At 51.7% G+C, this 117,372-nt stretch overlaps 2 protein-coding genes across 3 annotated transcripts; both read right to left on the bottom strand.

The window, feature by feature from the left end:
• Positions 1-622: 622 nt before the first annotated feature.
• Positions 623-34,828, bottom strand: STAT1 (signal transducer and activator of transcription 1). 2 transcript variants are annotated; one of them, XM_008146505.3, is made up of 24 exons: positions 34,699-34,828; positions 31,070-31,198; positions 30,077-30,221; positions 28,459-28,557; positions 25,220-25,309; positions 24,042-24,120; positions 22,636-22,727; positions 22,295-22,446; positions 21,474-21,632; positions 20,528-20,620; positions 18,582-18,641; positions 17,895-17,924; positions 17,712-17,805; positions 16,598-16,639; positions 15,052-15,135; positions 14,349-14,447; positions 13,181-13,316; positions 11,244-11,293; positions 10,241-10,335; positions 9,407-9,552; positions 8,245-8,430; positions 6,980-7,055; positions 6,163-6,265; positions 623-1,647 (listed from the first exon to the last, which is right to left on the bottom strand). In XM_008146505.3, exons 2-24 carry the CDS (start codon positions 31,195-31,197, stop codon positions 1,633-1,635), a joined length of 2,253 nt encoding a protein of 750 aa, XP_008144727.2. In that variant the 5' UTR covers position 31,198; positions 34,699-34,828; the 3' UTR covers positions 623-1,632. The 2 variants fall into 2 exon arrangements, with proteins under 2 accessions (XP_008144727.2, XP_028009006.1); XM_028153205.2 differs by having other exon boundaries at positions 6,980-7,052.
• A 7,394-nt stretch (positions 34,829-42,222) lies between these two features.
• STAT4 (signal transducer and activator of transcription 4) lies at positions 42,223-117,165 on the bottom strand. The gene is made up of 24 exons (XM_054722965.1): positions 117,076-117,165; positions 114,410-114,538; positions 112,753-112,897; positions 76,702-76,800; positions 75,528-75,620; positions 74,366-74,444; positions 71,148-71,233; positions 70,496-70,647; positions 67,438-67,596; positions 66,626-66,718; positions 62,965-63,024; positions 62,648-62,665; positions 62,468-62,561; positions 60,445-60,489; positions 54,849-54,932; positions 53,252-53,350; positions 51,540-51,675; positions 49,400-49,449; positions 48,643-48,737; positions 48,205-48,341; positions 47,130-47,321; positions 44,090-44,156; positions 43,594-43,702; positions 42,223-42,397 (listed from the first exon to the last, which is right to left on the bottom strand). The coding sequence occupies exons 2-24, from the start codon at positions 114,535-114,537 to the stop codon at positions 42,371-42,373; spliced, it is 2,247 nt and encodes a 748-aa protein (XP_054578940.1). The 5' UTR covers position 114,538; positions 117,076-117,165; the 3' UTR covers positions 42,223-42,370.
• Positions 117,166-117,372: the final 207 nt, after the last annotated feature.

Raw genomic sequence — 117,372 nt, 5'->3', positions numbered from 1 at the left:
GATCTCTGACCCCACCCCCCAAAAAAGGAAATATATTTTTAAGTTTAATCATGTTAAAAAAAAAAAAACACACCCAATCTACACGTAATGCCAGTAACCGTTACAATCTTCACCCGAATGCTGTCAATGGGACCCGCACTAGCGTTTAATGCTCCCTGAGAAGCGGGCAGTCTCTAGGCGAGGGCCGTGCGGTGAGCCGCCCCCAGAGAACACACGCCAGAGGGAGGGGAACCCCAGCAGCGAGGAACACGGGTTTGTTCACGTCTCTGTTCCTTTACACTTCCATTTGCAAAGTCCACGCACACCCGGCCGGCCGCCGCCTCAGGTGTGAAGGGGAGGAGGCCTGGCTGCTGCTCGGCACAAAGGACCAGGCGCAGCGGCACTTGGTGCGGCAGGGAGGCGTCGGCTTAATGGTACGGTGACGCGGCGACGGCGGGAGCAGACGCAGCTGCAAGGACAGCAGGCTGTGACGCATCTGAAGAACCGTGTCAAACCCAACCCCAAACATGACTTGTGTCAGAACTAAGGCAGGCAGGCGGCACGTAACAACACACGTCACAGACCACCACCAGTCAAAACGGCCCGGGGAAGCATGACAGACGACGGGACCACTGGCAAAGGCCTTTGTCAGAGAAACACTTTATCAGCGGAAAGAAGCCATTCTCAATCGGTTACACAGGACGAGCTTTCACAGGATTGGATTCTCCGAGTATCTCTGGCTAATGGTTGGCCAGCTATTCTTTGTCAACTTGAAAAGGTTATGACTAGGAGACTAAATACCAGGAGTAACAATAAAGACAAGCTAACCCACTGAAGAAACATGAACTGAGTTTCTGAGTTTGTCTACACCTAAGTTACACTCAACCTTGGAAAGAGTATCAGTTCTGGCTTGAGCGCTGCTGGGAGCAGCTGTTCCCGGACAGAGCGTGAAGGCGCTCGAACTAACGGCCATGGTGATGGAGGCAGCGTCTTCAGCTGTGCACACTCACGTTGAAACAGAAAGCACAGCTCCCGGATGCGGAAATGTGCTCCCTCGACTGGTCTCAGCCAGAATCGTAACCGTGACAGAAGAGCGAATCCCCGAGAGAGAGCATTTGTCTTTCGCTGCAAGTGGCTGGTGTGGGCGTTACAGCAAAAGGCAGAACACAGCTGCTCTCCCTGCCCAGGGTCAGGATGGCCCCGCGGCCAGGAGGGCGTGTGATTCTAGAGAAACGTAGCTTTGAACCGCTTCACAGGGAGCCGGGGAAACTTCCAGCCCGTTTAAGGCAGAGAAACCTGCCCGAGTCCCCAAGTGAGCGGGTCTGTCCCGACCCTGCGGGCTGGCCCTGCTTGGCGAGTAGTTGCTGGGTGCTGCTGGCGTCTCCGCTTCCCACTCTCACCCCGGGAGTCCTGCCTGCCTTCCCCGGAGGCCCGCTCGCTCCGTGGAGAGGGCCTCTCCCTTTACCTTTAACTGGATGCACGCAGCCCTGCGGGGAACAGGGGTTCTGAATTGGGGGACTCCGCTTGCTATCAGCAGGCTGCGGACACCGGGCCTTTCTTCCCTTTCCCGAGAAGCAGGACGCCGAGGACAGAGAGCAGGAGGGAGCGGCAGGGGCGAAGGCAGGTGGCGGCGGAGACGAGCAGGCGCGGGCTCTACACGGCGTTCATCTGCGGAGAGAGGACACGTCGGCGGTTAGTGAGGGCTCTGCCAGGGCAGGCTCAGGGCTCTCACACGGCCCGTCTGTTACCAAAGCAGCAGGAAGACGACTCCAACAGCACGTACCGGGGAACAGCCTGTCAGCACGGCCCCCTCCCCGGGACTCATGGAGGCCTTCCCATCCCCTAAGCCCGTGGCCGGCAAACCACGGCTCTCGAGCCACATGCGGCTCTTTGGCCCCTTGAGTGTGGCTCTTCCACAAAACACCACGTGCGGGCGCGCACGTCCAGTGCGACTGAAACTTCGTGGCCCATGCGCAGAAGTCGGTTTCGGCCTGGGCGAGTCTATTTTGAAGAAGTGGCGTTAGAACACTCAAGGGGCCAAAGAGCCGCATGTGGCTCGTGAGCCGAGGTTTGCGGACCACTGTCCTAAGCTGATGGATTAGTGCTCTGCGGCCTGCTGGCTTAGTCCTGGCCACCCCTCCGGGCTGTTATGCAACCAGCAAATCTGCTCCTGCAGAACCAGGGAGGGACGTGCCTCCAGGCCGCTCGGCAGGAATGAGACGGACTGTCTCTCAGGTGGAGGAGAGCCGCGGACGGTAGGACCCCCTCGCCTCCAGCAGTGCCTCCTGCTCAGCTGCCTGGAGAGGGCACCTGGCAGGCGGGCGTGCTCACCCAGAGGGCACCTGCCCACTGCCGGCCTGGGCTCTCCTGCTGGCACCTAGTGAGCGGAGCCAGGGATGCTGCTGAGCATCCTACACACTGACCGGCCTGCACGAGGGGTGCGCAGCCCGAAATGCCCATTCTCTTCAGTCCCAGTGCTCACTGGGGGGGCACCTGGTGACGCTCAGAGAAGTGGTTTTGTAAGAGCACACGATGGGCAAACCACGGAGGTGGGAGCAGATTCCTAGGAGGAAGGGGCTCGGGACACAAGTCGCGGAGGTGAAGGGCCCTCGGAGCTTGGGAGTGAGGAGCTAAGGGTAACGGGCGGGTGCCTGGGGGGGGGGGGGGGGGAGGCAGGGCGTGCTCCCCGAGGGAGCGCCAGGCCAGTGGTTTTGGATGAAAAGCACCATGTTCCAGGGCGGCTGATGCCACAGTGCAGCTGGGGGTAGACTCCGGAGGAGGAGAGGGCGGAGAGGAAGCCCGGGCAGTTGTCCGTCCCTCAGCAGCTGTGACGGGCGTGTTCGTAGGCCCTGCCTCTCAGTCCCCCACCCAAGGAGCTAAGGCAGACGGGTGCTCAAGGGCTAAACTGGACACGGACCGCCGCGTGGCAGACGGACAGCAACCACGACTAAAGGTCCCTCTTATCGTCACATCAGCTCGGACCAAAGGCCTGGGAGAGCGGTGAGGTTTCCTGGCGAAGGCGTTTATTGGACAGGAAATCCAGGCGAACGTGCACGTGGTCCTGCGTGCCGTCCCCGGACAACCTCCCGGGGCCTCGGGCTCCTGCTCCCGAGGGGCACAGGCATCGCCCGGGGCACCCACCCACCCGCGCCCAGAGCTGCTGCCCCCAGCCCTGGGACTAGCTCTGCGAGGTCACTCCGTGTCAGGGCAGGTGCCTAATCCCAGGAGAGGAGGCTGTGGGAACCGCGGCCCATGAGGACAGGCCATCGGACAGACAAGGCCGTCTCCTCAGTCCGGACGAGCCCAGCGTGTCTAGGCAGTGCGCCCGCACGCGGGCCTCTCAGCTCCTTAAGCCCTCTCCACCTGTAACGGGGGTGTGCGTGTGCGTGTGTGACAGGGTTATTTATTCTACATGGACTGTGACCCTGAAATGAAGGAAATCATCTGGAATGGGATGGGCTGGCTACAGGGGACAGCTGGAGACCCCGAGCCCTTTCGGCGTTTATTTGAGGGTTTCCATTCTCTCCCAGGATCGCTCAGAGCACGGAGAATGCACTCGGACTGCGCACAGATGGAGGGAACTCATCCATCTTATTTCCCCGGGGCCAAGGGAGATAACGGAGAAGACAGAACTCAATGTCCAGCCCCAGCACAGGCCTCTCACCCCAGGCCCACGGCCCGTCCCACACGGCGCCTCCCACTGGGCCCGTCCACAGCAGACCAGACGCCCCACCCCGCCCCGCCAGCTTCTCCAGGCGCCGCTTTGAGTGGAGCAGAGGCCGCTGTCCGTGGGAGGCGTCGGGGACGGTGAACAAGGGCAGGCTCTCCACACCCCTGGATTCACACACCCGCCCTCACTCACTGTTCCTTCTCATCAAGTCATTTCCACTCCCGCAGAAATGGGAGTAACAGTAGTGCCAGCTGGGAGGCGGTGTGAGGACCGAGTGACTACCTGTGGGTGCTGGCACACAGCCAGGGCCCGAGGCGTGTCGCCTGTGGTGTGTGAGGCCCAGGAGGCCCAGGCCACGTGCTCAGGGACAGCAGAGGGGAGAATGGCAGCTGTGTGGTCCCACTGGCCTATCTCACGTGCTCTCTTTCCCCCTAAATATACGTCTATTGATGTCAGAGAGGAAGGGAGAGGAGAGGGAAACATCAATGTGAGAAAGAGTCATGGATCGGTTGCCTCCTGCACGCCGCACACTGGGGATCGAGCCCGAAACCCGGGCCTGTGCCCTGACCAGGAATCGAACTGTGACCTCCTGGTTCATAGGTCGATGCTAGGCCATGGGGCCGGCTCACGTGTTTGGAATAGGCTTTCTATTTACGCCTCCTTCGTGTCGGCTCTCAAAGCACTTTCCCCAGGGCCGGGGGGACACTACAGAGGACGTGACCTTAGCAGAGAGGTGCCTGTCCACCTGTCCACAGGAAAGGCTGCTGGCTCTTTCACTGCCCGGGCATTTTTCTCAGTGACTGTCAGACATTTTGTCAGCAATCAGGCAGCGTAAGCAAGGCCGGTCCGAGGGTTTTAGCCTGTGCTGCCTCAGGTGAGGACGTGACATACCGGAAACTTACCTGGAAGCAGGTATTACTGATGTTTTATAAATGCATTCCCTGCCCGCATGGACCTGGGCCCTGAGGGTGTGACTGGGGCCCTGAGGGTGTGACCTGAGGCCCTGAGGGTGTGACTGGGGCCCTGAGGGTGTGACTGGGGCCCTGAGGGTGTGACTGGGACCCTGAGGGTGTGACTGGGACCCTGGGGGTGTGACTGGGACCCTGAGGGTGTGACTGGGACCCTGAGGGTGTGACCTGGGGCCCTGGGGGTGTGACTGGGGCCCTGAGGGTGTGACTGGGGCCCTGGGGGTGTGACTGGGGCCCTGGGGGTGTGACTGGGGCCCTGGGGGTGTGACTGGGACCCTGGGGGTGTGACTGGGGCCCTGGGGGTGTGACTGGGGCCCTGGGGGTGTGACTGGGACCCTGAGGGTGTGACTGGGACCCTGAGGGTGTGACCTGGGGCCCTGAGGGTGTGACTGGGACCCTGAGGGTGTGACTGGGGCCCTGGGGGTGTGACTGGGACCCTGAGGGTGTGACCTGGGGCCCTGGGGTGTGACTGGGGCCCTGGGGGTGTGACTGGGACCCTGAGGGTGTGACTGGGGCCCTGGGGGTGTGACTGGGACCCTGGGGGTGTGACTGGGGCCCTGGGGGTGTGACTGGGGCCCTGGGGGTGTGACTGGGGCCCTGGGGGTGTGACTGGGACCCTGGGGGTGTGACTGGGGCCCTGGGGGTGTGACTGGGGCCCTGGGGGTGTGACTGGGGCCCTGGGGGTGTGACTGGGGCCCTGGGGGTGTGACTGGGACCCTGGGGGTGTGACTGGGGCCCTGGGGGTGTGACTGGGACCCTGCCCGCATGGACCTGGGCCCGGAAGGTGTGCAGAGCAGAGCCCATGCAGTCTCCCCGCTCTCTGCCTCCCCACGACTGCCCGCCGGTCCGCAGGTCCCGGAGAAGCAGAAAGGCCGGCAAGGACACGGGATGTTTGGAAGGATGTGAAACACTTCTTTCACAATGAGCTGGAATGGCTTCGTGTGGAAAAGCTTAAAATGAAACAGTGTCAGCAAAAACCCAGCCAACCAAAAACATGGGGAGGATTTCAGGCTGATGAGCAGACAGCACGTCTGACAGACGAAAGCCCTCCTCCCACGGGAAGAGGCCTCGGACCCGACCCTCATGAACTGCCTCCCTCCGGGCCCAGGTGCCAGCAGCTCGCACCTGTCCCAGCCGGGAGCCGGGAGCCGGGAGCCGGTGGCAGGGCTCCCTGCTGCCGCCACGTCTCCCATCAGCGCTGTCGTTTCCACGCACTAGCGCCCCTGAGAGTAACAGCTCCCACCCCGAAGCAGCAGGCCCCAGGCAAACCGGGCCAGGGGTCCTAGTCCCTGGATGCTGGGACATCGCCAGGGGACAGCCCCCAAGGGTGAGGGCTCTTGAGTCTGAGATGCCTCTAGTTTGGGAGGTGCTGCCGCCAGGGGTAGAAGTCCTGGGGATGACGTGGTTGTTTAGGCACCGCCGACGGGAAGCCGCCTGTCCCCGCTCTGCCAGGCTCCGTCTGACGCCCTGCAGCTGGCCCAGGTCTGCGGGGGCGAGGGGCCCTCCCTGCCCAGGAAGCCCCCAGCCCTCGGGGCGGGCACTCACCATGCTGTCGAATTCCACGGGGCCCACGATCCGAGACACCTCGTCAAACTCCTCGGGAGACATGGGGAGCAGGTTGTCTGTGGTCTGCAGTCGGGAAGGGTGCCTGGAACGGGAGAGGGAGGGTTAGCTCTGGGCGAGGAAGGCAGGGCTCTGCCCGCACACGGCGGCGGCGGCCTGTGACTGCACCGTCCTGTTGTTGTTATGGCAGGAAGTGGGCACAATGCAAAATGCATTTTAAAAAGTGCAGACCCCGGGAGGCTGCTGTCCCCGCGCGGCCCCTGCGATGTTGCCTGGGGCGTGGGCGCGGCCCGGCTCGGTGCGAGTCCCTCTTCCCTACCTTGCGGTGTGAGTGCAGAGGAGGCTGATCCCGAGATTTTACATGAAGGCTACTCCATGCGCCCCACAGCGCTCAGGCCAAACTACTGACCGTGACTTTTCCAATTTTTTTGTCTACCTTTTATGAAACGAAACGACAAAATAAAAGCTGGTGGAAGAAACGTATCTCAACCATCACGGTGGCCTTTTCCAGATCGAAAAGAACTCCTCTCCCACTCTGATCGGTTTTCGTTCATTTTATTCACACTTTTTCAAAGTCTCCGTTTGGGGAGGATTTATATCCCTTAAATACAACTTGGGGTGTTTTTTGTTTTGCTTTTTGTTTTTTATATTAAGGCGGTAAAATGCGGGGGCGGGGACACCGGCCGCTAACTGGGGTCTTCCCATCGGGTTGAGTGCGGCGGCGGCGACAAGGACAAGGAAAGCAAAGTGCAAGCGTCTTCCGCGGCCCCCGGGGCGGCCACGCTCTCCTGCCACTTACACTTCAGACACGGAAATCAGCTCCGTCTTGATGTATCCCGTCCCTTTGGGGCCGTCGACTTCCATGGGCTCTGCTGCTGGAAGGAGCACGGGGACACGCCATTAGCGGGGCCACACGCACAGGCACGCCTCTTTCACCAAGTGTTACTTTGGGCCCTGGCCGGTTGCTCAATGGTTAGAGCATTGACCCAAGGACTGAAGGGTTCCAGGTTCGACTCCGGCCAAGGGCACGTACCTCGGTTGCAGGCTCGATCCCCGGACCCGGTTGGGGCCTGTGCAGGAGGCAACCAATCGATGTGTCTCTCTCACATCAATGTTTCTCGCTCTGTCTCCTCCTTCCCTTCCATTCTCTTTAAAAAACTGAAGGGAAAAGATATCGCCCGGTGAGGATGAACAACAACAAAAAGTGACTATTTTTCCTCGACAGTCAGATACTGGAGTCCTGTCACTTTAAGGGGTCCGAGCTCCCTAGCTGAGTCACCTGAAGTTCTGGTGGGAATGTGAACAAGGAAGGCGAGGGGAGGGTTCGGTACCGGGCTCAGGCCAAGCGGTTCCTCTTTCCGAGGCTCGGAACCCTGCAGGAGCTGTGCCTGGCTCTGCGGCCCGGCCCGGCTGCCGTAACCACACAGCTGGCCGGGCGAGGGAGGGCAACTCCCCCGAGTAACTGCGGACACTGAGGCTTCAGGTTCTGAAAAGCACGCAGCTTTGCTGGCATGTTCCCAGCCAGGTGAGCCTGACCGGGCGTCCTCAGTGCCACGCAGGGAGGACAGGGGAGCAGGAGGCCATGCTCAACGCCAGGTCTGCTCTTCACAAGAGGCACTGTTCACAACACGCCCCCTACTGGCTGGGTCACCCCCTGAACGCCGGCACTTCTCCTGGGCCTCAGTTTACCCGATTTTAACAGGAGCAGGCTGGCATAAATCAGCTGGCCAGAGCGGTCCCACCTTTTACCCTTTCCACGTGGAAAAGTGATAACGTGACAGATATACAAGACGAGAAATGACCGTTCCCACCCTCTAGAACAAGAAGGCGTTGACTCGTTTCTTAGCAGCTATTTTCAGGCTGATTAATGCACAGGGTCAGCTGCGCTGTGTGGGTGCCGTGTTTTCAAAGCCGCTCTGAGCAATCTGAAAGGCAGTGGCCGTCCGATGGCTCAGCATGGGGGTGGGGGTCGGGGTCGTGCCGGCTCCTCGCACGCGCGGGAGGCCAGGGCCCCGGGGGCGCCTGAGCCTGAGGAGGCGACGAGGTGAGAACTCGGGCACGCACCTTCCTTGGGCCTGGAGTAATACTTCCCAAAGGCGTGGTCTTTGTCGATGTTGGGGTACAGGTACTTGAGGGGGTTCTCTGGAATATTTTCAGCAGCCATGACCTTGTAGTTGCGAATGATATCCGGGAACGTCACCGCAGAGAGCTCTTTCTTCGTGTAGGGCTCCACCGCGTGGAAGTAAGGCTCTAAAGGGAAGAAAACCGCGGTGAGTCCGTGGAACATCCCAGCACAACAGAGGAAAGACGCAGAGCACAGCCGAGCCGAGGGGTCGGAGACTGAGAACCAATCACAGCCTCAGGTTGCCACGCAGGCGGTGCACTAAGTCGATTACAATCTATAATAATCAAAGTGTAATATGCTAATTAGACTGGACAACCTTCCGGACAAAGCAGAGGCTGCGAGGGAAGCCCGGGTCCCGGGTGCCTGCCGGTGGCTGGAGGGAACCTCGGGTCCCGGGTGCCAGAGGGAAGCCAGTGCCGGCAGCCGGGGGAAGGCAGGCCTACTCTTGCACAAATTTCGTGCATCGGGCCTCTAGTCCTTTCACAAACAGGGGAAAGCGGGCAGTCATTACTACCGACAGCACTGTGTCTGTCATCACACGCCGACACCTACAGCACCGGCCCCCACAGCAATCTGCGGCTCCCCTATCCTGCCCTTCTCTGTGGTTCAGCCTTTCCCCCCAAAACGGGCATTTTTCAGTCATGGATTCATTCGTTAAACAGAAATCCAATGTAACGAATGTCAACTTACATCTGCCCCGTCTGACGGCAGGTGGAGGGCTGCACCCAGGCCCGGACCCATCTTAGAAAGGCTGCCTGCACCTGTGCCCGCCCCCCCACGCACCTTGCCTGCCCCTATGCTCGCCCTCCTGCACGCACCTGTGCCTGCCCCCGCCCCCGCGGCCTTCCCCTGCCAAGACCTGGCTGCCACTCATACTGACTCCCCTTCCGTCTACAGATGAGAACAAGAAAAAAGAACGTGCCGTGTATTTAAAAACCATGCCTGCACACCAGGTTCCGGGCAATGAGGGAACCACAGACACTCATGCAACGGACTGAATCCTGCCTGGGGTGGCTGGGAGAGGAGAGCTTCCGGTTTTATGTCGGAAGCTGGTTCTTTGCAGGAGCTGCCTGGCGGGGAGGGAAGGGCCATGGGCCTTACCGCCTCCGTTCTGCGGCCGCTCCACCCACGTGAAGGTGATGGCGCCCTCGCGGCAGCTCTCACTGAAGCGCAGCAGGAAGGTGCCGGGCTGCTGGTCCTTGAGCAGCGCCCGCTCGCGCTCCTTGCTGATGAAGCCCACGATGCACCTGGCGGGAGGGCGAGGCATTCGGGTCAGTGGTGACTTTAACCTTCATGTTCACTTCCTATCGAGGTCGCTGGGCCCTGACAGAACAGCTAACGGGCAGGCTACTCAGAGGCTTTAACGTCGATTTAACCCACACTCAGGAAGGACTTCTCTCCGGTATGCCGAAGTCCAGAAAGGATCGCCAACACGGGCCCAGCAGGTGGTCTAGGTGAGCAGTTAATACTTGCTGGCCCGCCCGCGTGGCTCAGTGGTTGATGGTTGACCTATGAACCTGGAGGTCACGGTTCGATTCCTAGTCGGGGCACATGCCCGGGTTGCAGGCTAGATCCCCAGTGTGGGGTGTGCAGGGGGCAGCCGATCCATGATTCTCTCTCATCATTGATGTTTCTATCTCTCTCTCCCTTCCTCTCTGACATCAATAAAACGTATTTAAAAAATATATAATAAAGTGTTTTCTTCCTTCCCTGGGGCAATTCAGTGGGTGCTCAATAACTGTATGAATGGCACTCAGTGCAGTGTCATCTCGGAGGCTACCCCCCCCCCCCCCCGGCCAAGCCCTGAGGGGCGCTGGAAGCCCCGTTTCTGTGAGACACACACAGGTCTCAGCACCGGGCCAGGCCTGGGCCAAACGCACGGCCCGGGAGTGTGCTGAACGCAGGTTTCAACACTGCATCTGCCAAGGCCCTTACCCATCGTTCCAGAGAGAGAGCAGGTGCTTTTTGATGAGTTCAAGGATGCTTTCAATCCAAAGCCAGAAAGGAAAGTTTTTGTCATTTATATTTTCCTGCAAGTAAACAGGACACACATTAGGAACACGGAACCCAAGTCCTGGTGACTTCCCATGCCCCTCGCCTCCCACCACCAGGCTGGACTCTGCAAAGGCGGCCCCGTACACGGCAGCCCCCACTCCTGGTGCCCAGACACCCAGCTCTGCCTTTCCTGGGCCGCCTCCCCCTCCCTCCCAAACAGGAGCAGCCGGCCAGGGAATGACCTCCCGGGGAATCACAACAAAAGCTGCCCTCCACCGGACAGACCAGCAGCAAGTAGCAAGCTCGCGGCGGCAGTGAGCAGGCGGCAGCCTGGTGACTTCAGGGGCCTAATCACTCCCTCCGGCTGGTGGCTGGTCCCTCGGCTTGAGCTGGCTGGGGGTTGAGGTGGCTGGGGGTTGAGCTGGCTGGGGGTTGAGCTGGCTGGGGGTTGAGGTGGCTGGGGGTTGAGCTGGCTGGGGGTTGAGGTGGCTGGGGGTTGAGCTGGCTGGGGGTTGAGCTGGCTGGGGGTTGAGCTGGCTGGGGGTTGAGGTGGCTGGGGGTTGAGCTGGCTGGGGGTTGAGGTGGCTGGGGGTTGAGGTGGCTGGGGGTTGAGCTGGCTGGGGGTTGAGGTGGCTGGGGGAGCTCATCTGGCGCCAAGCCACCCACCCGGCACGGAGCACAGTTCTCACGGATGGCTAACACGCTGCCAAAGGGGCCGTGTGAGCACACCAGACCCGCCCGGGATGTGAGAGAATGTTATCACCCGGCGGCACTTCCTGTCTGACTCGCTGCGAGGCCAACCTCGGTGCCAAGGAAAGCAAACGCTCTGCCCGGGGCGACGGGGAGAGGGACGAGCCAAAGTAAACTCCGGGCGCGGACTGCCACCGGGAGAGCGCGGACCTCGCAGAGAGCCAAGGACAGACGGAAAGCGGGGCGGGCCCACCTTGCAGAACCTCGTCCACGGGATGAGGCCGTCGGGGCCGGCGCCAGGACCTAACGGATAAAAAAGCGTTGTCAGCAAACAGGTCAGTGCCGGAGGTGGGCGGGCTGGCCCGGCTCGGGTTTGCTCTCAGAGGAGCCAGCCCCCGGCAGAGGAAGGCTGTGTGCTCATGGCTGCTCTCCGTACCGCGCTCTCTGCAGAAGCCGCCGCGTGTCCCTCCCTGGGCCAAGTCCCCCCACGGCCTCCCTCTCCAGTGACCTACAGAGTTGGTTTAAAAATGCAGCTAAGGCCAAGATCACCCTAGGCCACCTGCTGCATAAACACTTGACTTTATAAGCTTATTTTAGGTATTAAATTAGGCATTTCCCTCACCCCTCCTCCAAACAGGACATGGGCTAGGGCAGTGGTCGGCAAACTGCGGCTCTCGAGCCACATGCGGCTCTTTGGCCCCTTGAGTGTGGCTCTTCCACAAAACACCCCAGCCTGGGCGAGTCTATTTTGAAGAAGTGGCGTTAGAAGAAGTTTAAGTTTAAAAAATGTGGCTCTCAAAAGAAATTCCAATCGTTGTCCTGTTGATATTTGGCTCTGTTGACGAATGAGTTTGCCAACCACTGGGCTAGGGAGTTCGATGCAAATCATGAGTCTCATATTTTTGTTGATTTCAGAGAGGAAGGGAGAGGGAGAGAGATAGAAACATCAATGACGAGAGAGAATCACTGATCGGCTGCCTCCTGCATACTGCCTAATGGGGATCGAGCCCACAACCCAGGCATGTGCCCTTGACTGGAATCGAGCCCAGGACCCTTCAGTCCGAAGGCCGATGCTCTATCGACTGAGCCAAACCAGCCAGGGCAGATGTTGAGGGAGAGAAAAGGGAGGGGAAGGCGGCCTCGGGGTTACTAGTTAACACAAATGAGGGCAGCCCAGGCCATCAGAGGTGGGAGCTCACCTCTCCTCAAAGAGAACCACAAATGGCCCGGCCGGTGTGGCTCGGAGGTTAAGCATACACCCATGAACCAGGAGGTCATGGCTCGATGCCTGGTCAGGGCACATGCCCAGTATGACGTGTGCAAGAGGCAGCCGATGGATGCTTCTCTCCCTTCCTCTCTGAAGTCAATGAAAACACACAAGTATTTTAAAAGAGAGAATCACAAATAAGCCATTACAGAGAGAAATATATCTTTCTTAAGTCTCATCAACTAAGGAGAAGAAATACGGCGACTTTCTACTTTTGCTTCAGTGGCACAAGCAGCTACGTGGCCAAGAGGGGGCGCTGCAGTGAGCCTTGTGGTCGGGGGAGCCCTGGGCGTCTGCAGTGCGCGCAGCGCTGCTGGGCAAGGAGCGCGTCCGCAGCGACGCTGCCCGTGAACTCGTGTGGACACTCTCGCCCACTGAAGGCCTGAGACGAGCGGTCTTTGATTGCCGAGGGTGGGAGACTCGTCCACCATGGCACTGGCCACCGGAAGGGGACCATCTGCCTGGGGGGACCTGCCCAGGCAGGCGAAGCTCTTCGTCAGGGGGTCCCGATGTGGGCAGTGGGCAGGGCCTCCTATGGCCGCTGAGGCCGGCGCCCAGGGTGTGCCGTGCACGGGCCCCAGCCGTATTCGCACGTGGTGGAGACTTCGTTTTCGCTCCAAGGTTAAAAAGACTTGACCTTTCTCTTCGGAACTTATTTTAGCCACAAGGAATACACTTTTCATGATGCTAAAGCGTCTTTCTCTTAGGACCGCTGCTCAGAAGTGCCACCGAGATCGTGGGAACCTGGCCACCTGGACCTCTGGCCGGCCTGGCTCTCGAGGTGCGGGTCCCGCCCGCTCAGCTCTGAGCTGCACTGGGAAGCCCCAGTTTCCCCTCCCCCCCCTTGACCAGGAGAGCAGGAGGGGGAGGAGCGCGTGGACACCCGCGAGTTCCGGGCTCACGGACGGAGCGGACGTGCGTACCCAGCAGCTTCTCCCCCAGCATGGCGAGCTGGTCCCCGTTGAGGCCTCTCTTGGTGACGGAAGAGAACTGCCAGCTCAGCACCTCCGAGAGCTGCGCCCAGCGCGCGCAGGGCGGGTTCAGGAAGAAGGACAGGTTCTGGGGAGAAGACACCCACGTGAGCGGCTCCCCGAGAGCCACGGCCACAGGCCAGGCACCCAGCACAGCGGTGCTGGCTTCCGTGACTCCCACGGCTGACGGAGAACCAGGGCCGATGCGCGTGGCTTGCAGCTTCCCACCTGTGAACTCAGTGCGCCCTGAACGGACGTCGCTCGGAAACAGACCCACGTGCTCCTGCGCTCACTCGCGGCCGTGCGTGCACCACGGTGAGAAATGCGTCACCCACAGCATGCTTCCCGTTGAGGTAGACGACCCCCCCTCCCCCCCCCCCAGTTCTCCTCTCAGAGGATCGGTCCTTCCGAGGCCGGCACAGCCAGCGTCGGCCTGTGCCGTCTGGGGCCTCGCTGCCTGAATGGGAAGTGCTGCCTGACCTGCCTCAGCCAGGACCTGCCTCGGGAGCCGGTGCTGCCAGGTGGGCGGTGCTCAGGCCGAGGCTGTGCTGTGGGCAGGAGCCTGACGCTAATGCACCAGCAAACTCGGCGGGAAGGTGTCTTTCAAGGGACACCAGACAGGTCACCTACGAACTGGTGACGAGAGCTTATAACCGAGGCTTGAGGAGCCTGACCCCCTTCTTTGGGCTCAGGATTTGCTAAACCAGTTTTCACGGTGACTAGGTGACTGAGGGCTGGAGGTGGTCACGGTGACTGAGGGGCTGGAGTACAGTGAACAATGAGAATCGACTAGAATCAGTCAGCGAGGAGTGTGCACACTCTAACAATGAGGTTACTTAGTAGATGCACCCATTTTAAAGAAGTAACAATAAAGGCCTCATCCACAGTAAGTTGTAATAGACCACTGACTGCCCGGTTTAGTCAAACCCGAGGGAAATCACAGTTCTCACTCAAAACACATCCACAAGCTTCCGCTTCCCCAGAATCCCTCCAGACCCCTGGCCGTGCCCCTTGCGCTATGTCCCTCAGCACCCGGCCCTGGCGGCTCTTTTGGAGCCGCGGCAGCTAGAGCAGGGGGCGTGGGTGCCCGGGGTGAAAGCAGACGTGAGTGTGTACGTACCCTGGGCTCCGTCACCAGCATGTTGTACCACAGGATGGAGGCCCAGCCGCTGGGGAGCTGGCTGACGTTGGAGATCACCACGACAGGCAGGGAGGTCGTCTGCAAGAGGACAGAGATCAGGAAGCCGCCTGAGTGACAGCAATATCGCCTTGGACCTCTGCGCGGCCTCAGGCCCGAGCCAGGGATCACTGGTAAATTTACACAGATGTTACACTTCAAAATTAAAATGTCAAGTTATGTTCTTTCGCTCATAGTTTAATTTGTTTTTTTCTCTTAAGGTTGCCATTTTTTAAAAGTTGACTTGAGACGGGGGGAGAGAAAGAGAGAGAGGGAAAGAACATTGATTGGTCGCCTCTCACACACCCCGCAACTGGGACTCGAATCCAGGACCCTTCAGTACATGGGGACGATACTCCAACCAACTGCCCAGGGCTTAATTTGTTTTTGATTTATCTTTCAGTTAGGAAATATGTCTCAATGCTTCACATAAAAACTAACATAGAAGAGCTCAACTGAAACAATCTGCTTACAGAATTTGAAGGGCAGTTCAATTACCGAGCTTCATGAATCATTAAGACAGTATTGGCTGGAAAAGATCGCCTTTTTTAAGCAAGTAGGCAAATTCCTCTAAAAAAACTGAGGAATAAACACACAAGCAAGCAGTTGGAAATAGTCTCCCACGGCTGGACCGCGTAACCCTCACCTCCAGGTCAATCACCAAACCCGGCTGGCACAGCTGGGTCTCGAAGCTGAGGGAGTGCAGCTCCTCCGTCACGATGAGCGGGCCCTGGAAGAGAGGGGGCGCGGTCATCCGGGTCCTGCAGCTCCCGAGACCCCCCGGCGCCCAGGCCAAGAGCTGCGCCCAGCCAGGCCACGCAGAGGCTCGTGCCCCTCCCGCCCCAGGCCGGTCACGGCAGCCGTCCCGTGTTCTCTCCAACATGGAGCGCGGGAACCGTGGCCAGGACCACTGACTCAGGGGAAGAACTGTCTCGACTAAGGCTCCTTGACCCCCCGACTCCCCTCCCCGCGCCCCTTCCCCCACGGGCTGCACACTCCGGCAGGTGGGGTGGGCGGTGCCGGGCCAGGTGTGATCCCCGACTGGAGGGCGATGTGCACAAGCCTGGGGGTGGGTAGAAATGTGGTTCTCAAAGCGCCTAGCTACCTGTTATCTCACGTGAGCATCTGTATCGGAAATGGGAACACGGCCCTCCCAGGCCCCCCCCCCCCCCCAGCCCCGAGGGAACACAGTGCCACATCGGGGAGCGGCTGGGAGGCCCCGGGAGCCTGGCCAGCCCCTCAGCAGGACAGCCGCGTTCTGGTCTCACACGGCTTCCGCACGTCCCTGCCCGCTCGCCCTGGTTCTGTGCTCTGAGCAGGTAAGACCTCGCACTGAGAGAGCGTGGGTCCCGGGCGGCCCGTCCACAGGCTGGATCGGATCGGACTTAGAGGTTCAACTTCGGGGTGGCAGCCGGTGGGCAGTGTCACAGCCGGCGCCACCGGGACATGCAGGTCCGCATACACCCACGTTTCACGGCCAGTCCTCCGGCCCTCTCTCGTGAGGCTTCTGGGACCTCAGCACTTGGCATAGCAAATACCAGATCACATCTCAGACCAGAGGTGCGGCCGCTCCCCCGCGAGGACAGGAGACCAGAGGCCACGGAGACTACAGGTCAGGGCCGGCCCCGGGCTCCCCACTGTGCTGGTGGCGACGAGGAAGGACGCACGCTGTGCGGGCACCAGGGACGACACATTCCACACCAAACCCCTGTGCTGCCGTCCCGTGCACAGCTCACTGCTGAATGCAGCACGGACACGATCCTCCAGGATGTGGCTCTGAAAAGGCCACGGCAGAAGGTCGCTGCCCTGAGGGAGTGGGGGCAGGGGCACCTCGGTTTCCGCAGGGCAGACACAGAAACCGGCCTCCAGTTCGTCCTGACAGCGACCCCTCTGCACCCGGAGCTACTCCTGCAGACCTGTGGGGCCAGGTCTCCCCTGCTCAACGTGAGGAGCTCGGGCGCCTGCAGACCCGCCATCCCCCACCCGGGCAGGCTGGGAGGGTCCGGCCCACTTGTGAGCAGAACCGTTTGAAAGCCATAAGCCACGAATGCAGTGTCTGCTGTTACTACAGATGCACCAAGTCCCCACACACCCACCGCTCTGCCCTGCTGGGCCTGAGCGCCGTGCGAGGCGTCCCGGCCATGGGGGTGCTGGGCCAGCCCCGGACAGGCCTGCGGATGAGACAGACTCACCTCGTTGGTTCTGTTGCCGGCGTTCTTCTGCTCCTTCAGTTGCTGTAAAACAAGGAGACACCTTAGTACACGGCCCGATCTTCGAAGGTGCTATTTTCATTTACAATCACCCCAGAGTCGGCCTCGGGAAGAAGGCGGCCGGGAAGCTGTGCTCAGAACCAGAGCACACGGCACGGGGCCTCGTGCGGGGTCCCAGGCAGGAGCCTGCCCGCCGCCGGGCATCGGCCAGCACCCACGCACAGGAGGAGCCAGGACACTGCTGCCCTCCCTCCCCTCCGCGACCCATCTCCCTCCCCAGCTGCTCCAGGCTCCGGGCTCGGCCTCTCCTGCCCCCACCTGCCCCCGCAGTCCCCCGGGCAGGCCCAGCAGTCCAGGCCCAGCTAAGACTGTCCTCACAAGGAGCCGATCCTTGTTGTCAAGGGAACAGCTTAGGGTCCGAGAGCAGTTCTGGACGCCCTGGGGCTCCTGAGTTTGGACCGAGGCGCTCACACCAGGTCTAGCTTCCTGGCTGGGTCGCTGTTCACGGGAGGCCAGGAGGCCACCAGGTGAAGGCTGCCTTGAGCCTCCCTGCAGGCTCCAGAGCACTGAGGGCTCAGCACCAGCCCGTCCTCAGCATGCACCCTGGGTTTGCAGGGGGGAAGCCGAGGCACCGCCCACCTCCACCCCTGATTAGTGCCTGCTGCCGGGTGGCAGTGGTGCAGGGCCCCCAGGAGGCGAACGTGAGGAGGGGGCCGAGGGGACCCTGGGGTCGGCCACACCTGGGCGGGGAGAAGGCACAGCCGGGACGTGGGGGCGACAAGAACCTCTGGGGAAACGGCAGTGCCAGAGCGCGTGCCCTTGCAGGCGAGGTCCCAGGCGCCACGTGCAGGTCACTTATGTGCGCACTGTTGTGTGGGAGACGCTGAGTCCCTGCGCCCCAAATACAGTGTCTCTGGGAGAGAAACGCAGCAAACAGAGTGCACAGTCCTGGGCTGGGGAGGGACTGAGGTTCCCCGAGCGCTGGGGGGAGGGGTGGTCGCCAGCCACAGAGGGGCATCTCCTCCCAGGGGGCCCCCCACATCCCACGAAGTCCTAGGAAAGCAGACGCGATGTCAAGGGGACCTGGCCGCCCTACCAGGTGCCGGAACTCGGCCGCCAGGCTCCCGTTGGTGGACTCCTCCATGTTCATCACCTTCGTGTGTGTGCCCAAGATGTTGAACTTCCTGAACCTGGACAGCAGAGGGAGAGATGCGTCAACGGCTTGGAACCAGGACACAAAGAAAGAAGGTGGTAGAATAAGTGCAAAGTACTTACGTACCCTTTCACCGTGTTTCTCTCGTTCACATCTCTGCAAAAAAAAAAAAAGGATCTATGTAAAATGTTATCTACGCATTTAAGCTTTGAAATGAGCTTTATCAAAAATGTAAAATTACACGTACAAATAAAAGGTCACCAAAAAGGTATATCTGTACCCGTGGGCTTTCTGCCCTTCCTTTCACTCACTCGCTCCCACACCAGCCTGCCCAGTTCCCCTGGGTAATAAATTACGGGGCAGAAACTTTTCATTTGTGCAACATGCGAACAGCACCAAGCAGCAGTGAGGCGTGAACTAGCTAATGGGCGCTAGCACGCCCTCACGCAAGGCAAGCCTCAGTCGTCACCGTTTATGGAGCAACTACTTACTCCACGCACAGCACTGGGCCAAGCCCCGAGGACTCCCCTCAGCAGAGCCCTGCTCGAAACCGAGAGGGACCTTCGGAAGTGACAGCTTAGTCCTCGGCTGCAGAGTCACGGCAGCCTGGGCACCTGCAGCCTCCCCCGGGCGGGGCGGCCCAGGAGGCTCGCTCAGTACCAGCTCACACTTGTACACTTGCTCCTGTGCCGTCTAAACAGGCCAGGCGTGAGGGATAGGAGTGGGAGCTACAATTAAAACCTGCTGGGATCCCCGTACAACGGCCACATTTCAATAGGTCATGCATCTTAGATAGTATTCAAGATATCTTACTTATCAAACAGAACTTTGACTTTCAAGTTATAATTCAGCTCTTGCAATTTCACCAACAATCTAGAAAGAAAAATGAAAGTCATTATTACTTAAAAAAAACTATCGATTACAATTTATTTTGCCAACTCCCTATCAATAAACATTTAGATAACCCCACCTTCTCCAGCTTTGGGTTACACAAACAATGAAACTGACATCTTTATCTGCGCGCCTGGGCGTCGGAAGTGTGTTTGAGGGACACGCCCAGCTGTGACTGCGGGCGGAGCGGCGACGGCAGACTCTTGAGAGTGAGCGCGCACCTGCTCCCTACACGGCCTAGCACACACGGGGTTTTCACAAAATTTCTACTTTTGGTCAATTGTGTGGGTAAGATATAGTAAATACTTTTACTAAAGCTTGTTCCCTTGGGGGAAGATAAAAACTATCGCCCCTCATCAGGAGAATGAGGGTCCCCTCTCTAATCACCCGGGCGGGGTAGAGCAATGGAGACTCAGGCCTGCTGTGCTCTGCTGAGCTGGAGGCCCCGGGCAGGAGCCCTTACATCTCGCTCTACTCCGTGTGGAGCAGGTGACGGGATAAGACTTCCGGTGCCCTCCCGGCTGTGGGTGCCAGGACCCAAGGGTGCTGAGTGTAGCGCCAGGAAGTAGCACCTACAACCTCACTAACAGCCCAGCACATGGGACCAGGGCCGACTCGAGGCAAGTGCTGCTCCCCTGGCCGGTGCTGCTCCCCGGAGCCCCGCTGCTCCCCTGGCCGGTGCTGCTCCCCGGAGCCCCGCTGCTCCCCTGGCCGGTGCTGCTCCCCGGAGCCCCGCTGCTCCCCTGGCCGGTGCTGCTCCCCGGAGCCCCGCTGCTCCCCTGGCCGGTGCTGCTCCCTGGAGCCCACTGCTGCTCCCTTGGCCAGTGCTGCTCCCCTGGACTGTGCTACTCCCCAGAGCCCTGCTGCTCCCCTGGCCGGTGCTGCTCCCCGGAGCCCCGCTGCTCCCCTGGCCGGTGCTGCTCCCCTGGCCGGTGCTGCTCCCTGGAGCCCACTGCTGCTCCCTTGGCCAGTGCTGCTCCCCTGGACTGTGCTACTCCCCAGAGCCCTGCTGCTCCCCTGGCCGGTGCTGCTCCCCGGAGCCCCGCTGCTCCCCTGGCCGGTGCTGCTCCCCGGAGCCTCGCTGCTCCCCTGGCCAGTGCTGCTCCCCGGAGCCCCGCTGCTCCCCTGGCCGGTGCTGCTCCCCTGGCCGGTGCTGCTCCCCTGGCCGGTGCTGCTCCCCTGGCCAGTGCTGCGCCCCAGAGCCCCGCTGCGCCCCTGGAGGTGCAGGTGAGCGGGGGCAGCTGCTCCACAGGAGGGAAAGCATGTGTCCTCACATGGAAACGTCTCCGCAGTTTATCATCAGGAGAAAAACAGGCCGCAAAACAACTAACTAGCAGAATCCCGGTTCTTAGAAATAAAACGCTGCACGTCATATGTATTTGTGTGTGCAAGTATGTCTATGTACACACACACATAACTCATGTGCTATGTAGACGTGGACAAACCCTGTGAGGACTGGCACAGGCTGTTCCCACAGTCGTCTGCAGGTACTCAGGTAACTGCACATCTGATGAGAGAGCCATGAACCCACTTGATAGAAAAATGTGTCCCAGGCCCCACACACAAGGTGCAAGGGTTCTGGGGGCGAATGCAGCTCTTCCCCACACGGACGCTCGAGAGGGAAGGGGCTGCTGTGACTCAGGGAATGCACATGCATCTACCCTGGAAAAAATCGGGGTGTGCACGTGTATGCACACACACCTGTTACAGCTCTAGTGGGCAAGACCAGACTCTCAGCCTGAAGAAGGGTTCGGAATGAAGTGCCCGCTGCGAACTCCTCCCCAGATGCGCCCCCGGGCAGTGCTGTGGGAGGAGGCGGGGAGCAGGCTCGGCACAGGAGGCAGCGGGCTGCAGCCCGGGGTTCTCACCTCAGCTTCACGGTGAACTGCACGCCCGTCTTCAGGACCAGCGGCCTTTGCGGGTGCGTGGGCATGCAGGGCTGCCGCTCCACCACGAAGGAGCTGTGGGTCCCAGCAAAGCACAGGTTAGCATTTCCAGGAAGGCCGAGCAGTAAAAACTGATCTCCCACAGAGGAAGGGGGTACAGGGCACAAGCTAAGAAGCAGCCTGGAGGGCTCTGATGGTGGGTAAAATGAGGGTTCCTAGTCAGTAAAGCGACGATCGGGTCTCATTTGCTCTCGACAGAACCAGAGGAATTGTCCTGAGGTGTGATCCTCTTCGCCAGCGAGACCCTCAGCTGGGCTGTGTGCACTGCAGTCTGCGCTGAGAAGCCAACCTGCTAACGACTTATTACAATGATCCTTCCGCAGCGTGCACAGCATCGGATCTAAGCGTTCAGGAGGGGGGATGTGAGAGCCTGGGAGGAGAGGAGGCCAGAGGGAGCGGACACGGCTGATGAGGGGAGACCCACCGACTCTGCACAGCCTGGCTGTGGAGGGACAGAGAAGGGGTGACATTCACTAGTTCCCACTCTAGGCGGCCACAGAAGGACGGACTCGGGGAAGAACTGACTGGCAATGAAAAGTTTATGTAACCCATTAAACCCTCCTTTGTAAAATATAAATATATTTGTGTTGATTTCAGAGAGGACTGGAGAGGGAGAGAGGGACAGAAACATCAATGATGAGAATCACTGTTCAGCTGCCTCCTGCACGCCCCCTACTGGGGATCAGGCCCGCAACCTGGGCATGTGCCCTTGACCGGAACCAAACCCTGGACCCTTCAGTCCGCAGGCCGATGCTCTATCCACTGAGCCACACCGGCCAGGGCCCATCAGACCCTCCTTACTGATCTGGATGAGCACACAGATTCCCTCGGGGGAACAGGACTGCGGAGGTGCGACAGCCCCCCTCACCTCTGGATGAGCTGCTGGAAGAGGCTGAAGGTGCGGTCGGACAGGGCCTGCTTGTTCTTCGTGATGGGGTCGTGGTCGTAGGTGTACTTCTGCTCCAGCTCCTCGAGCTTTTTCAGCTGCTGGCGGACCTGCTGCAGGCTCTCAGCGATGACGGTGAACCTGGGAGGCACGGGGCAGGGCTCGGTCAGAAACAGCCCACAGCGGCCGGGACCGAGGGCCCGCGGACACCAGCCAGGGGTCCTCACAGGTAGCACACGCACTACCACACGGGTGCACTCGCACCGCAGGGGCCGATGGGGGACGAGACTCCTCTCGGTGGTGTTTGGGGAGAAAACACTAACATGTGCTGCTCTCTCTGGTCACCACGAAGCCCTCCTATTGATTCTCAAGTGCACATCCAACTTCTGGAAACCTCTGAGGCGACCCCTCCCCTCGCCCCCCATGGAACTGGTTAGCGCTGGCAGCATGCGCTGCTGGAATCACCCACGGCCGGCCACCTCCTGCCTGCACGCCCAGAGCTCCTTCCCGGCCAGGACCAGCCGCCCTCCCCCTGCGTCCCAGGCCTGGCCAGGGCTGCACGCAGCTTCAGGACGTACTCATGGGGTGGATGACTGGACGAACGGCCACACAAACTGTCACCTCATGTCATCCTGGAAAATGCCTCAAGTGTTTTGTTTTAATGAATCGTCAGGACCCACGTTGTTCAACATGTTATGTGACAACCATGTCCCTGGTGTTCCGGCACAAATGACGCGTGCCGTGGCCCAGGGGCAGCAGGGAGGGGGCACCCCGGCCGGTGGAGCGTGCGAGGCCAGGCTCACCAGCTCTGCAGCTGGTCGAGGCAGGCGTTGGGGGGCCCCCCGATGCAGGCGCTCTGCTGCCGGCGCTTCCACTCCACCAGCTCGTCGCCGATCAGGGCCTTCTGGGTCAGCTCGGTGGCGTTCAGCACCTCGATGATCTTGTGAACGACTTCCTGCAGGAGAGGGCGAGACAAAGCACAATAAATTTACCTTTAATCGCTGAGCTTTAAACGATCTTTTACAAAGCAAAGCCACTAGCCTCTCATCTCAGCGGGGCGCTATGTCAGTGGTTATAAAAACCGCCTCTCCTCCACCCTGAGCTTCAGTCTGCCCCTCAGTCTTCCCGGAAGGCGAGTCCCTACCTTTCTCTTGTTGTCCAGCATCAAGTACATCTTCTGCAGCAACATCTGCTCTTGTTTCTGATCGCTCTTGGCCACGCCGTTGGCTTCGTGCTCTGTGAGTGGCAGAGACAACAGGCAGATGTAAAAGTGAAGGCGACAGGATGAGCGAAGGCCACGCCTCACAGGCCCGCAGCAGAGCGGGGCCCACGCTGCGTGGCGAGAGGTCCCAGTCGGGTCTGCTCCGATCTCGCTTGAACAGGAGGAGGAAAACGTCCACGTGTAAGAACTGGACGCACGAAAAAGCCCTGGTCTCCGATGCCCCTGCCGGGTGGCAGCAGCACTGCCTGGCTCTGCAGTCACGGTCACAGTGACCTCAAGGAATCTGCGGGGCCAACTCCAAAACCGCAGTGGCTCTGAGAGAAGTAGATGATTAGGAAGTAAGAGTAGTTGAGGTTCCTTCTCTGAGTTTTTACCCAAATCATACGCATGATCTCTCCACTATTTTTTATTGAATTTATTGGAGTGACCCTGGTTAATAACATTACACAGGTGTACAATTCTATAACACATGCTCTGTATACTGTGTGTTCACCCCCTCAAGTCAGGACTCCTTCCGTCACCATTCATCCCCCTCTGCTCTAATGTTAACCACGCTGTCCTCCAAATGACTGCTGGGGTCACAGCAGTACCCCACATGTTCTACACAGCGCATGGGTTTTTTCAGTTGCTGTCATCATCAAAAACAACAAGAAGCCCGGCCAGCATGGCTCAGTGGTTGAGTGTTGACCTATGAACCAGGAGGTCATGGTTCAATTCCTGGTCAGGGCACATGCCCGGGTTGTGGGCTCGATCCTCAGTGGGGAGCATGCAGGAGGCAGCCGATACATGATTCTCTCTCATCATTGATGCTTCTATCTCTTCCTCCCTCTTCCTCTCTGAGATCAGTAATAAAAATTAATTTATTAATTAATTAAATAAAAATTAAAACAAAAACACAACAAAACAGAGCTACTGCTTGAAGACACGAGAAGAATGCTGACCGTGATCCGCAGAGCACACACGCGGAGCTGGAACGTGTGGGGGAGCTTTAGGCGCTGGGCTGGGAACTCACCCCACATTCCTAACCGTCTCTGTCAGCCATGGGCTAGACACAACAAGTAACAGGTTCCCTGCCACCAAGGACAACGCTGGGGCCTGGGGATAGCGCTGCTGCCCCCTAGGGGTACAAGCCAGACATGCACAGGACACCTGCACAACACATTATCTGACCCCCAACAGCCACAGCACTGAGGGCCGGGAACCCTGGCTCAGCCACACGAGCGATTCCGCGTGGAAATATCTGCACATGGGAAGGAGGACTGCTCTCTGTGGCTCACGCAGGCGGAAAAACTCACGGCCAAGGAGCACCGCTCTGCATGCGAGCTTACCTCTGTTCTGCGAGGTTTTGCATTTAAAGTCATATTCATCTTGTAAGTCTTCCAGCGTCTTGATTTCATGCTCTATGCACTATAAACAAAGACAGAAACAGGGATGCTACTGATCAGCTTCCAAAACTGTAGAAGACCCAGAAAACCATGGCAATAATCCTGCTCCCTCGGACGGACGAGACTTGCAAAATCTGAGTCATAGACATGAAATAATGACCGTTTCATTAATAAATATATAGTAACTTTATTTAGAAAAGAAATTATACAACCAGCCAGTGTGGCTCAGTAGCTGAGCATCGACCCACGAACCAGGAGGTCACGGTTCGATTCCCGGTCAGGGCACATGCCTGGGTTGGGGGCTGGATCCCCAGTGTGGGGCGTGCAGGAGGCAGCCGATCCATGATTCTCTCTCATCATGGATGTTTCTATTTTTCTCTCCCTCTCCTTTCCTCTCTGAAATCAATAAAGGTATATTTTTTTAAAAAAGGAAAGAAACTACGTCAGGACGGGGCCCTGATCCTTACTGCAGTGACGGGGTCCCCAGGAGGCTGCGGGAGAGCTGCTCCAAAGAACCCGGAGTCTGGGCGGACGCCGTCTGACGCACCCCATGCCCGGGTGACCCAGAGACCCACGGGAGGCCCGGCCCTCCTCAGCTGGCCTTTTCCACCGACACAGCCTGGTGGAGAGCAGGCTTCCTCTCTGCCCCCCAAACAGCCCCCAGAGTGCAGGGCGTGAGCGGACCCCCACCCCCACCCCAGGCCCCGAGCACCCCCATTGCCACACGCTGCCACCTCGCAGGCTTGTCTTAAAAGGACGGGGCGTTCTGCTCTAATCGGAAACGCTTTTCTCCCATCCACGTCTGAGAGGAAACAGGTGCCTGATGACGGCCACGTGGACCCGTGGACCCGGGACCTCAGGCTAGAGCAGGGCGATTAGAGCAGCAGCGCCTCGTTTCCTGGGTGACGGGCAAAGGCAGCGGTACAAGCGAGCTCGGCGTCTGTCAGTCACACGGGAAGGCCCGAGAGTCTGTCTACTCACTGGGGTCTCCGACTCGTTTACTGGAGGTGTGGGGCCTCGGCTGAACGTTTCTCCTCCACTGTTGAAAGGGCTGAGATGCGTGGCTATGGTGACACTGAAACCTTTCCCTCCCCAGAGAGCCGCGGGCACTCGGTACTCACCATCACCTTGTCCTTCACGGTCCTGACGCGGGCGTCCAGCTCCTTCTGCTTGTCGAGCATCACCGTGCCCTGAACGCTCCCCGACTGAGCCTGTAACGGGGCGCATGACCGACAGTCACCCTTTCCTCTGGGACTTACCTGCCGGTCACACTCCAAAGCCAAGTCCATACCCTGCGCCCCGCGCCCTCCGACACCTCCCCGAGCTCCTCCCTAGGCTTCCCCAGGAGTGCCTCAGGGAACAGGTCCGCTCCCAGGGCCCTGGAGGAGATGCCGGCGAACTGCGAATGCTGTGGAAGGACCAGGCTCAGTTCGTGCTGAGACAAACACACGGCACTTCAGACATGTTCCACTGACCCACACAGCTGCGGGCGCCACACAGCAATTTGTTTCGGGGTTTCTCAGATTCTGCAGACAAGTTTCTTCTTAAGAACCCTGGACTCCTATGATTTCACTCATACGGGTGAACACAAACAGCGGGGTGGTGGGTGCCAGAGGGAAGGGGGTGGGGGAAGAAGGGCGCCCCAATATAAGGTGATAGGACACTGGACTCGGTGGTGGGCACACGGTGCAATATACAGGTCTCGTCACATAGAAACCCCCACCTGAAACCCGTATGTTCACGTGGACCAATGTCACCCCAATCAATTTAATAAAAAAAAGAACCCATGCCAAAACCGGTTTGGCTCAGTGGATATAGCGTCGGCCTGCGGACTCAAGGGTCCCAGGTTCGATTCCGGTCAAGGGCATGTGCCTTGGTTGCGGGCACATCCCCAGTAGGGGGTGTGCAGGAGGCAGCTGGTCGATGTTTCTCTCTCATTGATGTTTCTAACTCTCTGTCCCTCTCTCTTCCTCTCTGTAAAAAATCAATAAAATATATTATAAAAAAAAAAAGATGATGTCATGGGCAGCCAGCTTAATTTACAGGCTGAGAAATGGTTTACCAGAGTTGAGCCTGGTAGTGAAGTATGGTTTACACACACACACACACACACACACACACACCATGCATGTCACAGACACATTCTCACACTCACACATACTCTCTCTCAAAAAAAAAAAAAAAAAAAAAAAGAACCCTGTCCTTGTCGGTCTTAAAGCCTCGGAGTCCCCGTGTGGTCCCAGGCTGGCCGCCTCTTGCACCTCAGCTTGCTGGGAGGCAGGGCGGCTGGTCCTTGTCTGATTCTAACTCAGACACCCCCTGGTGACCTCACCCAGGTGACGAAGAGGCATGACGGCGCTGTTGCTAAGGCCTTCGGGGAACACACCTCTCGTTCACAGGTCAGACTAGTCAGCTTGAATTTAAAACAAGTAATATGTAGCTTTAAATGCTTGCCCTAGCCGGTTTGGCTCAGTGGACAGAGCGTCGGCCTGCAAAAGGAAGGCTCCTGGGTTTGATTCTGGTCAAAGGCACATGCCCGGGTTGCGGGCTTGATCCCCAGTAGGGGGTGTGCAGGAGGCCGCCGATCCATGGTTCTCTCTCATCATGGATGTTTCTATCTCTCCCTCTCCCTTCCTCTCTGAAATCAATAAATAATAAAAATTTTTTAAAAATATATTTTATTGATTTTTTACAGAGAGGGAGAGGGAGAGAGAGTTAGAAACATCGATGAGAGAGAAACATCGATCAGCTGCCTCCTGCACATCCCCTACTGGGGATGTGCCCGCAACCAAGGTACATGCCCTTGACCGGAATCGAACCTGGGACCCTTGAGTCCTCAGGCCGACGCTATATCCACTGAGCCAAACCGGTTAGGGCTAAAAAAATTTTAAAATAAAAATAAATGCTTAGAGCAGTAAGGTGCATTCAGAGTGACAGGGAGACGGGGACACAGAGCCTGGGGAGGAGGCAGGGGACTGGCCGGATGCCCAGGACGTGCGTGGGCAAGGGCAGTCTCTCACTCTGCTCCCGCCACCTCACAGTGCCCCGTGAGTCTGGGCCGTCTGTTAGAGAGATGCCCACGGGCACACTCCCGTGCACTCGGGCGTTCCCCCTCACATGGGAATCGTCACAGCCAGAACCACCCACACCACTGCGGTGTCACCACTGCCTGCCCGCTGGGCTGTGCCCAACACTCAAGGAAGGAATGGACAAATGCCACAGCTACTTTAAAGCTGCTGGGCCTGGTCACAGGACGGTCTGCAGTAGATTTAACAAAACCGTGCTCAAAGGTCTTGTCCTAGCACAGCCTTGTCCATGCAGCGTTTGGCTGCCTTGGAAATGTAACAGGTATCACCGTCCTACGTAAAACACAGCTCCTGGCCTGGCCAGGTGGCTCAGTGGTTGATCGCGACCTGTGAACCAGGAGGTCACTGTGTGATTCCCGGTCAGCGCACAAGCCAGGGTTGCAGGCTCGACCCCAGTAGGAGGCGTGCAGGAGGCAGCTGACGGATGATTCTCTCCCATCACTGATGTTTCTCTCTCTCTCTCCCTCTCCCTTCCTCTCTGAAATCAATACAAATATATTAAAAAACAAAAACAAAGCTCTTCCTGGCGTGTAGCTCAGTTGGTTAGAGCACCGTCCTGATACTCCAAGGTTTGGGTTTGATTCTGGTCAAGGCACATATAAGAATCAACCAATGAATGTATAAACAAGTGAAACAACATATCGGTGTTTTTTCTCTCCCCTCTCCCTTCCTCTCTCTCAGATCAGTAAATTAAAAACAAACAAAACAAAACCCAAAGCTCTTGCTTGTCCCATCAACCAGTTCTCCTCCCCGAACCTCCCTCCCCGCCTCAGCACACAGGCTCTCCCAGTGATTACAGGCCAGTCACCCTGACCTTTCACTGTCTCACTCCCACGTCTGAGCCCTCACCACAAGCCCTTCGGTACCAGGCCCAACACTGAACCCGTCTGCCCACTTGCCCTCCCCTCCCCACCCTGGGCTGCGGCAAGAACACGCTCAGGGCCTGCCTGCCTCCTTACTGCCCCACACCCCAGAACAGTGTCCGGACCCGGATCCACACAGCCAGTCCCCAGCCACCCATCACTGTCTACAGCACCCTGCCCCGTTATCTCCATGGCGATCCTTCCTATCTGGAAGAACTGTGTCTATTCGTTGTCTCTTCCATTAGATCAGGTGCTTTCACAAGCCTGGTCCGTAACACCCCTACTTCTGATTTCCCCACTTCCTGGGGCTACGTCAGAGGCCTGCTCACCACCACCTCAGTAATACTTGCTGGAAAAATAAATGCGTTTCTTTTATTATTATCATCAGTGTTCAATTAGAAGAAAAAGTACCTGATTGAATCTCTGGGCATTTTCCAGAATTTTTCTTTCCTCCTTCAGACAGTTATAGATGATCATTGACATCAGTATTGGGTCTTCCTGAAAATTATCCTGTATACGGGTGGTCAGGACAAAAGTAAATTAAGTATCAGAATGTTTAAGCCATTGTGCATTATAAATTGAGATGAACTTGTTCATATTCACTGAGAAACCTCATCTCGCATTTATTAAATTCTACAGAAGTTAATATGTGGTAAAATCAAAATATTCTTTTCACAAATTCTGACAAAAACTGCTCTAACTTTCCAATTAAGTGCAGGTACCTCAATTACTTCTTGATTTAAAAAAAACAAGTATTTTTATACATGGTTCCTACCATATTTTTTCTTAAATTACTATTTTTCTTTTATATAATGATCCTTAGTTAGGGTCCTGAGACAATGCAAGTGATGCAGAAATGACCCCTGACGTCCCGCTGGTCTCTGCTTCGATTAGACCAGAGACGTCCTCCTCAATTTTTCTGCTTCCTTGCCTAAAGTAGTTTGCAAAATACTGGCAATCATGGCTTTCTATTTTTTATTTTTTTAAACAGCCACCATGGCTTTTTATAAGAGGTGTATGCAAGCCAAGTCGACAGGAGAACGAATGTTTATGCAGTTCATCGGATTCCTCATCCCCTGGTGTTAGAAAACCCTAGACCAGCCTCAGAGGAACACAAGGTGCTCACGGCCTATGTCAGTGATGGCGAACCTACGACACGCGTGTCAGCACTGACACGCGTAGCCATTTCTGATGACACGCGGCCGCATGCCGAGGATGAAACACTTGCTGCTCCTGAGGATGAAACATTTGCGACTAGAGTCCTGGAGTTAGTTTTTTCCTCCAAGTGACACACTACCCAAGTTATGCTCAGTTTTTTGGCGAAGTCTGACACACCAAGCTCAGAAGGCTGCCATCACTGGCCTAGGGGAACAGTTGCTGTTTTATGAAACAGGAAAACAACAGTGCTGGCCTCCACGAGAACAGGAGCGCCCACCGACACAGAGGAGCCGTGGGAGCCAGACTGAAGGACAAGGGAGCGCTCTGCGGTAACCCCAAACCTCCGCAGCACGCTCTCCGGCCCGGAGCCCCTGACCTCTCCTCGCAGGGCAGCCCCGCGAGAAGCAAGGCCAGGAGGGCCCGGCCCCAGCGCCCCGCCGCCCCGGGGGCTCCGGAGGCCACACTGAGCCGGGCTTCCTCTCCATCGCAGAGCGAGGCCTCGGGCCGGGCTCGGCATGGACGCGCCTGTGGGCTTTGCCGTGGCCCTCTAGCTCACTGCTCTAAAACGGAATCTTTTCCTCTGGTTAAATAGCAGCAACCTTTACCAAACAAGTTTCCGGCTTCACATTTTCTCAGGGTTACAGATGCCTAACGAGGGACCCGCTGACACCTCGGCATTCCGTACGTGTTCACAGAACGAACTGGCATTTTCTCTTACGTGCGCTCTCGAGTCTTCGCCACAGGAGGGACTGGATTTAGTCTTAACGTTTCTAAACGCCAACGCGTGTGCTCAGTGTGTGCGAATGGAAAACACTCATGTGGACACGGGCCGTTCCCACTAGCAAACCCCCCCCCCCCCCCCCCCGCGTACCTGCAGGTTGCGCTTGCTCTTCCTGATGTTGTGCTGCAGCAGGAAGTTGTTCTCCAGGGAGAAGCGGCTGTACTGGTCGTCCAGCTGCGACAGGAGGTCGTGAAAACGGATGGTGGCGAACGAAACGTCATTGGCGGCGTGCTCCCTAGACGGAACATCCACACTTTACCAGGGGCTGTCTCAAACAGACACGGTCATCGCTGCCTCCATGCGAAGCTGCTAACAGCGGTGAGTGCTGCCTTCGTGTTTATCGCTTTCCTGTGACAGGGACGCTGCTTCAGCGGCAGTCGGCACAATATTTCTGCTATTCACAGCCAGCCTGAGAAAGTCTACACTCCAAGACTGTGCACAGCACCGCTCATGGCGACCAACTCCGGAGGGGAGGTCAGCAGGGGACTGTTTTCTATGTCGAATACTCTCGGAACATCGAAAGCATCCGCAGTCAGCAAAAAGAAATTTTAAAACAGAACATGGATCCCTTTGAGCGATATGGCCTGAATGCTATCACCTCTTCATCTCTCTAATCAATACTGTACCATAACTCAGCTTTAATGGTTTCTTTTAACTTCTTTCCATGGCCTGTATCCTAACTTGGGCAGTAACTGGTGTCGCATTACCTAACGTATCCAAAGCATTTAGGAGGTCTCTAATAACAAAAGCGTAATATGCTAATTAGACCAGAGGACGTCCTTCCTTCTGGACAAAGCCGCAGCGGGCGGGCGGGGGCCAGGGCCAAGGCCCTTGCACGCATTTTGTGCATCGGGCCTCTAGCGTGTCATCATTAAACTGACAAGACTGCGTGAAAGTGCTTAATGACTCGTGTGTAGCTGTGTAGAGACACGTGCCACCTTTCAAATCAACACTCTTCTGGAACAGGCAACCCCAGTGGCTCCGATGAGGCTCATCTTCTAGTCAGCGTGGCTCCACGTCACTGAGTCAGCAAGCTCCTTGAACAGCACGGAGCAACATCCCCCTCTCCAGCGCCCTCCTTACCAGTCCTGCTTTTCCAGCCACTGGGCCAGGTACTGGCGGATCTCCATGGGGAAGCTGTCATCGTAGAGCTGGTGCACCTGCTCCAGGAACTTGGCGTCCAGCTGCTGGAGCTCGTACCACTGGGACATCCTAGGGAGAGCAGACGGTCACGAGTGGAAGCCAGGCTCCGGGGACGCGTGCTTAGCGTGGCGCTTCCTGCAGATGCCTTGCTTGATCCAAAACATAATTTGCCTCTGAGCTATATACACACACACTACTGCGTCATAGTGTCTGTATTCGGAAGCCTGTCTGTTTTGTTGCTGTTACTTTTTAACCGTTATTGTTGAAAGTATTACATGTGTCCCGCTTTACCCTCCTCTGCCCGCCTCCCCCCACCCCCCGCCCCCAAGGTCTTTGGTTGATTACCTCACACCCCCCCCCTCCGCCTTCCCTCCCAGATTCCACACTGGTTGGTTTTTTTTAAAGCAACTTCTTTCTTTAAAAAAAAGTACATTTTTTATTGATTTCAGAGAGGAAGGGAGAGGAAGAGAGAGAGAGATAGAAACATGAGTGATGAGAGAGAATCATGGATTTGCTGCCTCCTGCACGCCCCACACTGGGGATGGAGCCCGCAACCCAGGCCTGTGCCCTGACCGGGAATCGAACCTGGGCCCCTTCAGTCCGCAGGCCAACGCTCCATCCACCGAGCCACACCAGCTAGGGCCGCACTCTGTGTTTTAAATTGACTTTTGGAGTCAATATTTTTTTTCTTGTCCAGGAAACACATCGTAAGGTCTTTGCTTAAACTTCTCGGGAAGCCCTTTCTGGCTGCCTTATTTAAAGGGACACCACCTCTCACCCTGGAAGATGCTATGCCACTTCCTGATGCATTTTTCTCCATAGCACTTACCACCATCTAACCTACCACGTATTTTCTTATCCTTTTTTTTTTATTTAAGGTTTTTAAAATTGATTTTAGAGAGAGAGGAAGGGAGAGGAAGAGAGAGAGAGAAACATCAGTGATGAGAGAGAATCATGGATCAGCTGCCTCTTGCACACCCCCTACTGGGGATCGAGCCGAAATCCGGGCATGTGCCCTTGCCCGGAATCCAACCTGAGTCACACCGGCTGGGCCACATATTTTCTTACATATTTTGATTACTTTTGTTTTCCTCACAAGAAGAAAAGGATTTTCGGAAGGTTTTGTTCACTGCTTCCAGGGCAGTGCTGGACACACGGTAGGTGTTCAATAAATATGCCCTTTAAATAAATCTGTACTTTGATCAAACAAATAAATGCAAAACACCTACATTTACTTAAGGACAAATCCTAAGAACTCTCCCAAAATCGCTCTCTTAAAAATTACAGCCCATTTGTAATTTAACTCAAAGAACTTTAAACTGGTATTTCACATTTTATGATTCATAGGTTAAAATGGATTATTTTTGTTAAAAAAGAGACATGTTTTCTTCTTTGCCAACTGCAAACAATAAGTCTGGCACAAAATGTCTTAAGTCTCAGTAATAACTTAAAGATCAAAACAACATCATTAAATATATGATCATTGGGAAGGATAAAGTAAGTCAATTTCTGCACAGCAATCCTGAAGATGAATAATTAAGACAAAACCTAACTGAAGGGAGCCCTGACGTCCGGCAGGAGGTGGGGAGCCCCCCATCGCCATGCAGTTCAGGGTTTGCACCAGGCTCGGCCACGCCGTTCGGAGTGGGTGGAAGGGAGTGCTGCCCGCCGGCCTCGGAGGGGCCTGGCTTTGCAAGCAGGGACGGGCTTGCCGGCGAGCACACGTGTGCAGCACAAAGTCTTATCGACCCCACAGACGTCCTCCCAAAGGAAGAGGAGGACACGGTGGGCAGGCAGAGCCATCACCGTCACGGGTGCCCGTAGGGACGGACCCGGCCCACGCTTCTGGCGCTCTTTCTCTGGCCGCCCGGTACTCACTTCTCCTGTCCTGGGCCGGGGCGGAAGGCTCCGGATCTGTGGACCCTCCTCCCGTGCTGCGTCTCAGAAGGACGTGCAGAGGCTGGGACAGCTCTGGCCAGGCAAGCGACCCCAGGCCACCCACTGGCTGTCCACAGGCTGGTGGTTAGGACCCGGTGAACTCGGTCAGAGGCACTGCCTGGCCCCGAGCAGGCAATCAATCCATTCACACCAACAAAACCAGAACCCATCTTACCTTCTTACCAAGCGTGTTACCAACACAGGGATCGGCACGATCGTCCCCTCCAAGTCCCTGGCTCCAGTCCCAAGCGCTCCTATGTCCCGGCCTCCGACACGACTTCCCAACCCGGCCTCTGCCCCCCTCGGGCCGGACCCCATCCCTCGGTGGTTCACAACTGCCAGCCTGCCCACGCGTAGGCTGACATCCTGCCAGGCCTTCCCTTCCTCGATGAGCAAAGCAGCCCAGGCCCCCGCTCTCCCTGGGCGTCTGGCTCTGCCCACGTCTCTGCTGTGCTCCAGCTGCTGCCCTGGACCACCGTCCCCCCACAGACGTCGGCCTCTCTCCACCCTGCCAGCGTGCCAAGGAGGTGCGGACGCCCCTTCTCCGCAGAGCTGCCTGGGCCTGACTCAGAGACAGCGGTGCTTTCTCCGACGTGAAGCCCGGGGCATCCCGGACCTCTGCTGGAGCGCCGGCCCCTGCCTTCCGTACAGAGCTCTGTGACGGGCCCCCTGCATGACGTCAGCTCCACGTTGCAGGGACCATGCCTCAAAAAATATTTTTTAAAAAGTCCTCTGCTCCTTGGACAGTGTCCTGCACATGTAACGGACTCAGTAACCGTCTGGGAGTTGGAACTCTAGCGAATGTCAGAGAGCAATGGGAAGTGAAGGGCGAACCATATCACCGCCCAACCGGTCCGGGTCCCGCACCCTCACGAAGCAGGGGTTGCATCCTGGCTTATGGGGGAGGCTCAAGTCTGGTTTCCATCCCACAAAAGCAAACACCTCTCCAGCCCACACACACAACACGCAAAGCACAGTCAGCCACACACCAATGCCTCTTCCCCCGGCTCTTCGGTACTGGCCAGGGAAGTTCAGGGAGGATGGGCTGTCTGCCTGGGGGGCGTGCAGGAAGGAAACCATCCCTTTCATGTTCTAGGAGGACAGTAAGCTCCTTCGGCCTTGAACACAGAGACCCAATTAGGTTCCACGGTCAGGCCACCGCCCCTTGGTTGCCACGGACAGTTACGGACCCATCACCGAGGGGCTGGGCGTTCGGTCTGAGCAGCCGCCGCACACAGCACCTCGGGGGCAGACTATGGGGTTTGCGGGCGCGGGACCGAGCTCCCAACGCAGAGAGCCCTCCGGGGGTGGCGCACGCCCATCCCAGCCTCCCGCCGACCCCGGAGCCCGTGGGTGCGGTGGGAAGGGGCGGAAGGGCGGCATCGAGGGGGTGATGGCATTTCACATGCCATCTCTACTGCCAGGGCAAGGCTGGCAGGGCAACCGTGCCAGCACCGAGAACCGAACTTGGGACGCTCTGGACACGGGCCCTGGGGCGAGGGGGGCCGGTACACCTGTCAGCGCGGCCAGCCCGTCCGGCCCGGCGCCCCGCTGCCCCGCCCCGCCCCGCCCCGCCGCCGACCCGGACGCTCCCCAGCCTGGCGCCCGGAGCCCCACGCTCGCTCACTCACTCTGCGCGCCGGGTGGGCAGGGACGGACGAAGGCGCCCCGGGCCGCCTCTGCTGGGCCTGAGGTCCGACGGGCGTCGCTGAGGGGAGGCGGGACCTCCCTGCGGGCTCAGCGCAGGAAACCGAAAGTGCCGGCGAGGGGAAAAGGCAGCGCCGAGCGCCCCGCCCCCTCCGCCTCCACCAATCAGGGCCCCGCGCTCAGCCAATCGGACGCGGCTGTTCCGCGAGCGCGCCGCCTCCCCCCCGGGGCCGCTGATCGGCCAATGGGCTGGGTCCTTCTGTAGCCTTTGGGCGGGGACCCCGCGTGAGTGACACCGCGCTGTCTGGCCACGGGGCGGCGGGACCCTTGCGTTTTCACCTTCTGGGGAGAAACTGAACAGGAAGCTGCTTGCAGAGGCCCAGACCTGGCGATGTCTGCGGGACAACCCCGCGCCCGAGCGCCTGCAGCGAAGGGCTGCCGTTCAGAAGCTCGGCTTGGCAGCTAAAGCCAGTGGGGGCGTGCGGGGGCGGCCCATCAGTGATTCTCATCATGGATGTTCCTCTCTCCCTCTCCCTTCCTCTCTGAAATCAATAAAAACGTATTTTTAAAAACGCAGCAGAGAGAGCACAGGACCATTCCAGCGCTGCAGGAATACGGAGCAATGTAAACACAGGACAGAGGAGGGCGCCGGGGGAGGGGGGGTGCTGGTGGCTCCGGGCGGCGGGTTCCTTTATCTTTCTTCATCACTTTCCCCGATTGCACCCGCAGCCCAACCCCCCGGGGACGCCTGTGAAGTCCGTGCTTCCGGGAGCGCCGCCGGGAGGGAGGTGCCCCGGGCCGGGAGGCCGGGCTGGGGGCGGAGAGGGGGGGGGATCCCATGGCCACGGGCCTGCGCGGCGGGAGGGGCGCGCCGCGGGGGAAGAGCCGCCCCACGTGCTTTCGGGGAAACGCTCGGCGGCCGAGAAGGCACGGACTTGAGGGGAAACGAAAAGCGAAAGCGGGCCGGGCGCAGTGCGCAGGCGCGGGCGCGGGCCCGGGGCTTTCCCGCGGAGCCCGCCGCATCCCCGCACCCCCCGGCGGACACGCGCGCGCACCCCGCGCTCCCTGCCGGGGCCGCACTCGAGAGGCGTGGTCCTTGCACAGCGCGAGGGGGTGGAGGCGGGAGTGGGGGCGCCCCGAACCCCAGAGGGAGGGGGACATGGTCCAGTCGCTTCAGGTGCTGGGAAGCTCACCCGTCTGTCCCACTTCCACGTCTGTTCTTCCTGTGGACCCCCCGCCCCGTCCTAACCTCGCTTCTCCCTCTGCACCCTCTAGCTCAGGTCCTCCCGCGCCTGCGAGCTCTGCCCCCTGACTTTTATTTATATTTATTTATTTATTTTTTGCCCCTAACTTAAAATATATATATATATAATTGATTTTTTTACAGGGAGGAAGGGAGAGGGATAGAGAGTTAGAAACATCGACCAGCTGCCTCCTGCACACCCCCCACCGGGGATGTGCCCGCAACCAAGGTACATGTCCTTGACCGGAATCGAACCTGGAACCTTTCAGTCCACAGGCCGACGCTCTATCCACTGAGCCACACCGGTTTCGGCATGGGGCCCCTGACCTTGAACCAGAGTTGAAGGGGGCTGGGCTGGCTGTCTCAGGCTGTCCTTTCGAGGGACCCACAGAGGGCTTCCCTCTCTCCTGGGTCGCATGTCTACGGGGATTGGGCCGAGGGGGTGGGAGAGGCGGGTGGAGGGGGATGACGGTCACTGGGCCGACTGGGAGAGGGGCAGTCTGGCTCTGCCTGCAGCCTGCGTGGCTCCTCGCGTGGTTCCAGGAGACACGGACCTCATGTCTTGGGGCGCTGCTCACCCACTCGTAAAGGGCTCTGCCTCCTTAGGGTGGCCTCGGGGCCAACTGAGGGCCTCCAGGGTGAGGGGACCCACCGCACTGGACCCAGCCTCCAGCCTGGAGGGAGAGCCGGGCCCCACTTCCTCGGACCCCCGTAGTGCAGAGGGGTGTGCGTCTTCTCCAGCTACAAGGAGAGGGCACAGAGAAGTTCCAGTGCAAATGAAAATGGGGGCCCCTTTTCCAAACTGTATGAAGAATTTCAGCCGAGACCGGTGTGGCTCAGTGGATAGAGCGTCAGCCTGCGGACTGAAAGGTCCCGGGTTCGATTCTAGTCAAGGGCATGTACCTTGGTTGTGGGCACATCTCCGGTGGGGAGTGTGCAGGAGGCAGCTGACCAATGTTTCCCTCTCATCGATGTTTCTAGCTCTCTGTCCCTCTCCCTTCCTCTCTGTAAAAAATCAATAAAATATATTTTAAAAAAAAAAGAAAAGAAAAAATTTCAAGAAGGCAACCGCAGAGCCTTAAACCAAGCCGGCCCTCTGCCCGGGGGGAACTGCACGGGGAAGGGAGCCGGGAGGGCTTGTGCAGAAGGCTTGCTGCCTGTTTACGTAAAGCAGATGGAGACCTCCACCTAACGGAGAAACAGGCCGGGACACCACTCCGCCCCGTGGCACTTGTGTAACGTCAGGCCTCCAGCGTTCCCGGGAGAGCCCTGCGTGGTCTGCTCTGCCTCCCTCCTGCTTTTTAATTGAGTTTAGAGAGAGGAAGATGAAAGATGAAACAGAGGAGGGCCGGAGACTGTGGGACACCAGACACAGGCTTTATTGGAGATCACCCTGCCGGCCGCCTTCCAGAGGGGGAAAAGGGAAGAGAGAGAGAGAGAGAGAGAGAGAGAGAGAGAGAGAGAGAGAGAGAGAGAGCCGGGGTGAGAGTGCCTTTTAAGGGAAGGAAAAGAGGGGACGGGGCTTAGGGCACTCAGCCCACTCTGATTGGTGGTTTCATGTAAGGTACATGGTTAGGGGCCTAGGGATTTAGGAATTGGGGGCTTAGGGTATATGGCTGATTGGTGGTTCAATGTACAGTCCATATAAAGTGTTCAGGAATGATCGGCTGCAGGTGGAGTTTACGTTATACTCCGTCCATCAGTTGGGGGAAGGGAGGATCTATCATTCCAGGCTTTTGCTAATATTAAAAAAATTGAGAGTCCGGGCCCTCTGTTTCATCTTTCAGAAGATGAGAGAGAGTGTGTGTGAGACAGACGGATGGGTCTCACATGGGTTGGTGGCCTCCCACACATGCCCCCAGCAGGGGCTGGGGATCAAAGCTGCCACCCAAGTGCATGCCCTTGACTGAGTACTGATCTCTAGACCCGTGGGTGTGCGGCCCACGCTCTAACCACGGAGCAATGCCAGCCAGGGCTCCCCTAAAGGGGTGTCATGAGAGCGCCATTCTCCCACACCCTTTCACCTCTCCCCACCCCCACCCTGTCTAGGCGTCCTCTGAGATTCTTCCCTCAGAGGCAGCTGGTGAGACATCTAAGGTGAGACTGAAATATTACGGAAGACAGTGTGGGGGAGCATGTTACCGGGCAGGAGGAGAAAACCCTGAGTTTGATGAGAGGGGTTAGGGGGGCAGTTTCCGGAACTCTGGCGTGGGCAGATGTCTGGGATGCCTGGCACACATGAGCTACCTCAATGGAAGGAACGTTAGGGTAAGATCATCAAACAGTGTCATTCCAGAGCATTGCCACAGAGTTTGGAGGTGAAGAGTGGGGTGACAGAGAAGGGAATCCCTATGTTGGTTGAGCAATACCAAGCGTGTTTTGGTTATTCAGTTTGAAGTCTAATATTGGGGACTGTCCCATGATTTTAGAGTTTGGAGGCATTATGAACGGAATTCTAGTGTAGTCTTGCAGGCAGACCAAGAAGTAAAGGAAAGGAAGGAATTCATTACCATCCTCTAGGTGTTCAGACACCAAATCATTAACATATTTATTAGAGAGCTGAGTACTAGAGTCTAGGGCAAACTACAGCCCGCGGGCCACATGCGGGTGTTTTTGCCGTTTTGTTTTTTTACTTCAAAATAAGATATGTGCAGTGTGCATAGGAATTTGTTCATAGTGTGTGTTTTTTTAACTATAGTCCGGCCCTCCAATGGTCTGAGGGACAGTGAACTGGCCCCCTGTTTAAAAAGTTTGAGGACCCCTGGTCTAGGGGAATACCTATGAACAAAGCCTTCTCGGTTCATGGACATACAGAGCTTGCAGAGAGTCTAATGAAGAAGGCAGATGGTATATATTTACAACAAAGGTGATAGAAACCGTGCTGGGAGCTGGAGGATGTGAAGCAGGCGTGACGTGACCTGAGCCATGTGTGTGCATGCATGTGTGTGTGTGTGCGTGTGCGTGTGTGTGTGTTTGCAAGGAAGGCCTTTTGGAGCCTAAAGGATGGATGAACCTAATCCAGTACATGAGATGGGGCTGGAGACTTGAGAGGATAGAGCAGAGAGAGGTGAGAGTGAGCATGACCATCAAATAAACTGAAAGTAGTTCACTCAGTCTCCTGTGTATGATTTGGAGGCTGAGAAGCCATTGTTGGGGAGAAGTCATGAGAGATGAGATGAGAGATGAGTTGAAGCATAAAAAGAGACTAAAAAATGACTTTGGAAAGATCTGTTAAGAATTATGGTCCAGAACTGGAACCTTAATTGTTTTTTGTGCCAGGAACCCCTCTGGCAGTCTAATGAAACGTATGAATTCCTTCAAGGAATAATGTTTTTAGTCGAATAAAATACATAAGATTCAAAAGGAAACCAAAACACTGATATAAAGATATCAAAATAGTGACACCAACCATGTAATATAGTAAGTAATACTAGAGGCCCGGTGCACGAAATTAGTGCATGGATAGGACCCCTGGGCCTGGCCAGCGATCAGGGCTGATTGGGACCTTCTGGCTGCAGTCTGGGGCCTTCCTTGGGGCTGCCAGCTGAGGCCTTCCTTCGTTCCGCACCGCCCCCTGGTGGTCAGTGCACATCATAGTGAACAATCAAACTCCCAGTCTCACGGTCAAACTCCCAAGGGGACACTTTGCGTATTAGCCTTTTATATATAGGTAAGTGCTTCTGTATTAATGGTACTATGTAAGATCTAGCAACGGGTCTGATGAATGCAATTTCAAAACTGTGCTTGGCATAAGCGATATTTTGAGATAAATGTAACAACTGTGACGAACACATGGTGTAGGGTATGGTTTGTTGGCTTTGTATCTACCTAAAAGAAATTCCGTTTCAGCAAAAAGTTGGTAGAAATAAACTCCTAACGATTGCCATCCAAATTCACGACCCTGCGGAATTCTGCTCATACTCTCTAGGCAAGCACTGCCAAGCCAGAGCATCGCGAGCCATGTGAAGATTTTAAGCAGCGACTGAAACGATCCAGTTCACTTGCAATGGAGCGCCCTGCCTACGCCGGAAGCCACGCGGAGTTGTTTGTTGTGCTTACGGGAAGGTGCTGCAGAGCGCGTCCTTCTCACCCTGTCCTCACGGTGTCCTCTTTGGGAGGACTCGGGTGGAAATGCTCTATGTCGAACAGGGTGGTTCCACACCCGTACGGGTCTGCCAGGAAAGGGTGCATTTTACTGTCTAAATGATACTTCCGTGAGCCAGACTTCTAAAGGTGCACTCACCCGTCAGTCAGTGCTCATGGCCAGTAGATAGAAGACTGGAGTCTGTGTCAGAAATCGGAGTGTGCGCACCCAGAGGCCAGTTGGCGAAGTCTAGGCCACAGTCACCTGCGGCGAGCACCGTACGGCGTGCCCCCTCCTTCTGCTCCTTCCACCGGGGGGCGTGCACGGGCGTCCTGAGCCACGTGAGGCGAAGAAAACCCCCTTGGGTTTGCAGACTCGCAGTCGTACTTTAGGGTTCCTTGGGGACTTTCCTCGCTCCCTCAAGACTTTGAGGAAGTCCACTGGGAGCGGTCTTTCTTCAGGCACAGGCACCTACACTCAGCACAATTGTGGGGGATAAGAAGCCATTGTTGGGGAAAAGTGATGAGATGAGAGATGAGCTGAGGCATAAAAAGAGATTTAAAAATGACTTTGGAAAGGTCTGTTAAGAATTATGGCCCAGCACTGGGGCCATAATGTGAAGAAGAACATTCTTCACCTGACAAAGCATTTGAAAAGGGGTTAGCAGAGTGGACACCGGTGATCGGTGTGGGATGGGTGAGGGGGAATGTGAAAACAGGACTAATATTTTGAACATCTGCCTTGTGTTTCATTAGATGCTGCTTGTTTGCTCTGAGCTGGCAGAAAAAAATATTCCGGGGCCTGGAGGGGACTGATAAGATGGAATCTCCTGTTAGGAAGGTAGGTTATGTTAAATCCTTTTTTTTTTTTTTCAAATTATTTTTTCATCCGACATCGGCCTCTCCCTGTTTGCTTGCCTGGGGGCCAGGAAATGGGTGGAAGCTAGAGAGGAGCCTCAGAGAGACTGACATTTCCGACTGCGGTCAGGGCTCCCCGTGGACACCAGTCGGCCGCAGGAAGTCATGCAGATGCCCTGGCATAGAGACCTGCCCAGGTCCGGGCACTCAGAGCAAGAGCTGGGCACTGGCATCGCTAAGCATCCAGTCTGGTCCAGAACCTCAGGGCCCATATGCCACCAGCAGTGACTCTGGGCCCCACCCCTAGCGGTTTACAGGAAGTCACTGCGATGCAGTATGGCCCCAAGCGGCAAAGGCGTCTGGGAAATGTTGGATTCTTACCTCTCTGTGACCTCAGGCTTGGCTGACCGACTACCCAGAAAGCCGGAATGCCACCCAGAGATGAACGCCATGCTCCCAGGAAGGCTAGCGAATGTCTAGCGTGTGATCACTGCGTGATGTTATCCGTTAACGTAGGAGGGCACTGTTCTTTCTGTGGTCTAAGTGACTACCCACCCTGTGGTGTTACTACAAACCTCCTATGAAGAGACCCTGTCCTGGGAGGGGAGGGATTCTTCCCGCCCGGCCAGCAGCTGCCCTGCCCGAGTGTGTAAGCTCTCCTAATAGAGCTCTTATGGATCTGAAGAAGGCTACGTGTCAGTTCTTCGGAATCACCCTGAATTTAGACTTTTGGGGCTTCCCCCAACAGAGGAATCCCTGGCAGTGGTCCCAGCAGCTGTGAACCCCGAAGTTGGGACCCTGTGGACACCACAGTCATGGGGCTTCATAGTTCACCCCTGGGAACCCAGCTGTTGCTGCCCCATTATTCCCGCCAGGCGGGGTCCAGTGTACGACTCTTCCCTGCGGGCACTCGGGACACTGGCTTAGGTGGCTGTTCCCTCAGGCGCTCCTGCTGGCTTTTGCGTAATGCAGTGAGGCCTTGCTATTCTTGACCTGTTCTGAAATCTTTTTTAAAAATCATTTTTAAAATTACATTGGTTGGGGTGACATTGGTCCACATGATCATATAGGTTCCAGGTGTGGGTTTGTATGTTACAAGGTCTGTATGTTGTGCCATGTGCCCACCACCCAAAGTCCCATCTTCTCCTGTCACCCTGTATCAGGACCGCTATTCTGAAATCTTAACCTGGAGCCTTCTAGAGCCCAAATCATAAGTAACACAGGAGAAACCAAGTCAGAGATGAAACAAAGGCGAACCCAGGAGTCTTTGGTTAATATCATATTAACACTTGGCTTTTAAAAGTCTCTTATCTGGCACGTTTATCTGAAGCTTTGGTGTCGGGTGCCAGCGAGAGCATATACAAAGCCACTGGGCATATACAAAGCTGAAGGAAGAAGGTGTGATTGCGGGCAAAGACCAGTCTTTCAGGTTTCCTTTGCTTCTTTCCTTTGAGTGTCAGGGGTTGATCCTGTCATTCAGCAGAATAGGGCGACTTCATCTACAATTGAAAAATGAAAAGGACCTTTGAGGAAAGGACTGCTTGGCAAAGAAATCACTATTTCTTATGTAAACACCCACGGCTACTAACTGCTCCATAATCATTGTACCAGTTAACTACTAAGCATTCAGAAGATACCTTTAAGGAGAAGAAAACTGTTTTAAGAAGGCCTATTCATCCCACGAATAGTAAGAAGAAATGGGTGCAAAGTGTAGCAAAAGTTCTCTCGTAACGAAATGATTTAAGGACAACTAACCACGGAATGGCCGTCCAAGGAGAGTATGGATTTTCCCTCCCTAGAAGTTTTCAGGAGAAGGACTAAAACCCACTAGATTTATAGTCAGATAGAAATTTCTTGGGCCTCAGAGTCCCTCCAAGAGTCTATTATTCTGACGTTTGTTCGTCGCTGTGCAAGGTTGGGGGTTGGAACTGCTTGACAGCGTTGGGGCCTAAGAACAGATAGAATGCACCCTAACTCTCATTACTGCATTTCCAATTATGACGCAGCTCTTGATTGTTCTTCATGTACCTCTGGCAGAGGCTCCCGGACGAACAATGCAAGCAACAGTTCATCAAGAAAAGTGGAAACGGCCCTAACCGGTTTGGCTCAGTGGATGGAGCCTCGGCCTGCGGACTGAAAGGTCCCAGGTTGGATTCCGGTCAAGGGCATGTGCTTGGTTGCACGCACACCCCCAGTAGGGGGTGTGCAGGAGGCAGCTGGTCGATGTTTCTCTCTCATCGGTGTTTCTAGCTCTCTATCCCTCTCTCTTCCTCTGTAAAAAATCAATAAAATATATTAAAAAAAAGAAAGAAAAGTGGAAACGGGTGATGCTTGAACTGCTAAAGTAAATATTAAAGTAAGCTTATAGATAATGACTAATACATGTGGTCTGCTCAAGTGGGGAGAGAGGTGGGGATGGGCATGGCCAACAGTGGACTTAGGGACGAAGTGTGTTTGAGGGGTTCAGGCATATGCTGCCCTGTGGTGGCTTGAGATGGGGAGAATTGAACAAGCTAGTCAAGATGCCTGCTTTCCACACGGGTGAGATCAGCAGCACACAGGCCCACACAGACAGCCTTGTGTTATGCTGATGAACCCTTTTTCTCACGGCCCTGGCTTCGCACACCCCCTTTGCCCGCGTGGGAACGAATGCCCTGGACCACAGAGAAGGGCCCGGAGAAGAGAGGGAACCTACTGCGGTTTCGATCGTCGTGGGACTCAGGTTTTCTCTCAGCACCGCGTACACGCTGGGAGACATCGGAAGAAGGTCTGACGGGGACTGTGGCTCGGTGGAGTCGCTTCGGCTTAAAGAAATAACAAGGAAAACAGAGAAGAGGATGAAACAGTCACAGCCCGTGTGGCTTACTGTGTCAGGAACTCATTTCTAGGGCTTGATCTGGTTGTGACACTGAGCTGCCTCATGCATCACCTGACATCACAGCATTCAGCCGGCTGTGGACGGCATGGCATATCCCAGGGCAGCTTAGGAGCTGCAGTCAGGGCAGACGTGGTGTGCCTTGAAGACTAGCTCTATGTATTCAGGAAAAGGGAGCGTGAGTACTAAAACGCTTTATTCTCGGGTATATGTATTCTCTCCACCCTTAAGTTTCCTATAGAAAGGCTGCTTTTTTTTTTTTTTTTTTTTGGTGAGTCCAATAATAAACATTTTACATGTGACTAAGACTACTTACATTGTCGAGATGGGGATAAAAACAGAAGGAACATAACCTTTGTCCCCCTTTTCTGTTGGTCGTGAAACTGGAAAAGAAAGTGTTGGAAAACACGTTACTAATATTATTATTATTTTATTTTATTTTTTAAAAATATATTTTATTGATTTTTTACAGAGAGGAAGGGAGAGAGATAGAGAGCCAGAAACATCGATCAGCTGCCTCCTGCATACCCCCTTCTGGGGATGTGCCTGCAACCAAGGTACATGCCCTTGACCGGAACCGAACCCGGGACCTTTCAGTCCGCAGGCTGATGCTCTATCCACTGAGCCAAACCAGTTTCGGCACCAATATTATTGATGAAATTAGAAAAAAGCCTAGAAAGATATGAATAATGCTGAAAATAGAGAGAGGATACAAAAGCTTATTGATCCCCGAAACTTTTTAGTTGAGTATTTTAGATGCGCAGAAAACGTGCAAGAAGAGAAAAACACACCTTTTGGCAGGTCCAATCTAACTTTACATATTAATGTTTCTAACGTGCATGAGAAAAATTGGGAATCAGCCTGGCCGGTGAGGCTCAGGGGTTGAGCATCAACCTATGAACCAGGAGGTCACAGTGCGATTCCCTGTCAGGTCACATGCCTGGGTTGTGGGCTCGATCCCCAGTAGGGGGCATGCAGGAAGCAGCCAATCAATGATTCTCTCTCATCATTGATGTTTCTCTCCCTTCCTCTCTGAAATCAATAAAAATATCCTATATAATAAAAGGGTAATATGCAAATTGACCCTAACAGCAGAACGACCAGAACAACCGCTCGACCAGTCACTGTGAGACGCACTGACCACCTCTCAGTCCCTTTCCCCGCTGGCAGGCTCTGATCGCCCAATGGCGAACAGAGAACTTGGGGTGGGTGGCAGGGGACACAGGTGGTGCCAGGCCCAGACCCCCACCCACCAGCCACCCCACACACAGAGGGCAACCCATGGTGGGGGCAGAGCCGGCAAGTGGGCGGAACAGCTAGCCTCTTGGTTCCTCCTCCCCCCTGCCCCCGGGGCAGGCTCCGATCACCCAATGACAAACGGGGAACTGGGGGTGGGACAAACGGGGAACTGGGGGTGGATGGTGGTGGGGTTCGGGGCTGGTTGCGGGCAGCTGGGGAAGGTGGCCCTAATCCCAGGCCACACCTAGGGACTGTACCCACGCACGAATTTCGTGTGCCGGGCCTCTAGTATATAGACAGTATAAAAAAGAAAAATTGGGAATCAACTATATTACTCGCTTCTCTGTTACATTTAAGTTTGATTATAAAGACTCATTTATTTGTGTTTTAGGGGATTTAAAGTGATTCCACTCTTCATTAAAACTGACACCAATCATAATCTTACAATTTCACCACTTTCTCCAGCACAGACACCAGAGCTACTAACAGTACTCCTGAGCTGCGGTCACAGGTGTGCAGACGTCAGCCTTGGAACAGCCCACATTCCTCCGCTACCCGATGCTGGGCTTGTGCTTGCTCCAGCTGTTCTTTGGACCAATTGCCATTTTTCAACCGTGACTTGTTTCATCGACATTTGTTGCTTCATGTGATCAGAGGCAAAGACGCTTAGGGTCTGTGGTTGTTTTATTTTGTTGTTTGTTTGTTTCAGAAGGGGATGCAGTAGGGTGGCAACCGTCACCCGCTGCGAGTGGCAACTGTAGGACCGTCCACAGATGGTGCTCATGGATTTAGTTGCTATAGGTGCACATTTTAATGGATGGTTTATAATTTCATTAAAGAGCCAAAACGGTGAACTTACACTACAGCTATGTAGCTAATTTCATAAATGTGCTTGCATAGACTCAGCCAGTGTTTAACCAAATGCCTTCTGTGGCCAGGATTCTTTCAGGCCGGTAGCATACACCCCAGGAGGCAGGCATGTGGGGACTTGTTACTGGCAGGCCCGGAGGTGGGGGTTGGTACGCAGACTCCCTGGTCCCCTTCTGGGCACATGAGTAACACTGAGTTGTGAGATTTAATTTCGATGATAATGACTGGCTCATTTGTGTATTTATAGTAATTGAGTTCTTTTCATTAAAACTGACACCATTCAAGCCCTAGCTGGTTTGGCTCAGTGTATAGAGCGTTGGCCTGTGGACTGAAGGGTCCTGGGTTCGATTCTGGCCAAGGGCACATGCCAGGGTTGTGGGCTCATTCCCCAGTGTGAAGCGTGCAGGAGGCAGCCGATCAATGATTCTCTCTCATCATTGATGTATCCATCTCTCCCTTTCCCTTCCTCTGTGAAATCAATAAAAATATATTTAAAAATGAATAAACTGACACCAATCAAAATTATAAGTAAAAAGTATATCCTATATAATAAACCCTAATAGGCAAATCGACTGAACAGCAGAACAACCGGTCACTATGACGCGCACTGACCGTCAGGGGGCAGACGCTCAACGAAGGAGCTGCTCCCTGGTGGTCAGTGTGCTCCCACAGGGGAGGCGCCACTCAGCCAGAAGCTGGGCTCACGGCAGGCAAGTGCAGCGGTGGTGGTGGGAGCCTCTCCTGCCTCTGTTGCAGGCGGGGATTGGGCCTAAGCCAGCAGGTGGACATCCCCTGAGGGGTCCTGGCCTGCGAGAGGGTGCAGGCCGGGCTGAGAGACCCCCTCCCCGCAGTGCACGAATGTCATGCACTGGGCCTCTAGTATATATAGTATATAAAGCTTATAAGCCCTGGGCTTTTTTTTTTTTTCCAAAAAACAGACTTGCTGGACTTGTAATGGCTTTCTAATCACCTCCTCTTTGTTTGCCTCGCCCCCAGTCACAGAAGTGAAGGCTGTGGGTCCGGAGAAGGAAGGAGAAACCCAAACTCTGCAAGTGGCTGGAGAGGTCCCCATGGCCACAGCCACGGATCGGCCAGCGGGAACCGCTGACACGCCACTTCCTCGCTACGGTTTTGACCTCCACGTGTTCCTCGGATCTTATAACCAAAGAGGAACTTCGTTTCCTTCAACCCAGTGCGAGGCTATTTCCCAAAACATGAAGAGAAGAAAGCAAACCGAGGAGCCTGACCTTCGCAGGGCTGGGAGCTGTAGTGTTTCCCGAAGGCTTTGTCCTTGGGGATGTCGGGATAGAGGTACTTCAGGGGGTTTTCAGGGACGTTCTCGGCCATGATAACCTTGTAGTCTCGGAGGATGTCGGCGAAGGGCAGCGCCGACAGCCGGCCCTTATTGTAGGGCTCCACAGAGTGGAACCTCACTTCTCCTGGGGAGACAGAGAGCCGACGGTCAGGTTCCCGCGGGCGTCCTCTGTGGCCGTGCCTCCTGCCCACGGTGTCTTCCCACCGCGGGTCATAACCCAGTGCCAGCCCCCTCTGCGGTCCGACAGGACAGATCGCCCCATGAGCGAGGAGCGAGGACGCCGCCCGGGCTGGGAGGAAGTCACGGTCCCTGTGATCTGGGACGACTGTACCACGGATGTTCAAACCCCCTGACAAGCAGAGTGGTTAGGGCAGACACAGAACACGGAAAACGAATCAGAATGGTAAGGAATGTTAATCGCGCTCTGTGGACCATGACGGCTCTGTTCCGAGTAGAGAAGGCACATCCTAACCCGGCTGGGAGTTGTGCACCCTGGGCCATGGGAGCTGACATCAGGATGCCGGCCCTCCTCCTCCTGAGGACTGCCTGTCCTTGTGGAAAGACTGACAACCTCGTGGCCGAAACAGTCTAGTCGGGAGGCACCTGCTCTTTACAAACCCCCCGCCCCTACTGCCTGTAATCTGGCCCCGGGGTGCCTGGAGGCACCCGCCCGCTGTGACTGCCCCCACACCCGCATGACTTGTAACCTGTGACGATTATCCCGTGCCCACTTTCCCCTGCCTGTGCTGCCTGCTTCCCCACATGATCCGTGTCCTTCTCCCCAGTACAAGCAGCTGGCTGATGGAGGGGCAGAGCGGACTGTGGTGGCTGACCGGCAGGGTTGGAATAAACGTGCATAGGATTCAACCCCGTCCGAAGTGGCTCAAGTAGCCACAGGCAGCCAGGACCCCTTGGTTGCCCGGTTACAGAGCTACACCCCAGGCGCTTGTGCAAACGGGAACACCCAAAGCCCACAGTCCCTGCGCGGGACGCCCGCGAGCACGCACCGCTCTCGGCGTGGCCCACCCAGGTGAAGGTGATCGCGCCCAGGTGGCTCTCGCTGAACCGCAGCAGGAAGGTCCCGGGCATCTTGTCCTTGAGCAGGAGGCGCTCCTTCTCTTTGCTCACAAAGCCCATGACGCACCTGGAGAGGGAGCAACGGGTCGCAGTGCCCGGTCAGGGGCAGGCACCGTCGCATTTGCGCCCTCCGTGCATGGAGTCACGAGGAGCAGACCTAGATTCGCTGTGGGCGTGACTCAGAGGTGTCTGAAGAGTCCCACACAGAGTACAGTGAACCTCAGTGCTCTGGGAGGAATGGAAGACACAGCGATTTCCCCGCCACAACGTTCAACACGTTTACAAAGAAAAGAAAAAAAAAAAACAACCAACAGCATAAAAAATAAACACCTAGTGAACTCGTATGCAAAACATCACCTGTAACTCACCCATCGATCCAAAGGGGGAGGATGTGTTTCTTAATGAGATCTAATATTGCTTCAAGCCACGTCCAAAAGGTGAACGATTTACCGGGTAAGTGTTCCTGTTGGCATAGACAAGCACAGCACAGTAATTATCCCCGAAGTGAGGCTGATGTAATCATCCGAGGCCCTTTTTTCCAGTGGAAGAATTTCTGGAAGTGAGACAACACTTTATAGAGTTTCTTTTTAAAACAACCTTATCCAGAAACCCCCCATAATCCAGATTCCGATATAGAGTCTCACAGAGGAGTGCTGTTACATCTCACCCATCAGATCTACACTATAGAAACGGTTAAACCAGTGCTGGCGAGGACACAGGGAAACAGGAGGTCTCATTTCTGGCCAGGACTGTAGTTCAGACACGTTTCCCATGAGGCTCTTTGGCAATGCGCATTGAAAGACTGAAGTATTCCTTTAACTCTATGCTTAACAGTCTTTTAGGGTTTTTATCCGAAGGAAATATTTAGACGAGTATATAAAAAGGTATAGACAAGATCCCAATGGCAAGATTAAAAAAAAGAAAAAGCCCAAATGGCAAACATCAACATCCAACTGGTTGTTTACAATGTATTTCCTCAATCTTAAAACGTTCTTATCTTTCCAAATTAAGTGCGAGCGCAGGTGAGATTAAAGGACTACCTACAGCTGGCAGCTAGAGAAGAAGGAGCCCTGTTAAAGAAGACTGTAAAGCCGCCCCCGCCCCCTCCCCTTCCCCGGCGGGTACCTTGCAGAACTTGGACCAGGTGAGGTGACCATCACTGTAGTTGGACTGGACTAAAATGAAAGAAAAGAATGACATTTTATTAAACAACTAGACTCTTCAATTTGGTGCTCCATTTAGATTTCCCTCCTTCTGTCAAACCTTCCTCAAGCACCTGCTATGTGTTTACAGCGTACTTAGTGCTAGAAACTGTAAACATATATCATGTAATTTATTACAAAGGGGCGAATTCTTTTCCCTGGAGGAGCTAAAGATAGCTTTAGGAAGGGGGTAGGTGTCCAGGACCGAGCCTCCGTGAATGGACAGGAAATACATCGTCCGAGGAGAAGGAGGGGCCCCTCCAGTAGCAAGAATAATGGAGGATGAAGCACACTGGACATGATTATGGTTTATATAAAGGACAGTCAGCCCTGGCCGGTTTGGCTCAGTGGATAGAGTGTTGGCCTGTGGACTGAAAGGTCCCGGGTTCGATTCCAGTCAAGGGCACATGCCCGGGTTTTGGGCTCCATCTCCAGTGTGGGGCGTGAAGGGGGCAGCCGATCAATGATTCTCTCTCATCATTGATGTTTCTATCTCCCTCCCCGTTCCTCTCTGAAATCAATAAAAACATATATAAAAAAGAAGACAGTCAGAACAGCCTAGTGTTGGTGAATAAACAGAAAACCAATCTGCATAAGTAGACGAAGACAGAGTGCCAGGAGTGCTGACTCTTCCCGGGAAAAGGATGCAGGAGCGATCTATTAGGCAATAAGGAGCCACTGACTGTTTTGATCCAGGGCAGTGAAAGGATACGGAGTTTCTATCTCAATTTCCTTCCTTCCTTCTTTCTTTTCTTTCTTTCTTTCTTTCTTTCTTTCTTTCTTTCTTTCTTTCTTTCTTTCTTTCTTTCTTTCTTTCCTTCTCTCTCTCTCTCTCTCTCTCTCTCTCCCGAATGGTGTTTTTGTTTTGTTTTTAAATATATTTTTATTGATTTCAGAGAGGAAGGGAGAGGGAGAGATAGAAACATCATGATGAGAATCACTGATTGCTGCCTCCTGCACGCCCCCTACTGGGGATCAAGCTCACAATGTGGGCATGTGCCCTGACCTGGAGTCCAATCGTGACTTCCTGGTTCATAGGTTGATGCTAAAACTACTGAACCACACCAGCCGGGCTCTATCTAAATTTCTAAGAAAATTAGACTCATAAGAATACTTTGATGAAGATCTGAAGGTATATGGTGGCTATCTATGCTACATATTTAAAAGGTTTATTCACTCACTGACAAATATATGTTGTATTCCTACTACTGTGGTTTATGAATTAAATAAGGATCCAAAAGGATATTTACCTTAGTAAATGTTCTGACATTCTTAAAGTCCTGATCTATTTAAATGCCCATTGATCACATATAGTTACCGCGCCAGTGGCAGCCCAGCATCACCTGTAAGTCCAATGTAACCCAGTCACACAGGTCTTCAGTGCTGTGCAGACGCATCCTTGCCCTACTTTAACCACAAATCTATGCAAACCCAACTTTAACTATTTTTTGGTGCTAAATGTGTTCACCCTACACTTGTCAAAATATAGACATCTTGTAAAATTCTTGTAGAAAAAGCGTAACACTAAAGTCACCACACTGAGTACCAGTGTCTCTATTTTGCAAACGTTAGAAATGTCAGAACTGAAAAGTTCTTGCTAGGAAGAATGGAGTGTTACCTGGTGGGTTTTAATTTCTATTAGATCTTGTGGCCCTGGCATCAGCTCTTTTCTAGTTGGCTACGGGTCACTGTGACATGAACGAGAGACCCAGGCGCCATCAGGACCGCCCATCCTATTCGGCGGAAATGGCATGAGAACACCCTGGAGACTGGAGTGTGGGGTGGGAAGGAAGGGGCTTTAGACCCAGATGGGCCTCGCCCGTGTCTGCCCTCTACTACGAAGCGGCCATGCAGCGGTGGCCAGTTACTCACTATCCTCATCGCTAAGACGCGTTACTCTGCCGTCAAGAACTCTTGGAAGATCATATAGCGTTCAGCCCTGTGCCTGGCGCTCAAGAAATCGTGGTGACCGCTGTTCTGATTAACAGAAGCAATGTCACCCTGGCGCTTTACAGCACGTGAGTGCCACCCACAGGGCTCAGGCCTCGGCCCCGGGCACGCACCTGTGAGCTTCTCGGCCAGCATGCTGAGCTGATCGGCGTTCAGGCCACGCCCCACGTACGAGGAGAACTGCCAGCTCATCACTTCCAGGAGCTGGCTCAGCGTGGCCGGCGGGGGGTTGTTAAAGAAGACCAGGTTCTGAAATAGAGTTGGAACGGGGGTTATATGCCACATCGAGCACCCTGTGATCCAGTAGACTCCTGGTTTCAACTCTCAGGCCCACCGAAAGGAGCAGGAGGGAATACAGAAGGGACACCCGGGTCAGTGTGCAGGCGAGAATCGAAGTCGGCTGTGCAGCTGTTTCAGGAGCTCTGTGTGACCTGCATCTCCAGCCCTCCTCCAGGAGCAGAGGGGACCTGGGCTGGCTGGTGCTGAGAGGGAGGGTGGCTTTCTTAAAGAAGAAGGATGGTGTGTGTGTGTGTGTGTGTGTGTGTGTGTGTGTGTGTGCAGCCCAGGGCACTCGTAGGCTGGAGAACAGAGAAGGGTCCCACATCCTGGAGGTGGGTGAAGGGCTCTGAACACCGGTAGTTCCTAGGCAATGACGTTTCCTTCCAGGGGTGCTGGCTGTTCTTGGCTTTAAGGACGGGGTGACTTCTCTCGTGAGTTCTGGCTCCTCACTGCAGGCAGAGAGGGCGCCAGCACAGGCGCTTCAGCGCAGCCTTCCTGGGCAGCGGGTCTGTCTCAGATGCCAGGGCCGGGAAGTTGGGAAGGAACCGCATAGCGCTGAGTCATTTCCCATGCTGTTTCCTCATCTTTCTAAAGACCATGTGAGTGTTTATACTCTCTTACATCAGGCACTGCCTAAAATGCAACATCAGGAGTCAGAGAGAGAGAGAGAGACACCGGGAGCTGACTCAGCGGGCCTGTTCTCAGGGCTGGGCCAGGTAAGAGAATTCTTCCCTTTGGAAGGAACACTGGCTTAGAGTTAAGAAGAAGCAGTGTTGTTATTTGCATCTGACCTATTTTCTCTAGACCCCGGTGGTTTCCAGGACGACGCACTGGGGTTTTGTAAGAGGGGTCGGGGGAAGTGCTTACTCATCTCTCTTGCCACGCCCTCCCCTGCCTGTTGGTTAAGAAAAGCATCTGTTGTCTGCGGGCTTTGTTAACTTGAGGCCAAGTTCTGATCAATGTCTCAAGTAGCCACAAGATGGCATTGAAACCCACGTGGAGCCTAGAGTGGATCAAATCTGTAACGAACGTCGATGGATTAAATAAACACACAACCAACTCGAAAACCTGCGCCGTCGAGTGCCGTTAGGCAACACCGACGTCCATTCCAGTTACTTGTTTGGAAAGCAGCTCCCTGCCTCCGCAGAAGCGTCCGTGGGAGGTGTGGCCAGAGTAGAGAGGAGACAAGCACAGCCGCCATCAGTTCTGGAGCGCGGCGTCCCCCGTGGCCCAGTCCGCAGTCGGCGGGGTGACCCCAGAGCTCCCTCTGACGCACCTACTGGGAGCTGACCAGACCCTCCGTCTGTCACCTTTGCCAGCCTGAACTCGCTCGGGGCCCGTGAACATTTGAACATAATACTTTGACTGTGACATGAGAGAGGAATCATACAACTGGGGAGACTGGAGTTCTGAAATGAAGCAGCCCACAGGACATGCTGAAAGTTTACGCACACACCTATTTTTTTTTTTTTTTATGCAGATGGGTTTGGTTGACAAAGCAAATCCAGTGGAATTAAAGGAGGAGAAATAGGAAAAGAGACTCTACCTGGGGATCGTTGGCTGACACATTGTACCAGATGATGGAGGCCCAGGCATTAGGTAGCTGACTGACGTTGGAAATCATCACCACGGGTAATGAGCTGGTCTGGTTTAAAAAGAAAAGCATAGTTAGTGCAGGTAGGTGCGCCTTTACGTGATTTTAGACTTGACCCTGTCCCCTCGAGGGCCTCCTCCAGCCAACCCCACTGCTCCCATCCTGGTCCCTGCGCTGCCCCGGTCACCACGGTGACTGTGAAGGCCCGTAGATGCTTGCCGAGCACAGATGAGTCGAGGTTCAGGGAGGAAAGAAGCTGTAGACACAGGAATCCTTTCTAAAGTGCTCCGCCAGTCAGCCTCTTGACTATCTCCCCTGAGACCAGGTGAGTGTTTATACTCTCTTACATCAGGCACTGCCCAAAATGCAACGAATTCGAGCTTGTAACGATCTAGCCACTGTTCTCTCCGTAAGTTACATGAAAGAATCGAATTTTAAGTTTATCTCTGAGACGGGTCAATATGTTCGAACTATGATCTGACATCTAATGTCAGCACTAGACGTGGGAGTTTTATCTGTAGAAGATGGTGAAGTAAGCTATCCTGGAACGCGAAGCATTATGGGAGATGGAGCTGCCTGGCCTGTTGGTGCAGAACTGAACTCAGTACTTTTGGAGCTGCAGCTCTGCACCCCATGCAATAAAGAGACTTTCACAGACTAGCCTGGGAGACCGAGAAACTTCCATCAGTCCCTCCCCGTAACAGAGGTTAGAAGGCCGTGGACAGTGGAATAACCAGTTGAGGAACTTCACAGCTCATGGGAACAAGTTTTGGGAAAAGAGATGAGTGAGGAATCCGTGACCAGTGCTATAAACATGTTTCCACTCAGTAAGACAAAAAAGCAAAGGCAGGGCTCTAAAACAGTACATCCCACACACAGGATCACATTCCGGGCGTGTGACACTGCGCTTAGTCATTCATTTACTCAACACACGTTGAGCAGCTGCTGCGTGCCAGGCACTGTGCTGGGCACCGGGCACGGAGGACCAACGAGGCATGGTGCCCTGCCTGCGGGGTGCTCACAGGTGATCATGTTCACTGCCCCCAGAGTTCCTTTATTCCTTCTTTGAGTTCAATGGTGAATGTTAAAAGAGGATCAGAACACCAAAAGGTACTCTTGGTGTCCCTATTATTTATCTTTACATTAGAAAAGTCTTTCTGAGGGATTTGTATGTAGGAGTTAAATTTTTGAAAATATATCACGACGTGACATAGCTCAAGGACACTGGTTTCTCTTCAGGCGTCCCCCTGAGTACCCCCGACTCAGGAAATCCCAGGAAACAAAACAAACACACAATCTTCCCAACAAATTATTCACTAGACACGGGTATGGCATCCCCAATGCCCGTGAGATTTTCATCGCTCAGACTCAACCAGAAGAGTCTACGTTGACTAATTCGTAAGTATCTGAGGTACTGGTTTTCTAAGTTAAAACAAACATAAGGAACAGGGAGGTCCTGAGGCCTAGAAAAGACAGGTCTTACTCCACAGATGCTGACCGGCGCGGAAGACGTTAGTAGGACAGAGTGGATGTTTCTGGAAACCCCTACCTCCAGGTCTATCGTCAGGCCGTAGAGGCAGATCTGTGCTTCAAAGGTGATGGAGTGAAGCTCCTCCGTCACCATGTGGCAGCCCTGGGGAGAGAGACACGCCTTCACTCTTACAGACAAGCGCAGACGGCTGTCCTTCCAGGCCTGCGTCTAAGGACCAGCACGTGCTCAGAGCGTGAGCCCCCAGACCTTCCCCAGGATGCAAACGCTCCTCCTGTTCTTTTACAAGTTATTTAGAGTACAGAGTCTGAGTGACCTCCATTTCCACAAACAGAATCATTTTAAGCCTCCAAAGCAATATAATTTCCAGCTTTTACAATTCTAGCCTAGTCTCGTCAGCTGAAATTCAGATCAATAGCTCTCTATCTTTTAACTTTCGGAGATTAGTCTTTTGACTTACCAACTAAGAATAAAAGCAAGCCGTGCATGTGTAGCTACAACAGAAACAGCTCGGTGTCATAATACATTTGTTTAAAAAGGAAAGCAACATTTCCTCTGGTGACTGTTCCAGCTAGAAATGTCAACAGCATAACAGCTGGGGTTTTGTTTACTTTCCAATAGAGTAAACCTCTAATCCAGATCTCCCAGGGAGAGGTGTGTGTGTGTGTGTGTGGGGGGGGGAGGGTGGCAATGGGCGCCCCGTGCCCCTGAACTGGGGGTGGGCAGCACTGGGCCCCTGAGGCTTGAGGGTGAAGAGGGCCGACCAGGAGGGGCAGTTAGGAGCCCCAGTCCATGAGTGAGGTCCCATGACCCCCAGCCCCAGGGAGGGCAGGGGTGGACTCTCTGGAGCCCATGAACCACAGAAACGGAAAGGCTCTCTGCATTTTGGATACAAGGTCAAGCTGAAGGCAGAGGTGAGGTGCTGAAGAGAGGAAGACGCGGTAAACGGGTGCAGGAAAGCCTGGTGGGCGTGGCTCAGGGGTTGAGCATCCACCTATGAACCAGGAGGTCACAGTTTGATTCCCGGTCAGGGCACACGCCCGGGTTGTGGGCTCCATCCCCAGTGTGGGGTGTGCAGGAGGCAGCTGATTAATGATTCTCTCTCATCATTGATGTTCCTATCTCTCTCTCCCTTCCTCTCTGAAATCAGTAAAAAGATATATTAAAAAGAACAATTTTATTGTTGAAAGTATTCCAGATATCCTCCTTTGCCCCCTTCTACCCGTCCCCCCGCCCCCAGGCCCTCGCCCCACTCTTGTCCGGGTCCATGGGTTATACATCGGTGCGTACAAGTTCTCTGGTTGGTCTTTTGCACCCGCCCTCCCTGGTCCCTGGCGAAACTTGGCAGCGCTTTGCCCTGTGCCAGGACCTGCAGCTATGTCACCATCGAGAGCGGGCCGGCCTGACCCCGGCCTCTGAGCCAGAACCTCAGCCAGAGCCCCGGGTGGAGTTTGTGAGAAAACCATTCTCGGTGTGGTGTATCCACGTTAGCCTCAAAAGGGATGTGAGACATTTGGAGATGGTGTAGGAAGCTTAACCAATGTTAAAAAATCATCCCTGTGGGAAAATGAAAACGGAAGTGGAGTTACTTGACTAGAAGAGTCTGCAGGGGGGGGCGGGCGTTGTGGGTGCAGAGCCAGCTCTGGGAGAACGGGGGTCTAATACTGAATGTGCGTTAATAACAAGGCAGAATCAATCTGATTACATTTCAAATATTAAAAATGGTTCTCATATGATGACATGGCTAACAATTACATGAGCAAGACTTTCCTGACAAGTGTTAAACTCACGGTTTGTTACCGAGCAGGAAGTACAGAATTAAAAACCAATGGTTAGATCATTGATACCTTACGTTGCCTGCAGGTAGTTCGATTCACTAGAGTGGGTCAGTGGAAAGTTATGTTAATGAAAATTCTGCTTAAAAACCCCTTAGGCCTCCTAAAAATCACTCCCAGCACAGTCAGCACACCAGACAGGCCCACCCCCGTGTTAAAAACAAACAAACAAACAAACAAACAAACAAACAAACAGCTGCTGCTTTGGTTGAGCACGAGGTCAAGAAGTTGGCTTGTGTTTAGGCACAAAATTGAGCCAAAAACCCACATATTTTAAACCATAGAAAATCTCACTGCCCTATGCGATCCACAACCTCCTGGCCATGACCAGGCGCCTCTCCCACTCTCACCGAGGTCAATGGCAGCATGACGCAAGCCAGTGCAGAGCGGGCAAGAGGCCCAGGAGACCCACATACCGTCTGTCTAAATACGGAACCATTCTAACTCGGTAACAAACTGTGGGAGTACGGCCACCCTCCGGCTTTGACATCTAAGCTGCCACGTGACCTCAATGGCCAGTTTTAACTTCTCCACGTTTCCCGGGACCATGTGGCCTGGGGAGAGAAAGGTCACCCTAGCCTATCGCCCACCCCACTCTCCTCCACCTCTGTGAGGGCCTCGCAGGCCACTGTGGCCTCCAGGCCCCGTGCTTGTGCCTAGAGATGCTGGCGTTGCTGGTGACACCCATGCTTCGCAGAATAAGTCAGAAGAGGCCCTCGCAGGCCCTGGAAGCAGGCTGAGGTCTTCCGGGCGGAAATTCTGGTCCTGGGCTCTGGGGGAGCAGGTTGCCTTGAACCCAAAGACCATTCCCTGTAGAGAGGCGTGGCTGGAAGACAGCCAGAGGGAGCCTTTTTGAGTCTGAGGGCTCGTCCCTACCAGATTCTAGCCTCTAGTTTAAATTATATGACTAAACGTAAGTATGACATGGTCATTCATCACGGGTAATTTCCTCAGATCTCTGAGTTACGGCAGCCATCCGGGGTGTGAGAGCCCGGGCCTCCACAGACACTCAGGCTGTCCATTCACTTCGGAAAACAATGTCATGCTTTAGGGTTACATCACTGGACTGGGATGTGGGTGGAGAGAGGTTTCCTCGGTGATTCAAAGTAGTATCTGCTATTTCTTTAACATCCCTAATGCAACTGTGAGGCACATTTGGAACAAACCCCATCAAGGCAGCTGACTTACAATGCACGTGACTAGGGAAAAGTGGCTCTGGACAAAGGAAGCAACATCAATTCTCAAAGCTCGCATGGCCCTCGCTCACAGTCTCTCTTACTCTACCCGTGTGGTCCAAGCCAGGACCCTATTCCGCGTCAGCTCCCAGGAGTCATTCCTTACAGACTAGGCAACTGTCACAGGTGAGATGTACCATTCATGTCTGTATTGAAGGCCATTCTAGCCATCTGAGGTGATTATGGGCTTAAAAGAGCCACCTTCATGCTACTTCTATGACATTGAACATGATAAAGGGCTCCACCTGGGAAAAAGCACAAGCGAATGAAAGGCAGGTCCAGATGCCGCCGTATTCTTCTTTGTTCCCGCTGCTCAGGGCCTCCCAGCACGCCCTGAGCTCCTGGGAGAGGCTAACAAATGGTGATGGCTCTTGGCGTGAAAGGAACCCTCTGCTAAGTAAATAGGACTGGGGTAAGGGTGATTTTCATCTAAATTTCTGGCCGTAATCTATGATATTGTTGCACATGGAAAACGATACGGAATAGGCCGCAATCACAATGCCTCCGCTGCCTTTTGGAGCTTACTCTTATATATTTTGTGACTCTTCACTTGTTCCCACAGCACAGAAAGCAATGTTCAAGGCTATGGCTTCTCTTCAATGCACACAGGAGTCATATCAAAATTCTGTCAACAGGGGGAGCTCAAAGAATAGCGTAAAATAGAATTATTCTGATCTGATGAACTTGAAAAAACAGGGAAGAAATGAAAGGATTCTGATGTGTACTGTACAATTTTGTTATTATTTGTAAAGTAAGAGGAAATACATTCAAATTAATATAAGTAGATAGTGTTAATAAGACTGGTTGATTTTTCTATAGTTTTCCGTCTCTAGGGAAATCCAAGGTTTTGTTTTTGCATCCATAAGGATGACAATGTATTGGTTGTTGAGCTGTTTACATTATTCCCATTTGACTTAGTTGACCTACTAAGAGTTCAGAAGCATTGTGCTTCATCTATTCAGACTTAGTCAATATTACTCAGGGATGTCAGGCAGCATGGAATGTCAATCACAACTCCCACCCCAATTCCAGGGAGATGGGCTTTCATTTATCATGTGCTAATGTTTCCATCAGGAAATGTGGAAAACCTTTATGGGTTTCTAGAAGGTAGGAAGAATAACTCCCACTTTTTTGGTTTACTGGAATAGTCTTAAACTCAAAAGCTCTGTTCACGTGACATCTGGGTGTTCGAAGCTCTGCCCTAAGCCAAGGGTCTACCCTGGGAGAAGGCTTAGCTCCTCTTTGGTGGGGCTGCGAGATTTGCCAAATGATCTTTCCGACAAGATTAAGAGACTGGAGCATTCTGGGAAGAAAAAATGTGGAGCATGAAATCTGACGTGATGGATCTGTGTGGTTTTGTGGGTGGGTTAGATGGGTTGTAGTGGAATGCAGGATTTATAAAGTGCTTTTTTCTTCCAAATAATTCAAAGAGATGTTGCATAGGAGCTGTGAGGTAGAAAGCCAGGAGACAGGAGCCACACACCGGTCACGCCAGAAGCCAGCCCCATCGCTGTATAGCTGCCCTGTGTGGATGGCCTTACACCTGCAGCCTCTCTGAGCAGAGAGCATTGGGCAGTACTACCCTGATCTCTGAGAGGGAAAATGTGCAGCATTTCTCCAACAGACCATTTGTCAAGGATCGCATGTGCGGTCACTGCCAGAATGGACTCAGACCCAGGTTCTCCAATCCTAAATCGGTAGGGCACAGGCATAGGCCAACGGCACCGACGGTCTCCAAGACCACTGACAGCCCAGGGTCCGGCCACGCTAGCATTGACTGACCCACATGTGAGTACTTGGACTGCGTACATGTGTCCTTTTAGTCACCTCATTCCGTGGAATGCAGACCTTAAATGGAAGAGCAAGGTCATTGGTCCCATGAAATAACAGAACTGTTTTTCACCTGTGGTTTTCACATCATCTGTCATGATGTTTGAGACTTAACTCCTATTTGTAGAAAATGAGCAATTTTAAGATACTTTATCACGAAGGAGGAGTGACTAAAGAAAGTATGGCACACCTGTAAAATGAAATACAATACAGTCACGTTAAACCATGGTCTTCAAGAGTGTGTAAGGTTATGGGAAGCTGTTCACCACATGTGGCTAGGTGGGAAAAAAGCAGGTTATGAAGCAATGTATCTATATGAAATGCATACAAAAAGTCTAGAATGATGTGAACCAAAATGTTAATAGTCATTTCCTTAGGAGGGTATTATTATATGTAATTTCCTCTTCATTAAAATAAAATTTCTTATGTTGTCTGCAATGATCAAGCTTTACATTTGTAATCAGAGAAACATGAATTTGACTTTATATCTATAATAATAAAAGCATAATATGCTAATTAGACCAGACGACCTTCTGGACAAAGCTAGGGCTGTGAGGGAGAAGCCCAGGTCCCGGGTGCCTGCTGGCGGCTGGAGAGAAGCCGGTGCCAGCAGCCAGGGGAAGGAAGACCTACTCTTGCACAAATTTCGTGCATTGGGCCTCTAGTAAAAATATAAAAGGCAGTTTAAGGGCTTTATAAAAATAAGATGTTATAGAATTATTTCCTAGAAAAACTCTAGAAGAAAACATATCCTACCTCATTTCCTTTGCTTCCGGCAGTGGACTTCATTTCCTTTGGTTGCTTTGAGAGAGAAAACAGTGTTTACATAGAGACACGTTATCAGCTACATATCAAGTTGGTTGTACCTACTTTAGTGATTTTCTTGGTCACAATTCTGACAGTAACCCAGATGTCTTCCCACTCATGGAACCCGACAGCTGCCCACATCACAGGAAGCAGCTTCCTGCTCGGATGCCAGCTCAGAAACTTCCATCGAGCTCAGGGAGGAGGTTGGCATACCACGGAGACTGTGTTTCTCAGCCAATGTTTTTGGAAAGAGGAAATCATGCTGGATGTGCTCGAATTTATTCAGCACGCCTTTGTACCTGGGAGGGGTCATCTGAGCTAAGGCGCGAGGGTTCCCAGGCCCTGTGCAGCCCAGTCCAGCCCAGCACAGAGGACTGGGAAATGAGTGACGGGTCTCCTGCACAGGAAGTTCCAGGTCACGTTAGAGGACAAGGAGACTTCCCGACACAGAAATGTTCATGATATGGATCACTTACTAAAATAGACAGCAAACAAATGACATAGTGTGTACAATCGCATCTGGCTTTAAAAAGAATGAAAACAAAAATAAGGGTGCAAATCGTGTCACCTCAAGGTGGCGGGATTACAGGTGATTTTTTCATGTAAAATTTTTGCTTCTCTGATATTCTAAATCGACTTTTATATTAAAAGTGATTAAAGTTATTATGCAAAAATACATAAATGCTTTGCAACTAGAAGAGCAGTATAAAAACTAAGGTTTGGGCCTTTACTGCTTTACTAATTTATTAGCAAACATTGTCCATTATTAAAAATTCCTTGAGGACCGAAATTAATCCTAAGCGAAAAAGTAAGTGCTAGCTATCAGGATGTGTAACATGTGACTCCTCATTACATTTTATTTAACAGTCTCACGTGGTAGGAACTCAGTTAAAAGGAAATGCCCCCTTCAGTCCTGAAGACCGAACAAAAACAAAACTAAACACAAAAGCCAGCATAAACTTGTTAGGCAGGTACCGTTCTGCTAACGTGAATTTTGTATCTTTTAGCAACTAGGCCTTTTGAGGCCGACTCGGTGGCGTCCCAACATTCAGGGACGATACTTCCTAAACGTTAACCAACCAGATGAGTGACAAGTTTCTGGTGAGACCAGCTATAGGGTCCTTGGGAATCTAAAAACGATGCAAAGTACGAGAACGAAAAACACGAAGAGAACTCGAGGTGGAGAGGAAGTGGTGAGCACCAGAAGCAACAGGATGCGGCTGGCCAGGGCTTTCTAGACATGCCAAGGCGAACCCCGCAGCTGTCATGCCAGGAGCACCCTGCCCCCCAGCTCATCGGCCTCAAGTGAATGTGCCTGCAGCCCGACTTGCTGTTCCTGGATGTCATTTCTTGGGGGCATTTAAAAAATGAACCCAGGAATGGCTGCCCATTACAAGATGGATTACTTTTGTGATTATTACCAAAATCTAGGGACCAATTACTATATACACTGAGTGGCCAGATTATTATGATCTCTGAACGCATAATAATCTGGCCACTCAGTATATATATATATAGAGAGAGAGAGTAGAGGCCCGGTGCATGAATTCGTGCATGGGTGGGATCCGGCCAGCCTGGCCAGGGAGAGGGGACATGGGCGGTTGGCCAGGCTGCCTGCTGGTCGAACTCCTGGTCGAGGGGACAATTTGCATATTAGCCTTTTATTCTATAGGATATACACTGAGTGGCCAGATTATTATGCATTCAGAGATCATCATCATCTGGCCACTCGGTGTATATTTAGACACTACTTCACTGGTAAGAACTCGGACCTGAGTCTAGCTTCAGTGTTCCTTCTACCATTTTAAATTCTTTACTGATGGCATGTTGTTATAGCTGAACACATCCTTTCATCTCACATAAGAAACACGAAGAAACAACATGCACGGGGTTCCAAGGCCTATGAGTAAAGAGTATTTGATTTGAGAAAGAAAAAGAAGCTTGTATAAGGTTCCTGGGTACAGGTGCTCACCAAATGTCGGAACTCCACCGAGAGGTTCCCGTTGGAAGATTCTTCGATGGACATGGCTTTGACGTGCGTTCCACAGAGCACAAACCTGCGATTACTGGGGAGGAAATCTCAGCCGTTGACATGGTCTCAGGGAAAACAGACTTACGAGAACAACAAAAAGTTCCAAAGTAAAGGGCTTACCTTAGAGTTGAAACATTCCTGTAAACACAAGAAGATTTTTAAAAATAAGGGATGTAATAGACCTACTACAACCTTTTATAATACTTGAGAGGATAGTATGCAAATGGTCATTTCCAGTGTTGAGAGCAAAATTTTAAAAATAAGCCTTCATTGGAGTTCGGTTAAATAGTTGCACTTCAAAGTCCAATATTTGAAGTGCATTGAGATGTAATGTTAGGGAAATAAATGTAAATGTTTGAAATTATTCTATAAAATAAGAACAGTTCTTTTTAAAGAGTCTTACATTTTCATGTTTCAAAATGAAATTAGATACTTACTTGTCAATTGATGCTTTCACCTTTACTTGATAATTTAGTTCTGGCAATTTTATTAGTAGCCTGGAAAGACACATAGATAAAGAATCAAAGGTAAAAAATCACAAGTTCTAAAAGCCTTTTTTATATTTAGAGATGTCAATATATTTATAGCATATATATATATATAAATCAAATTACACCATCTCCCGTTACGTTAGTGTGTTTTAAACATGTCCAAATCCTCTTCAGTTCTCCATGTTACTAACACTGACATCAGCCACTTCATATATATTGACAAACACTTGGGAAGTGTTTCCATATTGCTGTAGTTGATGTGTGTTGGATAATACCTTGGCTAGGTCAGAAAAATAGCTATATATTTTGGTTCAAGACAAAATTTGGGTTAAATGTATAAATATAAAAAAAATCAAAGTCTATTGATATGGCTTCATTTTATTCTTGTACTAGAGGTCCAGTGCACGACATTTGTGCACTGGGGGAGGGGGGTTCCTCAGCCCAGCCTGTGCCCTCTCGCAGTTCGGGACCCCTCAGGGGATGTCCACCTGCTGGCTTAGGCCTGCTCCCCATGTGAGTCCAGCTTCTGGCTGAGTGGCACTCCCCCTGTGGGAGTGCACTGACCACCAGGGGGCAGCTCCTGCATTGAGTGTCTGCTCCCTGGTGGTCAGTGCGCATCATAGCAACTGGTTGTTCCACCATCCGGTCAATTTGCATATTAGCCTTTTATTATATAGAATTTTAAGAACACATTTTGTAAGCTCACTAAAACTAAATGTTTTGGTGATAACTGTATTATGGTAAAAATATCAAGAAAGACCAGGCCTCTGGTAGAATATGGAAAATTCACACTTCAATGCATTTGCAATCTTTAAACATACTCTATTTAAGTAACAGCAAAAATGTTCATAATTTAAAAAGACATCATTTCAAATAAAGTGATTATAGGTCAGAATAACTTTCTTTAGTCCCTTAATCTGGTGAGGGCCCGTTTTTTCTTTCGTTTTCCCCAACTCTTCCGAACTGTATCCTCTCTCTGTAGGTTCAACTCAGTTTCTGAGATAATCACTCACTTACTCATTCATTTACTTTTGCCCTCATCCCAAACTTCATCCATTCACTCAATTGAGCTCCTCATACATATTCATTATATGCTCTAGGCACTGGGGTATTGGGGTAGTGAAGACTGGGAAAGGAAGAGGTGTGGACACGGCTATACATAAAAGGAAGAAGTCCAGTCACATCTATGGAACATAGAGAATGGTGGAGCAACTGATTGGCATTAGAGACATATAATCATAGATACTAAACAGCCCGAACAAAAGGTGGGTAGAATGTCGTGAAGGTCCCTTCAATGTCCTGCAGCAGGCACAGGATTGGGTTCAGGGTTTGGACTAGGATAAGTGTGTAGTGCTGGTAGCAAGGGTTGGTAGGCAATAAGGCCAGATGGTTTCCCTCTCTGCCTTCCTCTCTACCCCTCTTCAGGAAGGGATCGGATTCACGTGATGACTTGAAGGGAGTCCCCTGGTACCTCTCCCTTTGGAATAGAAGAATGCAGTGCTGTGGTAGAGGAGGGTTTAAGGGGAAAACCTGAATACTAAGTAAAGGTTCATCTGTTCAGACAGTGGGGAACAGGGTACAGAGAAGGCAAGTGGGGGACTCAGCAGTCAGGTAGAAGAGAAGAACAGAACACTCACCCCAGGGACTACAGGTCTTTGTCTCATGCAACCAGTTCAGACAACGTGCCAGGGGGTGCCATTCAGGGACCTCTTCCACTCAGAACTCTGTGTCAGCAGTCCCTACTCACCTCCCTTTTTGTTCCAAAGGGTCTCTTAGACTTAACATATCATCTATGGGGGTGTCTCAAGGAAAAGTAGGATGGGGGTGTCTCAAGGAAAAGTAGGATGTTCACTATCCCTCGAATTTTACTTCCCTTTAGTGTTATTGTCTTCTGGGTTACATACAGATGAGAGGATGAAGAATAAACAATTTTTGAAAATTATAAAGTTTTTAAAAGGAACTTGGCCTTGGCTTTAGTTCTTAAGTCTTTGCTGGGAACCAATTCCAGCATGTCATAATTACAAGAGTTGCATCAAAAGGTTGATGAAACTTAGACTCAACAAGGGCTGAGTCACATAATGTGATCACCTGTTGGAACGGCTAAACGGCACTTCCCCCAAACCTGATTGCTTGCTGCCAGACAGCTCAGGGCATTTTAATCTACATGGTATTGCCTCCTATTGGCCAAACACCTGAACAGCTGTAGGCTAGTCCCCAATCTGACAATGCTTCTGTAAACCCTACCCTCTAAAACCCTACCCTTTTGAAGTGTATTATCTCCACCTTGCCTTAGGACAAATTGTGTTAATAAAAAGCACTGGGTCCTGAGTCAAGGGGTAGTCTTTAGCTCCTTTCGCTGAAGCTCCTCTGACTCCCCAATGCCTTTCAAAACTATCTTTTGTCCTTGGAGTCCTTCTTAATCATCTACGCATCAGCTCCTTTCTCCAGATTGCTGAACCCTTCTTAATGCTGGGATAAGAACCCCGGCAAGTCTTGGTGCAAAATTCACACAAGGAAATGATCAAGAATCGTGTGCAAAATTCACACAAGGAGGGCTTTTGAAATGCAAATTGAAGACAAATGCCTTCCCTGAAAAAATTCAGAGGTGATGAATGTTAGCTGAACTTACTATGATGATCATTTTGCAATTTCTGAATGTCAAGTCATTATGCCGCACACCTTAAACTTATACAGCACTGTACGTTAATTATATCTCAGTAGAATGGAAAAGAATAAAATAAAAATGGAGTTCCAACAGTGATATGCGATCAGGGACCCTATTATGGCATCCTATTTCACCTTGGCAGCATTGCCTCTTGTAGTAGTCTAGAATTTCAGCTTTCTGGAGGTGAATGGTGACTAGTGATTTAAAACTGTGGGGCCCTGGAGATTGAAGCATGATGCAAAACCTTTGAATGTTGAAAGACAAACTCATGATTTTAAGTGCCACGAGGGACAACGCTACCTTTTGGTTGCTCCTGCTAATGGAAAGGATCAAATGCATCGATAAAGCATCTATAACACACAAGTCATATCCATCGGTAAGTATACACCGGAAAATGTGGTGTTGAGTGTTTTCTCAGAAAATCCAGTAGGCTGGTTACTGGTAACCCAGCGGGAGACCGTGCCATGCATTTCCTGAATAGGACATTCGAAGCTCTCCCTAATCTGCCCCCAGTCTGTCCTCTCCACCCTCTCTTCTTGCTCACAGGCTTAGGAAACAGACCTCGGAACCCATACTTCCTCAGGTGTCCTCCCTGCAAGCCTGCCCACATCATTCCTGCAACGCCTTCTCCGGGCTCTGCGGTCTTCTCTCACGGCAAGCTCTCCAGCCGCTCATTCCCTGTGCTCGATGTTGTGGTTTCAGGCTGCCGTGCGAATACCCCCTCATCGTCACACTTTCTACAAGAGGGCCCTCACCGTCACATTCCCGTGGGTGCTGACCACAGCTCAGCGCTGGGCGAGCAGGAGGCGCTCCGTGAAGAACAGGTGGAGGAAGGCACAGGGGTGGCGGGGGGGCGGGGGGAGGGGGGGTAGACATTGGCCTTAATCACACGGTGACTGTGGCTCCATGAATGTAGGAGCTGATAGAACGCACTCTGCCTACCTTAGCTTGACCGTGAACTGAATGAGCGTTTTGAGCACCATCGGCCTCTGGGGGTGGGTTGGCATGCATGGCTGCCGTTCAACCACAAAGGAGCTAGAGTCAAAGGAAATGAAGAGTGTCACCCGAAAACACTGAGCATATCGACAGGCTGCAAACCACAGAGGAACAGGATGCTGTCCTCCTCTGAGGTCCACGCTTCCCACGCTGAGAAGACATTCAAACCCCCAGCAAAGCTCAGCTCTCCCAAGACGCCTCACAAATAATTACCAGGAGAGGGAACTGGCCTGAAGACCCTCCCTACGTAACAACAGCAATTCGTTCCTAATCGTTAGAACGGAGTCAAGAATAAAAGCCCTGTCTATTTTTATCCTACTAAACGTAACCTAGAAAGCTAATTTCATGCCATTTTTGAAGTAGATAGTAGGATTTCTGGTACATACTAGTATTTTTTTCCCCCCCCGATGAGCTTATAAACAAAAACATGTTCTCCAGCCTTCATTTCTTAGGTAGGCACTTAAGAAATCCTCGAAATCCTCTTTTTCTAAATGTTGACAAATGAACTTCAGGTGGCTGATGTGCTTGGTTCATGCAAAATGGACTCAGTTGTGGGGGGTGGCGGGGGGGGGGGAGAGGACTGATGAGTAGTGAAGACCAGAAATGTTTCCGGAACTCTCTGGAGCTTTATTCAGCTCAGCCCAAGGCTCACTGTCTAGCTCCCTACCACCCCTTCCCCTTCACGCCCAAACCCCAGAGGGCGTCCCCGCCACTGCACAGGACGGAAGCCGCCGGAGGCATCGGACCATCACGCTTACCTCTTAAACAGGCTGTAGATCAGGAAGGTGACTCTTTCGAGCAGGTGGGGCCTCTGCACGGGGATGGGGTCCCCTTCGTAAGTCACCTTGGAGGACTGCTCCTCCAGCTTCTCCAGCTGCCGTTTGAGCTGGAACAGACTTTCCGCCAACAGTGTGAAGCTGTGGACGCAAAGGACAGTCACAGGGAGTTCCCCACGCCACCTGCCGTTGTTTTCTATCTCCTGTTTTAACTACTAACTACACTTAGCAAATAGTCAAATACTGAACTACATCAACCACAGCATTCCCCGGAAGGTTAGTGACAGCTGCTTACATTCTTTTTTGTCTTAATCCGTGTTTCCCTCTAAGATGCATGAGGCAGTGTTACATATTTGCAACGTTTTCTAATGTAGACCTTCAGTGACGGACAAGAAATGCCTGGCAATGACCCTCTGCCCAACACAGATGGGTCTGTGGAACATGTATGTTAAGAATCTGACACTCACTAAGCAGCAGAGAAAGGCATCCTGAGAGCGTTAAAAATACACGATGTGAAGCATGTTACGTGTAAGAGTCCCGAAGAAGAAACAATATAAAAGGAGCATGTATGTTGGTTGTAAGACCTAGGATTAGCCTGGGACTGATCGATGGAGACCCCGGAGAAAGGTGTCTGCATTCTCCAGCTCCGACGTGCAGCGGGGAGCGTGGGTCGGACCCTAAGGAGGGAGACTGGGGTGATGGAACGGGAAGGGGCCTCCCACTGCCTACCCAGGAGGCTGCCTTCGACAGACTGGGCACGTCTGCCCCTTAGCCCTGACCCGTCCCTTAGCCCTGACCCGTCCCTTAGCCCTGACCTGTCCCTTAGCCCTGACCCGTCCCTTAGCCCTGACCCGTCCCTTAGCCCTGACCCGTCCCTTAGCCCTGACCCGTCCCTTAGTCCTGACCCGTCCCTTAGCCCTGACCCGTCCCTTAGCCCCGACCCGTCCCTTAGCCCCGACCCGTCCCTTAGCCCTGACCTGTCCCTTAGCCCTGACCCGTCCCTTAGCCCTGACCCGTCCCTTAGCCCTGACCTGTCCCTTAGCCCTGACCCGTCCCTTAGCCCTGACCTGTCCCTTAGCCCTGACCCGTCCCTTAGCCCTGACCCGTCCCTTAGCCCTGACCTGTCCCTTAGTCCTGACCTGTCCCTTAGCCCTGACCTGTCCCTTAGTCCTGACCCGTCCCTTAGCCCTGACCCGTCCCTTAGCCCTGACCCGTCCCTTAGCCCTGACCCGTCCCTTAGCCCTGACCCGTCCCTTAGCCCTGACCTGTCCCTTAGCCCTGACCTGTCCCTTAGCCCTGACCTGTCCCTTAGCTCTGACCCGTCCCTTAGCCCTGACCTGTCCCTTAGCCCTGACCTGTCCCTTAGCCCTGACCCGTCCCTTAGCCCTGACCCGTCCCTTAGCTCTGACCCGTCCCTTAGCCCTGACCGCAGCTCTTCCCACATAACGTCCACTCCCCACGCGGTGCGGGAAGAACAGCCCCCCCCCCCCCATGTGGAAGGAGCGCCGTTTCCTTGCTGCCTTTGCTGTTCACCCTGTTTTCCTAACAGCCCAGCACAGGGAGGCGAGAGAAGCGAAGTCTCCGCCCAGGGCAGCCAGGGCGGGTCTGAAAGAGCCAGTTCCTGGCTTTTCCCGGGAAACGGGCCGCAGGGCAGCGCCTCTGGTGCACGTGTCCCGCGGCCTCCGGCTCTCACTGTCCTGAGCCGTGTCCCCCGAAACAGTGCTAGGTCCTGGCGAACACCTTCCTTCCTTCTAGGGCATCGCCTAAGAGTTCCTGCAGCTGCTGCTTTACTGCTGCAGGGGAAGGGGGAGCCGCTTTCTCTCCCAGCACAGAGCTCGGCCTCTGACTTTCTCTCCCAGAACAGAGCGCGGCCTCTGACTTTCTCTCCCAGCACAGAGCGCGGCCTCTGAGGCCGAGCGCGGCCGCTGGCCTAGTGCTGGGAGACTTCTCGTGGGAACACAGAAGGAAACTGTTCTGGAAAACAGACCGACACTGAGCTCTGACACCTTTAAAACGAGATCCCTTTTCAAGTGCTGAGGGCAGTGCTTCTGATGCCCTTAGACCAGGGGTCCTCAAACTGTTTAAACAGGGGGCCAGTTCACTGTCCCTCAGACCGCTGGAGGGCCGGGCTATAGTTTAAAAAACACTATGAACAAATTCCTAAGCACACTGCACATATCTTATTTTGAAGTAAAAAAACAAAATGGCAAAAACACCCGCATGTGGCCCGCGGGCCGCAGTTGGAGGACGCCTGCCTTAAAGAAAGCACATTGATTGCTGGTTTCAAAAATTCATGAGTCTTTTTTGTTTGTTTGTTTGTTTATCCTCATCCAAGGATATTTTTCTTTTTTAAAAATGTATTTTTATTGATTTCAGAGAGGAAGGGAGAGGGAGAGGGACAGAAAATCAGTGATGAGAGAGAATCATGGATTGACTCCCTCCTGCACACCCCACACTAGGGATGGAGCCTGCAACCTGGGCATGAGCCCTGATGGGGAATCGAACTGTGACCTCCTGGCTCATAGGTCAGCACTCAACCACCGAGCCACGTGGGCCGGGTCCGAGGATATTTTTCTATTGAATTTTAGAGAGAGGGGAAAAGATAGAAATATTGATGTGAGAGAAACATCGATTTGGTTGCCTCCTGCATGTGCCTCAATCAGGGCCCGGCCGGGGAGGAGACTGCGCCTCAGGTACATGCCCTTGACGGGAATTGAACCCGGGACCCTTTGTCCGCAGGCGGATGCGCTATCCACTGAACCAATCTGGCTAGGGCTTTTCAGCTTGGTATATAAGAAAGTTAAGCAATTCTTAAGCATTTTATAACTTTCTATGATGCTTTCTTTTCCTCCACAGAGAAACAAAGTGAAGAACATGCGTATAATGACGTCTGCTGGTTTTCAACTGTAGAGCAGCCCCTGCCAGTCCGCCTCCCCCCGGGGGAGCTGGCACTCTGGCCTGCGCGGCGTTCTCCGGCTGAGCGACGCCGAGCATGGGTACACCCTGTGGTTTTTTCTAGAAACGGAAGCCACTGTCTCACCAGTTCTGAAGCTGGTCCAGCCCGCCGTGGAGGGGCCCCCCGATGCAGGCGACCTGCTGCCGCCGCTTCCAGGCCTGCAGCTCCTCCGCCAGCAGGCTGCTCGCCAGCAGGTCCGTCTCGCTGACTATCTGGGTCAGTTTGCTGAGCGCGTCCTAGCAACAGAGAAGCCTGCTGAGGAGATGCTCATGAGACACAACCGAATGCACTCGTAACTCAGCCCAGAGAACACGGCGCCTGACCTCTCCCGCCTTCTGTTGGCCATCACCCCGCCTTTGCCAACCATGAAGGTATTACCGCCAAACAAAGTCACGAGAGCAGAGCCCAGCCCAGGGAACATGCCCTTAACGCCCCAGGATACACAGAGACTGTCAGAGAATGTGTGAGTCCTGCGACAATCCTATGTAATAAAAGCCTAATGTGCAAATTGTCCCCTCGACCGGGAGTTTGACCGCTCGCTATGACGTGCGCTGACCGCCAGGGGGTGGCGCGGTGGCCGTGGGCGGCAGTGGAGGTGCTGCCGGCCCCGATGGGCCCCGATGGGCCCCGATGAGAGCAGGACTGCAGCGGGATGGTGGGGCGGGTGAGCGGGCAGCGCCAGGCCAAGGAAAAGGAGAGGAATAGCCCACAGGCCACGCTCCAGCTCGTCACTGACCTTCCTCTTGAAGTCGAGGCTGTTGAGCATTTCTTGCAGAGTCAACACCTCCTGACCCACCAGGGCACTGTTCTTGTCACCCTGATCTGCGAAGGAAAAGAGAGCGACTTAGCGTCTCTCCGAGACCGAGGTCTCGGCCCTGAAAGCCAAATCGGCGGCCATCTGCCCTCCTCAGAGGCAGGAGCCCAAGGGGGCCCCTGGGGAGATGAGCGTGGAGGTAAGTCTGTTCCCTTTGCCAGGAAGGGTCCCATCCCGGCACGGAGAGAGGGGCTCTATGTCGCAGACCTTGAGAGAAGGCCATGCTCCTTTTGGGGATGGGCCGAGAGAAGATACAAAAGTCTGTATCGTGGGTTCCTTATCCGATCCCGCCACGTCGATGGTAACCCCGGTTGGCTGGCATCAGCAGGAAGGAAGGGGGCCTCCCCTGTGCTCACGGTTAAGTCGTATTCGACTCCTCCTGGTGCCCTACCTTGTACCCAGGAGTGAGGAGAAACTGCCTGGTGGAGTTGGTGTTCTGTCTCCTTGGTCTCATGAACTAATAACAAAGACTAAGTCCTTAACTCCCCTCTCCCCCTTTTATTTTTACAAAATAGGCTAGCCTCACAGTAACACTAGAAGCGGGAAAGAGTTGCAGATTTTCAAAGCATCACTAACTGAAGAAAACCTGAAAGGATGTGTCCTCCTAAATGGAAGACGTGCGAGGAGAGTTGTATTATTTAACGTAAACACCATATTGTATTGGTATAGAGCAAGCGATGGCTTCTACCAGCCGCTCACATCGATGGAGAGTGAACGCCGGGAGCGCTGATCTGACTCACGTATTTGAAAAAGAGGCACCAGGACAGCAGTGTGCCAATTCCCTATAAAACAGCACTGATATCCCAAAAGGCATCCCTGGTTGCTTTATTTATTTTAAAATGTATTTTTATTTATTTCAGAGAGAAGGGGAGAGGGGGAGAGAGAGATAGAAACATCAATGATGAGAGAATCATTGATCGGCTGCCTCGTGCACGCCCCACACTGGGGATTGAGGCTGCAACCCGGGCATGTGCCCTGACCGGGAATTGAACCGTGACCTCCTGGTTCATGGGTTGACACTCAACCACTGAGCCACTCCGGCCTGGCCCTGGTTGCTATAATTCACAAATTCACTAACTCTTAAACCCCATGGGTAGCAAAATCTTGGTTATATAGCATTTTATCAACACAAAACTTCATTAGCTAACATTTTCCCATCTTCACAACCAAGGATAGAACTTATTTTCCATGTAGCTTTCATTTCATTGCATTTAGAGCCAACAAAACAAATACTTGATTTAAATGATAAGATGATTGTTTGTATTCTTCATAATTCTCATGGAGCACTGAAAGATATTAAATTAACTCTAATTGCAATATATTAAGTTCAAAGTAATTTTATCATTTAATGTATTCTGTTATATTCTAACTAGAGGACTAGTGCATGAAATTCATGCACGGGTAGGGTCCCTAGGCCTGGCCGGCGATCAGGGACGATTGGGGCCTTCCTTCATTCCACACCGCGCACGTCATAGCGAGCGATCAAACTCCCCGTCTCCCACTTGAACTCCTGAGGGGACACTTTGCATATTAGCCTCATATATATACATACACACACACACACACACACACACACATTCTCAGAATTGATAGTTCACATATAAAATTTAGGATGAGGCTGCTTTCATTTAACTGTAAGGCTTGATGAAGTTTTCAGCCCTTAAATTGCTTTAGGATTGCGTACCCCTTTGATAATCTGATAAAACCCATGTTTGTGTCATTTCTTCTGAAGGAAAACATTGACATACAAACAATTATAAACATTTTAAATAGCACTTCATGGGAGTCAAGACATCCTGAAGATGCCAGAAGAACATATCACTCCTTACCTATGCCAGGAAAAACTAGTTTCCTAATATCCTCTCTTTTAATGTTTATAACATATATTTTTATTGATTTCAAGGAGGAAGGGAGAGCCGGATAGAAACCTCGATGAGAGAGAGACTGATCAGCTGCCTCCTGCACACCCCCTACTGGGGATTGGGCCGGCAACCCGGGCATATGCCCTGATTGGGTATCAAACCATGACCTCCTGGTTCATAGGTCGATTCTCAATCACTGAGCAGCACCAGCTGGGCCAACAATGATTCTTTAAAGGAGAGATTTAGATCCAATTTGCTTTTAAATTATTTTAAAATAATTTTAGAATTTAAAAGATAATAGAGTTCCCATATATCCTTCATCCAGCTTCCTCTAATGTCTTACAATGACCAAAGTCAATAAATTAACACTGATACAATCTCATGGACTAATCTAGACCTAATTTGAATTTCTCTAACTGTCCCACTAAATACAACACACTTTAACGATCCATTATTAAATGGATCTGAAACCTAGCAAATAGTAAATCTGAAACCTAGCAAATAGTAAATCTGAAACCTAGCAAATAGTCTCATTCTTTCCTTCCATTTCTTAAAAAAACATCTAACTTCAATGTTTAACAACAAAGCGATAGTCAAATAAATATCAGTATCCTTACCGTTTGATATTTATATAACTATTAAAATTATGTTGTGAAGATTTTTTATAATATGGGGAAAATACTTCAAACTTCAAACTGAAACATACAAAACTATGTACAAGATTACCTCAGTATTTTGCAAATAAATAGATATGTGTGTATTTGAACATACAGTACAATGGCTTGAAGGAAGTATACTACCATTTTGACTGTTTATCTGTAGACAGTGGGAATGTGTGTGATTTTTATATTTTTATTGTTTTTGCCTATTTTCCAAATTTCCTACAGTGAGTCACATTTCTACTTTATAACTTTAAAAATTTATATTTAAAAAAACTCACCTAGGATGACATGACTAATTTTCTAATCATATCAGGCAACTATTATTACTCTTTTTAATTGTGATAATGATGTTTTGCTTCTATAGGAGAAGGTACTTAGTTTTTGGAGCTGCATGCCAGCGTAGAAGAGCCTTCTCACCAGCTTTATCATTGACTTAGAATTGGTTAGTAGGAAAAAGGACGAAACGAAAGAAACACTCCACTGCCGAACCCTCCCTTTAAAAAAACACCGTTCACCTAGGGAAGGAGACCTGTTTATCAATTCTGTGAGGAAAGGGAAGCCCCGGTCATGTGACTTTTACATTCCTGTGTACAATTACAGATGAAACAAAACTCACCCATCATCTGAATCGTTTTATACCTGTAGTCAAATTCATCTTGCAGGTCTTCTAAATATTTGGTGTCTTGTTCTGTTATCTTTTTACAAAAAGAAAACAACAAACACATACCCGCTCAGTTGTTATAATTAAGCATGTCAATGAAACATCACCGGACTTGTATGCATGCATATGACTTGTATGCATGCATATGACTTGTATGCATGCATATGAGCCTAACCAGTGGTCACGGACAACAGGGGGGTAGGGGCATGTGTGGGGAGGGGTTTGGGATGGGAATGGGGGGATGAGGACAAATATGTGATACTTTAATCAATAAAGAAATTAAAATGGTAAAAAAAAAAAAAGAAACATCGCCAGTATTTCAAAATATACCGTTTTGTTCTTCCGGTTTCTGGTAATATCGTAGACAACCGTATAGAACCTACCTCTACAAAGAGCCCATTCCCAGGAAAGCTGAGTAACGCTGGGAGAACCAGGCTGAATTTGCCCATCCATGGTCTCTACCCAATGGAAACTGCCCTCCTGTGTCTCAATGAGTGACAAATGGTGCCACCAATCTCCTTTTCCACCCGAGAACGGGCACACTTCCCCGTTAGTTCCACACAATCCTGTTCTGTGCACCAATGGTCATTTTGCTGGAAGTCTCCTTCCTGACCCGCTGCAGTTCATGACAGTTCAGTTTACATTTCCCCCTCTCTACGTCTTAGAAAAAAACACCTTTGCTTCCTCCCTGTCTCCTGTTTCTCTCTCTGAGATTTTTACTTTTCTCTTCTCTAAACCTGCTGCTTTTCTGCTCAGACACCGCAGGTTTCAGTGTCAAGACCTGGGCCCTTCAGGTGCCAGCTCCTGCAGCCACGGCGACCCGCTGAGGGTGGCGATCCTGCCCCCGGGGAGGAGGCAGCCGTCTGAGAGGTGAGCTGGCCTACGTGCCCGAGGCCACAGGGCTCCGGGGATGGAGGTGGCGGGCAGACACAGACGCCAGTGACTGAAGTGAAAAAGCTTTCCCCAGAGAAATCTTCTCTAACGTGAACACAGCGTGTGAGAGGCTCTGACCTCCCTGGCGCCCGCCTGGCTCCCGCCTGCACGCACCTGGACGGCAGGAGCCCAGAGCGGCCCGGTGGGGGCCCCGGCCAGCCGTGCTGGCGGCCCCCTCACTCACCTGCACGCTGTTCTTAATGGCGGCCACTTTGTGCTCCAAGCTCCTCTGTCTTTCCGACACGGAAGAGCTTTGTAAGGCTTTCTCCAGCGGTCCCTGGAAAAGGAATGTCTGACATGTCAATGGTGTTGACAAAACAAGGTTTATGATGAATGTGGTATGTGTAGTACACTTTGAGCTGAGGTTTGGATCAATATGGTATGAAATACTCTGTAACCGTTAAAAATCATGCTGTAGAAAAATGTTTAATGACATATAAGTAGTGTCACATTGGTAAAAATACAGAAGATTATGAAACACCATATATTTATGATCTCTATTGCTTATATATGTATGTATATTTAGAAATATATGGATATGTGTACAGACATGTATACTCAAGTACCTGTGATTGGAAGAACACCTAATGTTATATATGTTATTCATGAATAGTAAAGTTATAGGTTATTTTATAGTTAACATTTTTTCTTAATTTGCTATAATAGACCTATGTTACTTGTGAAATTCTCTAAAATGAATACATGTAATTTAAAAAGTAGTATAGTGAAACTACATTAAGTTAGACTTAAATTTAGAATTAGACTTAAATTCAGATGAATCTGACAGCATGAGAATTATTTTTATACTGGAACAAAGGGAGTTTACTAAAGAATATGTCAAAATGTTAGCTTTGTTAAACAGAAAGGCTGACCAACTTCTCCAAGTGCTGGCCACTCTAATAATCTGATATTAAATGTGTTTGCCTCCTGCACATGCCCAACCAGGGCCAGAGATTGAGTCTGCAACCGAGGTACATGCCTTTGACCAGAATCTAACCCGGGACCCTTCAGTCCGAGGGCCGACGCTCTATCCACGGAGCCAAACCAGCTAGGGCTGTAGTTAACTAGATTCTTGAACCAATGTTGTAACACCATGGGCCAGAGCGTGACCAGTAGAGAAAGAAAATGATGTATAGATAAGATTCTACAAACAACTGCTGGAGAAACTTGGTGGTCATCTCAATCAGAAGCAGAGAAAAGGATCTCACGCGAAGAGGACCCTGGGTCTTGATGACAAGCGACCCGAAGGATGGTGGCATCACGAACACAGAGAAGAAGCTCGTTCGCAAGAAAAGATCGTCGGTTCAGGAAAAGGGAGCCCCAGGAGATAACGAGATCACGGGTTCTGAAAATCTTACCTGAACAGGCATGTTGGCTGCAGCCAATATTCTCCTCTCTTCCCTTAAACAATTTGAAATAACCACGGCTACATGCATGGGGTTTCCATGAAATTTTCCCTGGAAAAAAGGGAGCAGAAGCAACAGAAAAGCTTAAACATGTGCATCATAAAGAAACATTGCTGTTTGCAAATTAAAAAAAAAAAGATATCCTAATAAATATGGGAATCACTTGGGATTTGTTCCAACTGTTACAAACCACAGAAACTTACGTTGTGAACGTGGACTTCTTTGAGGCATATTGTTCTGTCTTCAAAACTCATGTTACTTTAGGGTTAGGGCAGGTTGTAGGCGGAAGAGTTAGTCATCAGGAACCACAGCTACTCACTAGTTAACTATGTGCTTCATGGTCTGCTTAACGCCTGTCTTCTGGTCGCTGTTTGTGCCGTTCGCGTTGGCCAGCTGGGTGTGTTGTGTACGTTAAAACGCTCTAACCCTCCAGGGGAGCATGTATTTCCACGGGTGCCCTGGCGTCCACCACTCGCCTTACCTGCCAGGCCCCTGCGGTGCCTTTGTTTTCTTGGTTTACAAGTCTAATTTGATCAACACCATCATTTCGGCCACAGAATTAAACTTCGTTATCATTAGACTCTTTCCAAGGTAGGATGAACGCAAGGCCCAATAAATGTAGGCAAAATGCATTTACTCTGCCCCCCTCTCTGAAGGAGGTGCCAATTACCCGTGAAATGGCCAAAAGATCAAGAACAGAAAAAATAAAATAACAATCTATAAAGTGGGAAATTAGCAATTAATCAAAAGTAGGTTATACAGATGAGTAGACTAAGGGTCTTTCTAAGAAAGAAAGGAGGTTATTGGCTGTGAACATTTTTATGGCCATGATTGTGTTAGATGATGAATGTCAATTAGCACTTCTATTTGTAAAACTATCCTATACATAAAACCCTCGCCCTGACCGGTGTGGCTCAGTGGATAGAGCGTCGGCCTGCAGACGGAAGGGTCCCGGGTTCGATTCCGGTCAAGGGCATGTACCTTGGTTGTGGGCACATCCCCAGTAGGAGGTGTGCAGGAGGCAGCTGATCGATGTTTCTCTCCCATCAATGTTTCTCTCTATCTCTCTCCCTTCCTCTCTGTAAAAAATCAATTAAAAAAAAAAACCCTAAAAAAAAACAAAACCCTAATATGCAAATTGACCAAACGGCAGAACGACCGGTTGCTATACACACACTGACCACCAGGGGGCAGATGCTCAACGCAGGAGCTTCCCCCTGGTGGTCAGTGCACTCCCACCGGGGGAGCACGGCTCAGCCAGAAGCCGGGCTCATGGCTGGCGAGCAGCGGTTGTGGCGGGAGCCTCTCCCACCTCCGAGGCAGCGCTAAGGAGCAGCGAGCCCGGCTTCTGGCTGGCGAGCGCAGCAGCTAAGGACCCCTCGGGGATGCCCGAATGCCAGGTTAGGCCTGCTCCCCGCAAAAGGAAGGAAATGAGTTGACAGAAACTCATAAGGTAAATAAATGAAAACAATTCTACTTATACACAGGGTACCACCTTTCTGATTTCTGCACGCTGACCCTTCAGATTCCTTCCAGTGAGAATGTTGTTAGAGTTCCTGTTGTTCATTTTCACACTTACTGTTTCCATCTACCTTCCAAGAATCACCGTTTCGTCCTTGTTTTTCTCACTGCTACAGGAGTTCTTTCTTGTTGATACTCTTTCAACATTTCTCAGCTCCACGGGGCACACTTTTTCATTTTTCTTTCCTGCTTACACTTCTGTTACCTTCCCTTTCAGAATCAGTTTCTCCCCAGGTCTTGTAAGGTTAAATTACTCATTTGCCTCCTTTTCTAAGAGCAAAGAATCACAGGCTATTTTTTTCACTTCCCTTTGCACTTCTCCTTAATCCCTCACTTAATATATAAGACAAAAACATCTTATGGAAAATCACTACAGAGTCAAAACCAAATTAACACTTTTTATTTTTGTAAGTTTCAAAGATGTCACCTTTCAGTAGTTACCATGTGTATGCATCTCAAAAAAAGAGCAACAACACAACTGAAATAAGAAACAGAAAGCCTGCACGTGTGGCTGGTAGGAGGAGGGAGGGAGAGACCTGCCTGTGTGTGTCCGTGGTTCTGTGTCCACACCTCTGCCCTGTGGCTTGTCTGGTCCCTGTCTCACAGTGCCAAGAAACAGAAGTTTTAAATTTGAATGAAGTCAAATTCTTCCCTTTATGGCTAGTGCTTTATACGATTGAAGATATATTTCCCTAACTTGTAGTCATGGAGGATTTTCCCCCCATTTTATCTTTTTAAGTCTTTATATACTATTTTTTAAAATATTTTTTATTTATTTGAGAGAGAGAAAGAGAGAGAGAGAGTGAGAGAGAGAGAGAGAGAGAGAGAGAGGGAGAGAGGAAGGGAGAGGAAGATAGGGAGAGAAACATTGATGTGAAAGAGAAACATCAATCAGTTGCCTCCCGCATGCACCCCGACCAGGGATCCCGAACCTGGTTATGTGCTCTGACCAGGAATCGAACGGGTGACCCTTCAGTGGGTGGGTGGGACGACATTCAACCAGCTGAGCAACACCGGCCAGGGCTAAGGCTTCATACTTTTGCCCTTGACTTTAGTTCCCATGGAGCTGGCTAATGATGAGAGGTCTCTTTCCTTTTTTCTGTATGGATCCTCAGTGCCAGTGATGTCTATTGACCATTCTGTGCTTTCGCCCCTGCTCTGCTGGGACAACTCTGTCACTTCGCAATGTCTGTATACGGCGGGGTTTGCTGCTCACACCCGTTCCACCTTATGGTGCTGTCCACCAGCAAACTGTCCTAATTACTGGAGCTGCGGAGTGGGTTTGATGGCAGGTAGAATAGGTTTTGTTTGCGTTCCCACACAGATTTTAGCATCAGCTTGTCAAGCTACCCAAACACACAACCACACTGAGAATTCGGACGACAGTAAATCTTCAGATGCGTTTGGGAGACTTGGCATCCGTATGATTGTGTTCTAGTTCATTTATTCGGGTTTTCTTTCATGTCTCTCTATGAAGCACTAGAATTTTCCACCGCGATCTTACACATTTTTGACAGGCTTCTTTCTATGTAGTTGGTAGTTTTGATAACGAAGTAAATGGTATCTTTCTTTCCTAATTGTTTTTTAAAAATGTATCTTTATTGTTGAAAGTATTACAGATCTCCCCTTTTCTTACCCACTGACCCCCTCCACCCCATCCCCTGCCCCCACCCCACCCCCAGGCCTTCACCATACTGTTGTTTGTGTCCATGGGTTATGCATATATGCATGCAAGTTCTTTGATTTTGAATTTGGCAACTTTGCTAAACTCTTATTGATTCTAATAATGGGTCTGTAATATCTCTTATCCTAGACATTTATCTGTAGATTCCTTTGGATAGGATTTGCATATACAAATCATAAGAAGTATAAGATTGAATAAATACTGATACAGTTTTTCTTCCTTTTTAATAATCTAGTTTCCATCAGGATTTCACCTTCATCCTAAGGTGACAACATGAACAACTTATTTAGAAATATGTTGGTTAATTTCCAAACATAGGGATTTTCTATTTATCCCTTTTCTGAAACTGATTTTTCTATAGATTTAAAAATTCTGATCAGAATTGATGTTCTGGATTACTTTAGTTATCTTTGTGGCCCAGCGTATGGCCCTGTTGTGAACAGATGCCCCTGTGAGCTTGGGGAGAATGAGAATTCTGCAGGTGTTGGGTCGAAGGTCTTACGCAGGGTCATTAACCCAAGTTTGTTAATTCTGTTGTTCAAATTTCTACATCTTTGCTGATTTTTTTTTGCTTGATTCGTTGAGTCAGTTATTGAAAGAGGCATGCTAAAATGTATTTTGTGAATTTTCTGTTTGTGGTTCTGTCAAAAACATTCAGACATGTTATATATTATTAATGAGTCAAACCTTTCACTGCTGTAAACTGACCTGTATCTCTTACAATGCCTTTTGCCTGAAGCAAAAAGATCAACTACGACATTATTCTTTGTATCACTTAGACTTTTATTTGAAATAATACTTTTATTTCAACATATATTTAAAATCACATATCAGTATTGTGCATATAAAAGGGTAAATATACATGTAACTTCACATATTTAGAATTAAACTTTTCTTTTTTAAAAAATATATATTTTTATTGATTTCAGAGAGGAAGGGAGAGGGAGAGAGAGAGAGAGAGAAGCATCAATGAGGAGAGAGAATCATTGATCAGATGCCTCCTGCTCGCCCCCCACTGGGGGATTGAACCATGACCTCAACCACTGAGCCACCCAGGCTGGGCAATGTTCTATTTTTTTAATGGCATCAGGCTGCAAATCAGCAGGGAGTTTCTGATAAGTGGATATTGTACCGCTTAGTGATAATCCTGTACAAGACAGGAGTTGTTCCTTCCAGCCTTCTATTGTTTTGAGATTTCATTAATCTATTGTGAGCAATTTGGTAGTTTCTCTTGCCACTGTTGCTCTGTGTACGATGGGCAATCCTTTCGCATGAGCCTCAGTAATGAAAGATAACATCACTTCCTCTATTGGTGGGCCTCTTTCTTGCTTCTTACATCCTATCAAGCACTTTATTGTTGCCTTCCAAGAAAATATGGCACTTAGGGTTACCCATCTGGTGACAAATAATTTGCCGAATGTCACCTTTATACCCCGCTGGTTTGTTTCCATTCCATTCTGCACAGGTGATAACTATTTGCTTCCGCCCTGAATCACAGTGTTCTACTGACGACACTTTAAACAGCAATTAAACCCCACATGTGCTGCAGCAACAGTGCACATAATTCAACCGAGGTGACGACAGGAACAGCTATGACTCAGTTTCACGTCACAGGCAATGACAACGGCATTGTGACTGCCCCCGGATAACAGCAGCTCAGAGATGCTGTTTGTTATAAGATGTAGTTTGATTTCAGAGGGTTAAAATGTGTGTGGGGGGGAGGTACTTGGGTCAATGAACACGCTGTTTTAATCTTCCCGCTGCTTTCTGCTAAATTCCTTGGCTTTCCCCCGAGTTCTTCTTGTAATTTAAATTCCCCTTTCATCCGACTCCTAAATTTGACTTGTCACTAAAGAGCGACTAGCTCATTAGCTTCCCCTCTGCCCCCAAACGACCCTAGGATCCCAGTCAGAGGTCAAGGACGGGAGAAGACTTGCTTAAAGTAACCTCCTCTGCTCAGGGGCACAGACTCCGAGTTTTCACAACTAGACAGCCACTCCTTTGCGTTCTTTCCCCTTTAAAATGCAAACACATGCCTGGCTGGTGTGGCTCAGGGGATAGAGCGTCGGCCTGCAGACTGAAGGGTCCCGGGTTTGATTCCAGTCAAGGGCACATGCCGGGTTGTGGACTCGATCCCCAGTAGGGGGCGTGCAGGAGGCAGCCGATCCATGATTCTCTCTCACCATGGATGTTTCTCTCTCTCTCTCCCTCTCCCTTCCTCTCTGAAGTCAATAAAAATATATTTTTTAAAAATGCAAACACACGAGGGAGACTTGACACCACATTTAATTAGCCTCCTGGGCGCTGGGAAGGGGTTGCCACAGGCTGTGCTCTGGCTGCAGTGGCCGAGCACCTGCCAGAGGAGAGCGATGGGCCAGGACAGGGGAGTGGGGACGTTTCAGGAGAGCCTTGAAAGACAGCAACCAAGGCAGGGAGGGGGGTGAGGGGGGATGGATTCTGAAGAAACGTGTACCCCACAGCTGAGCTTGGGCTAACCCTGGGACAAGGACTCCAGTGCGAGAAGTAACTAGTGTCCCACCTGAAGCAAGATAGTAACCGCAGGGAAACTCGCGGGCAGGGGCGGGAGAGGCCAGGGAGGCCCTGGGAACTCTGTCCTTTCCAGTCGGTTCTTCTGTAAGCCTAAGGCTGCTCTGAAAATGCAGCCTGTTTCTGAAGGTGTCTTAGGAAAGTCACAATTCTGACTGAGAAAGAGCTTCGGAACTTGTAAAGCCTTTACATAAGTATAAGCTGCAAGCATGTCAAACTCACAGCCTGTGGGCCGCATGCCTCATCTAGTTGGCCCATGTTAGCCTCTGAGTTTGACATGCTTGGATAAGGAGTTTTCTATGTTGCCTGATGGGGGCGTTAGGAGAACGTAAAGCTCATAGATGGTAAATCAATAAAAACAGAAGATAAAAATCTTCCTCTTCCTGCAGGTTGCCCAGGACCAAACCAGAGAGAGTCGGACCTGCATTACCACCATTTGTCCACCATCCAGAACTGAAATGTCATTGCTGACATGTGCACATAAGGAACTGTTTGACATTGAAATTGGGTCTCAAAAGAACTGTTGGCCCAGAAAGAAACTCACTACAGACTGATTCATTTGCCTGTCAGCATAACCATTATTGCTTGTCTCATTTTCGGTTCTTATAAGTGTATTTCTAATAGCACATGATCTCTCACTCATCTAGGGGAAATGATGAACAACATGGACTGATGAACAAGAACAGACCCAGAAACAAGGAGGCATGGATCAGACTGTCGGGCCTCAGAGGGAGGGTAGGGGAGGGTGGGGATATAGGGGAGAGATCAACCAAAGGACTTGTGTGCATGCATATGAGCCTAACCAATGGTTAAGGACAACAGGGGGGTGGGGGCATGCGTGGGGAGGGGTGTGGGATGGGATCGGGGGGATGAGGACAAATATGTGATACCTTAATCAATAAAGAAATTAATTTTAAAAAAAAGAGAGAAAAAAAATCTTCCTCTTTATTTCACAGAAGTGACCAAAACGAATTATAAAGCCAATGAAGGCTGAGTTGTGTTCCAGGAAACATATTCACACGAATATAAAAGAAACTCCAGGAAAAACAACAAGACGATGTCTTTGGGGTTTTCAAAGCATTAATCAATGGGGACTTTCCTGGCATTTCTTTAGGACTCACTCTCACAGGCACACACATACATTAAAAGCTGCTTTGAATAAAAAATTAACCTATACAAGCTAGCAATTAGAAATAATAATACAGTGCGCTCACCCACCAGAGCATAATTCCTATAGTCTCTGGGAAAAAATAATCAATACCATACTTTGGATGCATAGAAAGAGGCCTGGGAGGGGATATGTCAAAATATCATGACTGATCACCCTTGGGGAAAAGGGATGGGTGGGATGGATATTTACACTTTCACCTCAATTCTTTGGTATTGTTAGACTTTTAAAAACAATTAAGCATGTGTTACTTTTATGATTAAAACTAAACAAGACGAGAAATTACACGTATATCAGATCTTTCTCTGATTCACACAGAGTTGTCTTAAAAGATGTTGGCGTTGAAAGATTGTCTTCCAGAGAGAAAAAAAGAGTTGGAGCCTCGTGAAGTCACATGATAACTACATGATAACTACAGTGAAGTCACATGATAGCGAAGTCACATGATAAGTACAATGCAATGCTCAGGGGGCAGTCACGGCCTTGGCATGAAGAGAGAAATGAACTGCTTAATTAACCATGACAGGAAGGGAACAAAGTAGATGCTTGCCAATTCCACTTTTCCTTATATGCTGGGACATAACCTGCATTGACTGAACTCCTCTGGTGTGCAGGGTGCGTCATGAGCTTTGTGTTAAAACTGGCAACAGCCTGCAAGGTCCACATGAGGAAGCCCAGGGGCGGTGTCATTGGTGAAAGGTCACAGGACTCGGAAGCTAAGGAGGAACTCTTCAAGCCCAGGGGGCTCTCACTCCACACACTAGGACTTTTCCAAATCACAACTGTCTTTGAAGAAATGCCTTCTTTCTCTGTTTCAGCAGATCCCTTGAGCCGCAGCTGCGTTTCGTTTTATTTCCCCTGGAAATGGTAAACCTGCTCATGGACTAACCGTTCTCTGTGGAACCTCAAGAAAGCTGCAGCAGTTAACCCAACAAAAACATTACATGTGTAATGACAAAACTATTAAATCACTTTCTCTGAGACGACTTAGGCTGTTGTTGTTGTTGCTTTTTAATCCTCACTTGAGGATATTTTCCCATTGATTTTTAGAGAGAGTGGAAGAGAAAGGAAAAGACGGAGAAAAATATTAATGTGAGAGAAACACATCGGTTGGTTGCCTCCTGCACGTGCCCTGACCAGGGCCCAGGCCGGGGAGGAGCCTGCAACCGAAGTACCTGTTCTTGACTAGAATCCAACCTGGGACCCTTCAGTCTGCAGGCCGACGCTCTGTGAGCCCAACTGGCCAGGGCAAGAGACTACTGAGGCTCTAATACCCTGGCAGGTATATCTGCTGTTGGTAGAGGCCCCCTGCCAGGGACCCTGGGTATCCCCACGTGACCTTGATGGGCCTGCCAAGAGTGCAAGGCCTGACCGTTCTTCAGGGCTGCGTTTGCAGAAAGCAACCGTAATTGATGAGGCCATGCCTCCCCCCAGCTGAAGAGCAGGCTTGCTTCGCCCAGCTCTAAAAGCAGTGAGTCCCTCAAGTTCAGTCTCCTGGCACACAACCCACTGAGTGTGCATGCGACCGTGAGAGACCCCTGTGTCACCGTTAGGACGTGGGAGAAGTGGGGAACCCATGCGAATGAGCCTGAAGCTCTGAGCCCCGCCTTCGCTGTGGATAGTCAAGTCCTTGCCTCCGATCAGGAAGCCTCACGTCTTTTCTGGCACCCATCACACAACACCAAGGTCACGTGGTCGCTGGAAAGGAGAGTCAAATCCCCGGCCCTGCATACTTCTTGACACCTGCTTCCGTGTAAAACGTCTCACACGGCGCTTCCATGATTTCTTTCTATGTCTCATTCCCTGTCTAGACTGTATCTTTCCTAAGCAGAGATCGGTCACCTGATGGGAACCTCACTAATGCTTGCTGGATGATCACGTGAGAGGATCAATTATAATAATCCTCTCCTAACTGAGAGAACAATAGAAAAAGCATATTATTCGGTCTCTGTGGTGGGAAAGATGTCTATCATGAAATCCTTCGGGGAGGGGTTTTATTAGTGACTTATCCCTCGTAGCCAGGGAGAAATGAGACAGTCTTGAGATTAGCAGAAGAGGGCAGCAAGGTATGAAATACCCCTGGAGATGGAACTTTGCTTCTCGAAGGCCCTGGCTGACCAACATCATTGGCAGTGAGGCTGCCTTGGGGAGACTTGGACTTGGGGAGATGTCTCCCCAGGAACTGATAGAGATGTTAAGTAACTTGAAGCCCGGATTCAATTTCACTCCAGAGTGTGGTTATCGACCAGTTAACCACAATCATTGTCTATAAGTTGGGGGAGGAGGACTTACCATACAAGATACTGAAATGTACTATAAAGTGTAGTATGTTTATAAAGCATAAATATAGTACAAAACACACATTATGATCAATAGCATTCACATATGCCCAGATTAGCAGATTATAACAGAGAGGGGTGGAAAATTAACATATGAAAAGGTAGTGTTTCAGCTCAGTGGTAATGATGATTTAAAAAATCTCGCTGTTATAAATATCTATCAATCCTTAAGAAAAAGCTGGATTTCTATACAAATAATTCTATGTAAATTAAAGACTTAAAACTTTTTAAAGGTTACAATAAATTCATGAAAACATGCATATAATGGGAGACTTTAAACCAAAGCAGGACTCCCAGAAACTATACCAAAAAAAAAAAAAAGATGAATTTTCACTACATTTAATTATTTTTGTGGGGAAAAAGATGTCATAAAGCCAAATGACATATCACAGATTGAGGAAAATATCAGTAATGCATACGAAAGAGTATTTACTAGGAAAGACATGTTTAAAGTGATATTTTAATGTATAAAGAACGATTTGAAATTGATGAGAAGGCCCAATAAAAGAAAGTGGATGGAAAGTTGACAAAAGGGCACATCCAAATAACCAATACACGAGAGAAAGATGCCCCGACTCACAAGCAGTCGGAGAAAAGCAAATTTAAAGTAAAAAAAAAAAAAGAGAGAGAGAGAGCGACATTAGTTCCCAACAATCAGGTGGGCAAACATGGAAAAGAATGAGAACGCCTGCTGCACACTGCTGCTGACAACGGGAGTTTTACAGCCCATCTGAACAACGATCTGACAACATCTATTAACATTTAAAATACTTATACCTCTGACCAGTAAGTCCATTTCTAGGCTCTATCCTATAAAAGTAGGAGCACTAGCCCATAAGAATGCACGTGCAAAGCTGTCTGTCACAATGCTGTTTATGGGCAGTGGTCCAATAAATTGTGACATATCCGCTCCATGGGCCATTTGCTACCATTCAAATCAAGAGACTTGTGTGATGTAAAATTTGAAAAGCAGAGAAATGAGTCATAAAACTTCATTTTTTAAATGACAAAATTCTGGCTTCCCCATTTATGAAATTCCAAAAACACACATAACACACATGGAGATAAATCACCCATTTTCCCATTTTATTTAACTAATCAGATATAGAAATGGAAGAGTGCACATAGGCGGTTAACACTGAGGTCCCTGGGGGTGATATCATGGGGGGTGATGGCACAGAGGGAGGCAGGGGAAAGGGAAGGGAGAAATGAGTTTGGAATAAAAAAGTAGCACGTGTAATGTCTAATTTATGGTGAATTACATATGAGTGTCTATGGGGTAAAAGTGTGAAAGGATGGTGACCAAGATGTTCATGGCGGTGATCTTATTTTGGTGGGATTTCAGGGGGGTTTTAGTTTCTTCTTAGACTTTGCATTATCGTTTGGATTTTTACAAAGATATGTATTATGAAGGAATCGGAAAAAAATCAGAAAGCTATCTTCACCATAACACAAATGCCATCAGGAAAGACTTGATATTAATTTACATATTGTGCAGAGATTAGAAGGTTACAGCCGCGGAAGCAAGAAGTGGAAACATCATTCCAACGTGAAGACATAAAAGCGGTCTCTGAAGACAGCTGACATTTGCGAGGCGGCCCTCGATGCGTCCCTGCACACTTTCCACGGAACAGAAGCCTGAAATCTCTCTGAACTGCAGCCAAGTAGCAATACCATCGCGCCGCCGCGGGAAATGGAAACGGAAGGATGGCTGACGGCTCACCAACCATGGAAGGTGGTGCCCTACTGACCTATTTTCTCAGCTGGGACCTTGAGGCAGGACCCAGAGCCAGTCCTAAAGCTGAATCCCAAGGCTGGTTTGCAGACACGCAGAGGGATGCTTGCAAGTGGCCTTTAGGCTGGCCTGCAGTGCAGGCCTCACTCACATGTCTATATTCTAGTGACTTCTCTCATGGCCCCTCTAGACAACACACTGACCAGGAAGAATTCCTCCCTCAGGCGCCAGAGCCTTCAAGTTGACAGTTCTGGCTCCCATGACTGGTTCTCCTTCCAGCTCCCTCAAAATGTATTTATCTCCTCCCCTCCGTGCCTACTTCATGTACAACTAATTAATCAGATGTAGTCGCCTCTAACTCCCATCAGCTTAGACCAGTGGTTCTCAACCTTTCTAATGCTGCGACCTTTTTTAATGCAGTTCCTCATGTTGTGGTGACCCTCATCGGAAATATCTGTGTTTTCCGATGGTCTTAGGCGACCCTGCTAGCGTTTTTCAACCTGTGGGTCGTGACCTGTAGAGCCTAAGACCATCGGGAAACACAGATGTTTACATTACGATTCCTAACAGTAGCAAAATGACAGTTATGAAGTAGCAACTAAAATAATTTTATGGTTGGGGGTCACCACCACATGAGGAACTGTATTAAAGGGTCGCGGCGTTAGGAAGGCCCTACCGAACTGCATGAGTTTATATATTTTGTTACTTCAGGGCCTTGATCACTTGACATGACGAACCAGCTGCATTTGTTTAATTTATTTTTTTTAATCCTCACCCGAGGATATTTTTCCACTGATTTTTAGAGAGAGTGGGAGAGAGAGGGAAAGACAGAGAGAAATAATCAATGTGAGAGAAACACATCGATTGGTTACCTCCTGCACGGGGAGGGGAGGCGCCTGCAACCGTAGGACGTGCCCTTGACCGGAATCGAAGCCAGGACCCTCAGTCTGCAGGCCGATGCTCTACCCACTGAGCTACACTGGGCGGGTGGGCCAGCTGCATTTAAACAAGGCCTTTGTGGAGACATGGTTTATCCCCCAACATGCACTGGGAAGTCGTCAGGGTGTGAGGTCAGAAATCCAGGTTCTACCCCAGCCCCCGTCACTAACGATGACATTAAAAATAAAAAGCCTCGATTTCCTCCCCAGTAAAACCTGTACCCTGCCTTTTTCTCCCAAGTTGTGAGAATCAAGTGGGATGCTCATAAGATCACAATCATTAAGCAAAGGTCAATTGTGTTTTTCTCTGATTGTAGAGGCAAAAATGTCCTTTGAAAAGGATTTTAAATGCAAACATCACCAAGAAAATAAAAATCACCCATAATCACAAGATCTGGAGGTAACCGATGTTAACATTTTGATGTGCCCATTTAGTTTCTTTTCTCCGTGTGTATATTTACAATCAATATCATTTTTAATAGCTGTTTAATGGTTTTTGTAGCCGGACTTATTTATTTAGTATGTTCTCTACTGTTGACATGTAGATTTATTTTTCACCATTAATAAGCTGTGATATATTCTTGGTTAAATCAACCTCATTAAATTATAATATTTAGATCTTGTTCATTTATGGATTTTCCTTCTTGACATGTCAAAAACTGAGAAAAATGTATTAAAATGTCCCACAACTACTTTATTTTTCTCATTTGTTTCTTGAATTTATAATTTTTACCTTATATATTTTGATTCAATATTATTTTTATTTTTTAATATATTTTATTTTATTTTTTTTACAGAGAGGAATGGAGAGGGATAGAGAGCTAGAAACATCGATGAGAGAGAAACATCGATCAGCTGCCTCCTGCACACCCCCTACTGGGGATGTGCCTGAAACCAATGTACATGCCCTTGACCGGAATCGAACCTGGGACCTTTCAGTCCACAGACCGATGCTCTATCCACTGAGCCAAACCGGTTTCGGCTGATTCAATATTATTTGATGCATACTGATCCATGAATGTTAATATTTTATTTGAAATTGTTTCTTATTTTATTTCAGTGTTTGTCCTGATTATTGCTTTTGGACTGAAATTTGACTGAAAGGCGCCATAGAGACAGAGTACCTGCTGGCGGAGGAGCAGGTAGGTGTTGGAGAAGAAAAGGTAAACTCAGACTTGTATTATTTTAAAGGAGGAGACCTGCTTTACCCAATGTTTTTTCATTTTATCACAAGTTCTACTGACTATAAATATGTGACATCTTTAAATCCCCATCCTAGATAATAAAAGCCTAACATGCTAAGTGTCTGACCATTCGTTCGACAGTTCAACTGTTCAACCAGTCGCTATGACGTGCACTGACCACCAGGGGGCAGATGCTATGACCAGTAGGTTAGCTTGCTGCTGGGGTCCGGCTGATTGGGACTGAGCAAGACGGGCTGGACATGCCCCAGAGCCCTCCCACGGTCCCTCCCCAGCCCGGATCGTGCACCGGTGGGGTCCCTCAGGCTGGCCTGTGCCCTCTCGGAATCTGGGACTCCTCGGTGGATGTCGGAGAGCCAGTTTTGGCCCAATCCCTGCAGGCCAGGCCGAGGGACCTAGTATAATCAACAACCTAGTTAAAAGCTACGTTGATTCATGTCACTCCTTTACCAAAAGCTTCCAGTGGTTTTTCCTTTTAAAATAAAAGCCAAAGTCCTTACACAGTCCCACCCACGCCAAAGGCATGAGGGGATGGCACATACGTCATGCACCATGTTCCTGCTGGTGTGTTCTTTCTAAAGACGGACGGTCTTTACAGCTACCAACTCTTCTCCCCCGTTGATTATATTACATTGGGTTCTTTGCAATCATATTCTTTGCCTTTTAGATGACAAACAGAATCCATACCCACTGTATAAAATATGTGAAACATGGGAAAAGTATACATGAGTAATTAAAATTATCCCCAAATTTACCCATTACATATAACAGTAACATTTTTCATGTATTTACTTCCAGGATTTTAAAATTATTTTTTCCCTTCCTATATATAATATAACATAAAATTGAGATACAGGTGTGTATTCAGTCATTTTCATTTAGTAAATAGCACATCAGGATTATTTTTCCATGTCATTAAATAGTCTTCAAAAACATAACACTGAATAAATACACTGAGTGGCCAGATCATTATGATCTCTGAATGCATAATAATCTGGCCACTCTGTGTGTGTGTGTGTGTGTGTGTGTGTGTGTGTGTGTGTATTAGAGGCCCAGTGCATGAATTTGTGCATGGGAGGGGTCTGACCAGCCTGGGAAGGGGACATGGGCGATTGGCTGGCCTGCCTGCTGATCGAACTCCTGGTCGAGGGGACAATTTGCATATTAGCCTTTTATTCTATAGGATATACACTGAGTGGCCAGATTATTATGCGTTCAGAGATCATCATAATCTGGCCACTCAGTGTATATGCTACTGAAGTATCTGGCTAGGCCACAATCTACAGAGATAGTTCCTGTTATGTACACTTAGATTGTTGCTGATTTCTAAGTGTAGTATTTAATTATCCCGTATTTAAGTGCTAATGGCTGTAAACTGAAGACAAACAGGCCCTCACTTCTGGATGGAGCTGGTGTTGGCCTGAGCTGAGGGACCTCAGAGGGTGGAGGTTTCGGGGGAAGACCCTGGCCTGCTCTTCGGTTCCTGAGGCCGTATGGCCTTGGCTGAGTCATCAGTAACAGGAGGGGTCAGTTTAAATGGCGCTAGCATCCCAGCTCTCCTCATTTTCATTTTGCCATCAACCTGTCTCCAGCTCAAATAACTAGCCATCCCTGGGCCAGAACACAGATATTACACAAGAACTGGGACCTGCGCCTCATTGGTGCGTTTCTGGCTTTGCTGGCAAATAAAGCACTTGGTGCTGGGACCTCGCCAACCGGGCAGAGCAGGGGACACATCCAAACGCTTGCCGAGCACTGCCTACGTCTCACAGGTCAGGGGCTGCTTAGAAGAAGAAAAAAAAAAAATCCGATCCGAGATTTCTAAAAAAAAAAAAGTGCACGAGTCAACAAATCATCGTAGGAAAAGCAAACCCCATCTCTCAGGGGCAGAATGAGACCGCCGCCCGTTACAGAGCGCCCGCGCCCGCACGGATGAGGCCAGATCCCCAGGAACGCTGCCAGGTGTGGAGAAACCGCCTTTTCACGAGCCGGCACTCCTGGGAGCCTCCGGGTGAGAACGGTCTGTCACAGCAGAGCCCGCAAGGACGCGCCGTCTGCAGAGGTGACACGCTCAGTGCGTGGTGATACCCTAGCGTGTCAGTCAGGTGATGCTGGACTTGATGCCCACAGGTGTCTGGTTGAGTTCGTGTCTCTGCGCTGTAACAGCAGCACAGACGTGTGAGTGCACATGTAAGCACAGGTGCTGGCTTCTCACCGGTGCCAGGGAGGAAACCATTTAGGAGTGTCAGAGGTCAGCCTCCCTGTTCGCCAAGTAATTTGTATTTCTTCTTTTTAAAAATGCTTTAGATCTCAGATTAAAATTTTTTTTTATTGATTTTAGAGAGAGGAGGGGAGAGGGATAGAGAGATAGAAACATCGATCAGCTGCCTCCTGCAGCCCCCCCCCCCCCCCCCACTGGGGATTGAGCCTACAACCCAGGCATGTGCCCTGACCAGGAATCGAACTGTGACCTCTGGGTTCATGGGTCAACACTCAACCACTGAACCACACCAGCCGGGCTATTTCTTCTTTATAATTCTCCTGCCTGCTACTAACCTTAAAGAAACGTGTCGTTTACACTCAGGCCTAGATCTGGTAATAGTTAGGAAATAACATGTATTTAGGGCTTTCTGGGTGCTAAGAAGCTCCGCGCGTGAATTCTAAGGGGCACAGCACTGCCGCCCTCCCATTTGCCAGGGAAGAGACAGACAGGGGGGCGCAGGGGGGCTGAGGAACTTGTAAAGTCGCGCAGGCAGGAGATCAGAGCCAGGGTCCAACCCAGGCCGCCCGACGCATGGACGCACGGGCGGGCCGCCTTCTGCTCTGGGTTCTGTTGGGGTTCGATGGGGCGTTCTGCGTTTCCCCCGGCTAAGGGAAATAGTCCAGGCACCATCTCTGTCTTTCCACTCAGATGCCCACCATCCCTTCCTGCTGGTCTCACGTGGGGCCACAGGAAGAGAGCTGCCACGACGGTTCTAACTTTTCAGCAAGGATTGCTTATGTGGGGAGTCGCAGACTTTCTACAGGGCGAAGGGCCCCGATTTTCATAGGATGTTTCTTTCTTGGTTAATGCCCACATTTTACAAAAAAAGGGGGCGGGCATGTCCATGATCTCCGGAAACTATGATTATAATTGATGAGGCATACCCAGGATGCGACAGAGAGGTGTCCCTGGGTTAGCCCGGAGAGGGCATGTGTCCGGGAAGAAGTGGGAATGTGATGCTGGTCACAGCCCGGTTCTTCACCACGCGTGTCCTTGGGGAACACACTTTCTCACGCACACACAGAGATGCTGCCAGGAACAGACTCAGAAGCAGACTCGGGAGGGTTCAGGACGAAGACGTCATACATGAACTGCACTGCAGGGGAGGAGGCAGCGCGGGAAGAGAAGGGACGGGGACACACGCTCACCTCGCTCCCGTTCACGCACACAGTCATGCCCGCTGAGCGGACGCCTTTTCTTACGTAAGAAAGAAAACCTCTGGGTCAGCATCCACGCGACGGGGTGAGCGCAGAGGTTAGAGGAGAAGAGTGAGTCTGCCCGGGACGTGATGCTGTGGTCGGGCCTGACAGGCTGAACCCAGCCAAAGGTCACCCAGCCCAGTGCGGAGATGCACTGGTGGTGGAAACTCCCCGAAATCCTACAGCAGCGCGGACGTGCCCTCGCACCCTGGCTGGAGGCGCGCTAACACAATCATTGCTCTTGACAGAACTTTCCACAGCTGCTCAGCCTCCTGAAAACAAAACTGCGTGTGTGTGACACATTGTTTTTCCATTTGGCAAAAACAGAGCCCTCTTGGTTTCTATTGGAAAAATCACCGCACGCCAGCTCTCCTCGCGGTCCTGGTTGTCAAGGACACGCTCGCCCAGCCTGAGCTGCTCGCCCCCCGCCCCCGCACCCCCCCATCAGCAGCAGCCACAGTGCGTCTCTGCCCAGAAAGGGCCGCCGCCCCGGGCGCGGAGCGCTGTCCTGGTTACGGGCGGGCCAGGCGGCCTCGGAAGGCTGGTGGGATCATCCCCATCTTACAGGTGAAGAACAGAGGCCGAAGGAACTTCCCTTAGTGCTGGCCAAAACGTGCTCAGCTTCCCATAGACACTCACACGCGATGATGACATCTTTGTAAAGAGAAGCAGGGAAGCCAGAGCGATGCTTTCCATCTGCACAGCTAAGAGGGGCGTCTCCTCCGGCCTTCGCTCCCAGAGCCTCCTGAGCACCTGCTGGGGCCCAGTTTCATGGACACCATGACCCCTGGTTCCCAGAAGGAGCACTGAGCCTCTCCAAGGGCAGTGGCTTCCCGGGTCATTTCCCTTGTCAGGGGCCGGCCAGGAGCTCACAGCAGGTGTCATACCCCCCTCACCCCCCGCCCCCAGCGTCTTTCTATAACAACGGAGGGTGGGTGGGAAGAGATTAACCCAAGAGCTTGTACGCATCATGCAGAGCCCCTGGACACCGACAACAGGATGGTGAAAGCCTGGGGCGGGGGCTAGAAGGGACATCAATAGGGGGGCGGGAGGGGGGATGAAGGGACATCTCTAATACTTTCAACAATAAAAATAAATTTAAAAAAATAATGGAGGGAGAAGTTTAAACACAGTAACCATTCTTCTTTAATTCTTAGGTTGCTTTGGATTCCTCTCATTCCAGTGGTTCTTAAAATATTCTTTAAAACATTTTATTTCTCAACCCTATTATTTCCCATGTTCTACGCTGTGGAGAGCGCCTGGGAAGGCACATGGCATTGCTTTAAATTGTCAGCTGAATGGAGGGCGGTCGGCAAAGCCACGCCCTGGAAACACATCCTGCCAAAAGGCAGAAGTGTTGTCAGCCTGACCTTCATTTCAGCCCAGGTGCCGGGGGTGGGTTTTCTTATGGAAATCCAGCCAAGCACCAGGAACGAACAGGAAAGCTTCCTGGTATTGGGGGTATAAAACAAACGCTGCATCGCTCTGGGTCACGGTCTCTCCATCAGAAGAGGGCAGCGGTCCACCCGGTCCCAGCTTTTTCCTTCTATCTCTGTGTCTGTTTCTTTCTTTCGTTTTTCTCAATCCCCAGCCGCCCCTACTCAGGAACTGGACCGTCTCTAGCTGCGCTGGACACGAAGAGAGAAGTATTTACACCACCCCATCTCTCAGAACAACCCCACTGCTGGTTTAGGGGTGCTTCCTCTTGGGCCTCCTGTGTCTGTGAGGGCCCAGTGCCTGGACAGATGTGCAGTGAGAAGCACAGATCTATCCTTCTCACGCACATCTGTGCTTCTCTCCATACATGTGTGCTTCTCACCGCACATCTGTGCTTCTCTCCGTACATGTGTGCTTCTCACAGCACATCTGTGCTGCTCACCGTACATGTGTGCTTCTCACCGCACATCTGTGCTTCTCACGCACATCTGTGCTTCTCTCTGTACATGTGTACTTCTCACTGCACATCTGTGCTTCTCTCCGTACATATGTGCTGCTCACCGTACATGTGTGCTTCTCTCCGTACATGTGTGCTTCTCACCGCACATCTGTGCTTCTCTCCGTACATGTGTGCTTCTCTCCGTACATGTGTGCTTCTCACCGCACATCTGTGCTTCTCTCCGTACATGTGTGCTTCTCACTGCACATCTGTGCTGCTCACCGTACATGTGTGCTTCTCTCCGTACATGTGTGCTTCTCACCGCACATGTGTGCTTCTCTCCGTACATGTGTGCTTCTCACCGCACATCTGTGCTTCTCTCCGTACATGTGTGCTGCTCACCGCACATCTGTCCTTCTCCCCGCACAGACATTGGTGGAAGCATTGTCTAGGCCAGTGGTCGGCAAACTCATTAGTCAACAGAGCAGCAAACCGCGGCTCGCAAGCTGCATGTGGCTCGCGAGCCGCAGTTTGCCAACCACGGGTCTAAGCAAAGCTGCTGATGGGGCACCGCCTGGCCGTCTTCTCTCCCTGACTCAACATGGTCCAGTCGGGAAGCATTTCAGGCCTCACAGGGTGTCTTGCTGGACTCCCTGGAGACTCGGTTTCTCACCGGGCAGGGTGCTCGCTGCACTGTCCCCACAGGCGTGCCGCCTCCTGCGAGGCTACCCGGCCCTGAGTAAGCTGTTTGGTCTCCCAGGGCCCGTTCGCAGAGGCCGCGGTGAGCACGGTAAGCAAAGCGCTGGTTCCCAATCGGAGCCGTCACCTCCCACAGGACCGGCCACTGCCCGTCAGCGAGGTCCCCCAGGAGCCAGCCACACAGCAGCCCCCTCCCCAGACGACGCCAGGCCGCTGGTGGGAGCGAGGCCACAGGGCCTCTCCCAGCCTCGGTCTGCACAGGGTTTGCGTGGCTGCCAGGCGGGGGAAGGGGCGCCTTCGGGTCTTCACGCAGCCAGGGTGCCAGTGGCGGCCCTGCCCCTCTCTGGGACCCTCGCTGAGAAGAAAGCACGTGACGAGGCCACAGCGAGGCCGGGAAAGGAGCCTCAGCTCCCGGGAGCCAAGGACATCTCAGGGAACAGGACGTGGGGGGCGCGGGAGGCCGACACCATCTGAACCATCGGCCGCGTGCCACGTGCCGGCACATGCCTCTCACTCACAGCCCGCGCGGCCCTTCCGGAGAGCGAGCGTCCTGCTTGACAGACGGGGAGACTGAGGCCCAGGGCAGCGGCCCCCGCCGGCGGGTCCTCCTGCCACCCCACCTGGAAGCGGCCGTCACGGGTCTGTCTCCAAAGTGCTCTCGCGTGGAATAAACAGACCGAAAGCGGGAGAACTTGTTGCCCATTCACAAGTGCGTCACCAGAGGAAAGGAAGGTGCGTGAATTTCAGCGGCACAACGGAAGCGCGCCATCGCCGAGTTTCTGTAGTCTAGAGCACCACACTGGCTTACTTTGATTTTAAACATATTTCAAATGTAGAACTTCATATACCAAAGGTGAGATATCGATTTCCTACGCCTGCATGCATAAAACTTCAAAACTAACTCACGGTTTTGAAAGACTAGGGTGATATCACCTCTGGGAGGCAAATTCTCACCCACCGCCTCCTCTCCCCCATCGGAAGCCCCGCCTTCTTGCTCCATGTAGACATCCACTTAATAGTTCAGGGAAGCATGCTGCTGTCTTCAAACAAATACAACGTAAGGAACAGAGTGCTGCTTTTTTCCTTCTTGCCTATTCCAGAGGATGGAGAATTATTAAAATTATCGTGAACAGGCATGTCATGTAATAGAATACTACAAGCAGCAAACAGGAGTGAACTGTTGATACATGTAAAAACTTGGAAAACCCCCAAAATAATTATGCTGCATGCAGGAGGCCAGTTAGAAAAACGGAGTGCATAATGAATGATTCTGTTTTTATTAAAAAGGCAAACTAATCTTTAAGCAGGTCAGTGGTTGCCTGGGGGCGGGACCCAGGGCAGGGGGCGGGAGGGAAAGATTCAAAAGAGGCCCCGGGAACTTTGGGGTTGGTGGCCATGTGTGGTGTATTCATTGTGGTCGTGGTTTCATGGGTGGATACGCTCTGCCCAAGCCTGCCAAACTACCCTGTGAACAGGTGTTGGTTGTATGGCATCACACCTCAATCAAGTTGTTAAAATGACCGTAAACTACATATATTTTTAAGAGAAATGTTAAGACAGAATGTGGAGAGATCACCTGCAGGTGCATAAGATTTGGGGCGCAGGCTCTCGATTCAGAAAAGCTGAGATTGTCCCTTAGTTCTCTCACCTCTCGGCTCTGTGAACTCGCGAAGCCTCAACTCTCTCACGTGTAAAATGGGGGAACAGCAGCAACGCCCCCGCAGGGCTGCCGTGAGGAGTGGATGCGCTAATGAAAGCCGTGAGCACAGGGCGCCCAGCCTTCACCGAACACGCGCCTGATTCTGAGGTGCACACATGCACATGCATGAACACAGGCGGGCAGAGGCGGCCGACAGCGGTTCACATGGAAACCACTGCAGTGGACAATAAAGAGGGAAGCAAGAGTGAACCGGGTTCTGCACACTCACCACGGTCACCCTCCTCTGCCCCACCCTGGGTGCAAGCATCCGTGCTTTCTACACGAGCGATAACGGGGCACAGTGCATCGGACGGTGATGAACCCAAAGAAGGCAGGAGTCTATCAGTGAAAAATGAAACTTCTGTGATTACTGTTATTACTTTCCCAAACATCCACCTAACTTCTTAATGCTCTTTTCTAAATATATTTGTATTGATTTCAGAGAGGAAGGGAGAAGGAGAGAGAGAGAAACATCAATGATGAGAGAGAATCATGGATGGGCTGCCTCCTGCACGCCCCCTACTGGGGATCGAGCCTGCAACTTGGGCATGTGCCCTGACCGGGAATCAAACCGTGACCTCCTGCTTCATAGGTTGACGCTCCACCACTGAGCCACGCTGGCCGGGCAAACATCACCTCATTTTTCACAAATATGTGAGTTGTCTTATTACTAACTTCATTCTGCAACTAAAATAAACCTGAAGCAGAGGGAGGGTGAGGCCAGCTAATGAGGGGGTGAGGTCAGCTAGTGAGGGAGGGCGAGGCCGGCTGGTGAGGGAGGGGGAGGCCAGCTAATGAGGGGGTGAGGTCAGCTAGTGAGGGAGGGCGAGGCCGGCCGGTGAGGGAGGGGGAGGCCGGCTGGTGAGGGAGGGGGAGGCCGGCTGGTGAGGGAGGGGGAGGCCGGCTGGTGAGGGAGGGGGAGGCCAGCTGGTGAGGGAGGGGGAGGCCGGCTGGTGAGGAAGGGGGAGGCCAGCTGGTGAGGGAGGGGGAGGCCGGCTGGTGAGGGAGGGGGAGGCCAGCTGGTGAGCGAGGGGGAGGCCAGCTGGTGAGGGAGGGGGAGGCCGGCTGGTGAGGGAGGGGGAGGCCAGCTGGTGAGGGAGTGGGAGGCCAGCTGGTGAGCGAGGGGGAGGCCAGCTGGTGAGGGAGGGGGAGGCCGGCTGGTGAGGGAGGGGGAGGCCAGCTGGTGAGCGAGGGGGAGGCCGGCTGGTGAGGGAGAGGGAGGCCGGCTGGTGAGGGAGGGGGAGGCCAGCTGGTGAGGGAGGGGGAGGCCAGCGGTGAGGGAGTGGGAGGCCAGCCGGTGAGGGAGGGGGAGGCCGGCCGGTGAGGGAGGGGGAGGCCAGCTGGTGAGGGAGGGGGAGGCCAGCTGGTGAGCGAGGGGGAGGCCGGCCGGTGAGGGAGGGGGAGGCCAGCTGGTGAGGGAGGGGGAGGCCGGCTGGTGAGGGAGGGGGAGGCCGGCTGGTGAGGGAGGGGGAGGCCGGCTGGTGAGGGAGGGGGAGGCCGGCTGGTGAGGGAGGGGGAGGCCGGCCGGTGAGGGAGGGGGAGGCCGGCTGGTGAGGGAGGGGAAGGCCGGCTGGTGAGGGAGGGGGAGGCCGGCTGGTGAGGGAGGGGGAGGCCGGCCAGTAGTCAGTGGTAGAGCTGGAAGGGACACTCCAGCTTCAGGACAAACCACAGGAGAAGCCAAGGATCTTTCTCAAACTAGTTCATCCTACTCTGCGACTCGGATTAGACACAATTTCTAGTCCTCCGGGGGGGGGGGGGGGGGAGCCTATGGAAGAGAATCTCTCCGGCCCGCCCCCACCGCCAGCTGACACGCTCCCTCCATGAAGGGCCTTCCGGAGCTCCCGCCGCCCTGGCCCATCTTCCCAGGACTCATGTGTGTGCACCAAGGTGCCCGCAGAGCCCTGGCAGGCTCCTGTGGCTCCCCCATCGCGTTCCCGCCTCTGTGCCTTGGCACACACGGCTCTGTCGTCTGTGACCCCCGCCCACGGCCCTGCTGGGGAAGACCCTGCCAGGCTGGCGGACGTCACTGACTCCACTCATTCACGCGCTCAGTGTTCATTCATCCCACACATTTGAACCGAACGACGGTTATTACCAGGCACCGATCCGGGTGCTGAGAAAACCACACCAACAAGCACCCCTCCTCCATCTCTCCTTCCTTGAATCTGGCCTTCTTTCTCAGTATCGATGGTGTTGTTGTTCCTCCGCCCCCGCGAGCTAGGGCAGGGCCAGGGAGCAGGGCTGCAGACCCGGGAGAAAATCCCTTACTCAAAGGCCTTCAGCTAAGAGAATCTCTTACTCAAAGGCATTCAGCTAAGAGAATCTCTTACTCAAAGGCATTCAGCTAAGAGAATCCCTTACTCAAAGGCATTCAGCTAAGAGAATCCCTTACTCAAAGGCCTTCAGCTAAGAGAATCTCTTACTCAAAGGCATTCAGCTAAGGGCAGGGAAAGTGCTGACCTGGAAATCATAAGAAAGAGGTGGGTGTAATAATGCTCAGAGACTGCCACAAGGTGGCCAGATGTGAGGAAGGCCGAGGTGGGGCACAAACCCCAGGAAACCAGGAGATGTAGGAGGACCCCAGTGCCAACGTCTGCCTTCTGCTGTCACTGGGGAGAGGGAAGAACCGGGTAAAGATGAAATTTAGAAGGTGATTCGAATGAGGGTTGTCACAAAAGGACCAGGGTAACAGTAGAGAGGAAAACGAGTTGCGGAAACTGGGCTAATGAAAGCCTGTGGGAATTTTTATTTTGAAGTCACTTCCTCACAGAGGACGGTCTCCAAAGATCCACGGAGAAGGCCGCAGAACGCCCGGGTTTTCAGACCGGAGAAAGTGATGTGTGTGGAGAAAATGTGCTCATGCGTGTTCTTTTTGACATGCCTCTCCCTTCTCAAAGCAGGAGGTTCCCCTAGAGTTTCTAGCCGATCAGGTCACATGTTTAAAACACACTGTTTCTCAAGAAAGCTGTGGTCTGAGAAAGGTGTGAGCTACAGGAAGCCGCTGTTCTAATTTAGTCTGGGCTATCATTGTTCTACAACTTGGGTAGCTTTTTAGGACTTAGTTTATCCAACTGAATTGCAATAAAGATAGGGAATGAATTACCAATGAAAAGAATGAAAACCTCAAGTCTTAAGCATTGTTGTGTTTAATACTAAGGTACTGATGATATAGTTTTAAAGCTGAACAAGACATAAAACTTAAGAAAATGTAGAGCTTGAAGGTTTATCAAAGTCATGGTAATGAGACCATATGTCAAGAGAATGTTCCTTTCCCTTGAGGTTTTTCTTTTTCTGGCAGTTATTTCTGTATACATATTTATTACTAGAGGCCTGGTGCACCGCATTAGTGCACTAGGGGGTGAGGTCCCTCAGCCTGGCCTGCACCCTCTCGCAGTCCGGGACCCCTCAGGAGATAGCCGGCTGTTGGACATCCCCCAAAGGGTCCTTAGTGCACTAAGTGGAGGTGGGAAAGGCTCCCACCACAGCCGCTGTGCTCACCAGCTGTGAGCCCGGCTTCTGGCTGAGTGGTGCTCCCCCTGTGGGAGTGCACTGACCACCAGGGGGCAGCTCCTGCATTGAGCGTCTGCCCCCTGGTGGTCACTGCACGTCATAGCAACCGGTCGTTCCGCCGTTCGGTTGATTTGCACATTAGGGTTTTATTATATAGGATGCCTAAGGTCTCTTCCCTAGCTAAAGCGTTCTTTTTCTAAGATGCCTACACATGTCATGTAATCAACCTGCAATGCAGTTCACTCTGTAGAGAGTGACCGGGAGAGCGAAAGCAGCAGCAGCACGCAGAGAAAGCAGCTTTTCAGAACAGTTGCCCTCTGACAGCTGCATTCTCACCTCCTCCAGAAAGTTTAACAGGAAGTCACAGCTCTCGGCGGCGTAATTCGTGTTTTCCATCCCCGGCCTCTTCGCAGCTGAGCCCTTAGTAGAATTAGGAAGTCAGTGCCGGTGAGGACATATCTTATCACCTGTGACATCACTTGCGTCTGTGATCGAAGCCCTGGGCTCTCCTCCCAAAATATTTTAGGTGCCATCGGTGCCCCCGGGGACTCCCAGGGGGACGGGCGGCCTTTGGAGTGCGGAGACAGCAGTCTGAGGACCAGGAGGACGGAGCTCTGTGTCCCACTCGGTTCAGGAGCCGCCTGGTGTCGGCTGGGCCCGTGGGAAGGTCTGTCCCCACCCCCCTGGCACCACGTCACGTGCCTTTGCTCTCTGCTGTCATCAACGCGTCTGTTACGTTTTGTTCTCAGAACGGATGCCCTGATGTACGTTCGTTCGTGTACTTAAAAGGGTAAGTGTGTTAGTGCCCTCTCTGTATTTAGATTTATTTTCTACAACAGGCGTGGAAGTGTATTCCTTTTATCAAGTAGAAATGGAAAATTTGAAATACATCTTATGGTCACGGAAAAAACTTTGAACCGTTGGATTGTCAGAAAACGGCATTTCCTTGGGATATACTCTGCCCATAGAGGATGCGGAGGGCTTTGGGAAGGGCTGTGGCTGGCACAGAGGAAATCTCTTTTTTTAGGGGAGGGCGGAGGAAGGCAGAGAGAGAGAGAGAAACATCCATGTGAGAGAGACATCAATTGGTTGCCTCCAGTTCTCACCCCGACAGGAGCCAGGGATCAAGCCTGCAACTGAGGCACGCGCCCTTGACCGGGAATCAAACCCACGACCCTTTGGTCCTCAGGCCAAGGTTCTAACCAAAGACCCAAACGGGCGGGGCCACAGTGGACATCTTGATGACTCCTTCCCCATTGTTTCCGTTTCTAATGAGAAGCAAAGACCACACAGGCCTTCGTCCCCTGGTGCTGACCCGGGGGAACGGTTTGATCAAGCAGCGTTTGCAGGCCTGGGGCCTGGGACCGCCTTCTCCGCGGGATCAGACCACCCCTGCGATTCCAGCCTGGACCGGGGCCTTGCCCGTTGGTCCTGTTGCTGTACAATCACTTTGCAACCTCCAGTTTCGGTAAAGAAGAACCCGCCCAGTCAGACTGAGAAGAAGCCAGATGGAAGTTGAGAAATGTCGTTTCAGGTGAGAAAGAGGCTCCCATGAGTGGCCTAGAGAAGTATCTGGCAATAAAATACGTGCGGATTTAGAACACACGTGGAGGCCCAGCCTCATGGAAGCAGAAGAGGCTTTCCAAGCGCACTGCATTTCACTTAGACAAGGTGGCACATTGTGGGAGCGGCCCATCATAGCTAACGCGCCCGGTCACAGCAGGGCACCCCGTGTCCTGCGCCAGTGCGATCACCTGTGTTGTTTAATTTCCACGCACTTGGAATTACACGCGTCATGAGGCATTATCCCCATGTCAGCAGTGCTCCTGGCAGAGAGCCTCGTCAATCCATACTTGCTGAATGAATGAAAGAAAGTAAATTTCCTTGGACAGATTCTCACAAACGACAAGGGTGTGGAGGGAGAAAGTAGATGAATCTTGGGGAACCCATCACTTCTACTAGAAAAGCAGCTCAAGTGATCCCCTCCCTTTAAAATGGCAAAGAATGATGAAATATAGATCTGAGATCTACACATGATTTTTTTTTTTTTTTTGCATTACGTTGGTCCATGCTTCTTAATCTTGGCTACACATGCTAATCACCCGAGGGGCTGGGAAAAAAGTCCCAATTTCAGCAGGACGTGGGTGGGGCTGGGCGCGTTTGCTCTTTAAACACGTCTCTGCCGGTTCCAATGAGCAGACGATGCGGAGAGCACTGGCTGAGGGCACTCTCCCCCACGCGCGTCTGGTCAGAACCCACAGGCTGCTCAGGCCACGGTCCGTTTGGGAGAGAAAAAGTGCCAGTTTGTTTTGACAGAGAAGCACGAGTTTCTAATTCTTTAAGGCTGTCTGACTCCAAATGTCGCCTTCAATCGTGTTGCCATGGTCTTCAATTCACTGTCCCCACAGAGGGAATCTATCGCAGGATTCCTTTCCCTGTGGTCCTCGGCATTCCTCCTCGTCCTGAAATGGTACTTCGACAGCCTCCCCGGGACGACATCTTTGTTACTGTGGATCGATCCCGTCTTTCTAGAGTAATTGCCGTGTGTGATGGGGTGTCAGGAGGAGTTGTGTGGTCCCTCAGTGGGCGAGGGAGGAGGAGGGAGAAATCGATGTGGATTCTAATGACTCGTAGAGAGGACGTGGCTGGCGCTGGCTGGGTGATGGGAGGAAAGGGGAACTGTGCCCTGGGCGGAGGGCATGGCATGTCATGAGCAAAGGTCTGTTCTGCAGACGCAGAACACCCAGGTCGCAAGGTCACCATCGCTTGTTTCTCTCCTGATGCCTCCACCTGGGACACATCTCTTCCTTATAAACTCTGAGTCTGACTCCTCCAATTCACATTCCCAACCTCACCCTCGACCCCTGCATCAACATGGGAAGCAGGGGCCCAGAAGTCTCCATGTTGAACAAGTCCCCCAAGTGATTTCTATCGTGAAACATTCACGTGGGAGAATGAATCTACCTACACAGTTCAAGAGGAAGACAGATGCGACAGGACGTTCCCCGGGGAGAACCAAACGCAACAGACTAGCACTTCTGTCCACATCAGTCAGACACAGCATTTTTCATTTCTCAAACTGGCAAAGACGAAAACGCCTCGCACGGCTCAGGGTGATGATGGCAGGAGCTTGTGCGCTCTGCTGTTGGGCACGTGAACTGGCGCATTCCTAAAGGACCACCTGGCAGCTCTTATCAAAGCCGTCATCTCTCCCATACCCTTTGGTGGAGCAATGACACTCTCAGGAATGTGGGCTCAACGCTGCTAACTTATCAGAATCGCTTGGGAAGCTTTTATGAACCACAGATGCCTGGGTCCCCCTCTCTGGAAAGTCTGGTTCTGTAGATTTGGGGTGAGGTCTGGGAATCTGCGTTGTGAAAATTCCCATGTAATTTGGGCTTATTTTTTAAAATTCCAAGTCATAGAAAAGTTCAACATTGGTGAGAGCAGCATCCTCCACTTTGCCTCCTCACCCCTGTGGGTGATCACACGGGACGTGTTGTTTTGTGTGTTTTTCACTCACTAACGTAAATTATAGTCATTCTTTCACCTCCAGATATTCAGACCTACTATTTTCATAGTTGTGTAGCATGCAAGAAAACAATCCCATTTATTTAACCATCTAGACATTTAAAGATGGACAAAAACAGTCAGTATGCTTACGTAGATACCCTCTCTTACTTGCATGAGAATTTCTGTAGGCTAAATGTTCAGATTTGGGATTGCTGAGTCACATTAAACTTTGACACTGACAAACTGCTCTCCAAAATGGTTTTACCAAATGGGGCAGACATACCTAATTGCCTCCTCCCCACAGGATGTCCTGGGAAGTGGAAGTGGCAACCCATGTAGAGATCACACTTGCCAGTGTTCCGTGCATGGTGCGGGAGGCATGTAACCAGCTCTTGCTGCTGGGATGCAGGAAGCATGTGCTGTGTCAGGCCAGTGGTCGGCAAACTCATTAGTCAACAGAGCCAAATATCAACGGCACAACGATTGAAATTTCTTTTGAGAGCCAAATATTTTAAACTTAAACTTCTTCTAACACCACTTCTTCAAAATAGACTCGCCCAGGCCGTGGTATTTTGTGGAAGAGCCACACTGAAGGGGCCAAAGAGCTGCATGTGGCTCACGAGCCACAGTTTGCCGACCATGGGTCGAGGCCAACGAATCTGAGATGTGGCTATGACTTCATGCCCTTTCTCTTTCTCTCTCTCCTCTCTCTCTCCAAAGACATGCAGCCCCCATTGGAAAAGCCCAGCCACGTTATGGAAGGAACTCGGATGCCCGAATCAGAATGAAAAGGGGCCTGGTCGGCTGAGCATCAACCTATGAACCAGGAGGTCAAGGTTCGATTCCTGGTCAGGGCACATACTTGGGTTGTGGGCTCAATCCCCAGTGTGGGGTGGGCAGGAGGCAGCTGATCAATAATTCTCTCTCATCATTGATGTTTCCACCTCTCTCTCCCTCTCCTTTCCTCTCTGAAATCAATAAAAAAATATATATTTTAAAAAGGAATGAAAAGGGAAGTCACCTGACCTACAGAATACCCAGCGTTACACTGTTATGTGCATGGTAAATGAAAGTCTATTGTCTCATAGTTTAGTTAATACAGTAACTAGCGTGATCCTCATTAATAGATCAGTTCACACTCACGTCACAGTGCATATTTATATTAAAAACAACAACTTTGCAAGATATTTTGATGCATGAAGTTAAGACACATTGTCCTAACAGAATAATCATAAAATATGAATAAAGTTTTAAAAATCACTATGTTTCCTTCACTTGTTTATATTGGTGAAAAGTTGAAAAAAGCTATAAATGTCCAATTAATGGGTGAATTACTAAAAAGATAATATTTAATCTCATAGAATACCATTCCCTGGTTGGTTGATTATTTAAGTGAATGTATTAAGCTTAGAAAGAAAGTTATAAGACAATAACAATTCTTTTTTTTTCTTTTTTCTTTTTTTAAAAAATATATTTTATTGATTTTTAACAGAGAGGAAGGGAGAAGGGATAGAGAGCTAGAAACATCGATGAGAGAGAAACATCAACCAGCTGCCTCCTGCACACCCCCCACCGGGGATGTGCCCGCAACCAATGTACATGCCCTTGACCGGAATCGAACCTGGGACCCTTCAGTCCGCAGACCGACGCTCTATCCACTGAGCCAAACCGGTTTCGGCGACAATAACAATTCTTAAAATAAATTAAAAATATTTATGAGTAGAAATATTAGCAGGAAATATACCATCATGTTAACAGTGGTTATCGGTTAAAGATGGAATTACAGATTATTTTTCCCCATTTTACTTATCTATGTTCCCTAAACTTTCTTATTGAATATGCATCACTTTTGTAATAAGAAAATAAAATCAGTAGGTATGATATTAAGCTAATTAGCAAAAAGATATAACCTACAGGACTCAGAGATAAACCACCTCCATGGCTCTCGATTTGTGTGGTTTGAGGCTTAGTAACTTCGGAAGGTTGGCCGCTGAGAGAAGACCTGAGACTGCAGTGGTTCCCCTGCGTGTCAAAGGGCCTTCGCTAGAACAGTTTACCGACAAGGACATGTTTCATTGATGAGCAGGGTGGGGAGTAACCTTGCTAATCACTATGAGCTAAAAAGAGTTGTAGACACGGGAGATTCATAGTCCCACACCTTCAGTTTCTGTCTTGTAATGCACGGAGAACCATGTTTCAAAAGTAAGAACCAGATGTTCTTCCATCACTGAGAAGTGAACGGGGAGAAGATGGGTTTAAGTGACAGCAGAGTGACAAAAGAAGGCATTGCCTGATGGCCATGTCACTCAGACCCTGGAAGGACCAGGGAGTCTGCTCGTGCAATGCCCTTCCCTGGAGATTTTGAATAACAGGAAACAGATCGAGGTGGTTCTGTTGTGGTTTTAAAAACCAAAGGATGGGACATCTTGGGGGGCCCTTCTTTGCCCTTTGACTTCTCGTTGGTAGATGAGAATGGAGGAGGGAGAAGGAATGGTGTGAGATGCCAATTATAGAAGTTAAGAGTGATGACTATAGCATTTACTAATGACAAAGGTTTTATTTCATTGTGCTTATCAAGATGTATTGGAATAGCCCGGCCCATGTGGCTCAGTGGTTGAGCGTCGACCTATGAACCAGGAGGTCATGGTTTGATCCCCAGATGCTTCTCTCTCCCTCACCCTTCAATGCCGGCTCAACTCTTCATTTATGAAACAAGACCCTGAGCCCCTCATATGTGCTGGAGATGCAGAGACGAATGTGCCCAAGGAGCCCCCAGTCTTGCGAAGGAGACGGGCAAGTATATAAGCACATTAGTTCCAGTAACTTCCCATTAACTTCCGACCGCACTCCACTTAGAACTCATCATCTTGTGATCCCGCCGCCCTCTCCAGACCTAATCTCCATTATGCATTAACATCCATGTAATAATCCAAACTAAAACCATCAAGCCATCTCTCATTTCTCACTCTCTCACAATGAGATACTCATTCCCCCCTCCCCCAAATAAATCTTGACAAAGATTGGTAAGTTATGAAGATCTGGTAAGTAGAAAAAGCAGCAAGGTTTTTAAAAAAAAGTGTGATATGGCCCAGCCCGTGTGCCTCAGGGTTGAGCATTGACCTATGAACCAGGAGGTCACGGTTTGATTCCTGGTCAGGGCACATGCCCAGGTTGTGGGCTCGATCCCCAGTAGGGGGCTTTCAGGAGGAAGCTGATCAATGATTCTCTCTCATCATTGATGTTTCTATCTCTCTCTTCCTCTCCCTTCCTTTCTGAAATCAATAAATATATATATTATGTGAGGTTTGATAACTTGCGAATGGGTTATAAACTCATGCCCACACAAAAATCTGCACATAAACGTTAATGTCAGCTTTATTCACAATTGCCAAAAATGGGTAAACAAATTATAGTAAGTATTCTCCACTTGTCCGTAACGGGTGTGTTCCAAGACCCCCGGGGATGCCTGCAATCACAGGTAGGACTGAAGCCTGCATATGCACCGGTAAGATGGAAAATATCGTAAATCCAAATGCCTTTAATACACCTAACCTCTGGAAAATCAGAACTTAGTCTAGCCTTCCTTAAACGTGCTCGGAACCCTGGCACTGGCCTACAGTTGGGCAACGCCGTCTAACACGATGAGTACACGGCAGACTAGCGGTGGTTTTCCCTGATCGCCTGGCTGCCTGGGAGCTGTGGCTCAGGACCAGCATCACAGAGAGCATTGTAGTGCATATCGCTTGCCCAGGAAAAGATCAAAGTTCAAACTTTGAAGTACAATTTCTACTCAATGCATATCCTAAGTCAAAAAACCCTAAGTCAAACCATAGCACGCCGGCGACGTTTGTACTATGTTTTCTTCTTTACACCCATCCCTATGATAAAGTTTAACTTATGCGTTAGGCAGAGTTAGAGATGAGCAGCAATAACTGGTAATAAAATAGAACCATGGTAACAATGTACTGTGATAAAAGTTCCGTGAAGGTGCTCTCTCGGCCACACAGCGTAACCGATTGCTGGACTCACGTTCACGCACAGGAAGCACTTGATGGCTTCTCTTTGGCATATACAGGTTGCCATCATCCCTACTCCTGGGCGTGGGCCATGGCCAAGCAAATCACATCTACCAGGACCCAGCACTGCGACCCCCCGACAGCAGAACCGGGTCTGATAACCGAGCCGGGTTTAATAGACAAACACGCGGGCCGGGCCGCACTCAGCGTGGAGACGCTGGGCAAAGGGAGGGCTTACGTCTGCAGAAGGTGGAGGAGGGCCTGTGAGGTTTCGCCCTGAGAATGGCAGGTGGGCCATTTAAAACTTGGGAATTATTTCTGGAAATTTCTGTTTAATCTTTTCGGTTGGCTGCAGGTAACTGAAACCACAGGCAGAGAAACTGGGCATCCTGTAATGTATCGCAGTAGGTTCATAGCTGTAACACGGAGCACACCAATACAACATGACAGACACAAGAGCCGCGGAACTGAGGACGGGGGATGGCGTGGGAGCACAGAACTTTCTGCTCAGTTTTTCTATAAAACTAACACTGCTCTAAAAAATGAAGTCTACTGTGTGCGTGTGTGTGTGTGTGTGTGTCTAAGGTCCAAGAACAGGACAAAGCACCCTTGAAACACCTGGGGCAGGTATTTATTTTTAGCAAATCCTCACCGAGCCCTTCCCACATGCTTCAGGCCAGAGAGGGCCAATGTCTTGCCCTGGGACCCACAGAGAGGAAGTCACAGAGCCAGGATTCAACAGGAAGTCCTTGCTCCTGACCTTGACCGGAGGCGGCCTCCCCTGGAACGTCTGAGCCAGCTGGAAATCAGCACCTCCAGCTTCCCACCTCGGGGCTAGCTGTGAGTCTTGGGTCAGAGTTTGGTTTAATTTGTCTTTTATAAGAAGCCAGTCTAAAGTCTTGTAGGAAGTAGGTGTGATATCAAATAGTAAACTTAAATATTGAAATTGGAGACTTCAGTTCCTATAAAAAAACGAAAACAAATCTGCCTTATACCTGCTTAGTTCTCCTGGTAGCATATTGTTAGTTTTTGTGTGTTTTTTTTTTTGCTATACTAGTTAAAATAGATTGTATTTAAAATCCCAGAGGATGCAATGCTTAGACCAGATAAGCACAGTGGCAATGACCTTTTGATGTTTTTTCCCCTCCTTTTGAAGTGTACTGTGTTTTATCCAAAAGACTTGACTTATCCAAAACCAAAACAAAACAAACAGAACCCCTGGGAACCTGTCATCTGGAAAGAAGCGCAAAGTGCGGGTGTGTTCAGGCGGAAGACCTAGTTGGCGATGTTCTTTACTACTATCTCCTCCGTGTTCTGGATTCATGTAAACGCCCAGGAACAAGAGCTGCTAACACGAAACAGGCAGAAGCACCAGAAGGAAACAGCAAGTGTTTCTGTCAATTCAAAAGATCTTAACGCACCCAACGACGTTTTGGGCTCCCGGGCTGTAGCGGAACCACAGTGGGTACGAGAGGGAGGAGAGTCACAGAAGGAGGTCAGGCTCTTACCCTCAAAGGGCTGGTGACCTGCTTAGACACATCCAGCCCAGAGGAGATGCCGGGGACCTCGCAGCCCGTGCCCGTGGAGGCTGAGAATAGGGCTGCCGCGCAGGTGGTGGCTTCCTGCCGCTCCGGGACCTCCATGGCTCCTCTAGGGATGGATGGGAACTGGAGGGGGAGGGAGAAGGGATGGCAGCGCACCCCTGGCCATGGGACCGTCATGAACAAAAGCTCATAGTCATTCAAGAGTGAGCGTGGGGTGTTTGGGAACAAGTAGATCCTTTCTCTGGGGCAGGGATGTTGGGAAAGGTCTACAGAGGCAAAATGCAAAAGGACCAGTGACAGAAGCAGAAGAATTTGTGCTTGAGCTGAAATGTGACTGACAGGAGCTGGGATGGGGCTGGGAGGAGCTGGAATGGGGCTGGGAGGAGCTGAAATGTGACTGGGAGGAGCTGGGATGGGACTGGGAGGAGCTGGGATGGGACTGGGAGGAGCTGGGATGGGGCTGGGAGGAGCTGGGATGGGACTGGGAGGAGCTGGGATGGGACTGGGAGGAGCTGGGATGGGGCTGGGAGGAGCTGGGATGGGGCTGGGAGGAGCTGGGGTGGGACTGGGAGGAGCTGGAGTGGGACTGGGAGGAGCTGGGATGGGACTGGGAGTTACTGCAGGGTCTGGAACTTCCTGGTAATCTGAGACCAACCCAGAAAAAAAGATGGGCTATCCACTTCCCCCTGATATGCTGAGAAGGCCCCTATGAGCAAGAAACAGTTATTGGGAGCCAATATTTTCCCAGAATCAAAGCCCCAGTCTTTCTTTCAATTTGAAAAGGTAAGTAACAATTAATTCCATTTACATGATAGACATGAGAATTCAGAAAGGTTACGTGATTTGTCCAAGGTCGTATTTTGAGAGCCAGAATCCTCAAAGGCCACGCGCCACCATTTCACCCATCTTTGCCCCTCAGCAAAGTGCAGGGTCTTTGCTTCTAGGCCAGAAGTCAGCACACTTTCCCATGAAGGGCAAGATCAGTTACACACACACACACACACACACACACACACACACACACACACAATCACAATCTCACACACACACACACACACACACACACACACACACGTTTATTTTAGGCTTTAGGGCCCTCCAGGCACTGTGGCTGCTCACCCGAGCGGTTGCCGCGCGAGGCAGCCACAGCCAAGGCGTTATTAAAGGAGAGTGGCCACGTTCCACTAAAATGCAGAACTGCTCATTTCACATCACCTTCATGTCATAAGTGCATTTTATTTGTTTGCTTATTTTTATTTGTTCAATCACTTAAAAATGTGAACACTATTCTCAGTCATGGGCCGCACATAAGAGGCAGCAGTGGGCCCGCCGGTTCAGGTGGGCCGATGAGAACCCTGAGCTGGGGGGGCCGCGGCTCAGGGTCTCCTCTCCATGAGAGAGGGTCTGCCTGATGCTCCCCAAGGCCCTGCTTTGTTGCCCACAAGCTCTTTCCCAGCCCTGGCCAAAGGCTCTTGTCAACTTGCGGGGGTCTATATGGCCAAGTTGGCTCAGTGCAGCCCAAGCAACAATCAAAAAAACAATACACGCATCCCTGTCACCAATGTTAGAGCTTCCAGCACACTTCCTTTAGAGTGTAGCTAACATCTCTAAGAATATCCTGGGTGGAAGCGTGGGCCTCTAAGAACGCCTCCCTGAGACCCGGCACAGGAGCTTGTGTGTGTCCAACATGCTCTACAGGCGCCCAGTAAACTCAACGGCAGCCCAGGCTCTGAGCCTGCCCTGCTCGCCCCCAGGTCAGCTCAGTAGCCTGCCCTTCATTATCAGAGCCCCGATCCACTCATTCACCTGCCCCCCAGGCCAGCTCAGTAGCCTGCCCTTCATTATCAGAGCCCCGATCCACTCATTCACCCGTTCGCCCTTCAACCAATGAGTGTTACACACCTACCACGCGGCCCGCCTGGTGTGGGTGCAGGGAATTCAGGCGGAATGCTGAAGGCGGCCTCAGGGACCTCACGGTGTGAGGGAGAAGACACTCTAATGCGTACACACACACACACACACACACACACGGTGCTGCAGGCGAGGCCGGGTGCCTCGGGAGCAGCGTGCCCTTTGCCTGTGGCCTGTGGCCTAGGGGCTGGAGTGCAGCAAGGAATGTTTGTGAAGGAGGTGAGATCTGAACCAAACCTGGAAACCACACAACACGAGGCCTGCATCTACGAATGGGAACAACACTAACGCGAAATTATGTAAGAGACAAAGGCAAGGGAGGCCGGGGGCGGGCTGGGGGGAGCCCATTCTCTCTCCCCCCCCCCCCCCCCGCTCCAGCATCGTCAGGATTGACCACAGCCACCAGACAGTCCCATGGACATCACACACGCCCTCCCCACGGACAGTGCATCTCAGGTTCAAAATCTCATGGAAAACAAGCAAACCATTGAGCACGAAATTCAAAATGGCAAGAGAATTCAGGAATTTATCTCCTTAAATATGGTTTCAGAATAACATCGGGGTACATATTTGATTTCTGGAAACTGAATCTGAGACTTAAAAAGCCGAGCATTTGGAAAAAGTGGAATGCATTCTCACCTGCAGGACTTTCCGAATTCTTTTCAGATTGTGAATCAAGAGCAGGTTTTTCTCTTTGGAAACGCGACCCAACTGGTCATCCAGTTGTATCAACAGGTTTTGAAGAAGAATGGTGGCCATGCTTTCGTTGTTAGAAGCCGCCTCCCTAAGAAAAAAAAAAGGGGGTTATTACCCAGCAGGAAACAACCAAGTAAGATGTCTACCTTCCCATCACATGGATTTTAAAGTGATAAACCTATTCCACAGTGATAAGCACTTAGAGATTTTTGAAAATGAAATTGTACACGTGGAAAGTTACTCAACAACACTCATCAGCAGGGAAATGCAAACCAAAACACCAGGAGATACCACTTCACAGAGACTGGGATGCAGTTATGGAAATCACAAAAAAGCATTAGCCGGGAGGAGCTGGTCCCTGGTGCGTTGCTGGGGGGTGTGGGTGGAGAGGATATAAAATAGTGCCGCTGCCAGAAAAAAACAGGGCGGGAGAGGCCTCGGATAGAAACAGAGTCACCTACAGCAATTCCTCTCTGGGAAGACACCCAGGGGAACTGCAAGCAAGGAATAGGTATGTGTACACCAATGCTCAGAGCAGCTTTAGTCATAGGGTCCCAAGGCAGAGACAATGCAAATGTCTGCACAGATAGATTTTATATACATACTAGAGGCCCGGTGCACAAATTCATGCACGGGTGGGGACTCTGGCCGGCCAGGCCTGATCGGGGCTGGGCCAGCCAGGGGGGGGGGCCATGGGAGGTTGGCCGGCCAGCCAGCTCGGCTCCCGATTGGGCCGGTTGGCTGGGCACAGTGCCCGTCATAGTGACCAGTCATTCCAGTTGTTCGGCTTTTATAATATGTACACACACACACACACACACACACACAAACACACACATTTTATTAGTATTATTCAGCCTTAGAAAGGAGGAGCATTTTGCTACATGCTACATGAATGAATCATGCTAAGGGAAATCAGTCAGTCACAAAAGGACAAATGTTGTGTGCTGATACTTCCATGAGGCACCTGGAACAGTCAAATTCAGAGACAGAAAGGGGAATGGTGTGGTTGCGGGGGGCTGGATGGAGACAATGAGGAGTTCGTGTTTAAAGGGTAGAAAGTTCCAGTTTGTGCAGATGAGAAAGTTCTGCAGATGGACGGTGGTGGCGGCTGCACGACAATGTGGATATACTCAGTGCCACCAAGCTGCACGCCTAGACATGGTTCAAGTGGTAGATGTTGTGTTACATACACTTTACCACAATAAAAAAAATTAGACAACGGTTTAAAGACAAAAAAGAAAGTTTAAGTTGCGAACTGTGAACAGAGTTTTAAAGCATGTTTGTAAAATATACTAAGAAAACATATTTATTTACATTGAGTCTGTGATAGAGAATTGATATTAACAACTGATTTACTTCACGGCTTTTTAACATTTAGAAAGTTGTTGCGTTTCTGGCTTACAGAAAAACAAAGCACTAGAAACCAGAAAGAACTAGTATTCTTCTTTGAAAAGGTTTTCCAACGCCTGGCAAGACTCTTTTATCTGAAAAGAATGCATCTATGGATGGAAAAGTGAACCCCAGAAGAGACCCGTCTGGAGAGCGCAGGAAGCATGTGTGCAGGGACCTGGGGGAGAAATACAGCGCCTGACCCTACCAGTCCTGGTTCTCAATCCACTGGGCCAGCAGGTGACGGATTTCCATCGGGAAGTTGTCGTCATAGAACTGATCCACTTGTTCCAAGAACTTGATTTCTAACTGCTGGACTTGGTTCCACTGAGACATGCTACAAGACAAGGGGGGAAAGTAGAGTTTCAAAGTAATGGCGGTGGCACGTCTTATTCTTTCCTCCAATTTCAAACAAAGACGCTGTTGTCCGTTAGGTAAGTCACTGAAGAAAAGTGACTTTTTAAAAACGGTCCCTCAATGAAAAGAGGAAATGCTTTCAATTCAAAGAATAAAGCCAATCTAAACTTGTGTGTAAGCCAGCCAGCCCTCGTGAAGGACACAGGACTCTCCCTCTGGCCCAGACCACCTCCTTCTTGCCCTCCAGGAACTCCAGTCCAGCCTTCTCCAGGGGCTTTCGCTCCCCCCTCAGCACCCCTCTCCCCACCCCGGCCCCCTCTCTCTACACCAATTTGTATTCTCAACGAGCTCCCTCCCCATCCCTTGCTCCCCCTACCCTACTAGACTTTGAGCAACTGCAAGGCAAACAGCATACGCAGCTACACCTCCAGAGACCCTCCTAAGGCTGTAGAGGCGAGGAATACCCAGGACAAGTTTAGTTTCTTTTTTTTTTTTTTAAAATATTTTATTGATTTTTTTACAGAGAGGAAGGGAAGGGATAGAGAGTTAGAAACATCGATGAGAGAGAAACATCCATCAGCTGCCTCCTGCGCACCTCCTACTGGGAATGTGCCCACAACCAAGGTACATGCCCTTGACCGGAATCGAACCCGGGACCCTTACAGTCTGCAGGCTGACGCTCTATCCACTGAGCCAAACCGGTCAGGGTCGAGTTTATTTTCTATGAAAAGGACCAATCCCTTTGTCTTCGTTTCAGATTTGCCTGGCTTCTAGCGTCAGCCTTACGTCTGCATCTTAGCTTTCTGAAGAGCTGGTGCTTGCATGTCCGTGGGTTCTGATGCGCTCAGGTCAAACTCTCTCCGAGCCCACGCACACTGCTATTTCTCTCTGTGGCTGCGGGGATCCGCGGTGGCGGGCAGAGTTAGTCTCTGACGTGCCTATAACAGTGGTCACACCCTGACGTTACTTGAGGACGAAACCGCCCTCGGTATGTTGTTGGCAACCTGTCCTAAAACAGAAGCGGTGTGTTTCCCCCGCAGAACCCCGCTCTGGCCACCGGGCGCGTCAGCCACACGCCCGCACCCGGGAAAGCCACGCCGCCTCCTCGAAGTGACCGCCCTTTACCGTCTCAAAAGTCCAATTTTCACTGTTTCGTCAGCAATTCCAGATCAAAGGGGGAAAGTTTCCTGTAATTAATAACCACAGCATTTCTAGCTATCGGGTAGGTGAGTGAGAGTTTGGTTGTGCCTACAGAACATGGTGATAGTAAATTCCATAGGCACATGTTCCAGGTTTCGGTGACACCCTTGGGGGCACCTTCCTCCTGACGCCCAGGAGGATGTCCAGGGGGACGTGACGGCAATGTTTTGCTGAGTGAAAGCAACTGGGGAAAATGCTGTTTCGCTCGCACGTCCCGTGACGTCCATGAAGACGCTTACGCAGGACGATTCCGGGCGTGGTGTGGTGCTCAGACCTGCTGTCACATGAAGGAGCGGCCCTCGGATACTGCTGTGAGGAGGGCAGGTGTCACCCCAACTTTAAAAACGAAAACACCCCGAGGGTCGGAAATGAGTCCTGCCCCAGGGCACAGCGTCACGGATGGACCGGAGTCTCCGGGCCCCAGACCCGCCTCTCCTTCCAGATGCTGGGTGTACGGTGCCCATGGGAACCGGGCCCCGGCTCCCCCGCTGATGGGGAGGCGCCCTGCTGGCTCCCATCGCTTCAGTCGGTGACAAGAGAGACCTGAGCCGGGAACAGCATGGCCACGGCTGTCGCGCCCACTGTGGGGTCTGCTGGGACGGGGGCACAGCTGTTGGCTCACCAAGCCCTCCTAGCCGCCTCGGCCCCCCCCCCCCCCTTCCCGAGAGCTGGGCCGGCAGAGAGAGGGACGGACCAGGCAGACACTCGGGTCATGCTTCTCCCGCAGCCTCCTCCAGCGCCTCCAGGCCCCTCAGGCCCCTGGCTTTCCCTCTCAGGGCTCACTCCCTGTCCCCAGACAGCTGCGCTCCGGCTCCTTCCTGCTCTGAGCGCCTGGCCCTGGGACACCCGGGGAAAGGGGCATTTTGCTCCCCGAGGGGCCGGGGCGGGCCGATGCCTGGTCGGCTGGGTGGCCCAGAGCTCGCCGAGCAGATGGTCTGCCCCAACGTGTCCCCGGCTCGCCGTGGCCAGCATCCCCGCTCCCCTCGCTGCGGGCCTCTCCCCGAGACCCAGGACGATCTAAAGCCGGACATTGCAACTCCCAGGAGCTGGTCAGAAAGGGAAGCGGGAGGTCCCCTTCCCCACCCCGGGGCCCCCGTCCGCGGCGGCCACACGCGTCCCACCCCGGGGGCCGGAGACCTGCGCCCGGCGCATCTCTGCCCCGGAGCCGGCTTCTGTGCGCAGCCCCGCCCGCCCGCCCGCAGACAGTAACGTGCGGGGCTGTCACGGCCCAGGGCGCCGGCCTTGGGGCCCCATGTGCGCGTCCCGGCCGTCTTCTCCGGCGGCGGCGGGAGGGAGAGAGGGCACCTGCCCGCTTACCTGGCTCCCGCGCCCGCCCGTCCGTGTCCGTCCGTCCCGCGGTGCTCACGGCCAAGGCCAGGCTCCCGCTCACTCACCGCTGGGACGCAGTCCGACACCGCCCGGGGATTTGCATCTCTCCTCCCCTGAGGCTTTCCGGTGCGTCAGCGACAGCCTGGGGACTTTACTGGGCCTCCCACCCACTCTCTCCCAGAACCGCCAGAGCCACCCCTGGGGCTGAGCCCCGGGCAGGCGCCCCCTCCTCGCATCGCCACCCTCACCTGTGGCCGCAGGAGCCCTTGGTGGGGAGGAGGTGGG

This window comes from Eptesicus fuscus, chromosome 11 (genome assembly GCF_027574615.1).
Source record: "Eptesicus fuscus isolate TK198812 chromosome 11, DD_ASM_mEF_20220401, whole genome shotgun sequence".
Lineage (NCBI taxonomy): Eukaryota > Metazoa > Chordata > Mammalia > Chiroptera > Vespertilionidae > Eptesicus > Eptesicus fuscus.
The sequence above is the reverse complement of the archived record's forward strand: the minus strand, read 5'-3'. Positions and strand labels throughout refer to the sequence as shown.

Bases quoted from the DNA above. Each gene is read 5' to 3' on its own strand.
- STAT1 (XM_008146505.3), bottom strand. From the start codon at position 31,197: ATGTCCCAGTGGTACGAGCTCCAGCAGCTGGACGCCAAGTTCCTGGAG. The intron at 15,136-16,597 runs GTGAGTCTGTCT...CCTCTCTTCCAG, and splicing joins CCGGCAACAGAACCAACGAG to GGCCCGCTCATCGTGACGGA. The intron at 10,336-11,243 runs GTGGGCCCGCCC...GTTTACTTGCAG, and splicing joins CGTGGACGAGGTTCTGCAAG to GAAAATATAAATGACAAAAA.
- STAT4 (XM_054722965.1), bottom strand. From the start codon at position 114,537: ATGTCTCAGTGGAACCAAGTCCAGCAGTTAGAAATCAAGTTCTTGGAA. The intron at 53,351-54,848 runs GTAGGGGTTTCC...TTTTTAAACCAG, and splicing joins GCCTGACGATAGACCTGGAG to ACCAGCTCATTACCCGTGGT. The intron at 49,450-51,539 runs GTGCGTGCCCGG...CTTTCATTTTAG, and splicing joins GCTGGCCGAGAAGCTCACAG to TCCAGTCCAACTACAGTGAT.